General features: G+C 35.3%; 1 protein-coding gene and 1 pseudogene across 3 annotated transcripts; one reads left to right on the top strand and one right to left on the bottom strand.

Moving 5' to 3' along the window:
- Nucleotides 1–65,134: 65,134 nt before the first annotated feature.
- LOC148944612 (uncharacterized) lies at nucleotides 65,135–108,408 on the top strand. Of its 3 annotated transcripts, XM_089100301.1 has the most exons (6): nucleotides 65,135–65,554; nucleotides 71,378–71,586; nucleotides 91,411–91,557; nucleotides 95,135–95,220; nucleotides 104,952–105,077; nucleotides 108,302–108,408. In XM_089100301.1, exons 2-6 carry the CDS (start codon nucleotides 71,410–71,412, stop codon nucleotides 108,309–108,311), a joined length of 546 nt encoding a protein of 181 aa, XP_088956427.1. In that variant the 5' UTR covers nucleotides 65,135–65,554; nucleotides 71,378–71,409; the 3' UTR covers nucleotides 108,312–108,408. The 3 variants fall into 3 exon arrangements, with proteins under 3 accessions (XP_088956427.1, XP_088956429.1, XP_088956428.1); XM_089100303.1 differs by lacking the exon at nucleotides 91,411–91,557; XM_089100302.1 differs by lacking the exon at nucleotides 104,952–105,077 and having other exon boundaries at nucleotides 108,302–108,403.
- LOC148944613 (uncharacterized) lies at nucleotides 78,429–79,153 on the bottom strand (annotated as a pseudogene).
- Nucleotides 108,409–111,750: the final 3,342 nt, after the last annotated feature.

Genomic DNA, 111,750 nt, shown 5'->3' on the forward strand with positions numbered 1-111,750 from the left:
CTGCCACCTATAATATTTTTATTTAGAATTATATTTCTTTTTTTTTGATTCAAGAGGAACATATTCCAGTCTATGATGGTGAATGATGTGAAGTTTGGATCGTCAATGATTCGAACACATTCTTTAGGGTCAATCACAACGTCACAACGACTTCGATTACGTACACTCTCACACATTTTACCGAAGGCTGAGTTCAAAATGAGTTTAAAAATTTCCTTTTCAACCTTCGTTTTTTCTTTGGAATGTTTACCGACAAAAGTGTCAAAAACCGCTTTCAAATAGGGTTTTTGGTCAAACTGGAGGGCTCTATGTATCCTTGTGACGTTGAAACCATTGGCTACAATCCACCGCAAAAGAACGTGATGTACAACGATATTCTATTTCAGATGAAGGTCGGCGATAAGTTTTATTTTGAAGGTGTTCAGGGCACACCACCATCGTTTACCTTAGAAATATTGTATGGACTCAAAGAGTCCCTAGTCACTGCTCTTTTTATGCACGGAAAAACAAAATCCTTCACTGAGTCAATATGCTCCACGGGTATTTCACCATCGATTTCAAAAAATCATCCTTGCGGTCCATTCTTCTCAACATTGGCAATGTTGGGGAAATCTGAAGCACGAGGATCGTTAGGCATTTATAATTTCCAAACGGCAAAGAGTAGTGAGACATTGCCGACGGATAGAGAGAGTTCATATCTAAGAAAATGCATCCGACTTTACACCGGTGTTTTGTCCAGTCTGATCAGTTTCAAGAAAACGATCTCCATGAAAAACATACCCTCCCCTCATTGATATTTCTACAAATAGATACTGATCCACGTCGGTGATCAGGCCTATTTCCTCTTTACTGATTTTAAGAATTAAATCCATCACCAAATGAAGAGTTGAAAATAATAACCTAAATCCAACCCAAATTCCCCATAGATTTTATCCGTGTTCTTACAAAATATCCAGCAGCGTCAATACACCACTTGCCAGGCATAATCTACAATAATCCCACCCATTTTCACACCCTCCCTTAGCCCAAACCCTCTTGGCAAATTCAAAGTCGACAGTGGTGCATTGAAGATCGTAAAGTGAATCGTAGAATGAGGCGATGGGTGGCAATTGTTCTTTAGAAAGCCTCGCGGTGGAGTTGTAGTACTCATACGGGTATATGCCCTTTCAAGTTAATAAATCATACATTTCAGCGTCTAGAAAGTGCTGTTTAAGGATGTGTTGCTTAAGGAGGGGGAAACTATTAAAATCGTCACTTTTCTGTACTTCAATGAGTTGTCTTAGGGACTTGGGAAAGAAGCTAAAGGAGTCTAAAAAATGGATCTTATTCACGCACAATTTATTATTATCTATTATTTTTCATTTGAATTCTAAGAGCAGCAGCTTTTCAGACAATTTGGGTGTGCTATTATAAAAAAAAAGAACCATCTACCCATGTGCCATCTACAACTCCACCTCGTTGCAATTGTGCCAACGCCGATAAAATAAATTTCAGATCATAGCTGGAATTGTGCATATAAACAGGTAAAAACATTTGTTGACTAACGTTTAAATTACACGATTGAAAGGCCACTCCACGAAAATTTCTTGATCCCGATACAATCGGGTTGCTAAAATGATCGTGGTTGTGGACCATCCCTTTACTCCCTTTCCCCTTACCCCCTTTCCCTCTTTCCCATTACCCTCAACAAATTCCCCCTTACAAACCCAAAATATGTTTTCAGTTTTAAGGGCCAACTCCTCCTCTGGTGATAGAGTCATTAGATAAGATGTATTTCGCAGCCGTGATATCAATTTATTTGCTGTTTTAATGAGTGCTGTCATGGCTGAGATCATACAATCCTCACCACCCAATCTCTCAACTACCTCTACCAATTGCATGGAATTACACGACTCTCTTTGTGCATGAGCATAAGAGACTGCAATGACCTCATGTTTTCTAACAAGATTTGAATTCAATGGAAAATACACATCTATGAGAAGGGCTTCGCAGTATAAGGCCACCTTATCACTCTGTTGGAGTGAATTTTGAAAGTTCTTAAATTGCAAGATGGCCCTGTCACCGCTAACCGTTTGAACAGATTGACATCCGTGACGCTTGCAATGCTTCATATGATTGTTTAACTTATGTATGTATGTGTTTAATTTAATTCTTCAAATGTAACCTGGTAAAAGAAAGAAAAATTATATCATATTTTTTTATATGGTGACGTGACACTTCAATTAAGCTGAAAAAAAATTTTCAGTGTTGAATAACCTAAATCTGTGAACCGCTACCCTTTAATTACTTTTTTTTATTCTTAATTCACGCTAGATCCTAACATTGAAACGTTGTGGTTTTCTTTTTTTTATAGCACGCACGCTGGGATAGATATATACAGAGATAAGAGAGAGAGAGAGAGAAAATACAATTTTTCTTACGTAATCACGGAGAGAGGCGATTGGTTCCATGACTACATTAGCTTCTTGGAATGCGAGTATGGTTTGCATGTTGGGTGTGGCAGTTGACCAGTTGACTGTTGGATGGTTTATGATGGGTCCGGATGGTTGTGGCATCTTGTTGTGGATACACACACAGACACACACACACACACACACACACACACACAAACACACACATACACACACACACACGCACATATACACGCACACATACACACACACGCATGCACAAACATACACATATAAATACACACACACACAAACACACATACAAACACACACACAAACACAGACACACACAGACAAACACACACACACACACACACAAACACACACACACACACACACACACACACACACACACACACACACACACACACACACACACACACACACACACACACACACACACACACACACACACACACACACACACACACACACACACACACACACACACACACACACACACACACACACACACACACACACACACACACACACACACACACACACACACACACACACACACACACACACACACACACACACACACACACACACACACACACACACACACACACACACACACACACACACACACACACACACACACACACACACACACACACACACACACACACACACACACACACACACACACACACACACACACACACACACACACACACACACACACACACACACACACACACACACACACACACACACACACACACACACACACACACACACACACACACACACACACACACACACACACACACACACACACACACACACACACACACACACACACACACACACACACACACACACACACACACACACACACACACACACACACACACACACACACACACACACACACACACACACACACACACACACACACACACACACACACACACACACACACACACACACACACACACACACACACACACACACACACACACACACACACACACACACACACACACACACACACACACACACACACACACACACACACACACACACACACACACACACACACACACACACACACACACACACACACACACACACACACACACACACACACACACACACACACACACACACACACACACACACACACACACACACACACACACACACACACACACACACACACACACACACACACACACACACACACACACACACACACACACACACACACACACACACACACACACACACACACACACACACACACACACACACACACACACACACACACACACACACACACACACACACACACACACACACAGGGCATGGCCCCCATGCCCTTGGGGCATTTTGGGTTCTTACAGAAAGGGTTATCGTAAAACTTCAAAAAGGGTTTATTTGATTGGAACTTTAAATGGCTAGTGCCCTTTTTAATATTCGAAAGTGATTGGAAGGCAACTAACACCACTTTCACGCCCACCTTTTCCCCACACACATCAAATCAAAATTTTGAGACCATTTTGTTTAACTTAGTTGAAAGTTCTGGAAATTATATTTTTGAGCATGAAACTACTCCTCTCCCCCTCCCAAGGCCCTTAGTGCAAGGGTTATAAGTTATGCCCTGGGTTCATATATGGTTCTTATGAAAAAGATGCTCGTATAAACTTCAAAGAGGGCTCATTTGATTGGAAATTGAAAGTTCTATTTCACATTTTAAGAGTAAAGAGAGATTGGAGGGCACCTAGCCCCACCCTCCTCAACGCCCTTTTTTTCTCAAACCCATCTTATAAGGACTTTGAGATTGCCATTTTTTAAAAATAGTTCAAAGAAAACATAAAATGAAAACACCAGCGTCAGTACAGTCCCCCAGGGTCCGAAGGTAGACGTTGTAAGTTATGCCCTGGGGGAGTATATAGTTTTTTTATGGAACGGATGCTCGAAAAAACTTCAGAGAGGATTAATTTGACTGGAAATTGAAAATTCTAGTTCATTTTTTAAGAGTCAAAAGAGATTGGAGGGTAACTAGCCCCCTTCCACCATGCCCCCTATTTCCCAAATGCATCCGATGAAAATTTTGAGATAGCCATTAAGATAAAAATTGTTCAAAAGTCAGATAACAAAATGAGATTTTTTAGTTCAATTTTTATGGTCAAAAGAGTTCTAAGGGCAGCTAGCCTTCCCCACACGGGTTCTTTTTCAAAACCCATCTGATGAAAACTTTGAGATAGGCATTTTGTAAAAAAAAGTATTTCAAAGGTTGGATAAATAAAACTGCGGTGTCAATACAACCCATCAGTGCCCGGCAGAAGGTGTTCCCTAAGGTTATTCCCTAAGGGTATGTATGGTTCTTATGAAAGGGATGCTTGCATAAACTTCATAGAGGGCTCATTTGATTTGAAATTGAAAGTTCTAGTTCATTTTTTAAGAGTCAAAAGAGATTGGAGGGCAGCTAGCGCCCTCCTACTACGCCCCTTTTTTTCTCAACTGCATCCGATAAAATTTTTTAGATAGCCATTAAGATAAAAACTATCCAAAATGAGATACCAAAATATCAAGTTTCGAAAACCCCCCCCCCGGGGTCCAAGGGGCAGGTTGTCGTAAGTTAAGCCCTTGGGCATATATGGTTCTTATGAAAGAGATACTTGTATAAACATCAGAGAGGGCTCATTTGATTGAAAATTGAGATTTTCGGTTCAATTTTTATAGTGAAAAGAGTTCTGAGGGCAGCTAGCCCTCCCCCACGTCTTTTTTCCAAACCCATCTGATGAAAACTTTGTGATAGGCATTTTGTAAAAAAAAAAGTATTTCAAAGGTTGGATAAATAAAACTGTGGTGCCAATACAACCCATCAGGGCCCGGGAGAAGGCGTTCCCTAAGGTTATTCCCTAAGGGTATGTATGGTTCTTAAGAAAGGGATGCTCGTATTAACTTCATAGAGGGCTCATTTGATAGGAAATTGAAATTTCTAGTTCACTTTCTTAGAGTCAAGAGATTTAAGGACAACTAGCCTCCCACCTCATCCCTTTTTCCCCAACCCCATCCACTATTAAATTTGAGATAGCCAGTTTCTTAAAAAAATTTCCGCTATTAGATACCAAAAACTCCGATGTCAACACAACCCCCCTATGATCCAGGAAGTAGGCGTTGTAAGTGTTGTCCTGGGGGCGTGTATGGTTCTTATGAAAGGGATGCTCGCATAAACTTCATAGAGGGCTCATTTGATCGGAAATTGAAAGTTCTAGTTAACTTTATAAGATTCAAACTATGTTCGAGGGCAACTAGCCCCCTTATACACCCTTGTATCCCCCAAGCCTATCAGATACAATTTTTAAAATAGTCATTTCATTAAAAATAATTCAAAGGTCAGATAAGAAAAACTACTGTGTCGACGCAACCCCCATGGCCCGGAGGCAGGCGTTGAATGTAATGCTCTGGGTGCATATATCGTTTTTATGGAGGGAATGCTTGTATAAACTTTGAAGAGGGCTCATTTGAATAGAAATTGAAAGTTTTCGTTCACTTTTTAAGAATCAAAAGAGTTTGGAGGGCAACTAGCCCCCCTACGCCCTAAATGCATCAGGTAAAATTTTGAGATGGACATTTTATGAAAAATAGTTCAAATTTCAGATAACAAAACTACGGTGTCGACAGTCCCCCACAGGGCCCAAGTGTAGGATTTGTAACTTATGCCCTGGGGCATATATAATATTTGTTATGGAAGGGATGCTCGTATAAACTTTATAGAAGGCTAATTTGATTGGAAATACAAAGTTTTAATTCACTTTTTAAGAGTAGAAAGTGATCGGAGGTCAGCTAGTCTTCCCTCACTCTCCATTATTTTTTTCCCAGACACACTTCATATAGAAGGGGTCGTAGGATAAATTTCAAAGGGGGCTCATATCAAAGGGGGCAAACTTTTTTCACTTTGATATTCTTACATTGCTACCAGTTTTGAAACTTTTATGAAGATTGGATTTTTTTTTAAGTTTGATTTTGAACTAAAGAATTTTTAAAAACTTGAAACTTTTTGCAATAAAAAACGAACAAAACTTAATGAAAAAAAACTTTCCGAAGAATACGTTTTTCAAAGAAAAGTAAATGCTATTTTAAACTTAAGATCAGCAGTTACAAATAACTGTTAATATTCAAACTCAAAACGACCAGAAATCAAACAGTTCGTGGTAACGATCTGTAAGTAAGGAGCGACACGGCTCAATGGTAACACAAACTCTAGAAAACGGGTTTCTGATACCAATAGATGCATCAATAGAATCAGATTTCAATGCTGACTTCAAATATATAAGTTTCATCAAGTTTAATCCTTTTTTATCAAAAGTTACGTGCCTGAGAATATTTGGCTGATTTTCAAAAAAGGGGGAAACATCCCCTAAAATCTATAGAACCTTAATGAAAATTACACCATCATATTCAGCGTATCAGATAACCCTACTGTAGAGGTGTCAAATGTGGAATTTTGCATTTTTTGCCAGAAGAAAGATCACGGATGCGTGTTTATTTGTTTGTTTTTTTTGTTTTTTTTCCAGGGGTGATCGTATCGACCCAGTGGTCCTAGAATATCGTGGGAGGACTCATTGGAACGGAAATTAAAAGTTCTCTTGGCCTTTTAAGTGAACAAAAAAATGGAGGGCAACTAGGCCCTCTCCCACACTCTTTTTTTTCCCAGAGTCACCTGATCAAAATTTTGAGATAGCCATTTTGTTCAACATGGTTGAAAATATCATAACTATGTCTTTTAGGATGACTTGATCCCCCGAAGTCCCCTGAGGGAGGGCTGAAAGTCATGAACTTTAGTAGTAACCAATGTACTATTTTGCGCAGACATATAGCAATTTCCATGTTATTTGCTGGGACATATAGCAATTTCCATGTTATTCTACTACTTTACGTTCCTTCCTATGCTATTCTGAGCCTTTGCTTACGCCCCCGTACCAAACAGGTTTTTTTGGTAATTCTATTCTACAGGAGCATTACACTATTTGCCAGGGAATGACGCAATTTCAAAATTCAATGTCTTTTTTGGTGACAAACCCAAACCGGCACGTCTTGTTTCGTTGTTATGCAATTATTCTTTGTAGATATTCAGATTTCAAAATAGATTGTTCAACAGTTCTGAATAGTTTATTGAACATAACAGTACAGACATTTTTTGTAAACATTTACATAGAAAAATGAATAATTCTAAGCAATTTCTGGTGAGTAAAAATTTTCTCATTATTAAAATAAAAAGAAATCTTCTTGTCATTAAGTTAAGGAAGAAATTCTTTCCTTACACTGTGTGGTTACCTCTTTTAAAAAGTTTTTACTACTTAAGACAGACACTAGAACTAAGGGTACTTTTACACTTAGAAGCGTATTGTCTTTAGGAGCTGAAACCTCTAGTTCTCTTATAGGCTGAAATTTACGGCGCGATTTCTTATCAAGATCAGTGGGCCTTTTTTAGAGATGTTTTTGAAAAAAGTGCTTGGCTTTCGATAGGTAATTTTGGATTATAATCAAATTTTAATTGTTACAAAAGCTTCCTTTTTTATCAAGATCAGCTGCTTTTTTTTTTTTAGGGATGTTTTTGAAAATACTTATCAAGATCAGTTAACCTTTTTTAGGGGATGTTTTTGAAAAAGTGCTTAGCTCTCGATCGGTAATTTGGGACAGACACTAGAACTAAGGGTACTTATACACTTAGAAGCCTATTGTTTTTAGGAGCTGAAACCTCTAAATATTTCTATTTTTGGCTGAAATTTACGGTGCGATTTTTATCAATATCAGCGGCTTTTTTTTTTTTTTTTTTAGGAATTTTTTTTAAAAAAATTCCAGACCCTTCTTCATTCAAGGTGTGATTTTTTTTTTTATCAATATCAGTTAACCTTTTTAGGGATGTTTTTTGAAAAAAGTGCTTAGCTCTCGATCGGTAATTTGGGGAGTTAGAATAAAATGTTTGCTTACCTTAGTTTAAGAGCTGAAAATCATTCTAAAAATCCTAAATTTGTAACAATGAGTATTTTATTTTGATAATAAAGGAAAATATAAATATTTATTTAATTGAAAAAAAAATGTTTTACACTACTTTAAATGCCTAACATAAACTGAATTATTTTCCGAACCCAAAATACATTTTTGCTACATGCTAAATTTTTGTCTTTTTTTAAAGGAAGAAAAAAAAAAAATTTAGAATATATGCTGCTTACCTTAGTTTAAGAGCTGAAAATCATTCTAAAAATCTAAATTTGTAACAATGAGTATTTTATTTTGATAATAAAGGACAATATAAATATTTATTTAAATGCCTAACATAAACTGAATTATTTTCCAAACCCAAAATGCATTTTTGCTACATGCTAAATTTTTGTCTTTTTTTTAAAGGAAGAAGATACGTGCAATAACCCCCCTTCTGAAAAGAGAGCAAGATTGAGCGAAGGTATATTAATGCAGGCCATAAGACCGTCAATTATCAAATTCGCTGGAAGAACTACACATGACCTGGACCAGCCAATGGCAGGGTCCTCTGACCCCAGCGTTAGCTCCATGCCAACTGGAAGGAAGATGAAAAGGGAATGGGCTGCTTCATTCAATGCCTCAGCTCAGCCTTCAGAAGATTGTGGGCTCTACCCCCCTCAAGTTTTGTAAAGGAGTTCAGATATAAAAGTCCAGCCAGAATTTGTAAGTATATACATTATTTTTTCTATCCCTATTTTCAAAAATAAGAAAAAATTTTCTCAGGCGCATAGCTTTTGATGAGTAAAAACTTAAAATTTGTTTCTAAAACTATTTTATTTTCTTTCATTAACCAAATTAGCGATATATATATATATATAGGAATGCTTATCACGCATTTCTATAATAAAAAAAAAAAAAAACTTACCTTGTAACTTCTAACCAAGAGACATTCTATTGCAATAATTCCAATATTCCTTTTAAAAACTATCTATACACTGTTTCTCAAACTATCGTATATTTCGTACTAAACTGTCACACACATCCGGACTCTTATCAGATCTCCCATCGCTTTTTAATCTGCTTTGAATTCTAAGTGAGATTATTGAAATAGGATATGTATTTGCGATAAGAAGAGTCCTTTGAATAATCTCCGATTATGGCTTTCACATGCGAAGAAAAACATTATTTTGCACGAACTCAATCAATTATTTTCGTTTTGAAAGGTTCAAGAAAAGAATTTGAGACTGTTCTATTTGAACAGTGTTGTGAAGTCCGATATCCCCCAACTCGAAAGGGTATCGATCCTCCTACCTCGAAGGAAGCTCCTGGTTCTCAAGGGTCCTCCCCGGGAGGGGTTGGGAGGAGGGGGGGCTCTAAAAAGGACCATCCAACATTTTAATTGCAATTTAATTGTTGATATGGACGGAGAAAAAAGTTCTTCTCTCTTACAAAACATTTATTTAGCCCCGGTCAACTTCAAACAAATCCGTTGGCAAAAGACAGAGGAAAATTCGAATTATTGAGAAAGTAACAGCACCACCAACCGCCGACATATGGGATTCGTCTCCATTAACTGAAGCCGAGGAGCAATTGTTCATACAGCATACTGCGTCAGTTGAACGATGGTCAAATTTCATTGACAGTTATAATGAAGAGGCTCAAGCGCTCGAATTGGACTCATATTTTGCATTTTTATTAAAAAAAAAAATTTTGCAATAAAACCATTAATTTTGTCTATCATTCTCTTGTTCTAACTTACCCTTCTAAGAATAAGACCACATTTTCCGACAAAAAAATATATTTTTTAACATGTTCAGTTGACATCATGAAAGACATGAGGCAATGTAACTTTTTTTTTCTTCTTCTTTTAATTGTTCAGGTGGTGGTGGTAGTGGGACAATGACTATGAGAAATTGACAAAGTTTATTAACTATAAAATAATGATTACTTTACATAAACAATAAAACTTTTTTTTTCTACAGATTAAAAATATAGCACCACCAGCGACACCATTGAGTGATGAAGCATGTTTATTTACAGAACCAATTCTGTCACCACCAGCAGAGTTCTGGGATGTACATACACTGGTTCTAGATAATATGGAGTGGCATGGGAGCTTCTTAACGATGTTTTTGGGGAAATGGCCAGCCTGGAGGACTTAACTTGTGATATTGACATGCTTGAGGACCCAGAGTGGGCAGATAGTTTCATGCGTGAATATTTAGGTGATGTTACAAGTAAATCTGAACCGGGTCCTCATAACGAAATTCCATTAGAGGAAACTACAGGCTGGCTCGACCAATTGTCCCCAAACACCTTAGAATATGTACTAGGGAACCTCATGTCACATTCCCCCAATGCGATTAAACAGACTGGGAGTGGTGTTATTGACAATTTCCTGTCACCCTCCTCCACCGTTCCACTTAATAGTAGTAGTAGTATTAGTAATACAACAGCAGCTCACTTTTACGGGGACATTTTTAATGAGAACTTTACTATTAGTGAATTGAGTCCTTAACAAACAGGGACAGGACATGAAAATAGTGCAACATCCTTGGTCTCGCTTGATTTTTATTTGTTAGACTCTGCTCTAGGCCCTTTTCAAACATACAGGGTAGATTTTAGCCTTCCCGAGGAAAACACTGGCATTATTTTAAATGACCCTGTGAAAGTTCTCCATAGCTATATCGACAGAATTCGAACGCAAATTGAGATTCAGATTCAGAAATGGGGAGGTCAAGGGGGAATTAAAGCATCGGTGAATCAAAAAGTTTATTTACAAAAGGGGACATCCGGGGACATTTTTTATTTTCATTTTTTGACAGGCAACCAGACTTTCTACCAAGGTCTAAACGAATTTGAAGACAACTTTTTCAACTGGGTGAATAAACTAATTTCAACTTTGGATACATTTAGTGAGAGGGGGAGTGGGTCCACAATTTTATACATTGAACGCATGGATCTGAATCTCAGTAGATTTAAAAAAAAAACTTTATTTTAAGGGGAGGGAGGGGTAGCAAAATAAAATGTCACCCAGATTTGTCGGCTACAGGAGGGGTTCAGGGTTTCACATTTGACACTGGGCTGCAATGCTTTAAATATGCGTTTTTAGCAGCGGCCCATAAGACATTAAACAGAGAGTCAACAATGAAGAACCTTGACAAACTTGCACGTAACGGTGGGAAAAATTTCCCTAAAGTAAATTTTGATTGTTTAGAGGGAAAGTATCCGGTGTCCTTGAAAGAAATAAGCATATTCGAGAAAGCAAATGAATATCTTTGGGCGGGGGTGGTTGTTCTCCAGTACGACACTGAATTTGTAGATGGGGGAAAAAACCAAATAAAAAAGGGGTTTTGTATTCAGTGAGGACACCGATGGTGGAAAATGTTAAAAATTGGGTATGGGTTATTTACGAACCTCCCAAAGATGTAAATTCTTATGGTCATTTTTTCCCCGTCACGGCAATAAGTCGACTCCTCTGTCAAGGCAAGAACAAAGGAGAACGTTTCTATTGCCCCATGTGCCTTTCCCCATTTAGATCTGAGCGAACGTTTTCAGACCACAGGGGCATTGTAAAATTCATGGAAATCAAAGAATAGAAATGCCGACAGAAGGCAAAGACATTTTACAATTTAAAAATTTTCAAAATTCTCTTCTGCAATCTGATAAAGTGTCTTTAGACTGTGAAACAAGACTGGTTGAGGTATCGGACCCATCAAGGCCAAATATAGTCAAGGAACACAAACTAGTTGCGTGTTCCTATGCCCATGCCCGTTGCAACGCTAACTATAAAATGCAATTGGAAGAGTTTTTTTACTATGGATGATGAGGGCAGTATGGAAAAGCAATTTGTTTTTTTAATAAAAACAGCAAACAGGGCATTTTACGAATATATCTCACTATCGACCAGATGCCAGTTTCGGATAAAGAGCAGTCAGCTCTGGAGAAGGAGAAGAATTGACGGGAGTTTAAGAATGTCCTTGCTCCAAAAGACGCAGTCCAGTGCTACAACCACATTATAGACCCTAATTCAATGGGACACAGTAACTTTCGTGGGTGGGCTAACAATTCGTGTAATTTAAAAATTAAACAACAACTTTTTCTACCGGTTTTTATACATAACTCTAACTACGATCTGAAGTATGTGCTACCTGCATTGGCACATCTTCAAAGAAATGGAACAGTAGATGATGATGCATGGGTGATAGACAGCTTTACGTACAAAATCATACCTAAATCCGCAGAAAAGTTGCTTGTTTTGGAATTTATGTGGATATTTGTTCAAGCTGGCGTGGAGTACACGAATAAATTTCGCTTTTTAGATTCCTACAGTTTTTCCCCTAATCATTAAGCGCATTAATTCAAGTGCAGAAAAACGATGACGGCTGCAATCCTTTCCCTCTTCTCAAGCAACAATATCAAAATGATTTATGGTTTGTTAACGGTCAAAGGCACCTATCCTTATGACCTTTTGCTTTCCCTGTCGAGATTTGCCGAGGAGATTATTGCTCCAAGTGTATCATTTAATGACAGTATTCACAATCGTAGTTGCAACCTAAAAGAAAACAGTTTTGCTAAAAAAAGTTTGGGCAGCGGGAGGGTGTAAAAATGGATTTGACTACTGCAAGCTGTATTTGTCGAGTGACGTGTTAACCCTGTTAGACATTATGTGTAAAAATACGGATAAAATCTATGAGGAATTTAATCTTGATTTGGGGTATTATTTTTCTTCGCCTCATCTAGTGATGGACCTCATCCTGAAAATTAGTGGGGAAAAAATCGGGCTAATCACTAACATTGATCAGCAACTGTTCATCGAGAGGTCAATGAGGGGGGTTGTGTTGTTCACGGGGACCGTATCTTGGAAACCGAACCAACGGGGGAGAAGACGGGGACAAAATCAAATGCAGTTTTCCTCGATATTAAGTCTCTCTACCCCTCGGCCATGTCCCATTATTCCCGACCTTGCAGTTACTATAAATGACTCAATGATCCTCAAGATCCACATTTGACTGACATTGACAGTGTTGAGGAGACTGAACCGGTCGGATATTTTTTTGAAATTGATGGAGAGATACCAGTCAAGCTTCATGATTCAGTAAAGTATTTTGTTTTACCGTGTATCAATATACCTGTGACAAAGGACTCTTTGAGTCCTCTCAATAGGTATTTAGTCGAGGTGGACGGATTGTATTGGGCGCCTTCAAAACAAAAACTTATTGCTGACCTTCTGCCAAAAAAAACATAGTTGTACATCATGTAGCGTTAAAATAGATGTGTAACAATGGTTTCAACGTCACAAAGGTTCACTGAGCACTCGAGTTTAGTCGAAAACCCTATTTGAAAACATTTGTTGACACTTTTGTCAGCAAACGTTCTGCAGCACAGACGAAGGCCGAAAAAGAAATTTATAAACTCATTTTAAATTCGGCTTTCGGCAAAATGTGTGAGAGTGTTCGCAATAGGAATCGTTGTGACGTTGTGACCGATCCAGAACAATGTGCTCGAATTATTGCCGATCCCAATTACACTTCCTTTACAATCATTGGCCCGGACATGGTACTTTTGAATAGGAAAAAAAGACGCATTGTCTTGAATAAAAATATTGCTGCAGGCAGTGCTATCCTGGATATCTCAAAAAAGCTCATTTTGGAATTCTACTACACTGTGACTAGGGTACAGTGGCCGGCAAAGGAGCAAGTAGAGGTCTGCTACGGTGACACGGATTCTCTACTGGTCAAAGTAAAAACACCAACTCTACTTGATGATTTGGCGCACGGTGAAATTATCAGCTCACGGATGGACTACACCAATTAGAATGGTGGTCTTTACCCTGAGCTAGTGAAACTTCGGGCGCCCAATCAGCTTTTATTTTTAAAATCTGAAACGGGTAGCGACTTGATTTCCCGTGGTATGTTTGTAGGTCCGAAGGTGTACTTTATACAGACACATGACGAGGAAATCAAGAGACGTTGCAAAGGAGTAGCCATACACTATGTGGACAAGAATTTCGACATGGACATTTATAGGAATTGTATTGTTGAAAATGCAATTCCACGAGCCAAACTGTTGGCAATTCGTTCATTGAACTACAGGAACTATACTTTAAATTTAGAGAAAATAGCCATGAGTACCATTTCCGAAAAGGTCTATGTTTGTCAAGATGTTGTGACCACCCTCCCCCTTGGACACTATTTAACTTCAGACCGGATCGAATGTAATGCCCACAGGGAAAGTCTCGGTTTAAATAAAGTCCTGTAAATTATTTCCTAAAAACCTTTGGGGGGGGCCTCGCGGCCCGGGGGGGGGGGGGCCGGCCGCCCTCAGCGCGGGGGGCGCACCGTCACCAAAGTTATCTTTTTTTTGGACTTAGAGCAGATTTTTTTTCAAGTGCCATCTCTCTCTAATTTAATGTTTTTTTTTCTCTATAAACAAAAAATGTTTTTTCTCTCTGTATCCCCATGTAAATGCTGTTGTATTTATTATTATAAATAAATTTAAAAAAGTGTATTTTTTCAAATGCTCTCTCTAATTTAATGTTTTTTTTTCTCTATAAATAAACAAAAAAAGTGTTTTTTCTCTGTGTGTGTACCTATGTAAATGTTGTTGTATTTTTTATTATGAATAAATTAAAAAAAAAGTGTATTTTTTTCAATGTATTGTTACATTTTTATGTGCATATAATAAAAGAAAAAATATGATTCTTTATTCGTCTTTGTCTTTGTCTTCTTCTTGAAGAACAGAGTAGTAGGGAAAAATAATATAGTCATTACACAATTAAGGTCTACAGTTAGTTGTCCAGGTGAACTTTTGAAAGGAAGATGTATCAATTTAAAAAACCATTTAGATCGTTTCTGTGTGGACCCTCAATGTCGGGCAAAACAACGCTCTTAACTAAAATAATTAAAAATTGGGATAAAAAGTTTGCAGAAAATCCGAAAAAAATCTACTAGTGCTATAGTATTTTGCATGATTACTTCAATAAAATAAATTCTCTTGCTGCTATGGGATCGGTGCAGATACAATTTATACAGGTAATTGATGTTCTCAACATTATTGAGCCAAACTCTTGGCTGATCATTTACGATTTGGCTGAATCTATTGAACAATGGTCTCAGCAAATGCTGCAATTGTTCACTGTTCGCTCTCATCATGAAAAGATTTCCGTTACTCTGGTTCTACAGAATCTTTTTCATCAGAGCAAATGTATGCGAACACTTGCTTTGAACTGTACCTACTATATCATCTACAGAGTTGTTCGTGATTCTAGCTCGCTAATAACCCTCAATAAACAAATCTATCCAGTGCCCCTAAATTTCTGCTCTCATCATACAATCAGGCAACTAAGAAACCCCACGGATATATTTTGCTGGATCTTAATCAAAATACAACCAAGAATTTGCGTGTAGTCACAGATATTTTCGACAATGAAATTACAGTATATCTCCCAGTGAACGCTAAACAGAACTATTAGTCGCTATCATTACACTGCAAAAACTACATGAAAATAGACATTTGTTTTCATTTCTAAGCACTTCAAAACATCAACTTAGAAAAGCAATACTCAAACACGGTCTTGACAACGATTTCATTAATCTAATATCTGAACTTTGTTTAAATTTGACCGAGGGTAATGTTCAACTACCAGAAGTAGTTAAGCAACAGGCAAAGCAACATCGTTCCATTGTACGTACATGGGCCTCTAAAAAGAAAGGAAAGAATTTTAAAAGGAAACGACTTCTTCAGGTGGGCGGTAGCCTTTTCACACTTTTACTGCCAATAATTGCAAGACTTGTAAACAGTTTTCTTTAGAGAATGGCAAAACCTTATAAATTGACTAAAATAGAACTCGCTCTCTCACCCGTCGAACACTTTGAGGACAATCTGAGTAAATTCCTCGACAATGAAACTATTGATGATGATAAAAAACTGATTTTACTTCAAGATGCACTTCGTCGAGTGGACAAACACTATCGATCAAAGCCCATTGCTGCTGCTGATCCCCCAAAAAAGAATCATCTTCTCAAGAATCTACTGCTGTTGGAACAAAATTAAAGAAGGAGGAATTGTATTAAATTTTATTTAAATTCGGAAATATATTGCCCATACAATATCTTGAAAAAATTACACAACTCTTAACCTATCTCTTGGAAAGTGGTCAAATTCAAGTTGAGAGCAATGGGGAAAGGATTATAATTCAGGGCAAGAGCTATAATCTACTTGATTTAATCTATGACATGGTTACAAATCGTAAAGGACTATTATCATTTGACACTCATCTATACAACTTTCTAAATACATTAAACTTTCCCAAAAGTCTTATTGGCAATAGACAAATTCTAAAAAAATTAAATGAACCTGCATCATCAACAACATTAAAAGATGATGAACTTGAAGAAGAAGATTTTAAATCAATTTTGGAAAATACTAGCACACCACTGATAGCTAGACAAAAGCGAAGACGTATCAAGTCAACGTCACCACCACCAGCAGCAGCAGCAGCCAGTATACAAAAGGGTAGCGGACGTTACATAACGTGTTTACGTTCAAAATGGCTGAAGTTCTGAAAGGTGTTTATGAAAATATTGGCGAGTCTGGGAGTTTAAGCTCCCCCACAACTCTTTCCAAAGTCACAGGTGTTCGCACTAAAAGTGTACAAGACTATCTACAAAATGAACCAAGTTACACTTTGCATAGAAATCATAGACTTCGTGCCAATCAATATCGAAAAATTAAAGCCTTTTACCTTTTGCATATAATGCAAGCAGATCTCTTGACTCTAGTTGAGCCTCAAAGACGTTACAATATACCGTACAAGTAAATTCTACTTGCAATCAGTGTTTTTAGTCGCTATGCATATGAAATTCCATTGCGATCAAAGAGAGGTATTGAAGTTGCTCAGGCCATTGAAAGTATTCTCGAAAAGGATTCATATAAAAAAAATTCAAACGGATCGCGGTAGTGAATTTGTTAATTCCCATGTTGCAAAAGTACTAGAGAAATATAGTACGCTGCTCTATCATAGTCAAAGTCCTATAAAGGCTGCGTTGGCCGAACGATTGATAAGAACTATTCGACTTTTAATTTCAAGATATTGTACATTGAAAAATACACCGGCTTTTATTCATGATCTAGATAAAATCATGTTGATTTATAATCAACGACCTCATCGATCATTGTCCAACTCTTCACCAACGGAAGTTCATAATTCGGATCATAATACAATTGACACCTTTCTTAAACAATATTCCAATAAATCAAAGGCCAAGAAGAAAAATAAATTCAAGGTTGGTGATACTGTTCGAATTAATATAACAACTAATGTTTTTGAAAAGGGGAATTACTTGTGGTCCACCGAACTTTTTAAAGTGGCAAAAATCCTAGACAATAAACCCATAACTTATCACCTGCATGATACCAAAGATGAGGAGATTCTCGGCGACTTTTATGACTAAGAATTGCAAAAAGTTAAAAATGCAAGTGAAATCTATCAAATTGAAGAGATATTAAAGACACGTACTCGCGGGGGTAAGAAACAGTTACTTGTTCGCTGCATAGGATACAACTCTTATTTTGATTCTTGGATCGGTGTTGAAGATATTGACAATGACCCATGATTTTTATGTAACTTTCATGTCCAACGTTTCTGATCCTCTCTACAATGACTTGAATATGACAAGTGATTTTTGGACAAAACTCTCACCCACCGTCAAATTTGACGGTGCATATGAAGTGGCTCTTGTTGATTGTATTCTCAAAAATACTTAGGACATCCTGAGAAAAGATCATAAATATGAAATAAAATACGAACATTTGAATTCGGCGATGAGGATGTGATGGCAGAATTTAACTCTAATGAGTACCCTATTGCTAACATCCCCTATATGCAATAAAATAACATGCAAGAACTTTTTCGAGTTATCAACAAAAAAATTTCAAGTCGAAAAAAGGTGGCTTCACTTTCAATTATTCGACGGAACAAAGGAGAATTTATATTACCAACCCATTTGAGAATGAAAGAATTTTCCTCAATGAGAATTTACGTGAGGTTCTTGGTTTTAAAAACCATATTATTAACAAAGAAAATTTCAGTGGTAGTGACCTTGTTATCTATGCAGACTATGCACCCGACTACTCGATGGACACTTCCATATTTCTCTACGCATCCTTTTTGGAAAGATCTCGGGTTTGTAATTCAAATGTTCCCCTCCTTCGAATTCTTGAACGAAAAACCAATCTAGAATATATCCACAACTACAATATAAAGCATCTTCAGTATATTCCCGTAAACACTTCCTATTTGGAACTCTGTCAGTTAACACTAAGAACTGAATTAGGTGATCCAATAGCAATTTCAAAAGGCCTAGCAGTGATTACATGTCATTTTTGACCTATTGTCAACGACAACGACGGTACAATCACCTAAAAAATGAACAATAGAAGAATTCCATTTGTCTGTCCCGATATCGATTGTTATCTCGGTGCTTTGAGTCCACGTCAAATAGGCAATGGATTGGACTATTACAAGGGGCGTACTACAATGTCTGGCTATGGTCTTGGTAGCTGGTTTGCTAACCTATTTCGTTCTGCACTACCCCTTGACAGAAAATATCTTGTACCTGCTGCATCAAATATTGCTGCCTCCACACTACAGGACTGGGGGTCAGGCAAGAATTTCAAGGAGAGTGCTAAGGAAATATTGGATCTTCAGCAAGAGCCGTTGGTGAACAATTAAAATCTCGACAAAATGGGGAGGGATTGAAAAGGATGCGTTCGCGTCATTTACTCATCAGTCTCCATCCAGGCAGGAAGCAAAGGACATCAACAAAGACTTTGAGAAACAGAACACCGAGGACTAATCAGCAGCAGAAGAAGAAAACGAAAAAGATTGTTAGATCAAAGAATGATTTCTTCTCTAAAAATGACTTATCTCCCCACCCAGGACTACTTTCCATCACTCAGTTCCTCATGGAGTCAATCCAACGCTGAAAATGTTGATGTCTGTGTTAAGTATGGCTACTATGAACATTTTCATCGCCATCAGCCCTTCTCGGAAAATTTAAACTTTCAAATATTTTACAATGAAGACTACTTCTTCGATTTGTCTTAAACATTTATTTATTTAAATATTGTTGTTAATAAAAAGTCATATAATACAACTCCAAATGCCGGCGATGGTCTCTCCTATGAAAACTGTATTCTACACAACCTATTCAAACAAATTAATGTATTTATTAATGGGACATTGGTGAGCCCCACCAATAATTTATCCAACTATGCAAGATACATACAATTTATGATTATAAAACAAAAGGTATAAAGGAAGTTGAGAGGGCGCTCAGCATGTTAAGAATCTAAATCAGGCGCTGATGCAGAAAATGATCTAACCATCGCGGTCGTTCGAAGGCCTAAGCTGGTCGGACAAGTAAATAATGCGATATTCAGGATATCCCACTAGTTACCCCCCCAAGGTAAATAGTAATATAAAGCTACATATCGCCCCCTCGAAATTCATTATTAGAAAAACACTTCCAGCAGCACCCGATGCAAATGTCATTATCACATCGGCACTTCTCCATGTCCGAAAACAACAAGTTATGAGCTCTGTTGCAGTGGCAGTGGAAAAGCTAATAGCCAATGGTAGCAACATTAAACTTATTGTCCCCCATACAATCACCAATCAACGTCACATTGCCACCGGCTCTCGTGGTTATATCGATTCAACATTTATCAATGGAGAAATCCCATCAAAATTGGCTTTGGCCTTTGTGAATAGTGTCATTACCGTTGGATCCTGGACTGAACCCCCCCATGATTTTAATATTTTCCGTCTATTTAGCCTCGTGTGCAAAGTGAATGGTAGTCCACTATACATTTTATTATTTGACAAGAAATCCTTTAGAATTCGTTACGATTTAACCATGGAGTCCCTAGATGATGATTTTCAACTATTTGAAAATTAAAAAACCGATTCAATGTTCTCAAAAAATCACGGGGCTATTGTTTTGGACTTTTCAGGCACAGAGGATATGAGCATAGTACGAACTGGGAATGTACGTTTAGAGTGTACATTGGCCAATGCTCTGACTGAGAGTATCACGCTAATATCACTGAGTCAATTTGAAACCTATTGGGAAATCACACCCGACGGCAGTGTTCTACTAGACCTTGCACCATGAACACAAATCAAATAATTAATGTATTTAGTATGGATCCATACATGTCCCAATACAAGTCCTATTGCATACCCTCGGACTTCATTGAAAAATTACAAGTGTTAACAATACCCTAATCATTGTTAATAGCAGTCCATCGACTTTGAAGACCGGTCATTGGCTATGCATCTTTCAAACAGCGAAGAATATTGAATTTTTTGATCCTCTTGGCCTATCGTATAAATTCTACATTCCATACATCAACAACTTTATTGAAAGCAGTGGGAAAACCATTATTCAAAATGAACAAAGAATACAGGATTTAACAACTAAGACATTTGGCTTTCTTGCACTACTCTTTTCATGTTAAGATGTCGTGTCTACACCTAAAAACAATATCTCAACATCTACGTTGACTTACCTCTATTGAACTACTTTATAGTGGATAAAAAACTTAAAAGTGAATTTAATACTTATTTTAGTGCCCTAAGAATAAATTTACTTAAGATGTATGTTAAATTGTTTATTAATAAAAAAAAAATATATACACATGATAAAACGACTTTTCTACTGTTTAGATTTCATCCACTACTAGGTCTTTGTCGACAAAGACTAGTGCGGGTAGATTATCTGAATTCACAGTGTACTGATCCTGATGTACTGCAATGTCAGGGTCACATTTTCTACAGTTGAGTGTGACTTCACTCTTGTCATATCTCTTTGTATATTCAATGATACTATTCTCATTCATTCTATAGAATTCACATGTATCAATTTGCATATTTGAAGCAATTTCATAAACAGTGTCCTCAAGTGTCGAATCACATTCCGTCACAGCCAAATAAAAATCAGTGGTTTTATAATCAAAACACTCATAATCTTCACAACAATGACGTAGAAACCATATTCTCTTGTTGTTCCAACAGTTGAATTGCTGACCTGGTTCCTCCTTCCGGAACAATCTAAAACCACGACGATACCAATCTCGTAGCAATAAACTAAAATCACGGTTAGGATTCTTTCCAATCATACCGGGATATGTACTCTCCCACTGATTAAATTTATCATAATGACAATTGGAGCATAGGTGGCCTCTAGGATGAGAGTCAAACACCTCTTCAAGATAGGAATTACAACCTATAATTTGTACCGCATATCCTCTATGCAATTTACATGGGTTGCATAATCTACATTTTTCATCATACTCCTCAATCATTGTGCAATTCGCACATGATGAACAGCTGCCCAGTGAGTACATACATAATGGACATGTATGGAACATTTTGTCATGTGTTGACGCTCTCGCTGCCACAATGAAACTGAGCTAGCAACATCAAAAAAAATTTCTGAGAGAGAGAGAGAGAGAGAGAGGAGTAAATCATCCCTTAGCATCATCTTTATTATGAAAAAAAAAAGTCATAAATTTCTAAACTAATTTTTAAAAGCATATACAAAATATCATTTTGCTGCGTTGTGATAAATATATCAATAAATTGTGTAAATGCATTTGGAACACAATGTAGAAACTTCATACAATAGTCTAATGATGGAGAATCAGTTTTCATTATATCAACAAGCATTCCCCGAGAAAATATCTTCCTTTAAATAGACAACTCTAGAAAATCGTCATATAGAATCAAACGTTTTTTCATAAGAACTAGATTCCTCATGATTCGATCTTTCTCGAATCTATCCATTTTTTAGAGTCCTAACTCTCTCACAACCAACTTCAGACTAACCAGAATTTTTTTTTGTACTCTAAAAAATATACGCTAGTCTACTATAGAAAGAAAAAAATACCATTGATTTAGAAACAGTTTTATTGAACATAATTACAATAATAACAACATTCACTGATGCATTTTGTTCTCATCAATATATTTCGATAGGACATCTAATGCTGACCAAAGTTCATTTATATGGAGAATATTTACTTTTCCAGCAAAACACAGCTGCTCCTCCTGCTTAAATTTGCTTAATGATATCACATATCTCGCATACATAATGTCCCATTGAAGACATAGTCTTCAACCGACAGTTATTTCCACAGCCGCATTGTGTACTTGTATACCATTGCTACTGCTACTGTCAGTTACATCAATAATCTCCAGTAGTGTAAATGTTCCACTCATTTTTTTCTAGACTAATATCCCCGCAAATAAAAACTATTCTCTCTGAATTCAATTCTCTTACTAATATGAATTGTAAAGAAAACTATTCCTTTTATTCAAATCCTAATCACCAATCAAGTTATACTCATTCCTCTTGGCAAAGGTGTAATGACCTGTAGAATAGGACTACCAGAAAAACCTGTTTGGCTATACCTCCAAGCAAATAAACATGGAAATTGCTATATGTCTGCGCAAATAACATGGAAATTGCTATATGTCTGCGCAAATAACATGGAAATTGCTATATGTCTGCGCAAATAACATGGAAATTGCTATATGTCTGCGCAAATAACATGGAAATTGCTATATGTCTGCGCAAATAACATGGAAATTGCTATATGTCTGCGCAAATAACATGGAAATTGCTATATGTCTGCGCAAAATAGTACATTGGTTACTACTAACTTTACCCAACGTCAACATATAGTATTGGCTATTAGGAAGTATACAGACGTTTTCAGGGGGGATTTTTCAGGTAATAGGGGGCGGGTGGGTCGGGGGTTTTGTGGGAATATATTTCCATGAAGGAAGTTTTCATGGGGGAAGGGCCATTGCTAAGAAGAGGGCGCCGGATTTTCCAGCATTATTTTAAAAGAAGATCAGAAATTAAATATAAAAAAAAAAAGTTTTCCAACTGAAAAAAGGTGTAACATCAAAACGTAAAACGAACAGAAAATATTACTTGTGTGATTGGGATCACCCTCTAGTCAATACCTCGCTCTTTAAGCCAAAGATTTTTTAATACTTTCATAAGAGCTATTTATTCTAAATAACGGCCTTTGTGATTAGGGGGTCATTTTTAAAGAATTGGAACAAATTCGAACTTTAGCTTAAATAGGAGGTATTGACTATGGGGCGAGCCCCCTAATATACGTATTAAATATATATGAATATAGAAGTTCGTTACGTAAGTTAATTCGTAAGTTACGTATATTTATTACTAATAAAAACGTTCGTTAATAAAATTAAACAAGTTTCGAGAAAGCCATTTAACCAAATAAAAGTAAAATTAATATGCAATTTTTTTTTAGTTATTCATGTACGGTGAGCCAAAATCAAATCTGTATTAACTCAAAAACGTTCAAAAATTAAACAAAAACCCAGTTTTTGTAACTGAAAGTAAGGAACGACATTAAAACTTAAAACCGAACAGAAATTATTCCGTATATGAAAGGGGCTGTCCCCTCCTCAACGCCTCGCTCTTTACGCTAAAGTTTGAATTTCTCACAACTATTATTATTTTAACAATAAAAAACCTTAGCGTAAAGAGCGAGGCGTTGAAGAGGGGACAGCCCCTTTCATATACAGAATAATTTCTGTTCGTTTTAAGCTTTAACGTCGCTCCTTACTTTCAGTTAAAAAGACTCTTTTTTTATTTAATTACTAATAAAGAATAAATACAACCCAAACGAAAAGAACTTGAATAACCAATCATTGGAAAAAACATGCAACAAGTATTAATATAAATGAATAGATAGATCCTAAAGCGAGTTATTCTTAGATAGAATATGAAAATCAAGCTTAAAACGAAAAAATATTTTCCTATTGAAGTACAAATGAAACTTAAAACAAATAGAAATTATATAAACAATTAATGCAAATCAACATAAATCATATATTAATGTAAATGAAAAAATAAATCTTAAAACGTGTGAAACTTAAATTGAATATGCAAATCAAGCTTAAAACGAAAAAAATCACTTTTTTTGGGTATCGCCTCCTTCTCTCACTGCAAAAGTCTAAAACCTACTGCGTCATTTGCACTTTACTGACTACTATATGTGTCTTGAACAATCTTAGAAAGTATAAGCAGCATCAAATTGAATATTTAATATATAATAATATTAGTTGTTGAAAGATCCATCAGTTAAAAATTTGTTTCACTCTAATTTTATTTTTATTTTCAATGCTGTAAGAAGTGGAAAAGAGAATATTTGTAATATAATTCATTCCAGTAAAGCACGAATGACAAAGTAAGCTTTGGGTTTCTATTTACAGTTAAGAAAGGAGGTAGTATCCAAATTCTTGTTTGAAGTGAAACTATATTCGTCTTGAACAACTTCCGAAAGAACTAGTAAATTAAACTGAATATTTTATGTATAATGATATTAATTGCAGGAAGCTCATCAGTTCAAAATTTTACTATAATTTTAATGTTTATTTTCAATATCAAGTACAAAAGAAAATATTTGTAATAAAAGTGGTTTTCAGTAAAGCACCAATGACGTAGTAGGTTTTAGACTTTTGCAGTGAGAGAAGGAGGCGATACCCAAACTCTTTTTTGTAGGGATTTTTGTTTATTTCAAGCTTGATTTGCATATTCAATTTAATTTTCACTCGTTTTAAGATTTATTTATTGGTTCACATCAATATCTATTGTATATTTGTTTGCAATTATTGTTTATTTAATTTCTGTTCGTCTTAAGTTTCATTTTTACTTCAATGATAAAATTTTTTTCGGTTTAAGCTTGATTTTTATGTTCAATCTAAGCATTACTCGCCTTAGGATGCATCTATTCACTTATAGTTTTACTTGTTTCTGTTCGTTTTGGGTTTCCTTTATTCTTTAATAGTAATTTCTGGTCATTTTGAGTTTGAATTTTACCAGTTATTTGTATCTGCTTAAGTTTAAAATGGCCTTTACTTTTCATTGGAAAACTTATTTTTCGGAAAGTTTTTTTTCAATTAATTACTAAGAATGACTTTATTGGGCACATGGTTCACATTGATAAAAACTAAATTTTTATAGTTTATACTAAAAAAACACTTTTCCCACAAAACAAGTATTTTAAAGAAAAATGATGAGCTCTATTTAGTCAAAAAAGAGCAGAAATAATGTCATATAATCTTACAAGCCGAAAACTGCTACAAGCCACTATCAATAAATAGATGAAACTGAAAATGAACAGTCATCACAGGTAGCGCAATAGCGCTGCCTTAGTAAAGAACTATGTTAGCGCAACGTATGATCTTTTGTTTTTGGGTCTTAGACGATGGCACTTCGTATCAAGGAGTTGTCGTAGAAACTTCAAAAAGGGCACATTCGATTGGAATTTGGAATGGCTGGTACTCTTTCTAATAGTCGATAGTGATTGGAAGGAAACTAACACCCTTCCACGCCTACCCTTTTCCCAGACACATCCAATTAAAATTTTGAGATAGCTATTTTGTTCAGCGCAGTTGATTTCCGGATAGAAATAAGGTTTTTGAGGAGGAGACTCTCCCATAGCCCTCAGGGAAAGATTTGTAAGCTATGCCCTTGGGGAATCTAAGGTTACTAAAGGAAGCTTTGTCACAGAAATTTCAGAAAAGGCTCATTTGACTGGATGTTCAAAGGATTAGTGGCATTTTAAATAGACGAAAATGATTGGAGGGCAAATCCCCGTCTCACGCCGATCTTTTCCGTGGACACATTAATCAAAATTTTGAGATAGCCATTTTGTTAAACGTAGTTGAAATTTCTGAAAATTAGGTATTTGAGGTTGACAACCCCAAGCCCTCAGGGGAAGAATTGTAAGTTATGCCCAAGGGACACATAAGGATTGTATAGAAAGTGTGGTTGTAGAAACTTCAAAAAGGGCTCATTTAATCGGATATCGAAATGGCTAGGGCCCTTTTTGATAGTCAAAATATATTGAAAGGCAACTAACAACCCTTCCTCGTCCGCCATATCCCCAAACACATCCAATCAAAATTTTGAGATAGCCATTTTGTTCCACGCAGTTAAAGTTCAGGAAATTATACCTTTGAGTAGGACACTCCCCCCCCCGAGAGTCTTCAGGGCAAGGGTTATAAGTTATGGCCTGGGGGCCTATAAGTTTCTATTGAAATCTTTGTCGTAGATACTTGAAAAAGGGCTTATTCGATTGGAAATTCAAAGGTCTAGTGCCCTGTTTAATAATCAAAAATAATTTGGGGGCAACTAGCCCCCCTCCCTTGGCCACCTTTTCCCCAAACACATCCAATCAAAATTTCAGATAGCCATTTTGTTCAGTATTGTGGATTTCCAGATAGAAATTATGTTTCTGAGGAGGACACTCCCCCAGAGCCCTCAGGAAAATGGTTCTAAGTTATGCCCTGGGGGCATATAAGGTTATCATAGAATGTGTCGTCGTAGACGACACGTTCTATATGAAAAAATACAAAAGAATATTTATGAATATGTCACTTTAATATAGTTTTGAGCCAAACCTATGTTAATTTTTGCTCGTTTTAAGTTTGACTCGGTTATCTATTGTAATTTCTGTTTGTTCAATCTAAGCATTACTCGCCTTAGGATGTATTTATCCACTTATATTATTACTTGTTGCATGTTTTTTCCCATGATTTTTATTTAGTTTTTGTTCGTTTTGGGTTTCATTTATTCCTTAATAGTAATTTCTGGTCATTTTGAGTTTGAATTTTAACAGTTATTTGTATCTGCTTAAGTTTAAAATGGCCTTTACTTTTCATTGGAAAACTTATTTTTCGGAATATTTTTTTTCAATTAATTCCTAAGAATGACTTCATTGGCCATATGGTTCACATTGATAAAAATTAATTTTTATAGTTTTTACTTAAAAAAACACTTTTCCCATAAAACACGTATTTTAAAGAAAAATGAAGAGCTCTAGTCAAAAAAGAGCAGAAACAGAAATAAAGTCAAATAATCTTAGAAGCCGAAAACTGTTACAAACCACCATAAATAAATAGATGAAACTGAAAAAGAACAGTCATCACAGGCAGCGCAATAGAGCTGCCTCAGTAAAGAACTATGTTAGCACAACGTATTATTATTTGTTTTTGGGTCTTAGACCATGCCACTTCGTATCGAAGGATTTGTCGTAGAAACTTCAAAAAGGGCACATTCGATTGGAATTTGGAATGGCTAGTGCTTTTTCTAATAGTTGAAAGTGATTGGAAAGCAACTAACACCCCTTCCACGCCCACCATTTACCCAGACACATCCAATTAAAATTTTGAGATAGCTATTTTGTTCAGCGCAGTTGATTTCCGGATAGAAATTAGGTTTTTGAGGAGGAGACTCTCCTGTAGCCATCAGGGAAAGGGTTGTAAGTTATACCCTGGGGAAATATAAGGTTCATATAGGAAGCTTTGTCGCAGAAATTTCAAAAAGAGCTCATTTGACTGGATGTTCAAAGGATTAGTGCCATTTTGAATAGACGAAAGTGATTGGAGGGCAAAACCCCGTCTCACGCCGAACTTTTCCGTGAACACATTCAATCCAAATTTTGAGATAGTCATTTTGTGAAACGTAGTTGAAATTTCTGAAAATTAGGTATTTGAGGTTTACAACCCCAGGCCCTCAGGGGAAGAGTTGTAAGTTATGCCCAAGGGACATATAAGGATTGTATAGAAAGTGTGGTTGTAGAAACTTCAAAAAGGGCTCATTTAATTGTATATCGAAATGGATAGTGCCCTTTTTGATAGTCAAAATGTATTGAAAGGCAACTAACAACCCTTCCACGTCCACCATATCCCCAAACACATCCAATCAAAATTTTGAGATAGCCATTTTGTTCCACGCAGTTAAAAGTTCAGGAAATTACACTTTTGAGCAGGACCCTCGCCCTCCCCCCCCCCAAAAGCTTCAGGGCAAGGGTTATAAGTTATGCCCTACTTTACTTTACGTTTACGTTACGTATAGTTTACTACTATACGTTTTTATTGAAATCTGTGTCGTAGAAACTTGAAAAAGGGCTCATTCGATTGTAAATTCAAAAGTCTTGTGCCCTTTTGAATAGTCGAAAGTGATTTGGAGGCAACTAGCCCCCCTCTCTTGGCCACCTTTCCACCAAACACATCCAATCTAAATTTTAGATAGCCATTTTTTTCAGTGTTGTGGATTTCCAGATAGAAATTATATTTTTGAGGAGAATAATCCCCCACAGCCCTAAGTAAAATGATTGTAAGTTATGCCCTGGGGGCATATAAGGTTATTATAGAACGTGTCGTCGTAGAAGAAACGTTCTATATGAAAAAATACAAATGAATATGTATGAATATGTCAGTTTAATATACATAGACTGATATTTTGTAATCAAAAGGTTAATATTATCTGATTTATTAAAGTTATAAAGGTAAAAAGATTTATATTTTTTCAGTAAAGTGCAAATTTTGTTCTGGCCTTGGGAAGGCATAGGAGTTTTAAGCCCAACCTATGTTAATTTCTACTTGTTTTGAGTTTTACTCGGTTATTTATTGTAATTTCTGTTTGTTCTGGGTTTCATTTATTTATTGATGCTGATTTGTTGTAATTTCACGCTTGGTAGATGATTTTATTTTATTTTTGCTCATTTTTTGTTTAATGGAGTTCTTCACTTTTCTTTGAATAGCATATTTTGTGGAAAAAGTTTTTTTAATTAATTAATTTAAAAAACAAACAAGTTTTTCAACTGAAAGTTAGGAGGAACATTAAAACCTAAAACGAACAGAAATTATTACCTATATGTAATAATTTCTTCACCCCCTAGCCAATACCTCGCTCTTTAAGCCACATATTTTTTAGTACTTTCATAAGAGCTATTTATTCTAATTAACGGACTTTGTGATTAAGGGGTCATTTTTAAAGGATTGGAACAAAATTTGAACTTAAGTGTAAAGAGGGAGATACTGACTAGTTGGCGAAATCTCTATGTATTAAAAATATATGTTTACATAAGTTTGTTACGTAAGTTAACTCGGAAGTTAAGTTATCACCAATAAAAACGTTCGTAAATAAAATTAATTAACTTTCGAGAAAGCCATTTAAGCAAATAAAAGTAAAATTAATATACAAATTTTGTTTTAATTATTCATGTTCCCTGAGCCAAAATCAAAACCTGTATTAATTCAAAAATGTTCAAAAATTAAATGAAAAAACAAGTTTTTTAAACTGAAAGTAAGGAGCGACATTAAAACTTAAAACTAATAGAAATTATTCCGTATGTGAAAGGGGCTGCCCCTCCTCAATACATCGCTCTTTACGCTGAATTGTGTCTCACAACTTTATTTTCTATAACAATAAAAAACTTTGGCTTAAAGAGTGAGACGTTGAGCACACTGTACAAAATGTAAAGTACATTTGTACTTTACATTTTCACTTTACTGGAAAAACGCAAATGAATGTGCATTGTCAGTTTAATATATTTAGTGTCAGTTTAATATACTGATATTTAGTAAACAAAATATTAATATTATTTGATTTATTAAAGTTATAAAATTGAAAACATTTTATTTTTTCAGAAAAGGGCAAATTATGTTCAGGCCGTGGGAAGACATAGGTATTTTGAGCCCTACTCTTATTAATTTTTGCTCGTTTTAAGTATAACTCAGTTATATATTGTAATTTCTATTCGTTTTGGGTTTGACTTATTTATCGATACTGATGTTTGGTAGTTTCACGATTTGATTTTGTTTTTGCTCATTTTTGGTTTAATGGAGTTCTTTACTTTTCTTTGAAAAACCTACTTTATGAAAAAGTTTTTTAATTAATTACAATAAATAGAAGAGTCGAACTCAAAACGAACAGAAATTAACATGAGTATGGCGGATAACCCCATACCTTCTCGTAAAACATAAAATCCCGAAGAAAGGAAGAAAACGAGGACAATTAACAGGCAGTAAATAAATTGAAAAATTATGCAAATATTTTGGTCAAGCCCTCTGCTTGAACGTCCTCAGTGCAGAATAAAACTGATAAAAATAAAAAAACTCAAAATAAAAGTACAAAATTAAAATTGGATGACCTTTCCCCAGTAACGTTCAAAGGGTAATTGAATAAAAAATGAAAGTCTAAATAGCATTTTACAAGTTCATTTTGCGTAAAGAACTCTTAAAGGGTAATCGCTTTCACAATTTTTTTATTTCTTCATTGGCTACTTATTGTTCTCGTCTTCTTCCTTTCTCCGTGACTAATAAAAAAAAAACTTTCCGAAAAACAAGTTTTTCAAAAAAAGTAAAGGCCATTTTAAACTTAAGATCGGAAGATACAAATACCTTTTAAAATTCAAACTCAAAACGACCAGAAATTACTGCTAAAGAATAAATGAAACCCGAAACGAACAGAAATTAAATAAACAATCATAGCAAAAACATACAACAAGTAATAATATGAATGAATAAATACGTCTTAAATCAATTTTGAACCAATTTTATGACAAATATTTTCTTTTGTACTTAATACTAAAAGTAAACATTAAAATTACAGTAACATTTTGAACTGATGAGTAGAGAGGACCCTATAACTACAAACAGGAGTCCATATATGGTCATAGAGTCCCCAGGGAGAACACTTGTGCTGTCAGTCCGACGGGGCACCATATATGGGCATGGAATCCCCAGGGAGAACACATTTCCGAGAAATTGGTATTCGTCCAGGAGAATCGTTTCCGGGCGAAGTTTATTAATGTCTGACATATGATTTCAAGGTTGATTAATGTCTTTCGAGTTCGTCCAGGAGAATTGTTTTCGGGTGAAGTTTATTAATGTCTGACGGATAATGTCAAGGTTGATTGATTTGTCACGAAAGGGGAATTATGTCCTGGCGAATGTTTTGATCTTAGAGATGAAGAGATTAACGCGGGAAAGGTTTTCATAGGAATTTCAAATGTGACAGCGCAGGGATGTCAAAACAAAAGGAAAACGCAGAAATTACGTTTGGGGGTTATTTGGGCGAAACCGTTTTAGACTATTTTAGGGAATTATTTGGGCGAAACAGTTAGAGGTATTTTAAAAGATGATTTTAGAAGAGGATTTAGAAGAGGAATTGAGGGTGAAACTCTGTGGTCGTTATAATATACAAGTTCCATTTGAACAGTGTCGTGAGGTCCCCTACCCCAACCCCAAAGGGCTCCTTTCCCCCTACTCCAACCCCGAAGGAAGCCCATGGTCCCCAAAGGTCCCCCGGGCTACCAAAGGACCACCCGGCCCCAAGGGCTCCCCGGACCCCCAAAAGCCCCCTCGGTTCCCCAAAGAGTCCCCTCCCCATATTTTAATACTTTTTTAAGGCTTTATTATATCTTTTCAGAACATTTATTTTCTTAATGTCCATCCTAAACCCAATTCACAAGTTGAAGCACCCGTCCTACTCACCCACAACTTTACTTTACGACTTTTTTCACATCCCAAGATCAAGCAATACTTTTCAAAAGGCATTTCAGAGCAACTTCTTTTCTTAGTGACCGTCCTAAACCCATTTTGCAACTTGAAGTACCCATCCTTTTCACCCACAACTTTACTTTACAGCTTTTTGAATGCTCCAAAATCAAGCAATACTTTTCAAAGGGCATTTCAGAACACGTTTTTTTCTTAATGTCCTTCCTAATCTCATTTTACAAGTTGAACTACCCATCCATTTCACCCACAACTTTACTTTACAGCTTTTTTGAATGCTCCAACACCAAGCAATACTTTTCAAAGGCATTTCAGAACCAGTTCTTTTCTTAATATCTTTCCTAAACCCATTTTACAAATTAAAATACCCATCCTTTTCACCCACAACTTTACTATACTGCCTTTTTGAATGCTCAAACACCAAGCAATACTTTTAAAAGGGCATTTCAGAACAAGTTCTTTTTATATTGTCCATCCTAAACCCGTTTTTACAAGTTGAAGTACCTATCCTTTTCACCCACAAATTTACTTTATAGCTTTTTGAGTGCCCCAACACCAAGCAATACTTTTCAAATGGCATTTCACAATAAATTCTTTTTTAATATACCTCCTAAAGCTATTTTACAAATTGAAGAACCCATCCATTTCACCCACAACTTTACTTTACAGGTTTGAATGCACCAACACCAAGCAATACTTTTCAAAGGGCAGTTCAGAACAAGTTCTTTTCACAAAATCCCTCCTAAACCCATTTTAAAAGTTGAAGTATCCCATCTTCTTCACCCAAAACTTTACTATACAGCTTCTTAAATGTTGCAAAACCAAGCAATACTTTTTAAAAGCCATTTCAGAACAAGTTATTTTCTCAGTTTCCTTGCTCAGCCCATTTTACAAATTGAAGTACCCATCATTTTCACCCACTACTTTACCTTACAGCTTTTTGAATTCTCAAACCCCAAGCAATAATTTTCAAAAGGCAGTTCACAACAAGTTCTTTTCTTAATATCCCTCCTAAACCCATTTTACAAATTGAAGTACCTGTCTTTTTCACACATAACTTTACTTTACAGCTTTTGAATAAACCAACACCCAGCAATACTTTTCAAATGGCCATTTCAGAACAAGTTCTTTTCATAATGTCCATTCTAAACCAATTTTACAAGTTGAAGTACCCATCCTTTTCACCCACAACTTTACTATACTGCTTCTTGAATGCTCCAACACCCAGGAATACTTTTCAAAAGGCATTTCAGAACAAGTTCTTTTCTTAATATCCATCCTAAACCCATTTTACAAGTTGAAGTACCCATTCTTTTCACCCACAACTTTACTTTACAGCTTTTTGAGTGCCCAACACCAAGCAATACTTTTCAAAGGTATTTCAGAACAAGTTATTTTCTTAGTGACCCTCCTAAACCCATTTTACAATTTGTAGAACCCATTCTTTTTACCCACAACTTTACTTTAGAGCTTTTTGAATGCTCCTACACCAAGCAATACTTTTCAAAGGGCATTTCAGAACAAATTATTTTCTTAATGTCCCTCCTAAACCCATTTTACAAATTGAAGTACTCATCCTTTTCACACACAACTTTAAAGCTTTTGAGTGCTCCAACACCAAGCAATACTTTTCAAAGGCATTTCAGAACAAGTTCTTTGCTTAATGTCCGTCCTAAACCTATTTTAAAAGTTGAATTACTTATCCTTTTCACCACAACTTTACTATACTGCTTTTTTGAATGCTCCAACACCAAGCAATACTTCTCAAGTGGCAATTCAGAACAAGTTATTTTCTTAATGTCCTTCCTAAACCCTTTTTACAAGTTGAAGCTCCCATCATTTTCATCCGCAACTATATTTTACAGCTCTTGAATACCAAAACACCAAGAAATACGTGTCAAAATACATTTCAGAGCATGCTTGTTCCTTAATGTCCCTTCTAAACCCGTTTTGAAAGTTGAATTGCCCATCCTTTTCACCCACAACTTTACTTTACAGCTTTTGAGTGCCCTAACACCTAGCAATATTTTTTAAAAGGCATTTCAGAACCAGTTTCTTTCTTAATGTCCCTCCTAAACCCATTTTACAAGTTGAAGTACTCATCCTTTTCACCATAACTTTACTATACTGCTTTTTTGAATGCTCCAACACCAAGCAATACTTCTCAAATGGTATTTCAGAACAAGTTATTTTCTTAATGTCCTTCCTAAACCCATTTTACAGGTTGAAGTTATTATCCTTTTCACCCGCAACTATACTTTACAGCTCTTGAATGCCACAACACCAAGCAATACTTTTCAAAAGACATTTCAGAACAAGGTCCTTGCTTAATGTCAAAGTCGACCTGGGGGGATTTTCTGGCAAGTGTGGTTAGGCTAGATTAGGTTAGACTAGATTAAGTAAGGGTAGATTAGGTTAGGTTAAGTCAGTTTAGGTAAGTTAGGCTAGGTTAGCTAAGTTAGGTTAGGTTAGGTTAGCTAGTAAACATCTCTCCATGTTTAAGTTAGGTTAGGTTAGGCTAGATAAAGTTATGTTAGGTTAAGTTAGGTTAGGCTAGCATACGTACGCGTGCGTACGTAGGCTAACCTAACCTAACTAAACCTAACCTAACATAACTTAATCTAACCTAACCTAACCTAACTTAAACATGGAGAGAGGATTGCTAGTTAACCTAACCTAACGTAGCTAACCTAGCTTACCTAACCTGACTTAACCCAACCTAATCTAACCTAACTTAATCTAGTCTAACCTAACATAACCATACTCGCCAGAAAATCTCCCCAGGTCGACTTTGTATTTTTCTCTCATTATGCATGCTTGTGGGTGTAACCATATTTTAAAAAAAGACATGAAAATGAATTATTCGAAGAAATAGTGTCAACATGATAAAGTCATTGTTGCCTTGAATGCTGACAAAGAGATATATTTGAATTATGGGACAAGTAGTGGTGGAGATCTTATTGGGAATGTGTGCCTACGTTGTCATGACAGTGAGGAGTTAAATTCCTTTGGAGTAGTCAAGAATTTTCATCGTTCAAAAGGTGGATATGTGAAAGTATCATTTCCAGAGAAGTTAGTGCTCAAAGAGAATGCCAACTTAAAAGTAATAGTTGATGAAGATGGGCAACTTCTAGCTAATCGTTCTGGTAACATATTAGCCGTTGATAGATCTTATTGTCATCTTTCCGGTGTTAGCATTCGAATGAAATCAGTAAGGAAAAGAATGGCCTACTGCTGCTCCGACATTATAAATCATATCTTGTCAACGTGCCAAAAATGTTGCCTCTGTAAAAATAATGTGATAATAGACAGTGAAATCGCTGGTAAAATAAAAAGAGCATTGACAGACAATATTACTAATGAATATAATGACAAATTGATTGGAAAATGAAGCACAAGTGAGCATAATTACTACTATTGATCATACAGTCAATGAATCAAATAATACCTAGGATGAAACGTGTATGAATCAGTAGGTGACATTCCCAGTGGAAATTGTATATGACTCAAAATGGATGAATTATTATTCTAGTGGCTATGAACTAAGAGAAGCGAGTAACTCTAGCATCAAGAGGGAGAAAACTCGATAAATTATTTTATGGAACGGATTCAGAATGTTCAATGTTGAACAATGATGTTAATAATGTAAAATAATGTGTGTAACATATTTTTATGTTGTTACTGCATGTTGTTACTTCAATAAAAATGTTTTATGCATTACTTTGATATATTTCTATTATCTTAGGAAACGTTAGCATGTTAAGCTCTTAGAACGTTTATTAAAAAGTTGGAGATTTTTTATTTTCTTTGAAAAAAAATTAGAATTGAACTATAACTTTTTTCTTTTCTCTAAGAAAATTCAGAAGAGAACTTTAAATTTCTTTGTGTCTTTGTGAAATTAAGAACTGAAGTGGAAGATTTTTATTTTTCTCTGGAGAAATTAGAATTGAACCGTAAGTACTTTAATAAAATTCAGGCTTGAGTTAACTTTTCATGATCAACGTATAACTTTTTGTATCGTCGATGAAAAATTTAGAACAGTAATTAAAAATTTTTCCATCTCTTTGATAAAAATCTGAACTGAAGTGGAAAATTTTTATTTTTTCTTGAAAAATGGAATTGATCTGTAACTTATATCTTTTCATAGGGATCGTTAGGAAAAGAACTTGAACTTTCCTTCACATCAATGAGAAAATTAGCTCATTATCTTCATAGTGAAATATTCACGATCAATGTGTAACTTTTTAATCTTCTACAAAAAATTTGGAGGAGAATTTTAAATTTATGTCTTTGGGAAAACATCTGAAATGAAGTGGAACCTTTTTATATTATTAGGAAAAATAGAATTAATCAATAATTTCTTTTTCATTCAGAAAATTCAGAAGAGAGCTTGAACTTTTCTTCACTTCATTGAGAAAATTTAAAATCAAAGTAGATCTGCTTATCTTTCGGGGAAAATATTCACAACTAAGGTTTAACTTCTCTATTTTCTATGGAAAAATTTAGAAAAGAGCTTTAAATTTCTTTGTGTCTTTGTGAAAATGAATAATTGAGGTGGAAAATTTTTATTTTCTCTGGAGAAATTGGAGTGTGTTCTTTGGTAAAATTCAGAAAAGAAATTGAACTTTTCTATGTTCTAAGAAAAATTTGGAACAGTATTTTAAATTTTTTCATCTCTTTGAGAAAAATCTGAAGTGGAACCTTTTTAAATTATTTGGAAAAAATAGAATTGATCAGCAACTAATCTCTTTTTCATTGAGAAAATTCAGATTAGAACTTGAACTTTTCTTCACTTCGTTGAACAAATTTAAAATTGAAGTAGAACTTTTTATCTTACGGGAAAATATTCACAACTATCGTATATAGTTTTTTCTATCTTCTACGGAAAAATTTTAAATAGAACTTTAAATTTCCTTGTGTCTTTGTGAAATTAAGAACTGAAGTGGAATATTTTTATTTTCTTTGGAGAAATTAAATTGAACTGTAAGTTCTTTAATAAAATTCAGAAGATAACTTGAACTTTCTATCTTCTATGAAAAATTTGGAACAGTATTTTAAATTTTTTCATCTCTTTGAGAAAAATCTGAAATGAAGTGGAATCTTGCATGATGACTAGAAATTGAACTTTTCTCCACTTTGTTGAGAAATTTTAAAATTAAAGTAGAAATTTTTATCTTCCGGGAAAATATTCACAATTATGGTATAGCTTTTTCTATCTTCTACGGAAAAATTTCAAATAGAACTTTGAATTTCCTAGTGTCTTTGTGAAATTAAAAACTGAACTGGAAGATTTTTATTTTCTTTGGAGAAATTAGAATTGAACTGTAAGTTCTTTAATAAAATTCAGAAGATAACTTGAACTTTCTATCTTCTATGAAAAATTTGGAACAGTATTTTAAATTTTTTCATCTCTTTGAGAAAAATCTGAACTGAAGTGGAATCTTGCATGATATTGTGGCGTGCAAAAAAGTTGTAAAGTAAAGTTGTAGTGAAAATGATGGGTACCTCAACCTATTAAAAGGGTTTAGGAGGGACATTAAGAAAAGAACTTGTTCTAAAATGCCTTTTGAAAAGTATTGCTTGGTGTTGGGGCATTCGAAAAGCTGTGAAGTATAGTTCTGGGTAAAAAAAAATGGGTATTTCAACTTGTAAAATGGGTTTAGGAGGGAAATTAAGAAAAAAAGTTGTAAAGTAAAGTTGTGGTGAAAAGGATAGGTACTTCAACTTGAAAATGGTTTTAGGAGGGGCATTAAGAAAGGAACTGGTTCTGAAATGCCTTTTGAAAAGTATTGCTTGGTGTTGGGGCATTCAAAAGCTGTAAAGTAAAGTTGTGGGTGAAAAGGATGGGTACTTCAACTTGTAAAATGGGTTTAGAAGGGACATTAAGCAAAAGACTTTTTTCTGAAATATCTTTTGAAAAGTATTGCTTGGTGTTGTGGCATTCAAGAGCTGTAAAGTATAGTTGCGGGTGAAAAGGATGGGAACTTCAACTTGTAAAATGGGTTTAGAAAGGACATTAAGAAAATAACTTGTTCTGAAATGCCATTTGAGAAGTATTACTTGGTGTTGGAGCATTCAAAATAGCAATATAGTAAAGTTGTGGTGAAAAGGATGAGTACTTCAACTTGTAAAATGGGTTTAGAAGGGACATTAAGAAAGGAACTGGTTCTGAAATGCCTTTTGAAAAGTATTGCTAGGTGTTGAGGCGTTCAAAAGCTGTAAAGTAAAGTTATGGGTGAAAAGGATGGGTACTTCAACTTGTAAAATGGGTTTAGGAGGGACATTAAGAAAAGACCTTGTTCTGAAATGTCTTTTGAAAAATAGTGCTTCGTGTTTTGACATTCAATAGCTGTAAAGTAAAGTGGCGGGTGACAAGGATGGGAACTTCAACTTGTAAAATGGGCTTAGGAATGACATTAAGAAAATAAATTGTTCTGAAAGGCCATTTGAGAAGCATTGCTTGGTGTTGGAGCATTCAAAAAGCAGTATAGTAAAGTTGCGGTAAAAAGGATGAGTACTTCAACTTGTAAAATGGCTTTAGGAGGGATATTAAGAAAAGAACTTGTTCTGAAAAGCCTTTGAAAAGTATTGCTTGGTGTTGGAGCATTCAAAAGCTTTAAAGTTTTGGGTTAAAAGGATGAGTACTTTAGCTTGTAAAATGGGCTTAGGAGTGATATCAAGAAAGGAATTTGTTGTGAAATGCCTTTTGAAAAGTATTGCTTGGTGATGGGGCATTCAAAAAGCTATAAAGTAAAGTTGTGGTTGTAAAGGATGGGTTCTTAAACTTGTAAAATGAGTTTAGGACGGTCACTAGGAAAAGAACTTGTTCTGAAATACCTTTGAAAAGTATTGCTTGGTGTTGGGCATTCAAAAAGCTGTAAAGTAAAGTTGTGGGTGAAAAGGATGGGTACTTCAATTTGTAAAATGAGTTTAGGAAGGATATTAAGAAAAGAACTTGTTCTGAAATGCCCTTTGAAAAGTATTGCTTGGTCTTGGAGCATTCAAAAAGCTGTAAAGTAAAGTTGTGGGTGAAACGGATGGGTACTTCAATTTGTAAAATGAGTTTAGGACGCTCACTGGGAAAAGAACTTGTTCTGAAATACCTTTGAAAAGTATTGCTTGGTGTTGGGCATTAAATAAGCTGTAACGTAAAGTTGTTGGTGAAAAGAATGGATACTTCAACTTGTAAAATGGGTTTAGGATGAACATTATGAAAAGAACTTGTTCTGAAATGCATTTGAAAAGTATTTCTTAGTGCTGGCGCATTCAAAAGTCGTTAAAGTGAAGTTATGTGTGAAAAAGATGGGTACTTAAATTTGTAAAATGGGTTTAGGAGGGATATTATGAAAAGAACTTGTTCTGAAATGCCTTTTGAAAAGTATTGTTTGGTGTTGGGGCATTTAAAAAATTGTAAAGTAAAGTTGGGCGTGAAAAGGATGGGTAACTTCAACTTGTGAAATGGGTTTATGAAGGACATTAAGAAAATAACTTGTTCTGAAATGCATTTTGAAAAGTATTGCTTGGTGTTGGAGCATTCAAAAAGGCAGTATAGTAAAGTTGTGGGTGAAAAGGATGGGTACTTCAATTTGTAAAATGGGTTTAGGAGAGACATTAAGAAAAGAAATTGTTCTAAAATGCCTTTTGAAAAGTGTTGCATGGTGTTGCAGCATTCAAAAAGCCGTAAAGTAAAGTTCTAGTGAAAAGGATGTGTACTTCAACTTGTAAAAAGGTTTTATGAGAAACATTAAGAAAGCAACTGGTTCTGAAATGCCTTTTGAAAAGTATTGCTTGGTGTTGGGGCATTCAAAAAGCTGTAAAGTAAAGTTGTGGGTGAATAGGATGGGAACTTCAACTTCTAAAATGGGTTTAGGAAGGACATTAAGAAAATAACTTGTTCTGAAATGCCTTTTGAAAAGTATTGCTTGGTGTTGGAGCATTCAAAAAGCTGTATAGTAAAGTTGTAGGTGAAAAGGATGGGTACTTAAACTTGTAAAATGGGTTTAGGAAGGACATTAAGAAAAGAAATTGTTCTGAAATGCCTTTTGAAAAGTATTGCTTGGTGTTGGAGCATTCAAAAAGGCTGTAAAGTAAAGTTGTGTGTAAAAAGAATGGATACTTGAATTTGTAAAATGGGTTTAGGAGGGATATTAAGAAAAGATCTTGATATGAAATGCATTGAAAAGCATTGCTTGGTGTTGGGGCATTCAAAAAGCTCTAAATTAAAGTTGTGGGTGAAAAGGATGGGTACTTCAACTTGTAAAATGGGTTTAGGAAGGACATTAAGAAAATAACTTGTTCTGAAATGGCTTTTGAAAAGTATTGCTGGGTGTTGGAGCATTCAAGAAGCAGTATAGTAAAGTTGTGGGTGAAAAAGATGGGTACTTCAACTTGTAAAATGGGTTTAGGATGGATATTATGAAAAGAACTTGTTCTGAAATGCCCTTTGAAAAGTATTGCTTGGTGTTGGAGCATTCAAAAGCTGTAAAGTAAAGTTGTGGGTGAAATGGATGGGTTCTTCAATTTGTAAAATAGGTATAGGAGGTACATTAAAAAAACAACTTATTGTGAAATGCCATTTGAAAAGTATTGCTTGGTGTTGGGGCACTCAAAAAGCTGTAAAGTAAATTTGTGGGTGAAAAGGATAGGTACTTCAACTTGTAAAAATGGGTTTAGGATGGACATTCTGAAAAGAAATTGTACTGAAATGCCTTTTGAAAAGTATTGCTTAAAGTAAAGTAAAGTAAAGTTGCAGGTGAAAAGAATGGGTACTTCAACTTGTAAAATGGGTTTAGGAAGGACATTAAGAAAAGAACTTGTTCTAAAATGCCCTTTGAAAAGTATTGCTTGGTGTTGGAGCATTCAAAAAGCTGAAAAGTAAAGTTGTGGGTGAAAAGGATGGGTACTTCAATTTGTAAAATGGGTTTAGGACGGTCACTAAGAAAAGAACTTGTTCTGAAATGCCTTTTGAAAAGTATTGCTTGATCTTGGGGTGTGAAAAAAGTCGTAAAGTTGTGGGTGAGAAGGATGGGTACTTCAACTTGTAAAATGGGTTTAGGATGGATATTAAGAAAATAACTTGTTCTGAAAAGATATAATAACGCCTTAAAAAATTATTAAAAAATGGGGAGGGCACTGTTTGGGAGCCGGGGGGGGTTTGGGGGGGCGGGGGGGCCCTTGGGGGTCGGATGGTCCTTTGAGAGCCTGGGGGACCTTTGGGGATCGGTGGCCTCCTTCGGGGTGGGGGTAGGGGGATCGGAGCCCTTTGGGGTTGGGGTAGGGGACCTCACGACACTGTTGAAATGGAACTTGAGTATTATAATGACCACAGAGTTTCACCCTCAAATCCTCTTCTAAATCCTCTTCTAGAATCATCTTTTAAAATGTATCTAACTGTTTCGCCCAAATAATTCCCTAAAATGTCTAAAACGGTTTCGCCCAAATAACCCCTAAACGTAATTTCTGCGTGTTCCTCTTTTTTGACATGTCTGCGCTGTCACATTTGAAATTCCTATGAAACCCTTTCCCGCGTTAATCTCTTCATCTCTAAGATCAAAACATTCATCCGGAGATAATTCCCCTTTCGTGACAAATCACTCAATCTTGAAATCATCCGTCAGACATTAATAAACTTCGCCCGGAAACAATTCTCCTGGACGAAGTCCAAAGACATTCATCAACCTTGACATCATCTGTCAGACATTAATAAACTTCGCTCGGAAACAATTCTCGTGGACCAACACCAATTTCTCGGAAACGTGTTCTCCCTGGGGAATTCATGCCCATATATGGTGCCCCGTCAGACTGATAGCACAGGTGTTCTCCCTGGGGACTCTATGCCCATATATGGACTCCCGTTTGTATTTATAAGGTCCTCTCTACTCTGATGAGCTTTCAGCAATTAATATCATTATACATCAAATACATCAAATATTTAGTTTATTTTATTAGCTCTTTTTAAAGTTGTTACTGACGAATGTAGTTTCACTACAAACAAGTATTTGGATACTGCCTCCTTTCCTAACTGTAAATAAAAACCAACGCCTACTGCGTCACTGACGCTTAACTGAAAACAGAATATATTAGAAATATTTTCTTTTCCAGCTCTTACAGCATTGAAAATGAAAATACAATAACAGTGAAATAAATTTTTGAACTGATGGATCTTTGAACAATTAATATCATTATTCATCAAATATTTAATTTGCTGTTATTTATACTTTCCAAGACTATTCAAAACGCATATAGTTTTCAGTAAAGCGCCAATAACGCAGTAAGATTTAGACTTTTACAGTGAGAGAAGGAGGTCATACCCTAACTCTTGTTTGTGGTGATTTTGTCCGTTTCAAGCTTGATTTACATATTCAATTTAAGTTTCACTTCTTTTAAGATTTATTTATTAATTTACATTAATATCTATTGTATGTTTGTTTGCATTGATTGTTTATTTACTTTCTGTTTGTTGTAAGTTTCATTTGTACTTCAATAAGAAAATATTTTTTTCGTCCTAAGCTTGATTTTCATATTCAATCTAAAATTTTTATCCAATGCATTTAGGTCGTGGAGGAGGGGGGGGCGGCTAGTTGCCCTCTGATCTCTTTTGACTCTTAAAAAGTAGACAAGAACTTTTAATTGTTAATCAAATGAGTCCTCTCCTAAGTATATACGGGCATCCCTTCCATAAGAACTATATATGCCCCAAGAGCATTACTCATAATGCCTGCCTCTGGGCCCTGGTGGGTTCTGTCGACACAGGAATTTTTCTTATATGACCTTTGAACTATTTTTAATGCCAAATATTTCAAAAACTCTCAGGGGAGTTTTGTTATTTAATTTTTGAACAATTTCCAAAACACTGGCTATCTTAAAATTTGTAGCGGACAAGTTTGAGGAAAAAAGAGTGTGGGGCGGGGCAAATTTAACTCTCTGACTCTTAAAAAGTACACTAGAACTTTAAATTTCCAATCAAATGAGCCCTCTATGAAGTTTATACGAGCATCCCGTTCATAAGAACCATATATGCCTTTAGGGCATAACTTAGAACGCCTTCCCCTGTGCCCTGGGGGGGGGGGGGGGTTCTGTTGACACCGGTTTTTTTCTTATCTGACCTTTGAAATATTTTTAACAAAATGCTAATCTCAAAATTTTCATCAGATGGGTTCTAAAAAGAAAGTATGGAGGGGAGGGGCTAGCTGCCCTCGGATGTCTTTTGACTATTAAAAAGTAAGCTCGAACTTTCAATATCCAATCAAATGAGCCCCCTCTGAAGTTTATACGAGCATCCCTTTCATACGAATAATATATGCTTCAGGGCATAACTTAAAGCGCCTGCCCCGGGCCGTAAATGGTTGTGACGACACCTGAGTTTTTGTTATCTTACTTTTGAGAAATTTTTAACTGAATGGCTATCTCAAAATTTTTATTGGATGTATTTTTGGAAAAAGGAACGTTGGGGAGGGATAATTGCCCTCAAATCTCTTTTGTCTGTAATAAACTGAACTAGAACTTTCAATTTTCAATCAAATGAGCCATCTCTGAATTTTTACGAGCATTTCTTCAATAAGAACTATATATTCCCCCAGGGCATAGCTTACAACACCTGCCCTGAGTTTTCGTTAAATGGTCTTTGAATTGCTTATAAAAAAGCTATCTCACATTTCTGATCAGATGGTTTTGAGGAAAAAGAGCGTGGATGGGGGAGGGGCCTAGGTGCCTTCCAATCTCTTTCCACTTTTAATAAGTGAACTAAAACTTCCAATCAAACAGTTCGTGGTAACGAACTGTAAGTAAGGAGCGACCCGGCTCAACAGAAACTGAAACTATAAAAAACGGAATTTTGATACTAATAGATACATCAGAAGAACCATATTTTTATGCTGATTTCAAATACATAATTTTCATCAAGTTTAGTTTTACCCATATAAGTTACGCGCCTGAGAAAATTTGCCTTGTTTTCGAAAAAAGAGGGAAACAACCTCCAAAAGTCATGAAACTTTAATGAAAATCACACCATCAGATTCAGCGTATCAGAGAACCCTACTGTGGAGGTTTCAAGCTCCTATCTGCAAAAATGTGGAATTTTGTATTTTTTGCCAGAAGAAAGATAACGGATGCGTGTTTATTTGTTTTTTTTCCAGGGGCCCTGGATCGTATCAATCCAGCAGTCCTAAAATATCGTGAGAGGGCTCATTTGAACGGAAATTAAAAGTTCTAGTGCCCTTTTTAAGTGACCATAAAAATTGGACGGCAACTTGGCCCCCTCCAACGCTCATTTTTTTCCCGAAGTCACCCAATCAAACTTTTTAGATAGCCATTTTGTTCAGCATAGTTGAAAATGCGTCCTTTATATCTGGGGTCGGTTTTAAGTTTTAGCGCTGTTCCTTTGTTGTTGTTGTTTTTTCATTTCTTTCATCTCAAGTTGATTTACGTCTTTTTTTATCTAGGTTGAAAATTTAAAAGCTGAGCAGTAAATTTCGTAAACTTCTGTGTAAGCCTGTATTTGTTGCTGTCTTTTTGTGTAATGGTATTCATTTTTACATAATAAGATGCTCCAACAGATCAGCCTTCTTGTAATTGAAAATTTTAATTTTAAAATCAAGGGTTCTCAACTTTTCAGTTCATTTAATTCTCAGTAAAATTGCTGTTTATGCTCTTTTTGTCCTTTTTACATTTTAAAAGAAATTGAACCCTTTACATTTTTGAATTTAATATCTTTTTACTCATCCCTCGCTAAACAAATTTACTCCTCATCCAAATTCTTCTGCTTATGCTCCTCATGGCCTCCGCTCCTCAGCCAAGGAACCACTTCCTGAGTTAACAATTTAAAAAAAATGTATTTTATTTTCCCTCTATATTTATAAAATGTTGTCCTCAAAGACTTAATTTCCAGAATTTTCCCCTGCGTTGAACAAAATGGCTATCCCAAAATTTCGATTGGATGTGTTTGGAAAAATGATGGGCGGGAGGGGGGGGGGTTAGTTGCCCTCCAATCACTTTCGACTATAAAAATGAGTACTTGCCCTTTCAACTTTCAATCATATGAGCCTTTTTTGTAGTTTCTACGACAAAGCTCTCTATAAAATCCTTACATACCCCAATGGCATAACTTACAACCCTTGTCCTGAGGGCTGTTTGTCATCCTCAAAGACATAATTTCTGGACTTTTAAACTACGTCAAACAAAGTAACTATCTTGAAATTTCGATTGAAAGTGTTTGGGGAAATGATGGGCGGGAGGGGGGGGGATGGTTGCCTTCCAATCACTTTTGACTATTAAAGGGGGCACCTTTCAATTTCCAATCGAATTTTACCTATATGTGCAAAACGGTAACTTCAAGGTCAATCACAAGAAAAGAAAGCTTCAGCCCTTCTTAGAAAGTTATTCTGAAAAAAATATGGCAATTTGACTTACAAAAAAAAACTATTTTCAGCCCCTCCCTCCCCCCCCCCCAAAAAAAATTCACGCTAAAAAATAATTTCTTTCCGTTAAAAAATTCCTATGGGTAACAGAGATACACCCTATTTCTAAAAAAATTTTTATTTCACAGAAAGCAATTAATCAAGAGTAAATAACATAGAAAGGCTTAAGAATCACGGAGAAAACCCTAAACATCACTAATTTTTTAGTGGCATACCACTTAAAGCTGTCTTAACAGCTTAAATTTTTTACTCGTAATTTGTTTTATATATTTAATCTCAACTAATCTAATTTTAGTTGTTAAATATTGGCTTTAAGGTTTAATTTTGACGGTTTAAAAACAACGGGGGCTAATTGTAAAATTTTCCTGGTCGAAATCGTCAAATGCAGGTCTAGATGATTTTTAAAAAGAAAAATTGCCAGACACTCAAAACAGTTTGCTGATGGAATAAATCTCTTGATTTTTCTGAGTAGATTGGGTCTATCTTCTAAGGATGTTAGGATAATCAACTAGTTTCAAAACGTTGAAAACTCAAACGAAAATATAAATCATCCCTGACTACTTATGTTTAAAACGATAGATAACAAACAAATTTAAACAAATATAGACTTAACTCAACACCATGGTTAAAATAAGCATAAAAAACAAAACATAATAGTAAACAAAAGCTAATCTGAGTCTGAACCAGATTCTGAAAGGTGTAAATCATCACTCAACAAACTTGAAGACAAGCTAGTATTTTTGCCTTTGTGTGCTCCCAAATTTCCCTTTGTACCGCTAGGGCCTCGTTGAATCTTCGGTGCTGAGAAAATAAGACAAGATTAGTCAAACTATTCATGGCAATATATGCCAATTTAATTCATTTGAAAGCCGTCTACAGAAACAAAAAAAAAGGACAGAGCATAAATGATAAAAGAATAAGACAGAAAACAATATTTTCATAAGAAAAAGAAGGTTACCAACTGTAAGTTTTCTACTTTTGATGCTGATTCCGAATATGTGCAACTTATCATATTTGGATGGTAACAATCAAAAGGGATTAATACAAGAGCATTTACATAGCTTTGGAAATAAGAAAGAGGGGTGGGAGTGCCTATTTCAGAGTCGAGTACCGGTGATTTCAGTCATCTTGAGGATGGTCAAAGAAACGTGTTTATTTATAAGTAGTTTCGGCCTCAGGAGTTTTTGCATAATAATATTCCCTGTAAAAAATTTAAAGATGGCTCAATCAAACAAATATTTTGGCTTCGATTGCCCCATTTAAATCCCAAAGGGAATCACACAACAGTAGCTACTGTTTACGTTAATTTTGCCAAAAGGGGTCAAAAGTCGGATTTGTGAGCAGAAAAAACCCCATCTCTTTTTAAATACAATTTCATGATGCATAAAATCTGCTTTGGAAAGAATTTATTTTAGAAAATAACTTATTCAATCAACTCTAATAATCAACAAATTAATGTTCATTTATGCAAAAATAAAACCATAAAAACAAAACAAATTGCCTCAATTAAGAGCCCTCTCCCCCCCCCCCCCTCTTTATGCTTTTCTAAACGCCTATTAGAAGACAACGAATATGCTAAGCTAAATAAACAGCTACTTTAAAATTTAAAATAAAACAAAGTTATATTAAATGAGATGTTGCAGCCCCCTCGGCCCCATGTTTCTTACACTGACAGAGTATTACACTAAAAAAAGTTCATACCAAAAAACTGTAGGCCATTCAAGCCAAACAAGGATTTTGGTGTGCACTATCACTTGATTCACTGAATGAACTACTGCCCAAGTCACTTGATGAATCCATTAACATCAAACCAACAGACTGAGTGGAATTCTGGAAATTCAAATTCAAAAATCAGATTTATGGAAATTCAAATTTATTTTGCTGAAAAATCGTATACAAAAGGTCCATGAGTAACATGTTTGACAACACTAGCATTAACTCTTTGTATAGCTTCTGGTTTACAAGATGGTTATTTTGTAACCCAAATAGCTGAATTCTGGAAATTTGAATCAATTAAAATACAGAATTCAAATTTATGGAAACTCAAAATCAAATTTATTTGGCTGAAAAATGTATAAAACAAAAGGCACATGTTTGACAACACTGGTAGTACCTCTGTTTAGCTTCTGGTTTATGAAATGGTATAAAAATAAGCTATTTTTTAGCCCAAATAGCTGGTTTGTTGACACCAAACCAACACACTGAGGTAAATTCTGAAAATTCAAATCTTTAAATTTCTTGAAGATCTTAAAAAAATAACAACAATTATGCTGAAAGATGACAAACAAGCACTTAGATATTAATTTATTTGGCCTAAAAATTTATAGAACTATATACCGTCGATTAAGATCACTGACCAAATCTAAATGCTCTAGAGAACGCACAAGGTCTATGAGTCACATGTTTGACGTCACTGGTATTAAATCTTTGTTTAGCTTCTGTTGTGCAACTGGTAAAAAAATGTACCATTATTTCTCCAAAAAGCTGCAGAGACTTCACGGATGGTGACGAGCTCAATAGTGGCAAACAGAAGCAGCATTAACACGCTACAAAGAAATGCTGTACTGAAAAGGAATTTGACTTCGTATGACGAGAAAAATTAAATCTATGCATACAAGTATTTGGTTTCGGATAAGAATTAAGAAATTCATTTTAACAGCAGGAAAAACCTTGTGTAAAATAAATAAAATCTTTTATTTTATGCAGTGGTAAAATAAAGTGCTGTTATAATTATTTTTAGGATAAACACGTAAAAAATATTTTTTTATATATTTCGCAGACCCGAGAATTCTGCTTTCAACCGTACAAGGCCGCCAGAATTCATATGGTCAAATTACTTAGTTGTTTTTACTAGACACAATTTACCACCTTCTATCAGAATTATGGTCAGGTTCATATAGAAGATGGTACATTTTATCAACTAAAAATGACCAAGCAATATTGTTCTATGAATGATGGGACAAAGAGTATCTTCCTAGAGGGGAAACTGGCACTAGTCCTGCCAGAAATTAACACCATCTAGCATGTGGCAACACGACGTTGTTTTCAAACTCTATAACCATTTTTCTGTTAGGAACTGAGATCAGACATTTATTACTACCCTAATTTTACCAATTACGCTAAGTAAATTAATTATTGGCATTATTACACAGAAATAAATACTAAGTGTCTCCGAACACTAGATGACGTTGATTTTTTTTTTTTCTTTTTTTTGCTCTAGCGCCAGTTTCCACTTTTATGAGTTACCCAATATCTTTGTGATGAATGCTGTTTATGATTTTCTCACATACTTATCTTAAAAAGAACAGTGATAGCACTTTAATCTGGGACCAAAATTCCGGAGATGAAACTATCCAAAGTCTCATACCTGAATTTTCTTAAAACCAAAACTCTTTAAATACTTATCTATAAACAACGTGGGATTTATTTTGAGACTAATTTTTAAACAGAATTTAACCAGCCAGGTGAATGTGTTTTTTTTTTCAACCCAGAATCGAAACCGAGGTGAGATAAATAAATTACGATGTCTTTCATAATTAAATTTTATTCAGAAATATTAACATTTTGTAATTATTAATTCAATAAAAGTACGAGATCTTTAATGGTACAAAATTTCATTAATATTATTGAACCTATGACGATTATTATTAAACTTCAGTCCTAATGTCTATCGCTTTGTAATGGGACTCCCAAAACTAGCCAGAACCTAAACTTCATCAATTTAACATAATCTTTATGAGGTTAAAAAATTATTATAAGCTTTAAATTATAGGTTAAGTTCCTTAATGAAAGAGAACAAACAACTTCAGCATTAGAAACCAATTTAACATAATTTTAACAAAATATGGTAAAGTGTGTCATCCAAAAAGACAGTCCAGCATTGCAAATTCTCGTTGATTTGATGAAGTATTTGAGAATCCTCAATCACAGGTTTGGCTAAAAAAAAAAAACTATAAAAAGTTGTTGGATTGGAAGAAAAATAACATTCAAATATATCTTATGAAATAACAATGATTAACAAAAAAAATGGAAATGACCACCGCTGAGGCTAACATGTTGTTTTTATCCAAAAGTTCTTCGTCTAATTTCGAGAAAATAAATTTTTATGGACCTTTTTACATCCTTAGGCATACGAATGTAAGTTTTAGCCTCTATCTTTTAATTTTTTTAGGATAGCCATTTGTAATTTGCCTTCTAACTATTTCTATTCTATCTGTCTTATATTTCTGCTTCTTGTTTTAGAGCCTGGCGCAAGCAGAATGGCCAGATGGGGCGCATTTTCTTCATTCAAGGGCTTTTTTGAAGTAGTTTCGCATTAAATTTTTTGAATCAGTGCACATTTTGAGGGGGGACATTATTCATTCATCGCATTTTCACTAGTCAAACGGGGTTTTCGGCGCATTTTCCCTTTTAGACGGCACGACTTTAGACTAAGCAGTTCGCAACATTTGGCAAGCACAGTTCCATTTTAATCAAATAATTAACTCAACTTGAGAATTCAACATACAGGGGTTGTCAGGGGCAGTGCTTCCATTCTAGGGATTTCTCCCCTAGAATTGGGATTTTTGAGGTCTTTTAGGGGTGAACTTTTTCATTTAGGGATTTGGGAATTTTTAGGGATTTTTATAAATCTTCTGGATTTTTTAGGGAATTTTTAGGGTTTCGGCCCTAGAAAATCCCCTTCCGACCCCAAAAAGGAAAAATGGGATGGAAATAGTTTTCCGTCCCATTTTTCCAGGAATTCTGGACGCGCTATAAAAGGAGTTAAGGATCTTTCGCCCAGTCAAATCCGAAGCGCGTTATGGCGTTATGTTTAAATGCTTGCCGATGCTGGATAGAAATTCTTAAGAAAAAGCACTGAGTGGTATATTCACTGTTTTATAATATATATATATATATATATATATATATATATATATATATATATATATATATATATATATATATATATATATATATATATATATATATATATATATATATATATATATATATATATATATATATATATATATATATATATATATATATATATATATATATATATATATATATATATATATATATATATAATTAGCGCAATTATTTTTCACAATTATCATAATTAATTGAATCATTCTAACTTAGCAATTAACGAAGAAATAAAAAAAAATGCACCTGAAAAAATCAGTACTTTCATCAGCCTTGTGCAAAAATTTAACTGCAGCCTCAAACAACTTGATTTTGCAACCTTGACAACATGAACTTGCTGACATTTTGATAAGAATGTATTGAATATCGAATTTTGGTAAAAGCCAGTCTCCATTTGGCAGATTCTGAAAATCTGTACTGCCAATCTGTAAATTTTATTTCAATGCAGACTTCTTTTCTAGAGACTTCTAAAATTCTTTTAACACAACTAATGGTTTGAATAAAACCTGGCAAATGGCAAAGGTGCAGACTAGAGACCCCTGCAGTCAAAGGTGCAGAGGTACAGCTCATTTTAACCTGGACTTGCAGTAAGAAATTGATTATATTTTGCATCTACTGTACAGCCCTCTATGCCATTAGAACCTAATAAACTGAATAATATATATAGTAAGAAATAAGATGTTTTTATTAGGAGCCCTTTTTCTGTACCTTTACTGAAAACTGGGTTAGCCTCCCGGCCTCTGCTTCTTGATTATTAAAATGCAATCAATAGCCCGCACCAATGACACGAACAATTTTAAAAAGCTTGGGATACCAGGTGACCTGTCACCTTTCACTATTCGTTTCAAGCATTCTGTTCATTCCATAGGATCATGAATTTCCTGCCAATAAAGAATTTTTTAATTTAGAGGATGATTAACTTAAGGTGATTGAGAACCAGTTGATGTTCATTGATAGCCCCCTGGCTGCTGTACTATATACATGTAAAGTTGCCATAGGAAACAAGGTTACATTAGTTTGCTTAAAAAAATGAAGTTCAGAAAATACAGAATGGAACAGCTACTACATATAAAAAGCTAGCAAAAGTTTTAGTCTCTTTTGTTCCTTAAGAGGTTTTTTTTTATAAATCTTTCAACTGAACCAAAAGGATAAAGGCCTGTTTTGTTGTATATAGCAATTTTTATAATGAGACAGCCATGTTTGTTTAGCCTGCCTGCCTGCCAACTGAAAGGCTAATATACTTTACAATGTTGACACAGCATAGTTGATTTGTCATTGGAAATAAACTTAGCTTAATTTAACAGGGTGGTCCATAATAATAAGTCACCATAAATAGAAAAAACAATTATTTTTTTATCAGAAATACTTCATAGCATAAATCTGGAACGTCACCATTATGTTGAAAACACATTTCAATATGTTTCTCCCACTTTTGATGAACATAAATGAGCAAACCAATGATCTGCTACAAAAACATAAGCATGTGTTCTATTTATGGTGACTTTTTCATTCCTACTCACTTTTTACTCATAGGACAGTAAAAGGAGTATGATTTTCTATGGAGCAAGGGGGATTGCTCTTCTAGGATATGGTGGTCAAAATAAACAAAATATAAAATTTATATGGCTGTATTAGTGTATTCAGTTGTAGTAGGGTCACACTGCTTATCACATCAACGTTAATACTGCATGAAAGATATGTTTTATTTAGTTTCCGATATTGTGTCCCTGGTGCCTGATATTTTTCAGATTAGTATGAAAGATAGCATTAGTGAAGAATCCCATTCTAGTGTTTTACCCTTCTCAAATTAAACAACTCCTGCAAAGAAAAAACAGAAGAAACATGAACCTGCACGTAGTTCTACCACTCTGATTCAGTACTCCAAAAAGTTTGTTGACTCATGGATGAGTGACCCGGCAATTGAAGGGATGGCTAAAAAAAAGAACTCATATCTTGGATATTGTGGAGTATGCAATACTGATCTCAAGCTAGGAAAAAGTGGAAAATCAGAGCTTATAAAGCACTCCAACACAAAGAAGCATAAGTCAAACATTGAAGCAGAAGGGTCCACTTCAAATACTCTTGGACACTTTTTGCAAAGGGGATTCACTGACCAGACAAAGCTTCTTGAGGCCAGAATCTGCACTTTTCTAGTTGAAAATGACTTGGCTATTTCTAAGGTTGAGCCTTTTGTAGCTTTTTTAAAAAATTTGCCTTCAAAGCAAGTAGTGGATAATGTGCAACTCAAGAAACAGAAAGCTACCAATGTCATATGAACAGGACTAAGTGGTTTTTTTGAAGATTGTTTGACGGAAATCTTACAGAATTGCTACTTTTTAATCATTTTTGACGAGGCAACTGATGCATCTTCAAAGAAGTTTTTTCCAGTTGGAGAAATATTTTGTAATGACGAACTCTTAGTTGATGTTGATGTACTCAATATAGTCGAGTGTCCTGACTCTTCGGCCAAGGCGATATTTGAGAAGCTGAAGAAGTGTATAATAGAAACCCACAAGCTTCCCCCTGCAAATTTCATAGGGTTTTGCTCTGACACTACATACTCTATTATAGGAGCTAGCCAACGCATTTCATCCATAATAAAACAAGCGTTCCCATGGGTAGTCTTAGTGAAATATTCCAGCCATATGGCTTATGCTGTGGCTTCAAAACTGCCAAAGTCTATGAAAGAATTAGTCGCTCCATATATAGTCACTTCACACATAGTCACAAGAGGCAACATGCTTTCCTTGAATTTCGAAACTTCTACCAAGTTGACATGCATAAGATTCTGCAGGCAGGGCAGAATCGATGGCTTTCAGTCAATGCTCCTGTGGACAGAATTTTGGAACAATGGGATGTTCTTAGTGCCTACTACAGACTTCTACTAGTTGAAAATCCAACAAAGCTTAATGAGCTTGTATACACAAATCTGAACCCAGTCATGAAGTGTATGTTTGAATTTGTTGCCTTTGCATTGGGATTACTTACTGAATTCAATGTAGCTTTTCAAGCTGACAAACCACTATTTTATCGCCTGAAACTAGAGACTGAATCTCTTATCAAGGAATTGTCTTTGAGCTTCATGAAGAAGGACTATGTGAAGTCAACAAATGCATTCCAAATTAATGTGAATGACCCAAGTGTTTACCTTACCTTCCCCTCGAAAATATTTATTTGGGTCCAAATGGGCAGGACTCTCTCTTGACACTAAAATCAGATCCTGGTGTACCCAATGATGCAGTTGAAAAGATCCTCAGAGCTGCACAATCTTTTTACATAGAAGCTGTACAGCAGATCCAAACTCAATTTCGTTTCGATGATGAAATTTACAAATATGAAGAAATGGTTGACCCTGTATAAGCTCAGTCACTACGGCCTGGTTCTCTCCAACCCTTTGTTCGAAAGTATGGGAAAGTATCATGGGATGGAAACAAAATTGAACAAGAGTGGAGGAAGGAAAGTCTCACCAATGTTGAAAATATTGAAAATATGGAAGCGGTTACCTACTGGCGTTTGGTTTTTTCAAATAAAACCAACGCCGGAAAAAAGCTATACATAAATATAAAATTGACATTAGTTTTTGTGTTCACTCTTCCTTTCTACGTTGTTTTCACCGAAATATTTTTTAGGAAAGTAGAAATCATACACATGGAGAGACGGATCTTGATTGAAATGAAAATATTATATGGAGTTCTGAAAACGAAATTTGGTATGAAATGTGCACAAGAAAGTGCCACATGCATTCGTAGAGACGAGCAGCTACTGCTGCACATGAAAAGAGTCAAGGCTTCAGCTACAATCGGAAAAAAGGATGATGGTGTTGAATCTGATTCTGAATAAAAATAGATTTTTCTTTGTTTTTTTTTTTTAATCAATATAACTGGATTCTGAGGCAACTAATGGATTGTTCACATTGGTGTAATAACCAGTGTGACCTTATAGCCCAAATTACCAAAAATAACCATAAAAAATAAATATTGATTTGTTTTCACCACCACGTCCACGTGCTAACTCAACCAACTATGCATTTTGATTGGTCATCTGTAACAGAAAATAGAATTCAAATCTATTTCTCTTACTCGTCTTACTATACCCTATACGCCTTATTACACCTTACTACACGAACGTGACCAATTCCTAAGTATTGTTTTATTTTTACCTTTTCTGTATTACTCAAAGTACATGTCAACCAACTTCTTATGCTTAATGTTAATATTTTCGTAATATTTTTACATATATTTTTAATGATATCTTTTTATTTTTTTTCAAGCTTTTTCATTAGAATAAACACAATTAAATATGAAAAAAATTAAAATAAAAAATAATAATTGAAAAAATAACCATTTGAATATAATATATGTGAACCCATCCTATTGGTGTATTGCAAAAATATTAATAAAGAATAAAAATATAATGGAAAATAAAAATAAATAAATAACATATCTCAATAAGGTCCCGATTCCAAAATATGGAACCGGAATCTATCAATCAAAACCGAACTTAACTAGTTGATAATTAAGAAGCATTGTTTTAAACGTCAAAGGAACATATTTTGGTGCAAGTAAATGGTCCTAAGTTGCAAAATAAGTCCTAAGTTGCAAAATAAGTTGCAAAATAAAGTGATTATAAGTGATAAAGAAATTGAGAATAAGGACATTCAAGGACAGCTGTATGTTCTCAACAAAATATGTTAGTTATACAAAAGAAAGAAAGGCAATTTGAAAAGAAAATATATGGACCAATAAGTAAATCTGAACCCAGGGTGATATTCGGACTAAGGTCAGGTCATCCAGGAATTCAGAAATATAGAGCCCATTTTAGTAATGAAGATCTGAGATCTGCATTTTGTGGAAATGGTAAAACATCTGTTATTTGAATGTGCAGGAACAGAAGACAGGAGGAAGGATATTAGATAGAGAAAATAGAGAAAAAAGAATTTGATAGAGTAGTGACATGCTAAGTGGAGCAGGCTTGAACAGTGACTGTGTTGATGTAGTGATGGATTTAGCGGACAATATATACCAAATCATAGTATTGAGTTTCAAATAAAGTGAATACACCATTCGATGCCTTTTTTTTATGTGATTACGAATATAATAAGCATTTCTATTGGAATTGAATTTCAGCCCCCCCCCCTATATAGGCTATACTTAACCTAACACTGAATTGGCATATATAGGGGGGGGGGGCTGAAATTCTTTTCCGATAGAAATGCTTATTATAGGAATGAAATGATTTTCTATATTATAGGATAGAAAATCCGATAGAAATGCTTATTAAATGCTTATAGAAATGCGATATTAAATGCTTATTATAGTTTGGGCGGGGGGCTTTACCCCTAGATTTGTCACTCCATTTTGCAAAACCTATAAGCTAACGGATAACAGCTAATGGTGGCGGATCCGGGGAGTGGTGAGGGGGGCGCGTGCCCCCTAGTGAAGTCTAAGCATATCATATTCTTGATGCGCTACTTGAAGGTCAAGTAAAGTGTATTCTTAAGAAAATTTATTTAAAAAACAAAGTTTTTCCGAAGGAAGTAAAGAGCAAAGTTGAAACTTAAAACGAATAAAAATTATTACTTTTACAGCCTATCTAATATATATCAATAAAACTAGTACGAATAAACGAACTAATTATGTTTCTCTATGCTTTTAGGATTATAGAAAACAAGCGCTTTATTGAAAACACAAAAGTCGAGCATACAAAACAAGAATATTGATTTAAGAGTCCAAAGTGAGTATGTAGCCTAACAACAATAAACTAATCTATAAAGCTTTTCATAGTCTTACACCAGTCCTAATGCTATCAAGATGGCTTTACTTCAACTTGTTCACAGACTAATGATATGTCCTTTTCAGAACCAAAACGAGAGCCAGTCATTGAACTCAGCCATTGTGGAGAGGTAATACCAAATTAAATGTAAAAAAAATAAAACAAAATCCTAATCTGGATTATTACTTTATCTTAAAAGGGATTGATCCGAAAAGGGATTGATAATATTTGTATTCTGTAAAACGCGTCCTTAATTGGTTTGCTTTTACAGTACGAAAACTCCTATATTATTTTGCGTTTTCAGTAAAGCGCTAGTTTTGTATAATCCTAAAAGTATAGGGAAACATAATTAGTTGGCTTATTTGTACTAGTTTTATTGATATATGTTAGATAATCTGTGAAGTACTAATTTGTGTTTGTTTTAAGTTTCAACTTCGCTCTTTACATCCCTCGGAAAAACTTCGTTTTTTTAAAATTAATCAGGGAAAACAGCATGTCCATTTTGAACTCCAATGCCACTTCTGAACCCAAACTGATTGTCGCTGCGGGAACAGAACCCTTTCAAGAAGTTTACTAATTATCGAACAAACAGTTATTGTGTACGTAGCTCTAGTTCGTAGCCGTGTTTGGTGGCCGAGTTTCGATGAAGATGTTGAAAGGTGTATAGTTATTTTGCGCCTTTCCAAAAGAAAGTAGTGCTATCAACTCACGAAAATATAGATTAAAGTCACGAAAACTTTTAATAAAAATAGCAAGAAAATACTATTCTCGTCGAAAATGCCTAATTAAGAATTTTTCAGTCTGCGCGGGGAGAGGGGTGGCAAAATTTATTGGACAGGTGACGGCTTGGGGGGGGGAAAATATTTTTGAAATCTAGGGGCACAAAAAATTCAGAAAAGACAGAAACACAGAACTCCCTGCCCCCTCCCGAAAAATATTGAAATTTGCATTGCACTTTTTGGGAACTTGAAATTGGTCAATAAATGAAAAAGAGATGAAATATCATCTCATTTATTTGCAATAAAAGCCAACTTGGATATATAGTTACCAAGTTGTAAAAATAAAAAAAAAGTTTCAGTTGACTGTAATTTTGGTGCTTTTATGTTATAGCGCCTATGTTAACATCAATTGACGAACTGTGAACCGTTCGTTTGTTAGTTAATTTCCGCTTAGAGTGGGACAACGGAAGGTGACATAATATATGGAAACGTATAATTTTGGATATATATTTGAACAATAAGGGAGGGGGGTGAAGAATTTTGTCAGGGGAACTAAAAAAAGAAAATATTACTTAATAATACAACTAAAATTTGTTGAACAACCCTTTTGCATGCATACCCGCTCTACTTTAACCCCCCCCCCCTAATGTGCACATATATAGCCCATTTTGTTTCTAAAATATTTTCATCGTCTTTGTGATATTTCATTATTATTAGTCAGAGAAACAGATTCTACTTAGATGAAGACCTTAACATAGGCGCTACAACTTATAAGTACCGGTATACTTATAAGTTACTTATAAGTTGTACTTATAAGTACAACTTATAAGTGCTGATGGTGAGATTTTGTGGTGTTTGAAGTATTTTAACAGTTTACAAAGCAAGGTATGTTGTGCAGACGTCAGCATATTACATTCAAATAGGCAATGGTCAATTGTTTCACTATTCATATTACAATACCTGCAAAGAGGGGACAGGGGAATTGTACTAGTTGAATTAGAAAACTTATACGAGAATGCAAGGATATTTAGTCCATTTGTTCCAGAACGAATTCTATGATAAATTTTAGAAAGATACTTCTTGGGAAAGGGGGAAAGGATAGGATTGATCTTATTAAAATTAATATCTGATAGCCTCCATCGGTAAATATCTCTAATTGGGATTGATCTCCCACTTGGCTGGTCAATATTTATAGCATTTTTTGCTATTTCATCAACCTGATGATTACCACTTATGCCAGAGTGGCTAGGAATGTACTGAAAATAAGTTTTTATGCCACTTGAAGCAAGATTATCAATAATACTGAGACAATGATAAGTGTCAATGTCCAACTTATATTGGGGAGCTGAGGCGAGCAACTCAAGGCTTGATAGAGAGTCGGAATCAATGATAATATTATTCGAATTTGCAATCAAAGGTTGGTTTTGCTTAAGGTGTTCTAATGCCATGATTATGGCATTTAACTCAGCAGACATTATAGATAAATTATTAAATAATCTCTCTCCCATTGCAATTTTCAGGTGAGGAAGGAAAACACCACTTGCAACCTTCTCATTCATTTTTGACCCATCAACAAAAATTTGGAAGTGATTTTCATAAGTAATTGTATTAAGTTCTGCAAATTTTTTCTGGACAAAAGCAATAGGGGTTAAATCTTTATTCCATTTTGAAAATTCAGTATTTATTATGGGAAATGACCAATTCCATGGAGGGGATTGGGGGAAAGTAGGTGCAATAGACTTTGCTGGTACTGGGAACTTCTTTTGAGTATTGGCATACTCATTTGCAATACCTCTAAACATGGCTGGATTTCTTAACCAATTATGTAATGTGTGTGAGCTGTTTAATTCAATTTTTGTAAGATGTTATGTCAAGAGAAAGCTACGTCTCTCCCTTATTGTTGTTAATCCACTCTCCATAAGCAGAAACTTGGTGCTTGTGGGTTTCTTGAGACCAAATATGAGACGTATTATATCATTTTGTGTTGTTTCAATTTTTTGCATCTGGGTCTTTGCACATGCACCATAGACGATGAGCTCATAGTCAATATGGGGTCTTATATGTGATTTATAAAACTGGAGTAAGGTTTTCTCCTTACGACCCCAGGGTGTGGAAAGAAGTCTTTTCAGTATATTTGCTTTTCTATAACATTTTTTTTATTGTGTTTGAAATGTGGAGGTGGAAATTAAGTTTTTGGTCAAGCATGAGACCTAGGTAATTAATATGATTATCTTCTGGAATAGTTGTTTTATTTAGAGTTAGCTTTGCATTAACATGGTTTCGCTTCCGGTGAAATTTTTTTGACTTGGTGGGTGCAATGGGTAAATCTGAATGTTGAGAGAATTTTTCAAAGTGGAAAAGTGACTTTTGCAGATTTGACTGTGCTATCTGAAAGGTGTTGCCAGATGACCATAGCACCAGATCATCAGCATATTGTAGATTCGTGTGGGGTAGGTTCATGTTCCAGAGATATAAGGCAAATAGGTGGCAACTGAGGACTGCTCCCTGAGGTAGGCCTTTGGATATTGTCTTTTGGGTTGAAGAGGCTGAACCAACACAGACAATGAAACTTCGTACTTCTATGAAGGATTTAATAAAAGATACTAACTTAGGGGGTACTCCAAGGTTTGCAAGTTTATTTAAAAGGATTTGGTGGTTCACATTGTCATATGCCCCTTCAAAATCTAGGAAAGCTGTCACTAGGATATTATTTTTTGAGAAAGATTCCTTTATTGCATTTGTTAGCAAAATGAAAGCATCTGTTGAGAAGTGGTATTTTCTGAATCCAGTTTGAGTGTGTGGGATCATATTATTTTTCCAAAAAACCAGAGGAGTCTGTGATAAATCATTTTCTCCATTATTTTCCCCATCACAGGTGTAATCATTATGGGCCTATAAGACTCAGGGTTATCTTTTGGTTTATTTTTCTTTAGGATTGGTAGGAGGGACGAACATTTCCGTATATTGGGGAACCTAGAAGATGCCCAAGCATGATTACAACAATTTAGCAGTTCTTGTTTTATGAAGGTGTGAGATTCTTTATCCATGTAGGGTGTATATTGTCTTAGCTGCTGCTAGTTTTGGTCCTAATATGATGTATTGCATTATTCAATTCCTGGATTGAAAATGGGTTAGTTATGTACTCGGATCCTGGGCGTGGTTGGTAACTTGGGTTCATAGGAATTATGGACAGTTTGCTTTGATTATTTGATGTTAGCTTATTAACAAAAAGAGTTGCAAATAGGTTAGCCTTTTCATTATCATTGTCATAATGGGTATTATTATGTATAAGCTCATACAGGAGTGGGTTGGGGGAGGTCTTTTTCCCAGAGATGTGGCATATGACTTTATGTATAATTGGCTCATGTCTTTCTCTGGAGAGATTATTTGCAAAATTATTCCAGTATTTATATTTAGCATCTATTATAGTCCTTTTTAGATTAGATTCTGCTTTTAATTTTTTTAAATATGTTGTAGGGGATGTTTTTTTTATGAATTCTGTCCTAGCTGCCTTTTTTATCCTCCACTTATTTAGGCACTCATTTGTCCACCATGCTTTAGGAATTTGTTTAGGGAATGTTTTCTTAGGTGTTGTCCTGGGAATAGCATGATTAGCTGTATTTATTAGTAAAGATGTCAAGGCTTCAGTATGTGTGTCAACAGTTGTGTTAGAAATGCATGAACTTTGGGTGAAACTTGTAATTTCATCATTTAGCTTATTTTGGAACATAGACCAATTTGCTTTAGTGTTGATATATTTGGAGGTATGAGATAGAGTTTCAGCAGGTTCATTTAGGGAGCAAACTATAGCAAAGTGGTCAGTACATAGACTATCAATTTTATTTATGTAAATTTTACTCAAGAAATTTAATGACACAATTTGTAGGTCAATTTTGGAGAATTTGTCACTTTTGGGGTTGAAATATGTATTCAGGTTTGGAGCCTCATTTTTGCCATAATTGAAAAATATAGCTTCTCCACAAATGTCTATTGGTATTACTGTATAGGTATCAATATTGGCACCACAGTAACTGCAATTGCTCCCATCAAAGTTTACTTATATATCTAGGAGTATATATCTTTGTACTTTAGATCTATCAAAAGCTTTTGATAGTGTACGTCATAGTCAGCTTTATTCTGCTCTTTGTGGTTGCGGTGTCAATCTATTGGCTATTTTACTTCTTTGGTACTGGTAATCTAATTCTTTCCTCTGGCTGAAATCTGTGCCAGCTTCTATTATTAAATTGAAAAGAGGTTTAAGGCAATGTGGAGTTTTGTCTCCAACCCTATTTAATTTATGTATTTCAGGAGTTCTGGCAAAGATATTGGCTACCTATCTCTCCAGTTTTTCTGATGTTAGAATAAAAGGCTACACTAGCTATTTCAACACTCGCCGTGATAGAGGCTTGAGTAGAAAAGGTGGTGGCGTTGGTATCTATATTCGTAATGACATTTCATCTAAGCTGTTAAATATACCAACCGATTTGTGTCACGAAGTTGTCTGGGTAGAGTGCAAGCCATCCAAACTATCAAAAAAGTTCTCATGTTTGATAATTGCATCTGTGTATTACCCAGAGAGTGCAAAAAATAGGAAAGAGCTTATCAGCTACTTACAGACCTACATCGATAAACTTCGTCGTGTCCATGCCTATCCTGGCTTCATAATAGCTGGCGATTTTAACCAGACGAACAGACAATGGGTATCTAGTGTCCTTGATCTGAAGCAGGTAGTTACCATTGCTACGCACCAGAGAGGCAGTACTCTAGACCTAATTTTTACAAATATGAGTGACAATTATTACTCCACTCGGTTGTTAGGTCCTCTCCAGAGTTCAGATCATTATGTAATTCTCTGGTAAGCCAAAAATAACCAACCAAAGCCAAAGAGAACAAAAGTGACTATTCGTCCGCTTAACTCTCAATCAATCTGTGATTTCGGTCGGTGGATCGGGACTTACTGCTTCGACGACCTGTGTTCTATAGTAAACCTGAATAGCAAAGTTCAACAGTTAAATCTCTTCTGTTAGAGATGTTTCACAAGTTTTTTCCCACTAAAGTTGTAGTGGTAAGTGAGTCCGATAAGCCATGGATTGCAAGCGATCTCAAACAAATGATCAAGATGAGGTGCAAGCTTCACAGTTCTGGACAAATAGCCGCGGCGGCGAAACTTGGAAATCGAATCGTGGCCGTCAATCATTTCAAGTGAAGAAATTATGTTCGGGAAAAGGTAGTACCCCTTCTCCAAATAAGCAGTCGGAAGTGGCATTCCACAGTGGAACAAATGACTGGCAAGTCAGTTAACAGTGAGCTAAAAATACCCAAGCCTGACGGATCTCAAATGAGCGCTTCAGACGTAAACGACTTCTTTGCTGGCATTTGTACCACCTACCCCTCAATTACAGAGGCCGAACTGGTTGATCTCTTAGTCGATTGTGAAACTGACGAAATAAAACAGTTTAACGAATTTGCTGTTTTTAAAGAACTTAAAAAACTAAAACCGAATTGCTCTTCCTACCCTGGTGAGTTGCCGGTCAAACTTATTCCCGAATATGCCTTGTTTTTAGCCAAACCATTGGCATCGATCATCAATCAGTGTTTCAGTGAACAAACCTTTCCCGATGCTTGGAAGCGAGCCTATGTTCGCGTAATACCCAAAGTTAAAGGACTTAAGACATGTGATCAGTTAAGACCTATTTCGATCACACCGAACTTTGCTAAAGTTGCAGAATCTTTCATATTTCGTGAACTTCTTACGGACATTATACCGTCACTTCACCCCTTCCAGTATAGTTGCTTGAAGGGATGCAGCACGTCTGTTTATTTAGTACGGTTTTATCACCTAGTAGTTGAATGGTTGGAATTTGGAAGCTCGTTTGTAGATTTACTTCTGGTAGACTACCGAAAGGCATTTGATTTGATTAAGCACCCTCTTGCCGCCCAGAATCTCAAGTCAATGGGTGCCCGTAAGCACATTCTCCAATTAGTAGTTGATTTCTTGCGTCACAGGTATCAAAAAGTGTACGCCCTTTTTCCCGGTGATATTGAATCGGAATGGGTGGAAATTACATGTGGCGCCCCACAAGGTACCAAATTAGCAGCTCTTCCTTTCCTGGCTGTTATCAACTATGTACTTCCTGACTGACGATCGTTTTAAATTTGTCGATGATTTGTCTGCACTTTTTAAATACCACGTAAAGGATTCGCAAGCTGTAGCCCAGTTCGACCTAAATTTTTTCGATCAGTTTAAATTACTGTATACTGCGAACAGTCTTCAAACTAATGAGAATAAATCAAAGGTTTTGAAGTTCAACCTACTTAAACGCGATTTTATCTACCCCGCGAATTTGTTCCCTTCTGCTTCGTGTGTGACTATCTTGGGCGTCACCTTTAGTGTGGACTGTTTGTTCTCTATTCATGTACAAGAGCTGGTTAAGAAGGGACATTATGCTATGCGAACACTGGTGGCGATGCGCCGCCTTGGTTTTCCAGTGTATCAGCTGAAAACAGCGTACCTCACTTTTATTCGACCCATCCTTGAATATGCGTGTCCCGTCTGGGGTCCACAAGTTCATCACATAGATTACTTAAGTGATGATTTGGAGGGGATCCAGAAACGAGCTGTAAAGATCATTCTTTGCGACAAATCTGTAGATTACAGCTCCGCTCTGAAGTCACTTGAAATACCAAGCCTTCGCGATCGCCGCTTTCAGCTGATGATTCGTTTTGGCCAGTTTTTATTGTCTAGTCCTGTACATAGGACAATATTACCACCTAAAATGCCTGTTTGCGCAAATACCAGAAGCAAAAGAAAACTTATGCCCGTCTCATGCCGCACAAACAGACTTAGTAACTCCTTTGTTCCTTTTTTTACAAGTGCTTTTAATAAAATGTAGAGAAGTGTTTTCATGTAAAGAACAGCGCCTTTTAGTGCATTTTTTTTAATATGTCTATGACAGTTGTTTTCATTAAAATGATTCTGATGTTTCATACCTGGCTTATGCTGATGATCTGCTTCTTATAAGCCATACTAAAACTGGTTTATCTAATATGGTTTCTTGTGTTGCCACTTCTTTTTCAGACATAGGCCTTTCTCTTAATATAGATAAATGTCAATTTCTTTTCTTTCTTTTACTGCTTATTAGATTCTGCAAGTAGTGAGTTTTTTTTTCTCTCTCTTCATCTTTTCCTCCTCCTTTCATGTTATTTCTTTAATGTTTTAGTTTCTTTCAAATTTTTATGTGTTACTCTTTAACTGGAAATCTTCGATTTCTATATTGATTTGTGTTGCATTTTATGTGTTTTTCCTCGTGATACTCCACGTATTGTACCTCTGTACAGCATGGGTTAGAAATAATCATGATAATATGTTGTTTCAAAAAAATATGCCTCTTTGTATTGATAATGCTGTCAAATTGTCTAATGTATGTGTAAACTATGCTTTTGTTGCCAATCCAGAACATAGAAGTTTTTCATTAAATTTACAACATTTCCTCTGATTGTTAATGTGGAGTTTTGCCAATAAATTACTAGTCAAGCTTACAACAGCATCTGCTCTTTCAAAGAAAAGCTGGACAAATCTCTGATTAGATTTTCTTTGTTTGGGAACTATTGTTCATGTAGGCTATGCTAACTATCATTATCCATCCTAGATTGAACAAGCTTCCTAAAAAGTTCATTTTGGCCAGGCTTGATTGGCTGACAAGCCTTGTTGAGTGTTCTTGGAAGTGTCTGACTAAAGCTCTGCAATGCTGACCTTGTGTTTTTGTAAAATTTTACTCTCATATTTTTCTTCTATCATACTCTAATTTTATCTCTCTAGGCTGTTCTATGCAGGTATCTTAACGTTTTCTTGGTAGCTTTCATCACTCCAGTATCTATTTATTGTTCTACTAGCTACTATATTTATATGCTTACTCTGGTAGCTTTCATCTTTTCTTCACTTATCTACCCCTATATAGTGACCCTTATTATTACAATATTGCTCCTTGATTTTTTCCACCTTTCCTTTGTCAATAGCCTTTATCAATAATAAATGTTTTTTTTTGTCTTTAGTAACTTGGGTGTTCCTATTCTTAAAATCTTCATCAGAAGCCAACTTTGTTACCACTCTTATGAGTGTTCTGGTTCTGTTCCTTTCAGTAGTTTTCCCAATTGGTTTGTGCATGTTTTTTACATTTTCAGTGTACTATCTCTTTTCTTTTTATAATACCAGTTTCTTGCACTGGATGTTTCAGTAGCTCTATTTTGATAATGATTATCAATGCTGTTGATATTTTGTTAATTTTAGCATTAGTGGATTTCATAGGCAGTGCAATAGCGCTGCCTAAGTAAAGAACAATGTTGGCATAAAGCATTATTTTTTTTTGGTTTTAGATCAGAGCACTTTGTATTGAACACCCACTATTTCCCCAAACACATTCAATCAAAATTTTGAGATAGCCATTTTGTTCAGCACAATTGAAAGGTCTGGAAATTATGTCTGAGGAGAGCACTCTTCCCGCAGCCCTCAGGCAACTGTTTTAATTTATGCCCTTGGTGCATATAATGTTATTATTGAATGGTTTGTTGTAGAAACTTGAAAAAGGGCTCATTTGATTAGAAATTCAAAGAATATCAAACAATCTAATTACTATTTTGTCCCAGGAGTAAGGGAGGTCAGAACCGCCACTGCTGTAATGAATGTAGTCTTTGAAAAATTTTGTTACTTTATCACATTTTAGTCGTGGCTGGAAATATTCAATCCAGAAATGCTGAGCTTGCTGAACTTATGGTACTACTAGCTTTGAAGTTACTGAACGATAAGCTTGAGGAATGTAGACTCGTTAATTTGAAAAAACATCCAGACGTGAAAAGGAGATTTGTTGTGTTTTGCCCAAACTGACGGTTAGATAAGCCCAAACTTGTCACGTGATTTCTGAGTTGGAAGTAAGTTTTACTTTAGCATATAGGATTTAATTTTTTTTTTTTTCATAGCCAATTTTTAGAAAACTTGGCATGTTGCTCTTTAAGAACAGTTTGTTCCCAGGTGTTAGTGGAGAAAGAGGCAACATTTGTAAAGAAAAGCTCTTATATAAAAAGAGGCAACATTTTATAAAGAAAAGCCTTATATATTGTTAAATTTTTAATTCAAGCTTTAAATTTCAAAGTTTGATTTGAATTAAGTTTTAAATTCCCCATTTTGTCCATTCTCTAGCAGTTTAAGGAGCTAGAACAAAAAATTCTAAACACCTGGCTGGAAATAAACTCTTATCAGTTTCCTTAAAGCTTTGACAAGCTTGTAGTTATCATGTATAAAAATAAGCTTTTTTTACACGATGTGGGGACAACATAGAACTTAGCAGTAAAGAGTATAGAGCTTAGGAGTAATAATCAATCCTGCGCACCTTAAAACGCTTTCTGCTGTGGCACTTGTTGCCACCAATGATAGAACTTTTATTGCCAAGGCAGCTGAGTAAAATATCTGTTCCATAAAGCAGTGGTTGGATTGATTGCACCAACTAAGGCAGGATTTTTTGATCTCCTGGCATGGGCTAACAAGCTCCAATATAAATCTACTTGATGCCAAATCACATGATCATTTTCATCCTGTTCTGCATTGTTGTTCTGACAAATTATTTGATCAAACAGCCTCGTTTTTTTTTTAATGTATAATCATGAAGAGATTTAGAGTTGCTGCTCCTATGACAAAACCCTGTAGCTATATTCACAGAACTGACTGGGGTAGCTGATCTACTGACAGCACCAGATATTACAGCCTCTTCTTCAGGCTTAATGAGAGCCCTCTGTTCTTCCTACAAAAGGATTTCTACTGCACTAAAATGCTCACCACAAGTTGAAATGGACAGACCTTGAGTTTTTATTGGACAAACATGGTTCACAGGAGATGTGATAAAGTACCTTAGGTCAGCCACCAGTGCTAGAGGCTCAACCATTTTGAACAAAAATTCCCTTCTTGTGGACCATGAAAATGTCTCTAATCATGTAGATTTAAAGTCCTTGCCTGATTCCAATTTAGAAAAAATACAGCTTCCCAAGGGTTTTTACAAAAATAAAATATGTTTCTAGAGTTGGCCACTTGTATAAGTTGCGCCACCTATCTTTTGGGCTTCATGAGTCATCCATCCCCCTCTTCCCTGGAGAAACGTTTTTTTACCTTTTAAACATTTTGATTGAAATTACCATTTTAAAACTGACCTGGCGCTATAGGAGTGTCCAGGACAGTATATCAAAAGACAAGCTTTTACAGTGTAGCAACAATACATAAACACAGCAATGTGAATAGAATAACACAAAAAGAGAAAACGAGCAAAATACCAGTTTTTAATGAAAATTAACATGTCTCTTGATAAGTTAGACATTTATGCTATTAGACAGAAAATCTAAGTGGGATTGAAAGTTTACAACAGGAATGAAAAATAAGTAGCAAAAAAATCAATAAATTAGAATCAGTAGAATAAAAAAAAAGCACAACATGTTGGATTTTAAGATCCTTATTGGATTTCCATCTTGTTCAAAGTATTAGGCCTACAATCTTGTTGAACAATGAACTAGTTCGATGTTCTAACAGCTGCCAGGAACAGTTTTGCCAACATTTCAAAACAAAATGTAGCACAAATTGCCCGAAAAATGTACCAAGACAAAAAAATTGTACATATCCCAGTTTTTTCCCACGTGTTACATGAAGAAATTGTTTGGAGTAACATATATTACTACAGTAGCATTTTACTACAGGCTAAAAAAGTTGTTGTTTTTTGCACAACAAGCCCATACATCTATTCTAGAACTAAAGCCATATATAAAGGTTGCTGCTTATTACAATAGTATTATGAGGTAAGACTAACGCAAGCTGGGATATCTTTACATCTGAGTTTTGATAATTATATAACAGTGGGGGTTTTTATTAAGAAAGGAAAAGAAAATGGTGCATCAAAAGAAATCCCCAGTGGATATGGCCTGTAATGGACTAAACGTCAAATAACTTCAAGAAAACAATTTAATTGGAATAAAGGTAAAAAGAAGAAAAAAATAAGAAAAAAGATGACAGGGTCTTGATTTAACCAGCCTAAGACAAACAAATGAACTGCTAGCCGTTCCAAAAACAAAAGAAATTAACGACTTTATATGGCTTAGCAGTCTCCACCAAATTCATAAACTTCAAATTGAACAATTTTAATAATTTACATCATTATTTACAGGTTGTTTTAATTTATTATTTTTGAAGTGCATTCTGTATTAACCATGCCTCAGTAGGGCTTTTAGTGTTAATAAATCATATCATATTATTCCACTAGAACATTCCATGGGTTGAACTGATTCAGCAAAGTTTCTAAATTTGAGGCCCAATATGTCTAGTGTTAAATCTTGGTCCAATAGTTATGACCAATAACATATGTATCAAATGACGCCTTCAACTTTTATAATTATAAATAGATGATGCTCAGTGGGAAAGCAAAGAAAATAGAAAGCAAAGACAATAATTTTTGTTGATGATCATATGTACAAAAAGTAATGTAAAATATACAAATTCCTTCAAAATAAATATACAAGTTCATTGTAACAATGCCTTGCTGATATATTTCAGCTATCACAAATCTGTCTGGACAAGGAAAAATCACAAGACTCTTGATATGTTGAAGGGGGGGGGGGGCACGTTTGCAACTGCAAGTATTTTTCTTCTTTGCATAAGGACCGAAAAATGATTGATTGACTAAAACAGTGAATTGGGAGAAAACACAAAATAAAAATAGACTTAACCAATTTGTAAAATATGGTTAAAAGTTGTCAAATTTAATAGAAAAAGCTGTAAAAATCAATAAATGGGCAAAATTTAGTAAATTTATATTGACCAAGCTTACTTTTGATAAGATTTTATTACTTTCCATTTACTATCAAAACAAATACAAATACAGTTTTAAACTGTTGTGTATATGACATATTTTCTATATGGGAACACTGCTAATATATTTTGCTGAGCAAGGCGGACTGATACCCTGAATTGCATCCTGAGTCTGATGCATTTTCAAAATATTTATTATTATAGCATGAGGCAGTCAAAGGCATTATTAGTAGGAAATCAATTTATTGAACTCATTTAACGTTATTTTTTAGTATTTAATATCAAACTACTTTAAACCTTAGGCTGACTTTAATCAATTTCTGTAAGCTCAAAATTAATTAAAATAGAATGTTGTAATAAAATTTACAGACATCTAAATTTTGGTCTTAAAGACTGACTGTAATTAATATCAAATAGTCGAAAATTTCCTTGAAATAAAATCTCAAATTCGAAACTTTGGATAAGGTTTTGTTGATCTATTGACTACTAGATTTTATTTTAACGAATTCAAAACTTATTAAAAGACTGTATTTGGTATTGTTTAATGTATACATATATGTATACAGTATATCTTTTAAAAGACTGTATCTGGTTACTTTAAATGTATACATATACGTATATTAGTTTATGTGCTACCTCCCTCTCTGTTATGTCTTTATCTTTTATTCTTTGAATTGTCCTTTTAGTTACAGAATTGCTCTGCATACATTTTCACTTTTGCTAGGTAGATTTAACTCAAATAAAGTTTGGTAACAAAAATTGTCTATATTATGCCATATACATAAATTCAAACGTGTATTTATAAGACAGTGGCCATACACACAAAACAAAAACAGAAAAAAAAACAATAAAGCAACAATACAATAAATTTAAGTCACTGCCCCCTGTGCTTCCACAGCAATTCTATGTAAAACATCTTAATGCAATAAGTATAAATTGGTACTAGCGCTATGCTTCTGGTAATGACGCCACTTCTATCGGTGCTCCACTTCCAAGCACAATTTAAGGTGGCTGAGAAACTCTTCATGTGCTGCTACTAGGACTTTTATCTTCGTTCTAGGTCTATTTAAAGTACTCAAAAAACTAGATTAAAGTGTTTTTGCCTCCTACGCCAGTCATAGGTCTGTTGTTTTCTTTAAAAGAAAAAAAGACAATACTACTCAACAAATTTAAGTCACTGCCATCCATGCTTCCACGCCACAACAGAGACAATGCTGTAGCGTTGCCTATAGTAAAGGCCGTACGGCTCCAATGTTTTATTATTATTTTTTTTTTCAGAGGCACTTCATATGAAAGGGGTCGTCGTAGAAACTTCAAAGGGGGCTTATTCGATTGGAAATCGAGAGTTCTAGTGCCCTTTTGAATAGTCGAAAGTGATTGGAGGGCAACTAGCCCCCCCCCCCCCCCCCCACGCCCATCATTCCCCCCAAACACAACCCATCAAAAATTTGAGATAGCCATCTTGTTCAGCGTAGTTGATTTCCAGATAGAAAATATATTTTTGAGGAGGATACTCCCTCACAACCCTCAGGGCAAGGGTTTTAAGTTATGCCCCGGGGGCATATAAGGTTTTTATAGAAGGCGTTGTCGTAGAAACTTAACATAAGTTGGGCGCAAAACCCTTATGCCTTCCCAAGGCGAGAACAAAATTTGCACTTTACTGAAAAAAATACAAATGAATGTGCATTGTCAGTTTAATATACATACTGATATTTAGTATATACATATACTTTGATTTAAGATATCAAAATGTTAAAATTAATTGATTTATTAATGATATAAAAGTAAAAACATTTATATTTTTCAATTTATATTTTTCAAACATTTATAAGATTTCAATAAAAACCATATATGACCCCAGGGCATAACTTATAATCCTTGCCCTGAGGGTTGTGGGGGAGTTTCCTACTCAAAAATATATTTTCTATCTGGAAAGCAACTACGCTGAACAAAATGGCTATCACAAAATTTTTATTGGATGTGTCGGGGGGAAAATGGGCGTGGGGGGGGCTAGTTATCTCCAATATCTTTCGACTATTAAAAGGGGCACTAGCCCTTTGAATTTCCAATCGAATGAGCTTTTTTTGAAGTTTCTGTAACAACGCCTTGTTTAAAAACTTTACTGAAAAAAATACAAATGAATGTGCATTGTCAGTTTAATATACATATATTGAAATTTAGTAATCAAAATGTTAAAATTATTTGATTTATTAAAGTTATAAAAGTAAAAACATTTATATTTTTTTAATTTTTCAAACATTTTTAAGATTTCAATGTAAAACCTTATATGCCCCTAGGGCATAACTTAAAACCCTTGCACTGAAGGCTGTGGGGGAGCATCCTCCTCAAAAAATATTTTCTATCTTTAAATCAACGATCAACAAAAAACATATTTTCTATCTGGAAAGTTATAGTGCCTTTTCTGGATTCGGACGTGATCAGAAGGCAGCTGCACCCCCCCCTTTCCAAAGCCCGTTTTTCCCCAAATTTATGTGATGATAATTTTGAGATAGCCATTTTGTTCAAAATAATCCATAGGTCATATAACAATACTTCCAGGGTTGACACAACCCCCCAGAGATATTGAAAAATGCGGTTAAAACAAAAAAAAAATACTAACACATGGTTTTAAAAGAGTGAAAGAAAATTGAGATTATGGTTAAAATCTACTAGCTTCTTAGTAGTACTTCTTGCAGACGAGTTTACTTTGGATGTTAGCATCCATATGCAATCCAGAAGAAATAACAAATTCTACAGTTGTTAAAGATTAACAGAAACATATGATTAACAGAAAGATTAACAGAAACATATAGAAACATTTTCTGTAAACACATCAAGTCCTTTGTAAAGTATTTCTTATCCTGAAGTAATTTAGCCTAAAAAAAATTAATAGGAAATGTTTTTTATCTTAGATGATGACCAAAAGAGATTTCCAAGTGGTTTTATGTCTGGTTGGAATGGAGATTTCCGAATGGATGTATTCGTAACGCAGTTAGTTTTAATGCTGCTTTGGCTGTTCTTCTTTTTGTTCATGCATTATCTCATGGGGCTCAATAAATTGACGGATTTCCAAACTTCAGTGAAGGGTTTTATTCTTCTTTTCCTGAAGTATGGTGTCAAGGTGAGTATATTTTAATTATTCTACTTCTCTTAAGTGTTTTTATTAGATAGAAAAGCAAGAATGCTCTTAAAAAGTTTCTCAAGGGAGCTGACACCAGATTAATAATGGTGGGTTGTGAACACAAGGATATATTTTAAGATATATTTTCCTAGGTGTTATTGAATAATTTGATTCTCTTATAAAAACAATTTTAATGAAAGGAATAATGAATTTTGCAAAGGTACGATGTTACTAATCAACTTAAAATTATTGATACGTACGTTTAATTGGCAATAAACTGGCGGTGAAGGAGCTGATACCCCACATTAGATTTTGGTCAGACCTGGACATGATTTGGGAGCAATCAGAAATTTTAACTGATTGATTCGTTAGAATAATAAGCTTTTTTCAAGATCAACCTATTGAGGAGGGAGCAGTCCCCCTCATTTACACTATAATTGCAAGAATTCCTCATTGAAATTCTTTTTAAGTCTTGCTTTCTCTTTTCCGTCTAAATTTTAAGCGTGAAATTGTCAAAGGTAATTATCCTGGGTAAATTTTCACCGGGACTAAATTTCCTAGATAATATATCCGTGGGATGGTGGTTAGATACTCTGGGATTGTTTTAAAAATGATAAGACAATAAATTAGTTTTTTTAAACCGACAGTAAGAAGCATCATTAAAACTTAAAACGAACCGAAATTGTTACGTATAGGAAGAGGGTTGCCTCCTCCTCAACAACTTGCTGTTTCCGCTAAAATTTGAGATTTGTTCAAATTCTTTAAGAACGACTCCTGAAACGCAAAGGTCGTTTAATTAGAACAATAAAAAGCATTTTTAAAAGTACTATAAAACTTTAGCGTAAAGAGCGAGGTGTTGAGGAGGAGACAGCCCCTATCTAAACATAATAATTTCTGTTCATTGTAAATTTTTATTTTAAACCTTAATTTTAGTCGAAGATTTTCTTTTCTATTTAATCACAGGCAACGCTATAGCGTTGCATGTAGTAGAGGCTATACGGCTCCGATGTTTTATTATTTATTTGTGTATCTATTATTTTTTTTTTCCAAAGGCACTTCATATAGAAGGGGTTGTCGTAAAAACTTCAAAAGAGCACATTCGATTGGAAATAGTGAGTTCTAGTGCCCTTTTTAAGGATAAAAAGTGATTGAAATGAAACAAACACCCCTTCCACGCCCAGCAATTCCCAAACACATCCAATCAAATTTTGGAATTGCCAAATTATTCTGCGTAGTTGATCTTCAGATATGAATTATTTTTTTAGGACACTTCCATACAGCCCTCAGAGAAAGGGTTGTAAGTTTTGCCCCGGGGGGCATATAAGCTTTTTATAGAAAGCCTTTTCGTAGAAACTTCGAATAGGGCTCATTCAATTGGAAATTCAAAGGGATAGTGCCCTTTTTAGTAGTTGAAAGTGATTGGAGGGCTACTTACCCCCCTGACACTTACATTTTCCCCAGACACATTCAATCAAAATTCTGAGATAGCCATTTTGTTCAACGTGGTTGAAAATTCTGAAAATTACGTCTTTGAGGATGACAACCCCCCCTACAGCACTCGGGGCAAGGGTTGTAGGTCATGCCCTGGGGGCATATAGGGTTCTTATAGAAAGGGTTATCGTAAAAACTTTAAAAAGGGTTCACTTGATCGGAACTTTAAATGGCTTTAAGTGCCCTTTTTAATTGTCGGAAGTACGTAGTGATAGGAAGTACGTAGTCCCAAGTTCAAGGTCACGGGGGAAAACCCAGAAATGTTTTTTGTCAACAGAGACCTTGGGAAAAACCCTAGTTGCAGAACATGTTTATGAACAATTTAAGATTTTGGGAAAACCTAATTAGTTTCTCAACAAGGGAAGATTTTGGGAGAAAACCTAGTTACTTAACTGATTTTTCGGTTTTGCAAGGTTTTTGGGAAAATCTCTATTGAGTAATAGCTATTGTGATAGGTTAATTTTTTCTTGATATAAAGCCGGGACTATGGGGGGAAACCCATGACCTTCTGAAATGTACATATAAGGTGAAAAATCAATAATCATATTATCATTAGTTTGACGATACTAACGGTGTTAATTAGTTTAACGGTGCAGAATAGTTAAGTGAATAAAGAATAAAGTATGTCTCAGAAAAGAAATTTCGATTATAATAATTCTATTGAAAAGATAAGTTTTCATTTTTTACTATGCTTAGTGAATATAAATGGAAGAGAGATAGTTTTATTAAAATTTCATAGCTATTGAATTATCAAGTAAATATCTAGTGGGTAAATATCTAGGACAATTAACAACCAGTGAATAAATTGAAAAATTATGCAAATGTTTTGGTCAAGACCTCTGCTTGAACGTCCTCAGTGCAGAATAAAACTGATAAAAATACAAAAAAAAAACCTTAAAATAAAAGTACAAATTAAAATTGTACGACCTTTTCTCAGTAACGTTGAAAGTGTAATTGAATAATGTGTAATTTTAATTTTACAAGTTCAATTTTACAAGTTCATTTTACGTAAAGGACTCTTAAAGGGTCACGCTTTCACAATTATTTAATTTCTTTATTGGCTCTTTATTGTTCTCGTCTTCATCCTTTCTCCGTGACTAATTAAACGAAAAAAATTCCTAAAAACAAGTTTTTCAAAGAAAAGTAAGGGCCATTTTAAAGTTAAGATCAGCAGATACAAATACCTTTTAAAATTCAAACTCAAAACGACCAGAAATTACTACTAAAGAATAAGTGAAACCCAAAACGAACAGAAATTAAGTAAACAATCATGGCAAAACCATATCAATCAATCAATCAATCAATCAATCATTTTATTAATACTAAACTATATTACAAACGTAAAGAAAAATTATTTAGCCCATAAGGCTTGGCTTGTTGTGGGCCTTACAATACAATAATAAAGTACTAAGACAACCATAAATATTGCTCTAAATCAAACAATATATATGAAATAAAGATTAAAGAGAATAAACAATACCATACAATAAAAAAAAAAAAAAAAAAAAAAAAAAAAAAAAAAAAAAAAAAAAGAATAACGATATATAAGGGAAAAATACAAAAGGAGAAACACTAGGAAAAGAGAAAACAGGGAAAATAAACGAAGGAGAGAGAAATTACTAAACTGGAAATACACGACAAATAACTGCCTTTGCAGACAGAAATAACGGGACATCCGGTGAGATTTAATTCCATAATTGAATTGATTTATAAACAGGAGACCTCTGGGCTGCTGTAGATGAACGTTTGGGCAAAATAAATCTACGAGAAGAACTACGTAGAAAAGTAGAGTACCTACCTGAGCCTGTCCATGAAAAAAATTGCTGTAGAGGCGGTGGAAGTGTACCTAGAAAAGCAGAATGCGCTAAATGAAGATTACTTTTACTCACAATAAGATCCAGCGGAGCTATTCCAGTATCATTATAAAGATCAGAGGAAGGGTAAAGCCGAGTGAGAAGAAAAGTAGCCTTCACTGCCCTATTTTGGGCTCTTTGAAGTGAGCAGAGAAGAGATTTATTAGTATTACCCCAGACAGAGGAGCAATAAGAAAGGTAAGGAAAAATAAAAGCATAATAAAGAGAAAGCATAACATCTGGGGGAAGAAATGAGTTAACCCGGTGCAATATTGAAGACTGGCGGAGGATGAGGGAACGGGTGTGAGTTATTTGAGGCTTAAAAGAGAGAAAACAGTCAAGATACACACCAAGAAATTTCACCATAGCAGCTTGCGGTATAACATCATTCCCATAAGTCAGGATGATTGGCTCCCTTACATCTCTCATACGATAAGGGGTCCTGAAGTGTACAATGGCACTTTTTTCGCTGTTGAGAGTCATACCATTTGACCAGCACCAATCTTTTACTTTATCAAGAAGACCTTGAGCTAGGGAAGTGGCAGATGGCAAGTCCACTGCAGCAATGAAAAAGTTACTGTCATCAGCAAAAAGAATAGGGTGCACAAGGGGATGAAGACCATCAACGAGATCATTAATATAAATTAAAAACAAAAGTGGTCCAAGCACAGAGCCCTGTGGGACACCCTTCAATATAGGCAAAGTAGTGGAAGAATTACCATTAACTGAAACATACTGAGATCTTCCCGACAGATAAGACCTTAACCATTCTAGTGGGACTCCATGCACTCCAAATGAAGATAGTTTAGACAAAAGAACAGAGTGGTCAACCATATCAAAGGCCCTTGAAAAGTCAAGAAATAGACCCAAAACACACAAGCCTTGTCCAGATTAACACGCACAAACTCTGTTGCATCTGAGAGTGCATACGAGGTAGAGAATGTGGGACGAAAACCATACTGATGGTTAGTTATGAGAGAAGTTCCTGCAGTCGTGTTAGTGCTAAAAACAAATGAAGAGAGTCTACAATACACTACTCTTTCAACAAACTTGGAGATGACAGGAAGAAGAGAAATGGGTCTATAATTTGAAATTATAGATAAATCACCTTTTTTATGTAAAGGTAAAACATTAGCAACTTTAAACAAATGAGGGAAAACACCAGAAGAAAGAGAGAGGTTAGTTATGTGTGAGATGGGGTTAGAAACAAACTGACCAATTTTTTTAAGAACATTATTACTCAAACCAAAACCATCAACTGAACGGCTACTTGGAAGCTGGGAAATAATACTATAAATTTCAATATCACTGCATGGGGAAAGGAAAAATGACTTTTCTGCTATTGGAAAACTACTTACTCTACTCTTGGGTTGAATGGGAACTGAGGGAAGAGTGGTGAAATACGAATTGAAGGCATTTGCTGAAGAATTTTTATCCACAATAGATCCATCAGCATTCCTGTAATGACATGGGGGGGACTGTTTGAGTTTCTTGCGAGAAATAGCTTCATTAACAACATTCCAAACCTTACGCAAGTTCCCCTTACACTCATCAATTCGACGCGAAAAATAGAGCTTTTTGGCTGCACGTACTGAAGTCGTAAGTACATTTTTATAATGTTTATACTTCAGAAGATCATCCTGTGTTTTACTTTTACATGCAACCTTGAACAGAGACGCCTTCATATGTGTAGCATTAATCAGACCTATGGACATCCATGGGCATTTGGGTGTAGAATTCCTTGGTCTCTTCCTAAGAGGAAAATGCTTATCCAATAGAGCTCCCATACGACCCACAAATAAACTTGTTGCACATTCAACATCATTAGCTTCAAGAACACTAGACCAATCATTACTCTGAAGACTAAGAATTAAATTATAAATTTCTTTATCTGTAAAAGTTCTAAAAGAAGATTCACCTTGCTTATTCACTGCAATCTCAGTATTAGGTACAAAAAGTGATAGATAAATAGGGAAGTGATCAGACAGATCAGTGAAAACAAGACTAGAAGTAGACTTCAATTTTGGAGAATGAAAAATGAAAGTATTATCTATCAAAGTGGAAGAATTTCTTGTAGGATCAACACGAGAAGGAAAAAAAATTGAAGGAAGTAGCCCAGAAGAAGAAAGCACATCAAACAGATGGTCACATTCGTCACTTGATCCAACATTTAACATATTACAATTAAAATCTCCCAAAACACAAATACGTTTTTTAGAGAAAGTCCCTGCACCAGAAAGCTGATCAAGCAAATCACAGAACAGATGTGTTGGAAAAGGAGGGGGCTTATAAAACAAACAAACAGTATCACATGCAAACTGACTTTTCAGATCAATGACAAAAGAATAAACAGTCCTACTAATGGACACTACTGAATTAAACAAGGATTCAAGGTCATACCGTCTACTGAATTTAATATCAGATTTTATAAATAAAGAAATGCCCCCGGAGCACTTTATTACCACTCTAGGGACATGAATAGCAATATAATCATGCATATCATAAGCTGTTAAATTTTCACTATCAGATAACCATGTTTCTGTTAGACCAATTACATCAAAAGGGCAAGAATTATCAGACGACAAATATGATTTCAGACTATCCCACTTATCTTGTATCCCACGTACTTGAAGAGAGAGAAGGCATGATTTTATCACAAAAATCAATAGTAGTGTGATAATTGCAACTAGAATTAACCATAGATCCAAGAAGAGGGTCAAGTGTGTGGGCCTCTTGTTTGCCAGCACTACTTGGTTGCTCAAAGATAACTGATTTAAGAATAGAAGAATTCAAAAGAAAAGAAAAATCAGCCAGATTTACCACACATAACAAATGCACACAATATCATCACAAATGAACAAAATATCAAACAAACAGGCTGAAATATCAGAGGTTAAATTGAAACTAAAAAAGTTAAACTTTTATGCAACAAAGAAAAGAAAGAGAAGAAAAAAAAAAAGCCTGCAAGACAAAGAAAAATAGCAAGCTACTAAGCTCAAAAAGATTAAAAATAACAAACAATTACAAGGATAAAGGCAAAAACAAAGTAAAGAAAAAGGCAAAACAATAAATAAGCAACCAGAGTAAAGAGTTATAAATGTTTTATGGATATAATTTAAAAAAATAATGTAAAACAACAAAAATCCAACAATAATTAAAAAAATTATAAAATAAAGGGTTAAAAAAAAAAAAAAACAACAAAACAACCGAGCTAAAAGGGGGAAAATGGTTTATTTCAGTCCCGGGAGGGACTTGGACGGGCTTTAGTTGACTGATGGAGAACATCAACTTGAGTTGCCTCTTTCACAGTGATAACCTTTGCCAACAGAAAGCTTGGTGAGTATTTCTCATCCACTAGACCATGTAGACCTCTTCCCAAGCTTTGATTTAGCATAGTTAAGTAGCTGAAGTCTAGGCTTTGTCAGTGACTCAGAAATAAAGACACCAATACTTTGCAAACTTTTCTTTTCTCTAAGAATAAACTGCTGCATTCTTGGACTACAAAATTCCACAACAAGTGGGCGAGATTTCAAACCTGAGCCTTGTTTTCCAATCCTTCTAAAAGAAACGATGTCATTCTTAGTCAAAGGAATACCAGGAAACCTAGTACTGTAAAATCCAAGAAATTTGTTTTCAGAAACTTCTGGATAATGGTTTTCTTTGAAACCAAATAGGATCAGCTGATTTGAAATTTTCATTTGGTCAAACTGATCGCTCAGACGATCCACGTTGAGTTGAATTGGCTTCAGAGATTTCTGCAGCTCTGACAAACCTGAGTCAAGCAAATGAAGAGATGATTCAAGCTTTGACATCCTCAAATCATATTGTTTTAGTGATTTTTCCACAAGCACATCAAAATCCATTTTAAGACTATTATATACTTCTTGTTTAATAATTTCCATGTTGTTAGCATCAAAAGCAGCAGGCAGGTGACTAGAGGCAAGTTTTTTAACAGAGGCCTCAACCAAAGAACCAACCTCATTAGACAGTGCCTCACTGACAACTTCTGCCATAGTAGATTTAAGGTTTTGGTCATTTATTGAATCTGCAATTAGCTTCTGCTTGTTCTTAAGGGTGTTAATGTGTGAGGTGAGCATAGTAATCTGCTCATTAATAGATTCAGCTCCACTGTATTGGATGGAGCAGTCTGATCTCATCTCTCTGTGACTAGGTGGTCTATAGCTCCTTTTAGAGTTGTCACCCATGATGTAGGCTACAGTGAACTCCAAACTAGCTACAAGCCAACAGCAAAAGGCAAGGGATCTTCCGGATGGCACAAGCAATTAGAAAAAGGTTCTAATAAGAGCGAAGCAGAGGTGTAGGCACCAGGCAGAAAAATAAAAAGACTGTACCTGGGGGGTCCCCAAGCGCACCCCAGGGGTTGGGGCTGGTAGGCTTGCCTATCTTTTTCACTGGACTGGTAGGCAGGGTAAACCAGTTCTTCAGAAAAATTCAAGTGTCTCAATGACTGTCTCAATCATCAAAATTAGATCAAAATATCCACAATTATTTTTTAACATTCTTCTTCTCCTTCTTATAAGAAGTAATAATGAATAAATAGATCTTAAACCAATTTTTAAACCAATCTTAAACTAATTTCGTTTCAAGCTTGAATTGCATATTCAATTTAAGTTTCAGCTCTTTTAAGATTTATTTATTAATTTACATTAATATCTATTGTATGTTTGTTTGCATTGATTTTTTATTTAATTTCTATTCGTTATAAGTTTCATTTGTACTTCAATAGGAAATTATTTTTTTCGTCCTAAGCTTGATTTTCATATTCGATCTAAAATTTTTATCTAATGCATTTAGGGCGTGGAAGGGGGGGGGGCCGAGTTGCCCTCTGGTCTCTTTTGACTCTTGTCACAGTGAACAAGAACTTTTAATTTTTAATCTAATGAGTCCTCTTCTAAGTATATACGGGCATCCCTTCCATAAGAACTATATATGCCCCAAGAGCATTACTCATAAGGCCTGCCTCCGGGCCCTGGGGGGTTGCGTGGACAAATGAGTTTTTCTTATCTGACCTTTGAACTATTGTTAATGCAAAATAGTTCAAAAACACTGGGAGGAGTTTTGTTATTTAATTTTTGAACAATTTCCAAAACACTGGCTATCTCAAAATTTTTAGTGGACAGGTTCGAGGAAAAAAGCGTGGGGCGGGGCTAATTTAACTCTCTTGACTCTTAAAAAATAAACTAGAAATTTCAATTTCCAATCAAATGAGCCCTCTATGAGGTTTATACGAGCATATCTTTCATAAGAACCATATATGCCTTTGGGGCATAAATTAGAACGCCTTCCCCTCTGCTCTGGAGGGGGGGGGGCCTATTGACACCAGACTTTTTCTCATCCGACCTTTGAAATATTTTTAACAAAATTCTAATCTCAAAATTTTCATCAGATGGGTTCTGAAAAAGAAAGTATGGAGGGGAGGGGCTAGCTGCCCTTGGATGTCTTTTGACTATTAAAAAGTCAGCTCGAATTTTCAATATTCAATCAAATGAGCCCTCTCTGAAGTTTATACGAGCATCCCTTTCATACGAACAATATATGCCCCAGGGCATAACTTATAGCGCATGCCCTGGGCCCTGAATGGTTGTAACGACACCTGAGTTTTTGTTATCTGACTTCTGAGCAATTTTTAACTGAATGGCTGTCTCGAAATTTTTATTGCCTGCATTTTTGGAAAAAGGAGCGTTGGGGGAGGGCTAGTTGCCCTCAAATCTCTTTTGACTGTAATAAACTGAACTAGAACTTTCAATTTCCAATCAAATGAGCCATCTCTGAATTTTTACGAGCATTTCTTCAATAAGAACTATATATTCTCCCAGCGCATAGCTTACAACACCTGCCCTGAGTTTTCGTTAAATGGTCTTTGAATTGTTTAAAAAAAAAAAGCTATATCACAGTTCTGATCAGATGGTTTTGAGGAAAAACAGCATGGATGGGGGAGGGGGCCTAGGTGCCCTCCAATTTCTTTTCACTTTTAATAAGTGAAGTAAATCTTTCAATCAAATTGTTCGTGATAGCGAACTGTAAGTAAGGAGCGACCCGGCTCAATAGTAACCGAAACGCTAAAAAACGGAATTTTAATACCAATAGATACATCAGAAGAATCATGTTTTTATGCTGATTTCAAATATACAAGTTTCATCATGTTTAGTTTTACCCATAAAAGTTACGTGCTTGAGAAAATTTGCCTTATTTTCGAAAAAAGAGGGAAACAACCCCCCAAAAGTCATAAAACTTTAATAAAATTCACACCATCAGATTCAGCGTATCAGAGAACCCTACTATAGAGGTTTCAAGCTCCTATCTGCAAAAATGTGGAATTTTGTATTTTTTGCCAGAAGAAAGATCACGGATGCGTGTTTTTTTCCCCCAGGGGTAATGGATCGTGTTGATCCAGCAGTCCTAGAATATCCTGATAGGGATCATTTGAACGGAAATTAAAAGTTCTAGTGCCCTTTTTAAGGGACCAAAAAAATTGGATGGCCACTTGGCCCCCTCCCACGCTCATTTTTTCCCGAAGTCACCCAATCAAACTTTCGAGATAGCTATTTTGTTCAGCATAGTTTAAAATTTAATTAATATGTCTTTGAAGATTACTCAATCCCCCACAGTTCCCGGGGGAAGGGCTGCAAGTTATGAGCTTTGCCCATTGTTGACTTATAGTATTGATTATTGGGAAGTATACAGGCATTTTCAGGATGAATTTTTTCTAGTGGGGGTCGGGGTCAGAGTAGGGGCTACGAGGGAGGATATTTCCACGGAGGATATTTCCTAGGGAGAAGGGACATATCTATGAATGAGGCACCAGATTTCCCAGTATTACTTAAAAAACGATCAGAAATTAGATAAAAAAAAACAAGTTTTTTCAACTGAAAATAAGGAGCAACATTAAAACTTAAAACGAACAGAAATTATTACGTATTTTACGTATTTTACGTAATTATTACGGGGGTTCGCCTCCTGGTCAATGCCTCGCTCTTTACACTAAAGCTTTTTTAGTACTTTCAAGAGAACTATCTATCCTTATTAACTGGCCTTTGTGATTTGAGCAAAATTTGAACTGTAGGGTAAAAAGCGAGGTATTGACTTGGGAGTGAACTCCCTAATATACGTAATAAAAGCATAAGAATTTTGTTACGTAAGTAAATTCGTAAGCTACGTCAGATCAAAATTTTGAGAAAGCCAATTAACCAGACAAAGGAAAATTAATATGCAAATTTCGTTTTAATTATTCATGTACGGTGAGCTTTTGCCCTTTTTAATATTCGAAAGTGACTGGAGGGCAACTATCCCCCCTCTCATGCCCACCTTTTCCCAAAACATCCAATCAAAATTTTTAGATAGCCATTTTATTCAACGTAGTTTTAAGTTCTGTAAATTAGGTCTTTGTTGATGAAAACCCCCTCACAGCCCTCAGGGCAAGGGTTGTTGGCTATTCCCTGGGGGCATATAAGGTTTTTATAGAACGTATTGTCCTAGAAAATTCAAAAAGGGTTCATTCGATTAGAAATCGAAATGGCTAGTGCCCTTTTTAATAGTAGAAATTAATTGGAAGGCAACTAACACCCCTTCCTTGCCCAAAAGATTTGGAGGTTTTGGAATGTTTTGGAAATTAGGTTTTTAAGGATGACAACCAGACCCCCCCCCCCCCCCACAATCCTCAGGACAAGGGTTGGAAGTTACGCTCTGGGAGCATGTAAGGTTTTTATAGAAAGTGATGTTGTAAAACCATCAAAAAGGGCTCATTCAATTAAAAATTGAAAGGGATAATGCCTTTTTAATAGTCTAAAGTTATTGAAGGTCAACTAACCCCCCTCTCATGCTCACCATTTCCTCAAACGCATCTAATCAAAATTTTGAGGAATTCATTTTGTTCAAAGTAGTTGAAATTTCTGGAAATTAGGTCTTTTAGGATGATACCCCCCTCAGAGCCCTTAGTGCAAGGGTAGTAAGCTATGTCCTGGGGCCATATAAGGTTTATATAGAAAGTTGTTGTAAAAATTTCAGAAAGAGCTCATTTGTTTGGAAATTGAAATTACTCTTTTTAATAGATGAAAGATAGTGGAGAGCAATTGACCCCCTCTCACGCCCACCATATCCCCAAACACATTCAATCAAAGTATAGAGATAGCCACTTTGTTCAACGTAGTTGAAAGTTCTGAAAATTATGTATTTTAGGATGACAAACCCCCCAGAGTCCCCAGGGTAAAGGTTGTAAATTATGCCCTGAGAACATATAAGATTCTTATAGATTGAGTTCCGTAAAAACTTCAAAATGGGGTCATTCAATTGAGAATTGAGAGGGCTAGTGCTCTTTTTATTATTTGAAAGTGGTTGGGGGGTAGCTACCCACCCTCTCACGCGCAAATGAATAGGAAAATTTTCAGATGGCTATTGTGTTCAACGTAGTAGAAAGTTCAGGAAATTAGGTCTTTGAGGATGATCAAAATAGCGTATGTGTATCCAAGCTATCAAAGAAAGTAAACAGATTTTTTCGCGAATGGTATCACATTTTCCATTTCAGGTCAACTAGAGGAGGTATGAAACTAAATTAAACACTACTTTTTGTTTCCAGATTTTTAAAGGGGTATATGTTGTTAAAAATTGGAGAACATTTTTCTCCAGCATACAAATAGCAGGCTAAACTTTATATTCTTAAGAAAAACAAAAGATCTGAAGTACTATTTTCTTTTTCCCTGAAAAGACTATGTCAATATAAAACAAACAGAAATTAATTAAAACACTTTTTCTACAAGAAAACAACCCTATTAAGGAAAAAATGAGCAAAAATAGAATCAAATAATCTACCAAGCGTGAAACTACCACAAATCAGCCTTAATAAATAAATGAAACCCAAAACGAAAAAAAATTACACTCAAACACAAAACGAGAAGAAATTAACATAAGTTTGGCTCAAAACCCCTATGCCTTCCCAAGACCAGAACATAATTTGCATTTTACTTAAAAAAAATACAAATGAATGTGTATTGCTGTTTAATATACATAAACTGATATTTAGTAATCAAAATGTTAACATCATTTGATTTATTAAAGTTATAAAAGTGAAAACGTTTATTTTTTTTCTCAGCAAAGTGTAAATCATGTTCTTGCCTTGGGAAGGCATAGGGCTTTTGAGCCCAACTTATGTTGATTTCTGCCTACCAATCTCTTTTGACGCTCAAAAACTGATTTAAGAATTTGTATTTACAATCAGATGAGCCCTGTCTGAAGTCTATGCGAGCATCCCTTTCGGATGCTCGCATATGAAACCTCCAGGGTCAATACGATCCCCCATGGCTAGGGGGTAGGCATTGCAAGTTATGCACTGGGCATATATAGTTCTTATTTAAGGGATGTTCGCGCAAACTTCAGACAGGGCTCAACTGATTGTAAATACAAATTCCTAAATCAGTTTTGAGTGTCAAAAGAGATTGGTGGCAACTAGCCCCCCTCCCCAAGCACCTTTTCCCCAAATTTATCATGTGAAAATTTTGAGATACATATTCGGTTAAAAATAGTTCAAAAGTCACATAACAAAAACTCAGGAGTCAGCGCAGCCCCCCGGGCCCGGGGCAGGCGCTGTAAGTTATGCCCCAGGAGCATATATGGTTCGTATGAAAGGGTTGCTCGTAAAATTCATAGTGTTTTATATGAATGGAAATCGAAAGTTCTAGCTCACTCTTTAACATTGTTCTACTTAATTAACCAATTCTAATACTTAGAATTATCTATCTCTTACTTAAATAGCTACAAAGTTCTGCAAAATTAGTCTGCCTTTTTTTATTATCATTATGGAGAAAATAGAATTCAAAGACAAGCGAGAATTGGATTTAGGATTGGTTGGTAGACCGTGGTCACCTTCAGGGAGTAGGGGTTATGCACTTCCAATGGATGTTGTTTTCACCCCAAATAAGATTATGACTACTGCTCGTTTCGCTGATGGTAAAAGTATCAATTTCTTAACTTAAAATTATCATTCTCTTACATAAGTGGCTACCCAGTTCTGCAAAATTAGTCTGCCTTTTTTATTATAATTATGGAGAAAATAGAATTCAAAGACAAGCGAGAATTAGATTAAGGATTGGTTGGTAGACCGTGGTCGCCTTCAGGGAGTAGGGGTTATGCACTTCTAATGGATGTTGTTTTCACTAGTCCCCCAAGCCGCGCCACGCCAAAATGACGGCGGCGAATGTGTGATTCATTATCGGCGGCGGCGTGCCACCAGGGGTGCCTAATTTTTTTTGGGGGCGCGCCCCGGTTTTTCGCCGGGCGGCGCGCCATGGCGCGCCGATTTTTCTGATTAAAAATAATAATAAAATTCCACTTCACCAAGCACGTTCAACCTCGATTTTAGTAAGGATTATTAAATGGTTGGCTAAAGACATACAAGAACAATATGACAAAACAGGAATTTTTTGGGCCGTGCCGAAAGTGTTTATGTTCACCGTCGATCAGACCAAGTAGAATTCTCATTTTTAGCCACTAGACCCAGGGAAACGTATGTTGTGTTTATGTTTAACATCGCATTGTTCCTATAAAATCCCGTGTTTAGTCATTCTTGTTAATGATTTGGGCTAATGTGCGTATAACTTTCAAAGTTTGAAGTTCAAACATCTTCTGTTCATCAAATACATACTAAAAGGAAGTGAAAAAAAAAACAAATAACAACATCGAAAAAACATTGTATACAAATCAGATACCATGGCTTAACAACACCAACAACTTTAAATCAGGGGTTACATCACTACAGTTACAATTGATGTAACAAAAGTCAGTTTGTTCACTCTGCCTGGAGCCATTGATATTTTTGCAGTCACTATCAGTCCTGTCGTGCTAAAAAGCCATTTAGCTGGGGCATATGTGGCTGATACAGCCAGAACTTGACGATCGTAAACTGCCACTCGCGGGATCTGATACTAGTACTGGACCTTGGGGTCCCACAGAATGCCGCAAATGGGCTTCTTCTTAGTATCTGCTAAAATAAGTTGTTTTATAAGGGAGAGCAAACCTGCACCTTCACCATTGGGCTCCTGCGCACTACACTACAGGAGGAACTAAACTGCACCTTTACCATCTTTTCCTATCAACAGGGAATAACCCTCCGAAATTCTTTTCTGAAAGAAGTGGTCAATATATAACGTTTTAAGTCAAAGTTTAAGGCTACTTCAACTTCAGTGTGCTCTGCTAACTGTGCAAAAAATGTAATTCATTTCTATAGATATATTTCTATACTAGCTCTAGATAATCTACCTAGCGGGAAACTACCGCAAATCAGCATCGATAAATAAATGAAACCCAAGACGAACAAAAATAACAATAAATAACTGAGTCAAACTCAAAACGAGCAGAAATTATCATAAGTTGGGCTCAAAATCCCTATCCCTTCCCAAAAACAGAACTTAATATTCACTTTACTGAAAAATATAACTGTTTTTACTTTTATAAGTTCAATAAATCAAATAATATTAACATTTTGATTACTAAATATCAGTAAATGTATATTAAACTGACAATGCATATTCATTTGTATTTTTGTCAGTAAAGTACAACTTATGTTCTTGCCTTGGAAAGGCATAGGGGTTTTGAGCCCTATTTATGTTAATTTCTTCTCATTTTGAGTTTGACTCGGGTATTTATTGAAATTTCTGTTCGTTTTGGGTGTCATTTATTGATCGATGCTAAGTTGCGGTAGTTTCACGGTTTGTAGATTATTTGACTTTAATTTTGCTCATTTTTGGTTTAATGGAGTTCTTTACTTTTCTTTGAAAAACTAATTTTTTGTAAACATTTTGTTTAATTAATTTCTGTTCGTTTTATATTGACAGTCTTTTCAGGGAAAAAGAAAATCATACTTCAAATCTTTTCGTTTTTTTTTAGAATTTATAGTTTGGCCTGCTATTTGTATGCTTGAAAAATTTTTCAGCGAAATTTAACAACATAGACCCTTATAAAAATCTACTACTACTACTACTACTAACAACTCACCGCAGCACCTAGCCGCCTGAGGCCAACACAGCTACGCACGCTCCTCCTCCACCCCAATCTATTCAAATCCTCCTTTTTTACACCCTCCCACGAAGTTCCCATTTCCTTTATATCTTTCTTTATGACGTCCTCCCATCCCAGACGGGGACTACCTGCTTTCTGTTTAGCCCTAGATGGTTGGCCGAAAAGAACAATCTTCGGCAATCTGTCATCCTTCATCCGCACAACATGCCCTAACCACCTCAACCTTTCTTTCATTATAGACCTAGAAAGCGGTATTGAACCACATTTCTCGTATAGCCTATTGTTTGAAATACGGTCAGTCAGCCGGGTACCCAGAACAATCCTTAAGCAATTTCTCTGGAAAACATCTAGCAAATTTTCATCCGCTTTTCGGAGCCTCCATGCTTCAGAGTCATATTTGACCACTGTCATCACTGTAGCTTCTAAGATTCTAATCTTGGTTTGCAGACTTATCTTCCTATTCTTCCAGACTTTTTTTAATTATGAAAAAACACCCTGAGCCTTGGCTATTCTATTTTTAACATCTTCACTGCTCCGACCATCTTTACTAATAATACTACCAAGGTAAGTGAAACTGCCCACCTGATCAATCTTTTCATTACCCAACGTCACCTTTTCATCTTCACTTATTCCTAGCCTTAGTGACTTAGTCTTCCTAACCTTAATTTTCAAACCAATACTAGCACCCTGAACCTCTAAAACTTCATTCATTTTGCTCACACTTTCATCTAGGATGCTTAAATCATCAGCATAATCTAAGTTCAGGAGACTTTTTCCTCCCCATTTGATTCCGTGGTTTCCCATTGCCTTTCCTGTGCTCCTTAAGACAAAGTCCATCAAAATAACCTGTTCAGTGGGGTATAGAACACAGCCCTGCCTAAATCTTGAATCAACGCAAAACCAGATGGTAAACTTGTATCATACGTTAACTTCAGCTGTGTTGTTCTCGCACATAGCACTAAACCATTTAATGTATTTTTCCGGTATACCATACAAGGATAAAACCTTTGCTAAAGTTCTTCTATCAACAGAATCGAACGCTTGCTCGTAATCTATAAAACTGAGGACCAAAGGTGTTTAAAAACTTAGGCACTTCTCAATTATTAACCTAAGAGTGAAAATTTGGTCAACACACCCTCTATCTTTGCTAAAACCGCACAGTCCTTCTCATAAAACTTTGTCTACAGCACCTCTAAGTCTCAAAAGTATCATACTGATAAGTAATATACTGCCTACAAAGACCAGGTGAATGTCTGGATAATTACCACACTCACTTTTATCAACTTTCTTAAACAGTGTGTTAATTAGGCTTTTCCTAAAATCGTTATATCCTTCCCCTTTTTTAAAAATCCTATTCAGAATCTTCGGTAACTTATTTCTAACTTCAGAGCCACCATATTTAAGAAACTCATTTACCACCCTATCAGCACCTGGAGCCTTATTATTCTTTAATCCTTTTAGTACTGTTTCTAATTCCTCATCACAAAAAAAATCTTACTTCACATCCAAGGTATCACAAACTTTTTAATGTTCCTCTATATTTTTTCCTGCAACTCTATCTCGTTTAAGTAAATTCTCAAAATGTTCGGCTCATCTCGCTTTAGCTTTTTCCTTATCGCTAATTGCCACCCCATTCCTATCTTTAACTGGGACAAGTCCGGATTGACTACTACCTCTCAATTTGTTTACGTGCCAGTACAATATTTTACTATTATGCCGTCTTCGATATGAAATGCCCTGGTATAAAGGAAAAAACAATAAATAATACATTGTGCCAACATCGTTCTTATATACCTCCTGGGCATAACTACAAAACCCTTGCCCTAAGGTTTCTTTGGGAGTAACCTCCTCAGAAAAAATATTTTCTCTCTGGAAATCAGTTACTCTGAACAAAATGGATATCTTAAAATTTTGATTAGATGTGTTTGGGGAAACGGTGGGTGTGGAAGGGGTGTTAGCTGCCTTCCAATCACTTTAGACTATTAAAAAGGGCACTAGTTATTCCAATTTCCAATCGAATGAGTCCTTTTTGAAGTTTCTACGACAACTTCTTTGATACGAATTGCCCTGGTATGGAAAAAAAAAAAAATAATAATAATACATTGTGCCAACATTGTTCTTTACTTACACATCTCGATTGAGCTGCCTATGACAACATCCTGAATTGCCTAATGCTCTTTTACTACTTCTTTTCATCCGAAAAATCAGAAAGAAAAATGAACAGAATTTTAAAGTGGAAGGTAGAATTTTTGTTTCAAGAAAAATTTCTTCTTCTCCTTCCTATGAACCGATATACATGGCGAGCCCAAGATGACAGTATTTATTTTTTTTAAAACAGATTAGCCGGGATGACGATTGAAGCCCGGAGGTCGATATCGATAACTAAAAAGGGAAAAAAACGGCGGCGTATTAGTGACGCCGCCGCCGATAGAATCAGGGGCGGCGTCAGCGCGCTGATGCAAGCTCGGCGGCGCGCCGCCGTCTTTTTTTCGGCGGCGCGCCACCGATTTTCGGCGCGGCTTCGGGGTCTAGTTTTCACTACAAACAAGAGTGTGACTACTGCTCGTTTCGCTGATGGTAAAAGTATCAATTTCTTAACTTAAAATTATCATTCTCTTACATAAGTGGCTACCCGGTTCTGCAAAATTAGTCTGCCTTTTTTATTATAATTATGGAGAAAATAGATTTCAAAGACAAGCGAGAATTAGATTAAGGATTGGTTGGTAGACCGTGGTCGCCTTCAGGGAGTAGGGGTTATGTACTTCCACTGGATGTTGATTTCACCACAAACAAGAGTATGACAACTGCTCGTTTCGCTGATGGTAAAAGTATCAATTTCTTAACTTAAAATTATCATTCTCTTACATAAGTGGCTACCCAGTTCTGCAAAATTAGTCTGCCTTTTTTATTATAATTATGGAGAAAAAAGAATTCAAAGACAAGCGAGAATTAGATTAAGGATTGGTTGGTAGACCGTGGTCGCCTTCAGGGAGTAGGGGTTATGCACTTCCAATGGATGTTGTTTTCACCACAAACAAGAGTATGACTACTGCTCGTTTCGCTGATGGTAAAAGTATCAATTTCTTAACTTAAAATTATCATTCTCTTACATAAGTGGCTACCCAGTTCTGCAAAATTAGTCTGACTTTTTCATTATAATTATGGAGAAAAAAGAATTCAAAGACAAGCGAGAATTAGATTAAGGATTGGTTGGTAGACCGTGGTCGCCTTCAGGGAGTAGGGGTTATGCACTTCTAATGGATGTTGTTTTCACCACAAACAAGAGTATGACTACTGCTCGTTTTGCTGATGGTAAAAGCATCAATTTCCTAACTTAAAATTATCATTCTCTTACATAAGTGGCTACCCAGTTCTGCAAAATTAGTCTGCCTTTTTCATTATAATTATGGAGAAATAGAATTCAAAGACAAGCGAGAATTAGATTAAGGATTGGTTGGTAGACCGTGGTCGCCTTCAGCGAGTAGGGGTTATGTGCTTCCAATGGATGTTGTTTTCACCACAAACAAGAGTATGACTACTGCTCGTTTCGCTGATGGTAAAAGTATCAATTTCTTAACTTAAAATTATCATTCTCTTACATAAGTGGCTACCCAGTTCTGCAAAATTAGTCTGCCTTTTTTATTATAATTATGGAGAAAATAGAATTCAAAGACAAGCGAGAATTAGATTAAGGATTGGTTGGTAGACCGTGGTCGCCTTCAGGGAGTAGGGGTTATGCACTTCTAATGGATGTTGTTTTCACTACAAACAAGAGTATGACTACTACTCGTTTCGCTGATGGTAAAAGTTTCAATTTCTTAACTTAAAATTATCATTCTCTTACATAAGTGGCTACCCAGTTCTGCAAAATTAGTTTACCTTTTTTACTCCAATTACTTGAAGAAGGTTATTAGACCGCGGTTGCTTTCAGGGACTAGGGGTTTTTACTTCTGCTAAATGATGTCTTCACTACAAACAATAGTATTGTCACTACCTGTTTTTCTAACGGGAAAAGTATCAGGCCTATTGCGTATTTACTGAAACGAATTATTTGGTTTGATTTATGCCAGAATTGAAAAATATTTCTTTGTTTTAAGCTTGATTTGGATTTTGAAATTAAGCTTTACCCGTTTTGACGTGTATTTATTCATTGATATTAGTACCTGTTGTTATTTTTGCTATGATTGTTTATTTAATTTTCGTTCGTTTTGGTTTCTTTTATTCTTTATTTGTAATTTTTGGTTGTGTTGATTTCGAATTATTGTAAGTTTTCATTTATTCTTATCTCAAGTTTAATACGACCTTTAGTTTTCTTTAGAAAGCTTCTTTCCTGGAAAGTTTTTTAAAATTAATCTATGGAATGTCGATCAAAAACGTGTACCTCACACCGAACCAGATAAACAATTCTGGTCACTGTTATGATAGTTAATTTTTTTTTTTTTTTTTTTCTTAGATATGCAAACCCAAGGAAGTTTTGGTGGTTTACCATCGGGTATTGAACATTTATGTAAAAATTGAGTTCTCAGTCTGCATTGTTGTACCATTTTCTACTGAAGTTAGGACCTATGATACAAGCATTAATGTCGTTTATTTAAGAGCAGTAAGTTTTAAATTTTAATTAGTAAAAATAGAACATATGACATTTAGGATAAATAAGAAATAAAAATTCTTAATTTTTCTTTTTATGCCCATCTGAATTTAATACGACCACCTAACTTAGAGCCCTTGCCACAGAGATCAGGGGGGGGGGGGCTCTGCCAACCCTGGACGCATTTATATTTTTATATTCATTTTATATCCATAATCAGAGTGTCAATTGAACATCATTAATAGTGTTATTCATTTACTATTTGAAATATTTCAGATTCATCTGTGTATTTTTCTAATGTAGAATTTTATGCTTTCGCTTGATTATGTCTATTTTGATTGAAGTTTAAAGTCTAGTCAGTTACTTTAACGGTTTAAAAAGGTTGCTTATTTTTATAGTCTTAACTGATAGCGCTATTTTGCTGCCCATGATAAAACAATTGAATGATTACACGAGTCCTTCGTAAATTGCGTAATGCTTTAATTATGAATTATTTTTGTAAAATGAAATATAAAATTATTATTTAAATCCAATAGCTCGTTAATTTTTTGGGGTTAAAACTCATAATTTCAAAAAAAAATAATTTTATACAGATTAATTTTTTTAAGAACTCAATTAACTACAATTCAAAATGTAACATATTGCTAATTGCATTAACATTTAGGCCTATAAGAGTTAACATTTTTAAGAATTCATTCAAATATAATGAAGGCTACTGTTACAAGAATTTTCACTGCCGTTTTGAGGTTAGATGGCCATTCTCTGCTACTGCAAACAAATCACTGCGGACCATGCCCCCTGGGACACAACAGAGACTACAACAAACAGGGAAGCATACCGAAAATATTGTTATGATACCATTAGAGGAGAACCCCTGAGTCGACCAACCTGGCCAGATGGGAATTAAATAAGGAATAGTCTGGAGAAAGGCTATTTCGGTGAAAATTAGAGAAGCGTGACAAAATTCACCATTAATTTCATATGTGCATCGAGATAAATTGTAAACATAAATATACCTTCGTTTGGGTATGAAATTTTGGGTTATCAATATATTGATGGTTGCTGTCTGTGAACTACAAATTGACTGAAGAGATTTCATTCTAGATCAATAATTCAAGTTTTATCACAGAATAAAATCATTTTTTCATTAGTAGTGAAAGAATTAATTTTCAAATATTTTTCTTATCTTTTTGTTGTTAACATGAAAACTCAGGTCAAGGAGCTAATTTAAAATTTTTGGCCAATTTAAATATCGATTTTAATGAAAAGACTTTAATTTTAAATTTATTTCATTTAAATTTTGTTATTATTTTTTCCCTTTCTCTTTTTTATTAAATGAATGAAAAACAAACAAAGATGGAATATATTTTCTTAGATATGGCCGTGTTAGGAAAATGCAGAAATAAATCTCCATAATGATTGTAAAAACTACTTTTGTTTTGCTAATTAAAACTTCATAGCTAATCTAAATATCAGCTCTAATTGAAGCAATTTAAGTTTCAATTTATTTCATATAATTTTTGCTTTCTTCTTTTACGTTTTTTTTTCTGTAAAAAAAAAAAAAAAAAAAAAAAACAGAAATTAAATAAGAAACAGTTTTCTTAGCAAAAGTAGAGCAAAAATATGTCAGCAGCCGATTAAAAAAAAAAAAATTACATTCCAATGAATAAGCAACTAAAAGTTAAAAGAAACAACTTAATAAGAATAAAACCAATAATGAGCTTATAAGTTATAAAAATAAAACTAGTATTCTACTCAAACTCAAAACGTACAGAAATTACTAAATACTAGAACAAACAAGTTGTCTTTCTTGTACCCCAATTATATGAATTTTTTAAACAGTTTAAGAACTGAAACAGTATAAGCAATAAAGCTTTTGTTATAACAAATTAAAGCTAAATTCATTTTGTATTTACTTTGAATCAAGAATATAATAATTAAAAAATAAAACTCCAATGGTAATCAAGACCACATCAAAGAGAGTTTTCAAGTTAAAAGAAAGCTTTATGTCAATATTCTGGCTTAGTTTTAATTCTTGTAAAGATATAGAGTAATGGTGCCTCGATGACCTTTAGAAAATGAATAGTTTAATTTTTTTTTAATCTATTTTTTATTCTTTGCAGGTAAGTTTTGCAATAACGAATCTATTCGGAGAAATATTTTGGGAATGAAGATATATTAATGGAACTCTAGTGCATGTCAGTCTGCTGAAACTAAATAGATATTAGAAAATTTAATCGCAATAAATTCAAGAATTTTCTCTACTTTACTTATTTTTCAATGTTATAATGATAAATCAAAAATTACTTAAAAAATATATTTTGCTTTCAGTAAAGAACGTATAACAATCGCGCTATAATTGGTGAAAATTCCCACTTCATATTTCTAGTAATTTCTGTTCGTTTGGAACTTGATTGAAATATCAATTTTATTTGGGATACATTTAAAGTTAAGCACTTGTTTCATTTTTATGAAGTCTAATATTTTAATTGTTTTATCTCTTATGCTGTTTAACTGTTTGAACTCCTGTAATAGCATATATATATATATATATATATATATATATATATATATATATATATATATATATATATATATATATATATATATATATATATATATATATATATATATATATATATATATATATATATATATATATATATAAATGGGGTACTTGACAGACAAGGTCCTCATTCAATTATTTAGCAATTTTTGTTCGTTTGGAATTTGAGTTGAATATTAGTTTTATTTTTTATAACTTATAAGTTTACTATTGGTTTCATTCTATTCAGTTTTACGCAGACAGGGATTCAAGGGTCAAGATGTCACCTCCATTCAGTTTCGTTTCAGAAATGCACAAAATATCAAGGTATAAAAAATAAAATTCTTCAGATACCTTGGCTTTTTTAGTATACATTTGATTGAGCTCAGGTTTTAGCCGCCAATGTTGAGGACTTGTCTCCTTGATGGGGTGGTAGCTAGACCACTTCTTGACGAGGGTGAAAGTCTCGTCGCATCGCTTAAACCTGGAGAATGCATAGCCAAATTTTTACTCTGTTTCACATTCATTATCATTACTGGGTATTTCTTGGGGATTAGGTACACCACAATTTCCCCAGGTTTTTTGTCACCCTAAGCTCATTGGCCCATCACCTTTCTTGGAACGGAGTTCAGTGATGTTTACACCCATTTACCACTTTGAGGTCCGCTAACGGATTTCCTATATTGCCTTAGGACGGAGGGTTGAATATCATTGTTTGGAGCTCCACCAAAGCCGTGAAATTCTCAATGCTGAAGTAGCCCCTTGATCCTCACCTAGAGGTGGTAGGGAAATCTCCACCTAGAGGTGGTTCAGGTAGGGAAATGACATTGTCCCTAACTTTATGTCGATTTTTCTTAGCCACAACATTTTCTCCGCCTTGCACAGATAGGAAGGCAGTTTTACGCTTATGCATACGGGTAAATAGTGTACCAAGAACTAAATTCCAAGCTGCACTACTTTAACTTACACCAAGGCACACAAATGTTACACTCCACGAAAATATATGTTTTATGCACCATCTATTATATGTATTTTCTATTGCAGTTTGCGAGTGGTGACCCGAATCAAGTTACAATTTTCTACAGGATTGAAAACCCTTTGAGGGTACTAGATTTCAACGAGGAACCAAGGTAATTTTGTTTATTGTTCGTGATTTTTCTCTTTTTTAAGGATTGAGTCCATCTGTATTTACGGCGTTTAGACGTCTCTTTACTTACATATGCTGATATTATCCTGAATCTAGGTTGCACTTTCTCTGGTTGTAAGGGCGCTTTCTCGAAGTTGAAACTATAATATCAGAAGATTGGTTTAAGTTTTAAAGTGGATAAAATTGTAGATGTTTGTTTCAACCTCAAAGGTTACTCTGATAAATCCCTCCAACTTGCTGAAACTTGTGTTCCCCTCTCTAAGAGCCTTATTTACATGGGAATGCCCATTGGAAATTCAACTAAGAAAACTATTAAGCTTGCCATCCAAAATCTTGAAACAAAGGCAAGGATAGCTTATGCGTCACTTACCTCTAACGTTATACATCTTAGTCGTTTCAATCTGTTAAAACTTTACAATATTTTGACTCTGCCTCATCTTCGTGCTCTCTCTCCTATTTGGCGATTTTTTCCTGCTTAAAAAAACGTGTCAATCGGATTTAATTTGAATTTGCTATATTCCTTTTACATATCCCCCCCCTGGACTAGTAACTCTTTTTTGTTCCAAATATTTTGCTCATTTTTCTTCCACAATTATTGATAAAAGAGTGAAATATTTTAAATATTTGGCAGTAACACTTTCAACAAAAGGAGGATGGAAAGAGCATGTAAAAGAGATGATTAAGAGAGGGAAAGCAGTTTCAGCTGCCATTTTACGTAATTCAAGGCTTTCAAGTATAAAAGATCTAAAAATGCATAAATATGCTTTTAATTCTGAAGTTTTGCCTACTATCCATTACGGAGCTGAACTCTGGGGGCATGACCCGGCACCACAATTGGAATCAATTCAGCTGCCACACTTTAAGAGATTATCGGATCCGAGCGAATTGCCTGTCACTAAAAAATGGAAAAAGAGTATTTGAAAGAAAAAGGGTGGCCCCAGATGCAGATGCGGATTACTCTTGCCCTAGATGTAACCTAGGTATTGAGGATGTGGCCCATATTCTCACCGAGTGCCAGCAACTTTCTCTATTAAGGGAAAAGTACTTTGGGGGTGGAAATTTGGAGTTCCCGGGGATCCTAAAAACGACTGTAAAAAGGTCAATCAGGCAGTTATGTAAATATGTAAATGAAGCGTTGACATCAATGAGTGAAACTTGATATTTATGTTATTTTTCTAGTGGAGTGTAATTAAGAATACTATTCTGTATGGCCTGTTTTTTTTGGCTTATAATAAATTATTATGATTATTATGCCCCCCTGGACGAGTAACTCTTTTTTGTCCCAAATATTTTGCTCATTTTTCCTTCCACAATTATTGATAAAAGAGTGAAATATTTTAAATCTTCTGCCACTAAACTAAATCATGATTATTCCTGATTATTCTTTTTATTTTTATGATTGAGTTATTATTTTCTCATGTCTTTTGATTAATGTCTTCATTATCTTGTGATTATGATGCTTGATGTGACTATGTCTATGATTATCATGATTGTAAAAATTACTTAATTTTGTTTATGAATACCGGTAAGTATTCTTCTCTTTTCTCTTTCTTTCCCCTTATATAGTGTGTCAGTTAGGGGATCGGGAATCTGTCAGTTGAACATCCCTCTGATCATGTTCTAAAAGTTTCAATTTCATATTATATATATATACCTATATATATATACATATATATATATATATATATATATATATATATATATATATATATATATATATATATATATATATATATATATATATATATATATCCACCAAGCACGACATTTCAGCAGCTACAGAGAAAGCAATGCTACTTTTGTATAAGTCTCAAGGCTCAATTTCATACCTCGATCAGTTTCGTAACATCGGATTCCCAGAGAAAGTTACATCTGCTTCGTGTGTTTTGCAAGTTTGCAAGTGGAATCACAGAATACCCTGGGATATAGTCTCGATCCTGTTCAGTTTAATACGGCAATTCAGAATAGATTATATCACCCTTTTCTGTGAACTGCTCGTTGCCCCCAATTTTCTCCTTGCAGTTCTTCACTGTGACTGCATAACTGATTGATTGAATATACAATTCACTTGCAGAAGAAATGATAGGAAATGCACCTTGTCCCGTGGACCTTGCAAGGGAACAAGCTGTGCTAACTGTGATGCAACTGAGTTTCTCAGAGTTGATGATGTGGAAGATAATGCAGATGTATGAACATTAATATATCGTTCTTTATCAAATTTGTATATTATATAACTGAAAAAGTTGAGAATGTTTCAATCATTTGTTACAGCATTCAAAATGGGTGATAGTTTTCATTTTACATTGTAAGCCCAGTTTCTTTCAGATCAAGAGTTGTGTAATGTTGATGCCACATTTAAATGAACGTTTTAACTTTACACTCAAATAAAGGCAATTTTCAAAATCACCACGATTTGTTAATAATTTTCGACTAGACACCAATTTGTTAATGTAAAAGAACTGTTTGATGTATAATGATATTAATGTTTTATGTATAATGATATTAAGAATGTTTGATGTATAATGATATTAATTGCTGAAAGCTCATCAGTTCAAAATTTTACTGTAATTTTAATATTTATTTTCAATATTAAGTACAAAAGAAAACATTTGTAATATAATTCGTTTTCAGTAAAGTGCCAATGACGCAGTAGGTTTTAGGCTTCTGCAGAGAGGCGATACCCAAACTCTTGTTTGTAGTTATTTTTTTTATTTTATTTTTTTGCAGTTATTCGGTGTCGACACCAAAGTTTTTTGTTATCAAAACTTTGAACTATTTTAACAAAATGTCTATCTCAAAATTTTTATCTGATGCGTTTAGGGCGTGGAGGAGGGGTGAGGGCTAGTTGCCCTCCAATCTGTTTTGACTCCTAGAAAGAGAACTAAAACTTTCAATTTCCAATAAAATGAGCCGTCTCTAAAGTTTATACGAGCATCCCTTCCATAAGAAATAATATGAAGGATTCAGAGAATCCTTAAATTAAAACCCTTGCTCTGACGGCTGTGGGGGAGTTGTCATCCTCAAAGACCTAATTTCCAGAACTTGAAACTACGTTTAATGAAATGGCTGTCTCAAAATTTTGATTGGATCTGTTTGGGGAAAAGATGGGCGCGAGACGGGGGTTAGTTGCCCTAAAATTACTTTTGATTGTTGAGCCCTTGGAATTTCCAATCAAAAGAGCCTTTTTTGAAGTTTCTACAACAACACCTTCTATAAAAACCGTATTAGCCCACAGGGTATAGTTTAAAACTTTTGCCCCGAGCGTTGTAGGTGAGTGTCCTGCTCAAAACATGTTTTCTAATTGGAATCCAACTACACTGAACTAATTGGCTATCTCAAAACTTCGATTAGATGTATCTGGGGAAATGATGGGCGTGGGGGGGTAGCTGTCCTACAATCAATTTGGACTATTAATAAGGACACTAGCCCCTTGCATGTCCAATTCAATAAGTCCTTTTTTAATTTCTATAACAATGCCTTCTACAAAAACATTGTATTCCCATGTTATATTGAGTTGTTGATGTTATTTTGAGTTACACTTTTATCGCATCACGTTGATTTCTGAGGATTGAGATAAAAACTGAAACCTTAGTGGAGACAGTGGTGGGGGGAAGGCTCCCATCTCACATGCATAATTGAGCAGCCACAGATAAAGTAATACAAATGAAATTAATCTGTCTTTCGAAAATGTATTTTTTCAAAAGACACGAACAAAATCGTCTAAAGGAACCTAAAGTGCTGGAAAAATCCCTGGGAAATTCCTCCCCCTCAAAGAACATTTTCTTTTTTTTTGCTGATAATTTCCCCGCGTCAAATTCCACCCAGCAGAATTTTCACAGCCGTGGAATATGCTCCCCCGAACATATTCCCCTCAGATAATTTCGGATATTCATAAAAATGGAAGCTGAAATTTCTACTCAAATTTTTAGGTCAGAAGCAATGCTATAGCGCTACCTAAATAGAGAGCCATAAGGGTTCAATGAATTAATACTTTTTTATTTTTCCAGGGGCACTTTATATGGAAGAGGTGGTCGCATAAACTTTAGAACGGGGTTCATTGAATTACAAATCAAAATTTATAGTGCCCTTACACAAGGGGCGGAACCAGGATTTTTTAGTGGGGGTGCAAAATAGGTTGATCTGATAAACTTGCGTTAGGAGAAAGTTGAATTAACCCAATCTTGCGTTAATTAAGTAAATTACATTATTTTAGATTACGGTAGGGCCCCTCCCCTGGATCCGCCACTGTCTTACACTCTCTGTATCTTTCCTTGTTAGGGAGTTGAGCAGATGCCTAATAGGTGTGTGTTAATACCAAAACATTCTAACTCTCATTGGATCTTCGGGTATAAACAGAATTAGTTCAAAGGGAAAAGTGGGAAAAAGGGCGTGGGAGGGTATTTGCCGTTCGATCGATTTTGACTCGTTAGAGCTGGACTAGAACTTCCGATTTCCAATCAAATGAGCCTGCTTCCGGGCCCAGGGGGGGTTTTGTCGACGCCATAGTCTTGTTACTTAACCTTTCAACTATTTTTAACAAAATTTTTATCTGATACATTTAGGGCGTGGAGGAGGGGGGGCTAGTTGCCCTCCAATCTCTTTTGGCTCTTAAAAAGTGAACGATAACTTTCCATTTCCAATCAAATGAGCCCTCTCTAAAGTTTATACGAGTATCCCTTCCATAAAAAATAATATGAAGGATTCGGAGAATCCTTAAATTACAACCCTTTACCTGAGTGCTCTTTGAGAGTTGTCATCCTCAAAGACCTAATTTCCAGACCTTAAAACTACGTTTAATAAAATGGCTGTCTCAAAATTTTGATTGGATGTGTTTGGGGAAAAGGTGGGCGTGAGAGGGGGTTAGTTGCCCTCAAATCACTTTCGGCAATTAAAAAGGGCACTAGCCCTTTGAATTTTCAATCTAATGAGCCTTTTTTGAAGTTTCTACGACACCGCCTTCTATAAAAACCTTATATGCCCCCAGGGTATAACTCAAAACCCTTGCCTTGAGGGTTTTTGGGGTTTTGGGGAGTGTCCTCGTCAAAAACATATTTTCTATTTGAAAATCAACTACGCTGAACAAAATGGCTATCTTAAAATTTTGATTCGATGTGTTTGGGGGAATGATGGGCGTGGGGTGGGGGCTAGTTGCCCTCCAATCACTTTCGAGTATTAAAAACGGCACTAGCCCTTTGGATTTCCAATCGAATGAGCCTCTTTTGAAGTTTCTACGACAACGCCTTCTACAAAAATCGTATATGCCCCTAGGGCATAACTTAAAACCCTTGCCCTAACGGTTGTGGGGGATTGTCCTCCTCAAAACATATTTTCTATGTGAAAATCAATTACGCTGAAAAAAAAGTGATTGGGGGCTAGCTGCCCCCAATCACTTTCGACTATTAAAAAGGGCACTATCCCTTTGAATTTCCAATCGAATGAGCCTTATTTGATGTTTCTACGACAACACCTTCTACAAAAACCTTACATGCCCCCAGGGTATAACTTAAAACCCTGAGGTTTGTGGAGGAGTGTCCTCCTCAAAAACGTATTTTCTATCTGAAAATCAACTACGCGGAACAAAATGGCTATCTCAAAATTTCGATTGAATGTGTTTGGGGGAATGATGGGCGTGGTGGTGGCTGTTGCCCTACAATCACTTTGGACTATTAAAAAGGACACTAGCCCTTTGAATTTCCAATCGAATGAGCCTTTTTTTGAGATTTCTATGACAATGCCTTCTATAAAAACCTTGTGTTCCCCTGTTATATTGAGTTATTGATGTTATTTTGAGTTATACTTTTATTGCATTGCGTTCATTTTTAAGGATTGAGATAAAAACTGAAACCTTAACGGAGACTGTGGGGGGGGGTCTCCCCTCTTATATGCATAATTGAGCAGCCACAGATAAAGTATACAAATGAAATTAATCTGTCTTTTGAAAATGTCTTTTTTCCAAAGACACGAACAAAATCTTCTAAAGGAACCTAAAGTGCTGGGAAAATCCCTGGGAAATTCCTCCCCCCTCAAAGAACATTTTCTTTTTTCTGCTGATAATTTCCCCGCGTAAAATTCCAACCAGTAGAATTTTTCCAGCTGTGGAATATGCCCCCTCAAACATATCCCCCTCCGATAATTTAAGATATTCATAAAAATGGAAGCTGAAATTTCTACTCAACTTTCTAGGTCAGAAGTAATGCTATAGCGATATCTAAATAGAGAGCCATAAGGGTTCAATGAATTAATACTTATTTATTTTTCCAGGGGTACTTTATGTGGAAGAGGTGGTCGCATAAACTTTGGAACGGGGTTCATTGAATTACACATTAAAATTTATATTGCCATTACACAAGGGGTGGAACCAGGATTTTTGAGGAGGGGGGGCGCAAAATAGGTTGATCCGATAAACTTGCGTTAGGAGAAAGTTTAATTAACGCAATCTTGCGTTAATTAAGTAAATTATATTACTTTAGAGTACGGTAGGGGGGGCCCTCGCCCCTCCCCTGGATCCGCCACTGCCTTACACTCTCTATTTCTTTCCTTGTTAGGGAGGAGAGCAGATGCCTAATAGGTGTGTGTTAATACCAAAACATTCTAACTCTCATGGGGTCTTCGGGTATAAACAGAATTAGTTCAAAGGAAAAGGTGGGAAAAACGGCGTTGGAGGGTATTTGCCCTTATATCGATTTTGACTCGTTAGAGCTGGACTAGAACTTCCAATTTCCAATCAAATGAGCCCTCTCTGAATTTTATACGAGAATCCCTTCCTGCTCCCGGGCCCAGGGGGGGTTTTGTCGACGCCATAGTTTTGTTACTTAACCTTTCAACTATTTTTAACAAAATTTTTATCTGATACATTTAGGGCGTGGAGGAGGGGGCTAGTTGCCCTCCAGTCTCTTTTAACTCTTAAAAAGGGAACAAGAACTTTCAATTTCCAATCAAATGAGCCCTCTCTAAAGTTTATACGAGTATCACTTCCATAAAAAATAATACGAAGGATTCGGAGAATCCTTACATTACAACCCTTGCCCTGAGGGCTCTGGGAGAGTTTTCATTCTCAAAGACCTAATTTTCAGACCTTAAAACTACGTTTGATAAAATGGCTGTCTCAAAATTTTAATTGGATGTGTTTGGGGAAAAGGTAGGCGTGAGAGGGGGTAAGTTGCCCTCAAATTCCTTTTGACTATTAAAAAGGGCTCTAGCCCTTTGAATTTTCAATCTAATGAGCCTTTTTTGAAGTTTCTACGACACCGCCTTCTATAAAAATTTTATATACCCCCAGGGTATAACTCAAAACCCTTGCCTTGAGGGTTTTTGGGGAGTGTCCTCGTCAAAAACATATTTTCTATTTGAAAATCAACTACGCTGAACAAAATGGCTATTTCAAAATTTTGGTTGGATGTGTTTGGGGGAATGATGGGTGTGGGGGGGGGGTAGTTGCCCTCCAATCACTTTTCACTATTAAAAAGGGCACTAGCCCTTTGAATTTCCAATCGAATGAGCCTCTTTTGAAGTTTCTAGGACAACGCCTTCTACAAAAATTGTATATAACCCTAGGGCATAACTTAAAACCCTTGCCCTAACGGTTGTGGTGGAGTGTCCTCCTCAAAAACATATTTTCTATGTGAAAATCAATTACGCTGAACAAAATGGCTATCTCAAAATTTTAATTGGATTTGTTTGGGGGGAAGGATGGGCGTGTGGGGGGGAGGGGAGGGGGCTAGTTGCCCTCCAATCACTTTCGACTAATAAAAAGTGCACTAACTTTTTTTATTTTCCAATCGAATGAGCCTTTTTTGAAGCTTCTACGACAACTATCCCTTTGAATTTCCAATCGAATGAGCCTTTTTTGAAGTTTCTATGACAACGCCTTCAATAAAAACCTTATATGCCCCCAGGGCATAACTTAAAATCCTTGCCCTGAGGGTTGTGCGGGATTGTTTTTCCTCAAAAACATATTTTCTATCTGGAAAATAACTTCGCTGAACAAAATGGCTATCTCAAAATTTTGATTGGATGTGTTTGGGGAAATGATGGGCGTGGGGGGGGGCTAGTTGCCCTCCAATCAGTTTTGACTATTAAAAAAGGCATAATCCCTTTGAATTTCCAATCGAATGAACCTTTTTTGAAGTTTCTACGACAACGCCTTCTATAAGAACCTTATATGCCCCCAGGGCATAATTTAAAACCCTTGCCCCGAGGGTTGTGGGGGATTGTCCTCCTCAAAAACATATTTTCTATATGAAAATCAACAACGCTGAGCAAAATGGCTATCTCAAAAATTTAATTGGATTTGTTTGGGGGAATGACGGGCGTGGGGGGGGGGGGCTAGCTGCCCTCCAATCACTTTCGACTATTAAAAAAGGCACTGTCCCTTTGAATTTCCAATCGAATGAGCCTTTTTTGACGTTTCTACGACAGCACCTTCTATAAAAACCTTACATCTCCCCAGGGCATATCTTAAAACCCTTGCCCTGAAGGTTGTGGGGGAGTGTCCTCCTCAAAAACATATTATCTATCTCGAAATCAACTATGCTGAACAAAATGGCTATCTCAAAATTTTGATTGGATGTGTTTGGTGAAATGACGGGCGTGGGGGGGGGGTAGTTGCACTCCAATCAGTTTCGACATTTAAAAGGGTACTAGCCCTTTAATTTCCAATTGAATGAGCCTATTTTGAAGTTTCTACGACAACGCCTTCTATAAAAACCTTATATGCCCCCAGGGCAAAACTTAATACCCTTGCCCTGAGGGTTGTGGGAGAGTTTCCTCCTCGAAAATACATTTTCTATCTGGAAATCAACTACTCTGAACAAAATTGCTATCTCAAAATTTTTATTGGATATGTTTGGGTGAATGCGGGGCGTGGGGGGGGGGCAGTTACCCTCCAATCATTTTTACTATCTTTGAAGCTTTGAGCCATCTTTGAAGTTTCTACGACAACCCATTTCATATGAAGTGCCTCAAGGAAAATAATAATAGCAATAATAAAACATTGGAGTCGTATGGCCTTTACTATAGGCAACGCTACAGCGTTGCCTCTGAAATACGAATTTCACCAACACAAAATAAACCTCAACAAGCCTGATTTTTAGTTCAACGTTCAAATGAAGGGGATTTTTCATAATCACCTTGATCTAATACCCAGTTCTAGACATAAATTTTGCTGCTGTAAGCCTTAACACGGAAGGAAGATTTTCACCTCCTTAACGACAACCTCAACCCCCAAGAGACCTAAGTTTTAAATGCTCATTCAAATGAAAGTGATTTTCATAATCACCGTGATCTATTACCCTATTCTAGACGCAAATTCCATTGTTGTAAGCCTATATATTCAAGAACGGGTTTCACCCCCTAGAAATCAACCTCAACCAAAAAAAAAAAAAAAATACTTGTGAAACAGCTAGATGAGCAAACTTTACATATTTAAAATCAGCACATTTTTCTGTTTGGAGCGTTAAGGAACCATTTCTTTTACAATTTGTTTCGGGTCAATCCACACCCCTCCTGGACTAAAGGGCTTTTTTGAATGATTAATATTCAAGTCCAATTCTAGCTTTTTTGGTGGGACTATTTTATCTGTACAAGTAGCTTTTCTGAGGCTAGGGGTGTCTTTCTTATATATCAGATCCCCTAGTCAAGTCATTGAACTTGTGACAAAGGTTAAATTGTTAGGAAATAGAATATAAATGAACTTAATATTTATTTTGTTTTCAGTCTTTTGGTTGCACTTTCGGCTAGGGCTGTTTTATCCTCGAGAGAACCTAAAAGAGATAACAACATCCCTGAGATGATGTATAAACATTGCTCAAATAGAGGGTTAAGGATTGAAGGAGTTGAAATGTAAATGATTTCTGTAGTTTTTTTTATTTATGATTTTAGAACTCTGTCAACTAAAGAGATTATTACCCCTCTTCTTACAGTTGGAGGGTGATTTGATGAGGAATGTATATAACAATCATTGTGGGTCGACTGGCTGTGAATAGAAAATTCAAGGCTAGGAGTATTGTTTTATAATTGAAACATCCAAGAAAGGGATTTTTCCTTAATCTTCCCGTTCTATTGTGAATTGAACATTCTAAAAAATATGGCAAAAATATCTTTGAGGGTCCTATCCATGTTCCCAAACATAAAGAATATGATCTAAAAAACGAAACTAGAAAGACTATTTCAAGGGGAAACTATTCAAAGCAGATAGTTCTATAATCTCTACAGTGAAAGAAAGAATAATGGCGTAGCCTTGTTAAAAGAAAATTAATAATTACCACAAAGGGGAAAGTGAATAATTATAGAACTCAAAAAAGAAAAGAAACAAGGAAGGACATTTATATGAGACCAAGTACCAAAGGTTCCAACATCTCTTCCTAACATAAATGGCCGCTAATCTGGTGGATTGGCTGGAGTTCCGTACGTGACATAAAATTGTACAAGATCATCACATAAAATCAGAAAACAAACAGCACTGAAGTTTAACGTTGCAAAATCATTTGCCTTCTTTGTTCCACCAGTGTTTGAGGTTCCACTGCTTGGCTCTGGATCTGTCGCCGTCCAAACGACTTTACTGTACATCCAGCATGGTGTATATCATATGGCATCCGCGTGAGGTTTTGAAAATTGAAGTGCATCAGATTAACAGAAAATAATCGCGTTCAGCAGGATTAACAAATAAAGCTCCTTGCTCTCCAAATCTACATTTGAGAGAAGCAGATAAACAATTTCTGGCACATTCGATGATGCCAGCCATCATGAAAAATTAGTTGCACTAGCCTCTTAATTTATATCGGTGATGGAACACCACATCTCAATTAAAACGCGAATTGCCCCTTGGTATAATTTAAAATAGTCCAAAGTAAAAAATACAATGGCCTTTGAAAACTATAGGTGTACAGGAAAATTAGTTGAAAATCTGAGCAAGCCATGTATCGCTTTTTTCTGGGTCCCATCCCCTAAAATATTCGAATGAATAATGCTCGTCGATGCGGGCTGAAGATAAAATTGAAGGCTGGAAGGCAAAGCCTCACTTAAGGGATCCCTACTTGTCCGCCAGTTGTGCATTGTGGAAAATGGCTATCTCTCATGTCTTTTCACTCTCTGGCTATTCTATCAGCCTCCTCCTTTTTTCTCTGACTATTCTTTCAGCCTCCTCTTTTCACTCTCTGTCTATTCTTTCTTCCTTCATGATATTAAATATAAATTAGTTTAAAAAACTTTTTCTACAAATATGTTTTTCAATCATAAAGCTAGCAAGCAGCCTTACAACGAATTGTCTCGCTCCCATTTTGTTGGCTCTGCTGACAACGAGTGGGTGGTCCAGATAATCAAATACCTTCACCATATCGGCAATCAAGAGGTCCACGAAGGAGTCTGGGCACTCTAGGTGACAAAGCATTTCATCCAGTAGGGTGACTAGATAGTTTATGGTGCTGCATTTGGGCTGGGAGCCGAACTGTCTGGGATCTAAGGACTCCTTTATATTCTCGTATTCAATTCAATTCGATCGTAAATTTACGATCGAAGATCGTAAGATTGAGATCGTAATTCAATTTCGGAATTGATTTCTAAACCCATTCTGTCTTACCGTAGTAAATATAGAATAAAAACTTGATGACAAGTTAACCTTTACTCCACCATTCTACTCTCAGTGATATTCCTGACCGTACTGTATCAGTGGTCAGCAATGATCTAGGAGTTTCCTGTCGTTAGCAGGGGGAGGGACCTAACTATTGCGCACCGGGCTCGCATCCAAGGTCACATAAGGTTAGGCACAACTAGATATGTGGTGTAAGTTGGAAATACTGATTTAAGAATGCATCCCTTCATCCTCCACCACTCTTGGCTTTAGGAGAGAGGCCTCAGCTCTCATTTTTCATCTTTATCCCCTAGATCGGCTTCTCAACCTCTATCAATCCTAGATCCAGGGTGCAATGTTTGCTGGGTGCAAGATATTCATGAGACTAGAAATTAGATACACAGAAATGGCTGTTACCAAATTCCTACAGCTAATTCCTACCAAAATTTAAGAGGTATACGTAGGTCATTCTTAAAGTTGCTGCGTAAAAGAACCGTAGGTTTTCCCTCACAAAATTCCGAGGAAGTACAATAGATACAAGATACAATAGTTAACTGAAGAAACATATCGACAGAGAACAAAGGTAACAAAGGTGTGGTCCCTACTTGTGCTCTGTGGGAGAGTCGTAGCAATATCTTCTAAATTAAGAGTGATCATCAAGTTTGGTTGAGATCTGGCTGCTCTGTTTTGTAGTTACACATATTATAAGACTAAGTGAAGTACTTAAAAAGAATGCACGACACTCATATTATCTGAGTCAGTGGAATCATAATAAAAGAAGATTATGTATATATTACTTCGTATCTATGGGTTTGTTTGTTCGCTACTCTTGTAACGCAGTTTGAGAAACAGGGCGATACAGATAGATATTTACTTGAAAAGAATACTGGTACTATTGAAGCTTATTAATAACTCGATTGTTTAGATTTTCTGTGAAAGTCTAGTTTATTAGATTGATATTTTTGAGGGATGCAACGTTACATCAGCATTTCCCAACTTGTACACCTCATGCAGTTGTGCCTAACTATGACCTGTGGTGGGGTCCCGCTACACTAAAGTATTTTCTTTTTCAATTTTCGTAAATATTTTGGTCACTTTATGGTATAGTCAAACTAGTTACTACTACTACTACTCCTTACTTTCTTTTTCCTTTTTTTGTTTGTTATTTCACATAATTATTTGTGTTTTTTTTATTATTATGTTATCCTGTATATGAGAGGAGCTCCCACCCTCCAGCCTCTATTCGTGACTAGAGTTTTCCTGAAAGCATTTAAATGCAGGAAATACAGACAGATGGTAGTTGCCAGTGTTTTATTTACCAATGGCTGTTCAAAGTATTGAACAAAACTGTTTAGTTTTGTAATTGAAAAGTGAGTTTACTGCGAGGGCTTCCACCAAACCCATAAAATCGAGAAATTTCTCAGATCTTTGATCCCTGAATTGTTTGGATTTTCTGTGAAACGTCTAATTTATTAATTTGATATTTATTTTATTTCAGTCTCTGGTAAAGAAGGTCCAGCAACTCTGCCAATAAGGTCCCATAGAGTCTACACACTAATCCAGCTTGTGTTTTCAAGGACATTTCTACCACAAAGATGAGAACGCGCCTTTTTTTTTTTTTTTTTTTTTTTTTTTTTTTTTTTTTTTTTAAATGTTGTATATGTCCTTATTTTTCGAGAGCGGCATGACAAAATGCTTATTTTCGGAATGCTGTTTGGCGAACATTCGCCTAAACAGCTAAAAATTCCGCCAAACTTCGCAATTTTTTTTGTACTCCTTCTTGTTCTTCTCCGTTCGATCTTGGAAACACTGGCTTACAAGAGGTTGTATGGGATAGACTGTTGCGAATTATTGCCATATCATTTTCATAATTATAATATGCCTTAAGAATAGACGGGACAGGTAATTTGCTCTAACAAGATTCATTGATTCTTGTCTGTGTATTGCTGTTAGATTATAATTATAAAAGTAGAGTAATCAGTTAGACCAGATCAACTGAGAATGTATTCAACAAGTAATGTGTCACTTTTCGGGCAGATAAAGTTTCACTATCAATAATTAAATTAATTAATCATCAATTGTCAGTTAATCAAATTTTAATTATCAGCAGTTAATTTTAGAATATCAGCAACTAAATTAATTAATCAGAATTTATCAATCATTTAAATTTTAGTTATCAGTAGTTAATCCTAAAATATCAGCAACTAAATTAAATAATCAGCAATTAATAATTAATTAAATTTTAGTTATCAGCAGTTAATTTTAGAATATAAATCAACGTCAAGATGCCAAGAATAAGGATTTATACAGATTTTGCTAGGTTCTTAATATTGAAAAAAAAGGAAATAAGCCTGAGTATATAAATATAAAAATTACCAAGAACAAGGCATTTTATAATTTCGAAACATTTACCAAAGATTTAAAATTTAGCTCCTTAATAGGGAGGATTCTGTAATATCGTAATTTAATGATGATGTTAATAGCTTTAAAATTGCGTTAAAAAAAGGTTTCAGGAACTATCAAAGACTATTGGTCTTAAATGAATAAAAAGAAGACGAATATAATCAAAAACATGTTGTTTAAAACAATTGTTTTCTTCTAGCGACATGGAAAGCCGAACGTTTGCTTCAAAACGCTATTTACACTTTAAAGTAAAAAACCCAGATAGTAAATTTTAGTTGACAGACAGTAGATTTTGCGTCGTGTCTACTTGGAAATAATAACGTCAGACGAATAAAGTAAACAGTATTTGAAAAACCACCCTAATACTACTAAAAATTTATCGATGTACCCAACACAAAGAAAAGGGATATGCCACAGGCATTGTTACTCTTCAGCAGTGCGGTGAAGTAATATGCTTTAAATGACTTTCAATTCAGTATTGTTTATCTCTACAGAAAAATGTCACATTTTCTTTTAAAAAAACAGCTTTTCTGTATGGTGAAGACAACCTAACGTGGTTTCAGAAATGGCATTAATCTTAAAGTTCAAAATCCAGATGCTAGGTTTTTAAGTTTTTTTTTTTCAAAGTACATTTTTATATTTTATATATTTTTTTTCATTTTTTATATCTATTTGAAAAAAAAAATCAGACGGATAAGTTCAATAGTATTTCAAAAACCACGGCATCATTGCCGTTCACGTATGTGGTTAAATTATATACTTTAAATGAATTTTCTATTAACTGCATGAACTATAATTAATTCAAATTTTAGCTTAACGTAGTTGAAAACAAAATATCTGAATCCGTTTCTAAACGGACAAGCTATGCCGGTGCTCAAAACGATGCGTTACCCTACTAAAGAATCTTTGGTGATTTATGGTTATGATATAATTACGAAGTGATTGATTTTTAGCGTTCTCCACTGACATATGTATGGATTGGCTAGCTTTTGTTGATTTAGACGTTCATTATTATTATTCATTTTTATTATATTTGTTAAACAATTATTTTTTCCGTTGTACATGAAGTGGGAATTCCGTGTAGTCTATATACTTTGTCTATATACTATTACACTGGAGAGGACAAAAGAGATTCCGGCAAGTGGGGAGATAAGCTATCCCGGTGTCTCAAAAAGCGATTGCGTGTATTTCCATTTTTGTTAGGATTTATATTTTTAAGCATGCTTTCGATTTTTCAGTGTAAGTGCTACTGTTTTATGTTCAATCTGACAGAATAACTGTGTCTAATTTATGCATCCAAGTAATTTGATCTTGAGTGGTTCGGCTGCTGTAACTTCCAAGGGCGTTATGCCTCATTCGTTTTGACGAAATGAGATTCTAACCTCATTCTATTCTTCGAGTAGATCGTTCCTACCATGCTTATTATGACAATTTCCTTGTCATGTTGACATTTACCCCCTTGGCGCCTCCTATAAGACTGATAAAATTTCGTATTTGCGTTCAAGGTAACACAATAGGGGAAGTTGCAATGGGCAAATGCAGAATGAAAGCTTGTGCACAAGAGGCGGGTTCTGGCCCAATATTCCTACTCTCCCCAGAAAAACAAATAGTCCAAGTTTTTAAATCCCCTATATTTTGCATAAACTTTGTACGCTTTATGCTTCATTCTTGCCCCTCTAAACCAGCACAGATTCGAGAACATTCTTGATTCCTTACATATTTAGGCTTTTGAAAAATGCGCTTTTCCCTCTAGCCTCTGGAAATATTTAAATAAATTAAGTTTTTTCTACCAAGATTTTATTTACCTTACCTTAAAAACCTCGAGAAAGAATACGTTCTTCCAAAATCGGTTATTATTTGCTACGAGACTTAACAACGGCTTGTTTAACTAGGTAAACGTCTTTAGTTGGGAATATTGTTGGGCAAAATGCCCTTTGTCTCCTGTCGAAGGGAATAAATTTCGAAAATTAACAGTTCTCTAGTATAAGATGAAGAATGGTCAATACCCCTTGAACTCATCCTCAGAAAGTTTAGTTGTAACCATTTCAGAAGCATTGAGAGACGGTAAATACTCGGTGGCATCTTTCTACCCTCATGCCATCAAGGTAGGGCTACTAACTGCAAAGTATTTGTCTGACTAAGCCACTGGAGGGTCCCATTCCTAGGTTTCGCTGCTAACGCTGCGATTTATTTAAGTTATTCTGGTGTCTATATATGAAAATAGACAGTGTGTAAATATTAAGTGAAATTTTTTTTATATTTGTATCTGGTCTTTCTTAAATTAAAGTATTTTTACTTGAATAGCTTTAGCCAGCCATGTTAGTGATGAGATAGTGATTCTATCCATAATACTGCAAAACTGGAGTCCGATCTAAGCTTCGGCACTGTTTCTGTTTTAATAACATTGTTTCTGTTTTTTGAAAAAAAAAAACAAAAAAAAAAAAACGGTTTGAGTGTTATAGCTTTCTTAAGCATATTCTATAAGATTTTCTCTTCTTTTAACCGACAAAAATGAACCGGTTTAATCTTGTTCTTTTTTTCTTT

Source organism: Artemia sp. Qi Xiang Cuo, chromosome 14 (genome assembly GCF_049724085.1).
Source record: "Artemia sp. Qi Xiang Cuo chromosome 14, ASM4972408v1, whole genome shotgun sequence".
Taxonomy (NCBI): domain Eukaryota; kingdom Metazoa; phylum Arthropoda; class Branchiopoda; order Anostraca; family Artemiidae; genus Artemia; species Artemia sp. Qi Xiang Cuo.

Bases quoted from the DNA above. Each gene is read 5' to 3' on its own strand.
- LOC148944612 (XM_089100301.1), top strand. From the start codon at position 71,410: ATGTCTGGTTGGAATGGAGATTTCCGAATGGATGTATTCGTAACGCAG. The intron at 71,587-91,410 runs GTGAGTATATTT...TTTTTTTCTTAG, and splicing joins TCCTGAAGTATGGTGTCAAG to ATATGCAAACCCAAGGAAGT. The intron at 91,558-95,134 runs GTAAGTTTTAAA...TTTCTATTGCAG, and splicing joins ATGTCGTTTATTTAAGAGCA to TTTGCGAGTGGTGACCCGAA.